Below are 113,661 nucleotides of genomic sequence, written 5' to 3'. Positions count from 1 at the left end.
TCACAGGGAGCAGGGAGCCCACCGCGGGACTCAATCCCGGACTCTGAGATCCCGCCCTGAGCCAAAGGCAGACGCTCAATCACTGAACCACCCAGGCATCCCTACTATATGGAAATTTTACCTTTAAAATGCCCATAGCGGGGGACACCTGGGTGGCTCTGCAGTTGAGCGTCTGCCTTTGGCTCAGGGCGGAATCAAAGGGTCCTGGGATCAAGTCCCACATGGGGCTCTCCACAGGGAGCCTGCTTCTCCCTCTGCCTGTGTCTCTGCCTCTCTCTCCATGTCTTTCTTTTATTATTATTATTTTTTTTATGATAGTCACACACACACACACACAGAGAGAGAGAGAGAGAGAGAGAGAGAGAGAGAGGCAGAGACACAGGCAGAGGGAGAAGCAGGCTCCATTCACCGGGAGCCCGACGTGGGATTCGATCCCGGGTCTCCAGGATCCCGCCCTGGGCCAAAGGCAGGCACCAAACCGCTGCACCACCCAGGGATCCTTCTCCATGTCTTTCATGAATAAATAAATAAAATCTTAACATAACATAGCATAACATAACATAACATAACACACCTGTAGGTTAAAAAAAATAAAAAAATAATTTAAAAAAAGGGACGTCTGGGTGGCTCAGCTGCTGAGCATTTGCCTTTGGTTCAGGGCGTGATCCTAGAGTCCCAGGATTTAGTCCCACCTCGGGCTCCCTGCATGGAGCCTGCCTCTCCCCCTGCCTATGGATTTGCTTCTCTTTGTGTCTCTCATGAATAAATAAATCGAATTTTTAAAAATGCCTGTAAGGGTACCTGGGTGGCTCAATTAAGCATGGGACTCTTGGTTTTGGTTCAGGTAGTGATCTCAGGGTCGTCATATCGAGCGGGTATTGGGCTCCATCCTGGGCATGGAGGCTGCTTAAGATTCTTTCTCTCCCTCTGCCCCTCTCCCCTTCCCTCTTTATTTTTTTTTAAGATTTTATTTTTATTTATTTATTTATTTATTTATTTATTTATTTGAGAAAGAGGGCGCACTTCTGAGAGGACAAGTGGGGGAGGGCCTTGGGGAGGCTCTAGGGGCAGATGGAGAGGGAGAATCCAGATTTTGGCTGAGCAGGGAGCCCGACGTGGGGCTCTGTCTTGGGACCCTAAGATCATGACCTGAGCGGAAGGCAGACACTTAACCAACTGATCCACCCAGACACCCCTCTCTCTTTAAAAATAAATAAATAAACAAACAAACAAATAAATAAATAAATAAGCCTGTAAATAAATATTGATCTCTAATAAATAGATTTGCTTTCCTAGAAGTATGGGTTAACAATTCCCCAAATCCCTTTTGTGTAATCTAGGCTTCAGGAACAATATGTTATAAATAATGGGTAGGTTACTTACTAACAGAATTACAAATATAAGAAGGAAGTTATAAACATGGGTGGAGGAAGAGAAGAATGTACCCTGAAGTATTGAACTGGAATTAGAGGTAACAAGATGAACTCAAGATTTTAGATAAGACAGAGAAAGAGAATTGTGTGTGTGTGTGTGTGTGTGTATTTCCCACCTATGTTCGTGGAGAGGGCCTGGAAGTAGATATACTTCTAGCAATAAGCAATGCACTCACTTAGGATACAGATTTGGTTTCATTTCCATTTTAAAGTTTTTATTTTTATTTATTTTTATTTTTTATTAATTTATTTTTATTTATTTATGATAGTCACACAGAGAGAGAGAGAGAGAGGCAGAGACACAGGCAGAGGGAGAAGCAGGCTCCATGCACTGGGAGCCCGACTTGGGATTCGATCCTGGGTCTCCAGGATCGCGCCCTGGGCCAAAGGCAGGCGCTGAACCTCTGCGCCACCCAGGGATCCCTAAAGTTTTTATTTTGAGGGCGCCTGGGTGGCTAGCTAAACATCTGCCTTCAGCTCAGGTTGTGATCTCAGAGTCCTGAGATGGAGTCCCACATTGGGTTGCCTGCTCAGTGGGGAGTCTGCTTCTCCCTCTCCCTCTATCCCTCTTCTATGCTTATGCATTCTCTCTCTCTCTCTTTCTCTCTCTCTCTCAAATAAATAAATAATCTTTAAAAATTTTTATTTTGAAATAATTTCAGATTTACAGAAAAGTTACAAAATAACAATTCTTGTATACCCTTTATTGGGATGCTCCTATGTTAACATTTTATCACTTTCCTTTATCATCTTCTTTCTGTGTATGTGTGTATATTTGTGTCAGGGGTCCCCAAAACCATCCCCCAGTTTAGTGATTCAGTAGGAGGACTTATAGTAAGATTCAGCATACAGTTGTACTCTTAGCTAAGGTTTATTACAGTGAAAGGATAGACACATGACAGATCAACCAGAAAAAAGGACACAGGTAGAATCTGGAGAAATTCATACACAGACTTCCTTAGTCTGTCCACTTCCCTTGAGCAAAGGGAAAAGCAATATGGGCTGAAGTCCAAAGGAAACCAGGCACAAGCTTCTTTTTTTAAGATTTTATTTATTTATCAATGAGAGACACACAGAGAGAGGCAGACATAGGCAGAAGGAGGAGCAGGCTACTCACAGGGAGCCCGATGTGGGACTCAATCCTAGGACCCCAGGATCATGACCTGAGCTGAAGGCATATGTTCAACCACTAAGCTTCCAGGTGCCCCCAGGTACAAGCTTCTAAGAATCCTCTCCTAGTGCAGTCACACAGGATGCATTTAATTTCTCCAGCACTGAGTTGTGACAATACATGTGATGTGTTGTCTCCCAGGGAAGCTCATTAGAGACTCAGTGCCTAAGGTCTTCACTGGGGGTTAGTTACTAGTCACCCTCTACTTAGCACGTACCCAAATTCCAGACTCTCTGAAGGAATGCAGGTGCTTAGCATAAATCACACTGTACAAATGGTTTGGCACAGTGAACCATTCTTATCATTTAGAAAAACCTTTATATAATTGTATGGAACTGTGTATCAGCCACGTTTCCAGATGCCAGTCAAGGGCTAACTTTTCTTTTCTTTTTTTTTTTTTTTTAAGGGCTAACTTTTCAATCAAGTCTTTGTAAGGATAGCCAGTCTCAGGCCTGCTCTGTTAATTCTTTCCTGTTCAAAGATATATAGGAGCAAGATATTCCCCTATATAACCACAGTATCATTATCGAAATAAAGTAATACTGATATAATCCTATTATCTATTTTACAGACATTATTCAAAGTTTGCCAACTGTCCTACTGACATTCTTTATAGTACAATAAAAATATATAGTAAATATAGTAAAAATATAGTAGAATCCTGTATCTTTTTTTTCTGGTACAGAATTTAATCTGGAATCACATATTACATTCAGTTGTCATGTTCTTGTAATCTCCTTAAATCTGGATCACTTCCCCAGCTTTTCTTTGTTGTTTTTTTAATGACCTTGATGTTCTTGAAGAGTACAAACTGTTATTTTATAGCATGTCCCTCACGTGGGGTTTGCTTGATATTTTCTTGTGATTAGATACAGGTTTGAATTTTTGGCAGAAACATCCACAGAAGTGAAGGATCTTTCTCAGTGCGTCACACAAAGAGGCACAAAATACCAGTTTGTTCCCATATTGATGATGTTAATGTTGTGCACTTGACAAAGGTGGCATCTACCGGGTTTCTCTCCCATAAAGTTACCTTTTTCCTCAGTAGAATTCAGATGTAATTTGTGGGGAGATGCTTAACTATGTAAATATAGTGTTCCTCATCATACTTTCACCCATTAGTTTTAGCACCCACTAATGATTCTTGCCTGAAATAATTATTACAGTGGTGTTTGCCATATAGTGATTTTTTTTTAATTTGGTCATTTCTTCTACATTTAGTAGTTGGGAATCCACTGTTAGGGAGTTTTTCCTTGTCTTCCATTCATCTATTTAGATCAGTTGGGACTCACGGATTCTTTTTTTTTTTTTTTTTTTTTACTTTTTTTGGTAAGATTTTTTATTTATTTAATCAGGAGAGATACAGAAAGAGGCAGAGACATAGGCAAGGGAAGAAGCAGGCTCCTCGCAGGGAGCCTGATGCAAGACTTGATCAGGATTCCAGGATCAAGCCCTGAGCTGAAGGCAGAGACACTCAGCCGCTGAGCCACCCAGGCATCCCCTTCATGGATTCTTTTTAAATTCAATTTCATTCAATGGATGGTAAAACAAGATGCTCCAGATTCATTTTGTACTTTCCTTGCCCCAGCCCTGCAATCAACCATTTCAACAAGGAGCTCTGCTTCCTGTTAGTGGAAAATGGTAATCAGAAGAGAGAAATCAATTAGAGGTACACTAACTGGAAAGGAGGAAATAAAGATATCTTTATTTTCAGATGATAGGATTTTGTACCTGGCAAACTCTAGAAAACCAGCGATAAAATTACAACAGTAAAAGTATTCAGCAAAGTGGAGGGATATAAAATTAACATAAAGAAGTCAATGGCCAGGGCGCCTGGGTGGCTCCTTCAGTTAAGGTTCAGCGTCTGCCTTGGGCTCAGGTCTTGATTTCAGGGTCCTGGGATCAAGCGCCATTCAGGTTCCCTGCTCAGTGGGGAGTCTGCTCTCCCTCTCACTATCCCTCTGTGATCCCTCCTCCCTCTCTCTCAAATAAATAAATAAATAAATAAATAAATAAATAAACTTTAAAAAAATAAGTCAATGGCGGGCTCAGTGGATGCCTGGGGTGCGACTCTTTTATTTTATTTTATTTTATTTTCACATATTATTTTATTATAGGAGTTTTTTTAATAAATTAATTTTTTATTGGTGTTCAATTTACCAACATACAGAATAACACCCAGTGCTCATCCCGTCAAGTGCCCCTCTCAGTGCCCGTCACCCATTCACCCCCACCCCCGCCCTCCTCCCCTTCCACCACCCCTAGTTCGTTTCCCAGAGTTAGGAGTCTTTATGTTTGTTCTGTCTCCCTTTCTGATATTTCCCACACATTTCTTCTCCCTCCCCTTATATTATTTATATTATTTATATTATATATATTATTTATATTATTATTATTTATATTCCCCAAATGAATGAGAACATACACTGTTTGTCCTTCTCCGATTGACTTACTTCACTCAGCATAATACCCTCCAGTTCCATCCACGTTGAAGCAAATGGTGGGTATTTCTGGGGCGCGACTCTTGATCTCCGGGTTGTGAGTTCAAGGCCCATGTTGGGTGTAGAGATTACTTAAAAATAAAATTTTTAGGGATGTCTGGCTAGTTCTGTCAGAAGAGTATGTGACTCTTGAACTCAGAGTTGTAAGTTCGAGCCCCACATTGGGTGTAGAGATTACTAAAAATAAACAAAGTCTAAAAAACAAATAAAATCTTAAAAATTTTTAATTTATTTATTTGACAGAGAGAGAGAGCGCGCACAATCAGGGGGAATGGGAGAGGGAGAAGCAGGCTCTCCACTGAGCAGGGAACCTGCTGTGGGGCTCTATCTCAGGACGCCAGGATCATGACCTGAGCCAAAGGCAGACGCTTAACCCACTGAGCCACCCAGGCACCCCTAAAATAAAATCTTAAAAAAAAGGCGTCAAAAAAAAGACGTCAATGACTTTCATATATACAAATAATACCCAGTTAGAGGATGTAATGATAGAGAAAAATCCCACTTACAATAGCAACAATGAAGATAATATATCTTAAAAAGGAAACTAATGAGAAATGTGGGGGGAAAAAATATATGTGTAGAAAACTTTAAAATGTGTTTGTCGGGTGCTTGGGTGGCTCAGTCAATTAAGCGTCTGCCTTCAGCTCAGATCATGATCCAGGGTCCTGGGAAAGAGTACCTTATTGGACTCCCTGCTCAGCGGGGACTCTGCTTCTCCCTCTCCCCCTCCCCCCTACTTGTGATCTTTCTTTCTCTCATGCTCACTCTCTCTTTCAAATAAATAAATAAAAATCTTTTAAAAAATGTGTTTGTCAAAACCTATAGATATTTACAGCACAAAAAATGAATCTTAATGTATGATAATTTAAAAAAATCAACCAGCAGATCAGGTAATATCAGGATGGAATGCAGACTGTGATAATATAATCTAACTGTATTACAAATAAATGATATGGCCTCACTGAAGGGGGCGGGAAAAGACATGCTGACCTAAGTAACCTTGGAAAATGGTATTTTGACTGGAAACTCCCATGTTAAGGATAAAAGGAACCACAGGAAAGCATTTAACTCAGTTTGGGTAACGTTATTTCCCACAGAGATACAAGTTAACAATTCTGATGTTGCTATACCTGTTTACTGCAATTTAGTAATTAAGTAAATGGGTGGTGGATGGTTGAAGCCTAGTTTCTCCTGGTTGGAGTGGGAGGACATAGATAGGCAAGAAGAAATAAAATGAGCCATGTGGCACTGGAATATCAGTGTGAATTCATGTTTGTCTTAAAATATATACAGATACATAGATATGGAAATCATTATAGACATATGTATATGCATGGGTTAGTATACATATCTCTATTTCCAAGATCCTATGATTGTAAAAAGTTCAAAAGACAACTGACAATCTGGGAGAAAATGCATGCAACATCTAGCACAGTAAAATGTTTGTGTCCTCAATATACAAAGAACTCTTCAAAATTGAGGGGGAGGGATCCCTGGGTGGTGCAGCAGATTGGCGCCTGCCTTTGGCCCAGGGCGGATCCTGGAGACCTGGGATCGAATCCCACGTCGGGCTCCCGGTGCGTGGAGCCTGCTTCTCCCTCTGCCTGTGTCTCTGCCTCTCTCTCTCTCTCTCTCTCTGTGTGTGTGTGACTATCATAAATAAATAAAAATTTATTTAAAAAAATTGAGGGGGAAAGGTAAAAAAAAAAAGCCTGTAGAAAAATGGGCAGAAGACATGAACAGAGAATTCACTCATTTAAAAAGGATACTAACATGACCCTTAAATATGTGAAAAGTGTAATCTCACTCATAATTAGAGAAACACAAATTAAAACTACACTGAGAGAATGGATATCCATGCTATGGAATTGTATTGTGAAATATCCATACTATGGAATTGTATTCATCAATAAAAAGGGGAAAAGTACTGATATGTGACAAGTTGGATGAATCTCAAAATCATTATGCTGAGTGAAGGAGCCAGATACAAAAGAGTACATAACTGTCTCATTCCATTTTTCTGAAACTCTAAAAAAGACAAATATAATCTACAGTGACAGAAAGAAAATTAGTGGTTGCCTGAGGTGGGGTGTGTGTGGGAAGGGATGCAAAGGAATCTCCTGGAGGGTGATGAAAATGTTCTATATATCATAGATAGTGATAGTGGCTACAGAGTTGTATACATTTGTCAAAACTCACTGAACTGTATCCTTAAATATATATATATATATATATATATATACTTAATATATATATATACTTATATATATACTTAAAATATATATATATATATATATATTTAAAAACGACAACAGGCTCAGAATGGAGTTGCTTATGCTAAGCCCCACATCACCAAATCAAGACTTAATGACAGTTTTGGTTCTCCCAGATATGGAATTTTACACCAGTCAATCAGGAATCACCTGATCAGCACTAGTTTGGTAGTCTTTCTGACAAATTCCTGCCCTCCCCTAAAGGAAAGTAACCTTGCAATAACCAACCCAATGTTTTCTGATTAGAAAATTTCCTTATTTCTGCTCCCTCCTGGCCATAAATGTCTTTCATTTTGTACAGACTCTTGGGGCTCTTTTACATCTGCTAGATTAGATGATGCATTATTCAAATAGATTTGTGCTCAAATAAACTCTTAAACTTTTTAATATGCCTCAGTTTATCTTTTAACTCTATATATATATGTGGGGGGAAGGGAGAGGGAGAGCATCTCAATAAGGTTCATGAAATTATAAAAGGAAGAAAAGGAGCGCTGGCTGAAAATACTTTTCCACAGCAGGCAAATTATTTACCCCTATGAAAATGAGGGCAAAACTAAAACAAAACAAACAAAAAAACCCCTTCAATGAGATACCATTTCTTACCTCTCAGATCAGAGAAAAATTTAAAATATGACAACACAGTCTGTTGGAAAGGCTGTGGGGAAACAGGCTGTCAAATGCATTGCTTTTTTTTTTTTTTTTTTTTTATGATAGTCACAGAGAGAGAGAGAGAGAGAGAGGCAGAGACACAGACAGAGGGAGAAGCAGGCTCCACGCACCGGGAGCCTGACGTGGGATTCGATCCCGGGTCTCCAGGATCGCGCCCTGGGCCAAAGGCAGGCGCCAAACCGCTGCGCCACCCAGGGATCCCAATGCATTGCTTTTGGAAATAAAATGGAACAGCCCTTTGGGGAGGAAATTTGGACATACCTGACAAAACAATATATGAACTTTTTAAAAACTTTATTTATTTATTTATTTATTTATTTATTTATTTATTCATGACAAACAGAGAGAAAGAGAGGCAGAGACACAGGCAGAGGGAGAAGCAGTCTCCATGCAGGGAGCCCAATGTGGGACTGGATCCTGGGACTCCAGGATCATGCCCTGGGCAGAAGGCATTGCTCAACCGCTAAGGCACTCAGGCGTTCCCATATGAACTTTTTAAAAATATTTTTTAAACATTTATTTGAGAGAAAGAGCATGAGCAGGGGTAGGGACAGAGGGAGAAGCAGACTTCCTGCTGAGCAAGGAGCCAGACATGGAGCCAGACATGGGGCCAGACATGGGGCCTCGATCCCAGCATCTCCGGATCATCACCTGAGCCAAAGGCAGATGCTTAACCAACTGAGCTACCCAGGCACCCCTACATATGTACTTTGTGATGCAACAATCCTAGTCCTATGTATTTACCCTAAAGATACACCTCAGAACATACAAAATTACATACATGTATAAAGGCATTCTTTTGGGCATTGTTTATAATTGGAAAACATTGGAAATAACCTAAATGGGCAAATATAGGAGAGTGGTTAAATTATGATATGTCTACAAAGTGGGGTACTGTGTAGCTGTGAGAGGGAAAGGAGGTCATATCAAATGAGAAATGCAAAGCACACTACCCTTCATGTAGGATAAATAAGATAATATACATATACATATATCTGCTCATTTGAGCAAAAAGAAACACAGAAAGGATAAACCAGAAAGTAAGTAGACTGGTTACCTCAACAACGGTGGGAGGGGCAAAATGAAATTCTAACAGAAACAAAGGAATCTGACTGTATTTCAAATGAATCACACAGCCTAATTGAAGGAGGCAAGGAGGAGAACTAACCTAAGTAGTTCTTGAACACAGTATTTTGACTATCATCAGATTAAAGACAAAAGGAATTGTATCAAATATTGAAGCTTGTTAAACCCAGTATTTTGACTATAGACTGCCATGAGCCTAAAGACAAGAGTGTAAGACAATGACCTCTAATTGGTAGGTTTGTTTTTTGCAGTCTTATGGCTTAGAAGTTCTAGTTACTTAATGGTTATATGATTATACAAATAAGTAAGTTTATTGTGGATAATGAGAGCCAGGTTTCTTTCCACTGGAGAAGGGATTTACAAATATGGAAAGTGAGAAAAACTAGAATGAACCTTGTGTTGGTGGGTTGAAATGTAAGGTATTAGTAATGAATTTATGTTTTCAAAACATATATAGAAAAATATATAAACATATATGTATAACTAGATGGATTAGAATACATGCATATATTTCCTAGCTCTGTACACTGAGAGAGCCTAGAAACAATTACGTCCTAGTAGCAATGAACACTTCTCAACTGGGGCTGAAAAAGAATAAAGTGAGTCTGTAGACTCAATCATCAAAAAAAAAAAAATGAAATCTGGGACACCTGGTGGCTCAGTGGTTGAGTGTCTACCTTTGGCTTAGGTCATGATCCTAGAGTCCTGGGATTGAGTCTTGCATCAGGTTCCCCTCAGGGAACCTGCTTCTCCCTCTGCCTATGCCTCTGCCTCTCTGTGTCTCTCATGAATAAGTAAAATATTTAAAAAAATGACATCTTATCATTTGCAATGATGTGGATGGAACTAGAGGGTATTATGCTAAACAAAATAAGTCAATCAGAGAAAGACAATTATATTATTTCACTTACGTGGAATGTAAGAAACAATACAGGATCATAGAGAAAGGGAGGGAAAAATAAAATAAGACAAAATCAGAGAGGGTGACAAACTATAAGAGACTTAACTCGGGATGCCTGGGTGGTTCAGTGGTTGAGCATCTGCCTTTGGCTCAGGTCCTGATCCTGGGGTCTTGGGGTTGAGTCCTGCCTCAGGCTCCCTGGAGGGAGCCTGCTTCTTTCCCTGCCTAGGTCTCTGCTTTTCTCTCTGTGTCTCTCATGAATAAATAAATAAAATCTTTAAAAAAAGAGACTCTTAACACTAGGGAACAACAGGGGTGCTGGAGGAGATGGTGGTGGGGGGATGGGATAACTGGGTAATGGGCATCAAGGAGGGTACTTGATGTAATAAGCACTGGGTGTGATACACAACTGATGAACCACTAAACTCTACCTCTGAAACTAATCATACACTATACATTAATTAATTGAATTTAGGTTTTAAAACAGAATATGGTGAGTCAAGCATCTTCTAGTGCCAACAAGAAACTGAAAACACACACACACACACACAAAAAAAAACAAAACCCAAACTGATGGGGGCATGTCACAAGGACTCAGAAGTCAATTTGAAGGAGCTCCCACTGGCCAAATCTGGGACAGTTTGGGCATCAAAGGAAAAAATGATAGTGATTATAATTTATTCAATAAAATAATTCTGTACAGATATACATACATAAATGAGGGAGAAAAGAAAGCTCTTTCCTACAGTAGAATTGCAATTAATAAGTACCAAAGGAATGTTGGCATTAAAAAATTGTCAATGAGGGCAGCCCCGGTGGTGCAGCGGTTTAGCGCTGCCTGCAGCCCAGGGTGTGATCCTGGAGACCCGGGATCGAGTACCATCATCGGGCTTCCTGCATGGAGCCTGCTTCTCCCTCTGCTTGTGTCTCTGCCTATGAATAAATAAATAAATCTTTAAAAAAGATTAAAAAATTGTCAATGAATACTGGAGCCAATGGTTCAGAAATTTTATTATTTTTTAAGAAGATCTTATTTATTTATTTATTCATGAAAGACACACAGAGGGAGAGGCAGAAACACAGGCAGGGGGAGAAGCAGGCTCCACCCAGGGAGCCTGATGTGGGACTCGATCTCGGGACTCCAGGATCAGGCCCTGGGCCGAAGGTGGCGCTAAACCGCTGAGCCACCGGGGCTGCCCTGGTTCAGAAATTTTAAATAGAAAGAATGATAAAGGTGGTAAAATGTAAACAATTGATAAATCTGGGCCAAGGGCATAAGAAATTTCCTTGTACCATTCTAGTTTTCCTGTACATTTAAAATGATATAAAAATTAAGTTACTGACCCCCCAAATAAAGAAAATAGGGAGAATGCTAGTAGTGGTATGTCTTTAAACATGCTCTCTAATGTTTTTCTTTCCCAGATACAAACTACTGCTTGGGTGGCGGAGTTTGCATAGCGGGCCAGAAAGCACAAGAGAGGCTTATAATGCATTTTACTACTTATTTGGATGTTGGGAGAGTTTAGCCATCCTGTTTTTGTTTTATTTTGTTTTTTAAACTAGGCTTTTTCGGTTCATTCATTTGCCCTTCTTTCCTTTCGGGTATTTTAAATTTATTTGTAGCCAGATCCTTTACCTAATATGATGTACATCATGTTATAATCAGCGTCAAATCTCAAAAAAAAAAAAAAAAAAAAGCCCCGGGCTTCGCTAGAAGCAGGATTTCATTCTGGGGTCACTCGAAAGGGGGCGGGAACAAGCCCAGCGCAAAGCTTCCGCTTTCATTTCTGGGGTTATATGTCAACCGTTCTCATTAAAGGAGTACGGCGGAAGGGGGACTTTCTGTCGGCAAACACTTCCCTAGCGACGAGTCCACCCATGACACAGGGAGGCCACAGTATCGCATCACAATGGGTGGTCTATGAGAGCTCAAAAGCCAGGTCATATGACCTAGTTTGCGGTAAAACATTAAATTTCAATTCACCTGACCTGTCAGTTTCACTCTCTTCTCTCCGGCTCCAAAGTACTGAACTTCTGGAGTAGACTCCTTCCCCTCCATTCCTGGCCAGTGGTTTGATCCGCCCCGAATCCTGACAGGAGGGACGAACTGCGTCTGCGCAGAAGGCTGTCGGGGGGGGTGGGGGGGAGGAACATGGCGCAAGCTCTGTCTGAGGAGGAGTTTCAGCGGATGCAGGTGCCGCTCGCCAGGGAAAAGACCACCGCGCTAGGCGATGGGGGGCGGGGTAGAGAGAGGTCGTGCCACCGGCTCTGAGAAGGGGTTGGTTGGGGTGGATCTTGAGTCTAAGGGGTTGGTCTGGACAAGGGAAACTGAGGCTCTAAGGGGTGAAACTGTTGTATTCCAAGATATTATTGGGCTCTGGGGGGTTGACGTCTGTGAGCTTTGTGGGCGGAAGAGAGAGTCCTAGAGTGGGCAATACCCTACTCAGACCTGGAGGGGACGAGACCCCTGGGCCCGTGTGGTGACACCATGGGCAGGTGATGATAACATTGGGTTTTGAGGGAAGGAGATCTTGAGAGGGCGAAACCATTTTGTCTGGAGAGGAAGGAAGCAGACGTTGGGCCATTTGCGTCATGGTGGGGGGAGCCCTTGAGAGGGCAGTACCATTGCCCGGTGGAAGGTGGAAATGTTTGTGGGAGATACCACTATGCCAGGGACTTAGGAAAGACCCCACATGCTGTTATTGTTTATGGGAGGTGGATCCTAAGAGGGGGCAGTACCTTTGAATGTCAGGGGTGATCCCATTAGGCCTGGGTTGGAGAGGACCCTGAATGGGTAATACCATTAATTCCTGTGTTGGAGAGAGGACCAGAAGAGGTTAGAGTGACACCTTGGACCACACGGAGGGGAAACCACTGGGCTTTGGGGAGGTACCCCAATTGGGTACCGTGACCACTTGATTCTTTTGGGGACGACTCTGGTATGGGATGAAAGGCCAGAGTAGGCCCTTGTTGAGAGAGTTCTTACTGGGGAAGACCATTGGATTTTGTGTGTGTACAACCTGTAACTTGTGCCGAGAGATTCTAAGTGAGTAAGAATAATCCAGCTGGCCCACCCAAGGCTTTGTGGAGGAGAGACCCTGAAGGATGTAGGACCATCCCATTTGGATCATGACTGGGGGGGTTCTTGAGGGATGTGGGGGGCCTTTGAGTGAGGAAAATTTATTTAATTGGGCCATGAGTGAGGGAAAAAAAACGGTTGGCTATGACAGATACGGCTTCTATGTGGGTGCCAAGCATGTACAAATTGGCTCAAGACAGGGAAAGACAGATTATTGGGTACAGTAGAGTAGTAACAGGGCCAAGGGGCTCTGTAGGGGCCAAGCCCTTTGACCTTAAGCAGACCACCAGGGAGGTGAAGCCTGGTCCCATGGAAGGAGGGAAAGATCCTGGTGGGGTAAGGAATAGTAGGTTTGGGAAGAACAGGGCTGTTAGGAAGGGGTAAGCTGTTTGGAGTGGCCCATACTTCAATTTTCCCTTAATTCTTAAAAGGGATCTGGATGTGTTTTGAGAGCTTTGTGGGTGAGGACCCCAGGCAGTCCCCAGCTTAGTGTAAGTTAGACAGGAGAATACCAGGCCCTGTTCCCCTGAAAAGAGGGAGGAATGCAGGCCCCTATGCCCCTATACTCAGGGGCCTCCACGTCTGGCCAAGAGGATCAACAACACTCTTCCATGACAGAGAGATAGTTAGAACAATGTTTAGTGTCTGATGAGGTCAGCCAGGATGAGGAGGGAGAACTTTATCATTTGGGCATGGGGAACCACAGAACATGTGGGAACAAGAACCTGACTGGATCAGTGCTGTTGTGGCCTGAGTGCAGAGTGAATTGGAAGGGGAGAGATGGAAGAATGAGACTAGCTGTGGTTATAAATTGAGCCAGAGAAGGGGAAACAGGGGCTGAGGGGCTGGAGGCTCACTTAGGATACAGCATGCTTGGTCTTAAGGAGCAGCTAAAGAGGCATGTGGAAGGTGGTAGGGTCCATGGGGCTCAGGGGATTGGTTTCCTCTTGGTGAAAATAGGGGCACATTCCTGACCAAGTTGTTTCCCTTCCCTTCTTCCCCCAAGGCTCAGCTCCTGGAGCTCCGAACAAATAACTATCAGCTTTCAGATGAACTACGCAAGAATGGCGTTGGTGAGCCCAGAGGGTCTCATTAGATGGGGGTGGCTTTGGAGGACAGAAGCCAAGGGAGAAACACCTCAGAGGCCTGGCAGGAAGACCTTTCAGCTTCCTGCCCCTGACTGAGGCTGAGACTCCCTGATTTCCCCCCACCAGAGCTTACCAGTCTTCGACAGAAGGTCGCCTACCTGGATAAGGAGTTCAGCAAAGCTCAGAAGGTACCTCCCTCCCTTCACCCACTCGCCCACCCATGCTTCCCTGTAGCCAACTGACTCATCTATCCAGTGAACACCTACAGGGAAGCAGGCCTAATGGTACATGCTGCCATTAGTCATTCAAAACACTCTCATGGAAGTCTCTGTAGTGTGCTAATTTTATCTAATCCTGCTTAATTATCAATTGATTTTAATTTACTCTTAATGCATTTTCTATTTCAATTATTCAGTCTCATTCACTGACTTCTAACTACATAGTAACATCCATAGGTGAATCTGCCTTGAATCTACCTTCTATTTTTCACTCACACTTCTACCTTGTGCTCTCACATCCCATCCCCTCCCTGGTCCTGTTGGTAAAGTGAGACTAGACCTACCTCTCAGATGGTCTGAAGATGAAATAGCATATAACCTATTATGGTCCCTCAAGGCATTAAAGGCTTTCCTTTGTCTCTTTCTTCACTGCTCTGTCCCTACACACAGTTCAGTGTTATGTACCCTATAAATATTTGTTAGATGTAGGAATATATGGTACAGAAAATCTGGCAGTCAGGAAGCTGGGCTTCTCTCTGGTGGGGTGCTGATTGCCCCACATGGCAGTGCCCTCAGCTGCTCAGCAAAGGAACAGCAGTTTTCATGGTACATGAGAAGGATCCACGTAGATGCATTTGGACCACTGTAGCAATGCACCCACAGTTTCTGAGCCTAGAGAATCAGCCCATGAAGGGTTGAATACTAAGACTCATGAATGGTCTCAAGTGCTTAGAGGAAAGCGTGTAAGCAGGATGCATTCACTCACTCACTCACTCTCATTATTCCTGTGGACTATATATTTCATGCAAGTTCTGTGGTTAAAGACACATCCCCCAATCAATCATCATTGCCCCCACCCCCGACACTTGCTACAATGTCTCCATACCCTAGTGAGGGAGTCCATCTCTGTTCACCTTATCTCTCTTCCCACCCCTTTCACCTTTAGGCACTGAGCAAGAGCAAGAAAGCTCAGGTAAGGGGACCCATGGTGGGTGAATGTGTCTGGAAGTCTGAGGGACGATATTTCTGTATGCTGGGATCTCCTGGTACTGGCCTTTCTTTCTCTGTGTGTGCACTTGCATCTGTGTTTACCTCACTGCCATGTGTCTGTATGTCTGTCTTTATTTTCCTGTGCTTGTCTCATTCCGTGTCTCTTTGTCATTCCTTCTCCCTTTCTGGCTGTCCTCTCTGAGGCTCTCTATGCCTGCCTTCCTGTTCCTCTCTGACTCTTGCTTCTCTCACCAGCGTTCACTTTTTCTCTCCCTCACCTGTTCCCATCTGTCATCATTTCCCTTTTCTTCTTTCCCTTTCTTTCTCTCTCTGACTCCTTGTTTCTTCCCCCCCATTCCTTGTCTCTTCCTGACTCATTTCTTTCCCTGACCCCCTCTCTCTCCCTTCTGTCCTGTTCTCCCTCCCATTGATCTTTTTGTTCCTATCTCTCTTCCTGCCTTTTCTTTTTTCTCTCTCACTCTTCCATCCCTCTCTCCTTCCCTATCCCCCTTTCCCCTTCTCTCTCTCCCTCCTCTCTCACCTCTTTCTGTCTCCCCTTCTCTTTCCTCCCACTGTCTCCCCTCGTGTCCCTCTCTCCTCCCATGTGTATCTTCCCTTCTTTCTACCCTCTCATGTCTGTCTCTCTCCTTCCCTGTATCTCCTGATTTCTCCCATCTCATTGTCTGGGCCCTACGTTCCTCCCTTCACCCTCCACCGTCATTTTCTCCCTGTCTGTTTCTTTGCCCTATCTCTCCATTTTATCTGCCCTTATTCGAAACCTGGCCCATGTCTGTCACTGCAGGAAGTCGAGGGGCTGCTGAGTGAAAATGAGATGCTGCAGGCAAAGCTTCACAGCCAAGAGGAGGACTTTCGTTTGCAGAACAGCACGCTTATGGCAGAGTTCAGCAAGGTGCTGGTGCCTGGGACAACCGAGGGGGATCCAGGGGAATCTGAGGGGTAGGGGCCCATGGGCTGAAGCTGGAGGGCAGCTGAAGGTGGTGGACAGAGGCTGGCCCTGGATCACTGTCCATGGTGCTGAAGCAGATCCTGGATCTGTGCTGGGGGGTGGTGATTTGACAAATGGGGCCACTCGCGATGCTGGGATTAGAAGGCTGCAAGCCTTGACAACAGCTGGTTCCAGACCAAATAATTTCTTTCTTTAAGCTTCAAGTCCCCCTGTGTATATTTGGGAGATGATGCTAGGGAGTTCCAGGTTATTGGAGGGTCTTAGGTAAAGTTCTTATGCTTAGCATGAGACAGAAAAATGTTTTATTTTTTAAAAATATTTTTATTTATTTATTTATTCATGAGAGACACAGAGAGAGAGAGAGAGAGAGAGGCAGAGACACAGGCAGAGGGAGAAGCAGGCTCCATGTAGGGAGCCAGATGTGGGACTCGATCCTGGGACTCCAGGATCACACCCTGGGCTAAAGGCAGGCACTAAACCACTGAGCCACCCAGGGATCCCCTAGAAAAATGTTTTAGCTGCTTCCCTCTGCTCTTCCTTCCCCTTCATCTGACATAACTCTGGGGTTCTAATTCTTCTAGATAATTCATCCCGGATTGGATAATTCTATTTCTTCACTGATTATAGTGTCCTGGCTGTTTCTAAACCTACTGGGGAGTTAGAGATATTGTCTGTTGTTTCCTTATCTATCTTCTATGTCCATGGTCAATAAGTCTCTAAGGTTTTAGTGTTTATTTAAGGAAAAAAATCTTTATGGCAACAAGAATGGTATTTCCAGGACTCCATGTGAGAATGTAGTACTTAAGACCTTAAAAAACAAAATATGAAAACAACCTTTAAACAGGTACAATTTCAAGAGAGGTGATTTAATAACTAATAGTTAAGAGCCATTAGGCCTAGATTAAACTCTTGGCTCTACCTTTTACTAACTGTAACCTTGAGCAAGTGACTTGACCTACCTGCTTCTTGGTTCCGAGATGTTTAAATTGGAAATGATAATGATGCCACCCGCATTGCAGGGACTTTTATGAGGATTGAATGGATTAATATCTGTAAACAACTTATAACAGAACTTTGTAGTAGTATTGGCTATGTAGGTAATAGCGACTCATAATATTCTTTTATTATTACTGATTCATTTTCCCTCTAAAATATTTTTGACTACCTAAAAATCTCAGAATCATCCTGTGGCCCTGCTCTACCTCAGCCCTTACTACCTCTTACCTGTTCTATTCCCCCAGCCTTCTTGCTGTTCTCCTTGATTCTAGTTTCTCCTACCACCCTATGCCCTAGAGGTTCTCCTGACTTGCAGGCCTTACAGCATCACTCTTTTAAGCAATAGCTCCGAGTGGGTCCTTGACCCTGACTCTTCAGAGCCCCTGGTTCTCACATAATAGCTGACCCCATTGCCTCACTTCTCACTGCTTCCTGCCTCCAGCCTCAATGATATTGTGGTACTTTTAGGATGAGGCAAGGACAGGCATTCCTCCATCAATCCAGCTTGTGTTTCTCAGCACCTGCCCTGAGCCAGGCACTGGCCCAGGTATAGAACCTCCTTCATAATCCCCCTCCTCCTCCTGGGAACTAGAAGTGCTCACAGGCCTGCCTCTACCACTTTCTTGCCAAAATATTTCAGCTCCATTTATTCTTCAATAAATAGTTACTGAGCAGCCCTGGCATGCTTTACGTCCTGGAAATAGTTGTGAACAGCACAACATGGCTCCCACTCTTGGGTAGCCTACATTCTGAATGTGGGATGAGGAGAAAGATAATGCATTAGAAAAAAATGATAGAGGTGCCTGGCTGGCTCAGGAGCATGCAGTTCTTGACCTTGGGGTTGTGAGTTCGAGCTCCATATTGAGTATAGAGATTACTTAAAAATAAAATCTTAAAAAAATAATGGTACAGACGATTGACAGTTACACGGTGCTTACTGCCTACCAGGTCCTATTCAATGTGCTCTAAATTACTCATTTATTCTTACAATGAGCCAGTGGGATGTCATTAGTATCCCTACTGAGCAGATGAGGAAAACCAAGCCCCAGAGAGATGAAGTAATTTGTCTTAAGACCACATGGCTAATAAATGGCAGCCATTTATTAGCTGTGAAACCAAGCAGGCTGGTTTCAGAATCTGTGCTTGTGTTATAGAACAGAGTGTAATTGTCAATCACAATCTGTAATCCAAGTATTTGCAGAGCTTTAAGAAATTAAGAACAAAAAAAAAGAAAAAATAAAAAAAGAAATTAAGAACATACTTGGTCAATTTATTTTATTTATTTTTTTTTACTTGGTCAATCTAATTGCAATTAGTACTAGGTAAGGAAGAAATGAGCAGAGTGCTGTGCTAGAGAGTGTTGGAATTTCTATGTTGGGGAATACTACTTCAAGGGTGACATTTGAGCAGAGCACTGAAGGACGCAAAGGAGCCAATCATGTGAATAACTGGATGAAAGGAATAGTGTTCTGGGTAGAAAATATCCCAGGCAAGAGAATAAAAATTCTCTGTGAACCTCAGTATTCTCATTTGAAAATGCGGACAGGGGATCTTGTCAGGACCACTGTGAAAACCCCAGGAGTTGAGCAAGGGGCTGGCCTAGTTTTATTTGCATCGTACATTTCTCCAAGGCTGAGGGCTGACGACGAGGGGCTGTGGGCAGCGCTGCCTTTGGAAATGTCCTGAAAGCTGTCTTTGGTGCCCAGGTACCCAGACACAGACACTCTCTCCCACCTCACAGAGGGCTGTCAGTGGGCCTGTTTGTGATACTGACATCCTGGACTAGCAGCTTCTGGTAGGAGCCTGCCTGGGGTCTTGGATTACGACTATGAGGTTGGCATCGGGCAAGCAGAAAATTCTCAATGTCCTCAGTCCTCTGACTCTGCCACTTAACAGATAGGTGAATTTGAAGTTATCTGACATTTGTGCCTCAGCATCCTTATCTGTGAAGTGGGAATAATGAGTATCAACAGCACCTACATCACGGGCATTATAGGAATTACGTGAACTGTAAGGTGCATTAGCCAAGCACTATGTATATTGCAGCAAATATTGTTCTGATTCCCCGCTTCTCTTCTCCTTCCTCCCCTGCTCAGCTCTGCAGCCAGATGGAGCAGCTGGAGCGGGAGAACCAGCAACTGAAGGATGGAGCTGCCAGGGCAGGCGCTGCCCCAGCCGGGAGTCTTGTGGATGGTGAGCTGCTGAGACTGCAGGCAGAGAACACAGCCTTGCAGAAGAATGTGGCAGGTATAAACAGGCCCCTCTTGGGGATGCGGGAACCTCGGAGATTGAGCAGGGTGTTTCCCCTTGAAGGAAGGGGTAGGGCTTCAGAATGAGGCTTGGCCCTGCCATGAACCTCTGTATAACTTCAGACAAGCCATTTCACCTCTGAGCCAAAGCTTCCTCATCTACAGAATGCTTGTGGTTATGTCTGCCACCTGGAAGATTCCAGTAGAGTTCAGATGAGGAGTGGGATCTTTCTGAGTTGGGTTCAGTGCCTGGTACCTACCAAATGTTACAGGTTAGCAGATTGAACATCAGAAAGGAGCTGTTTGCTAAACAGGGAAAGTGAATGAAGGAACTTTCGGAAAACTCTGAGCCCAGATTGTCAATGGGTTCTGGGATGAAGGCTCAAAGAAAGCTTGGTAGAGTGTGGGAGGGTCCCAATGTGGGGATGTTTGGAGAGTAGCTGGGGCTTGTGTGGTGGGTTGTGTTTCGGTGATCAGGAGGGAGACTTTGTAGGTTGGGTTGAGGATTAGGAGGTTATAGAATTCAGCTGTAAGTAGCAGATAGAGGATGGTAGGCGGCACCTTGGAGGGCTATGGGTGGGGCCTGGGGTGCAGGGAGTGGGGCTCGGGAAACCAGCTTGGACTGATTTGATGGTAGACGGGGTTTCAGTGGATGGTGGGGCCTAAAAGATTTTTTTTAAATAAATTAATTTTTATTGGTGTTCAATTTACCAACATACAGAAAAACACCCAGTGCTCATCCCGTCAAGTGTCCCCCTCAGTGCCCGTCACCTATTTCCCCCCACCCTCCGCCCTCCTCCCCTTCCACCACCCCTAGTTCGTTTCCCAGAGTTAGGAGTCTTTATGTTCTGTCTCCCTTCCTGATATTTCCCACACATTTCTTCTCCCTTCCCTTATATTCCCTTTCACTATTATTTATATTCCCCAAATGAATGAGAACATACACTGTTTGTCCTTCTCCGATTGACTTACTGCACTCAGCATAATACCCTCCAGTTCCATATATGTTGAAGCAAATGGTGGGTATTTGTCGTTTCTAATGGCTGAGGAATATTCCATTGTATACATAAACCACATCTTCTTTATCCATTCATCTTTCGATGGACACCGAGGCTCCTTCCACAGTTTGGCTATTGTGGCCATTGCTGCTAGAAACATCGGGGTGCAGGTGTCCCGGTGTTTCATTGCATCTGAATCTTTGGGGTAAATCCCCAACAGTGCAATTGCTGGTCGTAGGGCAGGTCTATTTTTAACTCTTTGAGGAACCTCCATACAGTTTTCCAGAGTGGCTGCACCAGTTCACATTCCCACCAACAGTGTAAGAGGGTTCCCTTTTCTCCGCATCCTCTCCAACATTTGTTGTTTCCTGCCTTGTTAATTTTCCTAAAAGATTTTTTTAAAGGTTTTTGTATTTATTCATGAGAGAGAGACAGAGAGACAGAGAGACAGAGACACAGGCAGAGGGAGAAGCAGGCTCCATGCAGGTAGCCCAATGTGACACTCGATCCCAGGTCTCCCGGATCATACCCTGGGCCGAAGGCAGGCGCTAAGCCACTGAGCCACTCAGGGATCCCGTAGGACCTAAAATATTTATTAGGAGTGTGGATGGGGCTGAGCCTTTGTCTTGTTGGCTTTTGGTCATTTGGGGCAGGGTCTGTTCTACCTGAGGGGCCCAAGGCCCACTTTTCCATCTACTTGAAGCATGGCAAGGGTCTTCAGAGACCACCTCACCCATCATATTCTTATGTTCTACCCACCAGCCCTGCAAGAGCGCTATGGGAAAGAGGCTAGGAGATCCCAACCTGCCAGTGAGGGCCAAGGAGACCCCCCGGGGGGCCAAGCCTCCACCATCCCAGCCCTCATGCCATTGGCGGAAGTGGAGTTGAAGTGGGAAATGGAGAAGGAAGAAAAGAGATTGCTCTGGGAGCAATTGCAAGGCTTGGAGGTAAGTCTGATCCTGTTGGGGCTGGGGTGGCAGGAGGCAGGCAGGTGCCCTAGGTCTGCCTATGGTCACATGGATATGTCTGTGACATCACCAATATCACCAACTCTTGGGCTGATGGATTAGTAGGGCAGGAGGGCAGGGGAAGGCACAAGCCTCAACTCCCCTTTTGCTGATATTAATTCTCTCCCTCCTCCTTCCCCACAGAGCTCAAAGCAGGCTGAAACATCCAGACTACAGGAGGAGCTTGCTAAGGTAGGGCTGAGCTTTCCCTGGACTTTCTCCCCACCCCACTCCCCACCTGCCGTGCTTCCCCTGGCAGGGTAGAAGGAGCAGAGTACCTACTCCATGTCAAAGCCTTAGTTTCATCATCTGTGAAATGGAGAAACTCACATTTATATCTGAGTTGCTTTTGACATGGAAGAAACTAAGGTGGTTCCTCTGTCTTGTGGATGGCAAGCCCCATCTCTCCCTCCTGTGTCCTCCCAGCTCTCCTGGTTTATCCATCCATCCATCCATCTATCCAAGCATTTATAGACTATTGGCTTTCTTTTTTAAAAAATATTTTATTTAGGGCAGCCCCAGTGGCCCAGTGGTTTGGTGCTGCCTTCTGCCTGGGGTGTGATCCTGGAGACCTGCAATCGGGTCCCACGTCGGGCTCCCTGCATGGAGTCTGCTTCTCTCCCTCTCCTTCTGCCTGTGTCTCTGCCTCTCTCTCTCTCTGTCTGTCATGAATAAATAAATAACAAGCTTAAAATTTTTTAAATTAATTTGTTTATTCATGAGAAACACAGAAAGGAGGGGGGGTAGAGGCAGAGACCTAGGCAGAGGGAGAAGCAGGCTCCACGCAAGGAGCCCAATGTGGGACTCAATCCCAGATCCCAGGATTACACCCTGAGCCAAAGGCAGACGCTCAACCGCTGAGCCACCCAGGCATCCCTAGACTACTGGCTCTTAGGAACTGGAGACCCAGTGATGAGGCAGACAATAATGATCCTGCTTTCTAGGCCTTCTGCCCTAGCCATTCTTTTTTTAAGTATATTTATTTATTTTATTTTTATCTATTTTTAGTTTTTTAATGATTTCATTTATTTATTCATGAGAGACACATAGAAAGAGAGAGGCAGAGACACAGGCAGAGGGAGAAATAGGCTCCAAGCAGGAAGCCTGATGTGGGACTCGATCCCAGGACTCTGGGATCATGCCCTGAGCCAAAAGGAGACGCTCAACCGCTGAGCCAGGTGTCCCAAGATTTTTATTTATGTCTTAGATAGAGCCAGCAAACAGAAGCAGGGGGAGCAGCAGGCAGAGGGAGAGGGAGAAACAGACTCCCCGCCTGATGCAGGGCTTGAACCCAGGACCCCGGGATCATGACCTGAGCTAAAGGCAGACACCTAACTGATTAAGCCACTCAGGTGCCCCTGCCCTAGCCATTCTATGATGTGGCTGTCAGTCGATATGTTGGGGGCATGAATGCTGGCTTTTGGAGCCTGAGGGGGCTAGGTGGAGATCATGTTGTTGCCATTGACCACCTGGGCAACCAAATTACTTAATCTTTTTGAGGCTCAGTTTCCCCATTTATAAAACCAGTAGTCCTCGCTTCTCAGGACTGTTTTGAGGATTCCACAAGATAACATAAGTAACTCCAAGCCTCTGGAAAGGACTTAGTGAAAAATGTCTATAACTACTAAATTTATTTTTGTCTTTACTAAAATGTTATCACTTGTCTGTACCCCCACCCCTTCCCAAGCTCTCTGAGAAACTGAAAAAGAAACAAGAAAGGTAAATTTCTTTGCTTCCTGAGGCAGGGGCAGGGGCTTGGGGGGGTCCAGCTGGGAAACCAACTTGTGGAACTGACCCATTTATGTCTGTCTCTCTGTGCCCAGTTTCTGCCGTCTGCAGACAGAAAAGGAGACACTATTCAACGACAGCCGGTAACTAGCAGGGGTGGGTGTATATCCAGACAGTGGGGACAGTGCCCAGCAGAATTGCCTGAAGACCACAGAGGCAGAGCTGGGAGATAGAGCCTCAGGGCATGGTCACCATGCCCCCCATCATCCCCAGGAATAAGATTGAGGAGTTGCAGCAGAAGAAGGAAGCTGATCTCAAAGCCCAGTTGGCTCGCACTCAGAAGCTGCAGCAAGAACTCGAGGCTGCCAATCAGGTGAACAGCTGGATTCTGGGATTGCTGGGATAGAGGCCAGGGCTGGGAGTCCAGGGAACACTGAGGTCTACAGAGACTAGTTGGGGAATCCAGTAGTTCCTGTGTTGGAAATATAGGGACTGAGTGGGTCCCAGGGACCCCCAGGAACTAGGAAAATGGGAACTAGGGAGCCCCGAGAGCCCTAGGAGTTAGCCTATGAGTCTGTATGAATCAAAGATCTCAGGGGGTGCTGAGGACTTGGAGGCTGTGTGCCACAAGTTCATATGAATCTGAAACTGCTGGGGGATTGGAGACAGGAGTCTAGAGAAATCTGTGGTCACTGAGGACTTGGACCAGGAGCTGGAATGAGCCTGAACTCCCTGGATGTTGGGTGACTTTGAGACCTATGGGATCTGGATAGATAGGACTTTCAAGGGTAGACAGGTGGGCCTGGAGGCTAACTGTATTTGAGGCCTTCAGGGTATGGGGGCTGCTTTGTGGGCCTGAGACAACTAGAAAGTTGGATCACTTGCTCTGAGTGATCCTAAGACCTCTGGACACTATAAATAAAAAAAAAATTGGTGAGTCTAAGACATCCAGAGACTGAAGCAAAAGTCTAGGTGGGGGCAGCCCAGGTGGCTCAGCGGTTTAGTGCCAACTTCAGTCCAGGGCGTGATCCTGGAGACCAGAGTCCCACGTCGGGCTCCCTGCATGGAGCCTGCTTCTCCCTCTGCCTGTGTCTCTGCCTCTGTGTGTGTGTGTGTGTGTGTGTGTCTCGTGAATAAATAAATAAAATTTAAAAAAAAGTCTAGGTGGGTGTCAGGCTCCTGAGAGTTAGGGGCTAGGGAACTTTAAAGCCTCCAGGCTTACCCCCTAAGGCAGGTGAATCTGAGATCCGTTGGATTAAGGGATACAATGGTTTGTGGGTTTAAGCCCCTGAGAGCTGGGGACAGAGTCTGGGTAAAATTGGGTCTTCAGTTACCTGGGTCTGAAGATCCCCAGAGATTGGGGACAGAAGTGGCAGGTGGGGGCGGGTGGTTAGGAGCTGGAAACTAGGAGATTGTATGAGTTTGAGACCTCTAGGGTTTGGGGCTCTGAGTTTGGGTGGGCCCTGTGACTCTTGGGAGCTAGAGACACAGGGATGGAGTATATCTGAAACCCGTGGGTGTTGGGGTCAGGAGTCTGGGTGAAGCTATAGCCTCTGGAGGCTAAGTGTGTCTGAGAATTCTGGGGCCTCCGAGCCAGAATCTGGGTGAGTGTGAGACCTCTATGGATTGAGGGTGGGGTGAGTTTGAAATCCCCAAAAGCTTAGGGTTTGTTTTTTTTTTTTTTAGATTTTATTTATTGATTCATGAGAGACATGGGGGGCGGGGGAGAGAGAGAGAGGGAGAGAGAGAGGCAGAGACACAGGCAGAGGGAGAAGCAGGCTCTATGCAGGGAGCCTTACGCGGGACTCAATCCTGGGTCTCCAGGATCATGCCCTGGGCTGAAAGCGGCGCTAAACCGCTGAGCCACCTGGGCTGCCCAAGCTTAGTTGTTTTTCTAAGATTCTTAGACCTGGAATACAGGGTCTGAGGCCCCTGGGGTAATGACTTAGAATTTGGGTGAGCCTGAGTCTGACAGCTGGGTAGTCTTAGGACCCTCAAGTGCTGGAGACATGCTATCAGGTGGTCAGAGAGGGAGTCTGTACAGTCACATGCTCCCCAGGAGATGCTGAGGTCTGTAACGGGTTCCCCTGACCTGTTCCCTCCAGAGCTTGGTGGAATTAAGAGATCAGTGGCAGGGGGAGCGCCTGGAGCATGCAGCAGCTCTGCGAGCCCTCCAAGATCAGGTACCTGGTACCGGGCAGCTTCTGGGAGGTGGAGGGGTGAGTAGGTGGGGGGCAGCCTCTGCAGGTATTATACAGGCAGGGAAGGCCCCAGGGGATTGTGTTTCCCATGGTAGTGGTGCATGTGCACTCATGTGCTTCCTTTCTTGGCCATGGGTGGGTCCTGTCCCCCTGTTCTGGACCCACTTTCACATGTTTTGGGGATGGGGCCAGGTATCCATCCAGAGTGCAGATGCACAAGAACAAGTGGAAGGACTTCTGGCTGAGAACAATGCCTTGAGGACTAGCCTGGCTGCCCTGGAGCAGGTATAGGATACTTGGGAGCCGTCACTGATCCCTCTCCAATTTCCCATCTCTTTCTGCTTCTGATCCACATTAGGGCAGGGCAGTCTGGACCTCATGCTGTTCTGCCTCTGTTTCTGTTTGATCCTCAGGTTCTCCTTTCTCTCTTTCCCTTTTCTTTCTTTTCTTTCTTTTCTTTCTTTCTTCCTTTCTCTCCTTCCTTTCTTTCTCTTCTTTCTTTCTCTTCTTTCTTTCTCTTTCTTTCTTTCTCTTCTTTTTCTTTCTTTCTCTTATTTCTTTTTCTTTCTTTCTTTCTTTCTTTCTTTCTTTCTTTCTTTCTTTCTCTTTCTTTCTTTCTCTTCTTTCTTTTCTTTCTTTCTCCTATTTCTTTCTCTTCTTTCTTTCTTTCTTTCTTTCTTTCTTTCTTTCTTTCTTTCTTTTCTTCTTTCTTCTCTCTTTCACATAAGCAGCAGGAGGTGAGGGGCAGGGAGAGAGAGAGAGAGACAGAGAATCTTAAGCAGGTTCTATGCCCAGCATGGAGCCTGATGCCGGGCTCGATCTCACAACCCTGAGATCATGACCTGAGCCGAAATCAAGAGTCAGATGCTTAACCGACTGAGCCACCCAGGTGCCTCTCTCGGCTTCTCTTTCTGATGGTTTCCACCTCTCTTCTCTCTGGCCACCCACCCCTGCTTCTCTCGCATTTTCTAGTTTCACTCCAGTAAAGGACAAGAAGTGTACTAATCTTAAGTGTTCATTCAGTGAACCATATCTGCCTGTTGGTCTGTCTATCTCTATGTGGCTACCACCCAGATCGAGATTTAAAGCATTTTCAGCACCCCAGAAGGTCTCTTTTGCCCTTCCCAATCAATATTTCCCCAGAAATAACCACTCCCCTGACTCTAGCAACGTGGATTAGTTTTACTTGTTCTTTTACTTCCCATAATGGAACCAGACACCCATTTTTGTGCCTAGCTTCTTTCCTTCCTCAACCATAGGTAGCATTGATCTGTTCTTTTGTCTCTGTTTACTATTCTACTGAATGACCATACCACTTTATCCATTCCCCTGTTGATCTCTTTCTTTTGCTTTTTCCCTTTGAAATTCTTTCTCTTTCCTCCTGGCTCTCTTCCCGCCTGTCTTCTTGTCTCCACCAAACTGGGAGACTCCAACCCTATGTCTGGCCCTTGGGGGATGGGACGGCTTTTCACTCTGCTTCCCATCACCCCCGTTCATCCCAGATCCAAACAGCAAAGACCCAAGAACTCAATACACTCCGAGATGAGAATGCTGGGCTGGCAGCTGATTTGCAGCAGCGGCAGACTGAGTATGAGGAGCTCATGGGACAGAAAGATGACCTCAACTCCCAATTGCAGGTGACCTCTTTAGCTCCGACCTGGCTTCTCCCACTTCCCTCACACTGGCTCCATGGGATCCTCCACAAAGTGCAGGCAGGAGGACTCTGGAGTTGGGAGCATCTGGGTTCCAATCTGGTCTCCTAACTTATTAGTACCTTGGGTCCCAGACCATATTCTTTTCCTTCACTGAGACTGAGCCTCTGCAGTTAGATAGGATAGCCATTTCTGAGTCCATGGTATCAACCAGAATCACAGTAGATTAGGTTAAGTAAGATAAAAGTTTAGATCTCTCTCATAGAAGTGTCCAGGTGGGTTGTCTAGGGATGGAATGATGGCTTTGCCATGACCCAGGTTTCTTCCACATTGCTGCCTTCAATTCAAGACTTCTGTCTTGGTAGCCAGGATGCTTGCCCAGGCCCTCCCTTCATCATGTTTGTTTTCCATCTGGAAAGAAGGAGGAAAGAGGGATGAAAGAGGGATGGGCCCAGCATGGCCCTTTCCTTTCTGAGCATAACCTATGTTATCCTCACCACTTCCACATCCGGAAATTAATCATATGTTCACACCTCACCATAAGGTAGGCAAGGAAACGTCACCTTGACAACCCTGTGTGTGTCTAACTATGAAATTTCTTGCTAGGGTCAGAGGGAAGAATGCAGAGAAGGCTGGGGAAATTGCTAGCAATGTCTGCCCTGTTTCTTATCTAGAAATAGAACAATACCAATTTTACTGGGGTTAAGGGAGACCTGCCTACCAGAGGTGTCCTGGGTGACAATTGCCTCCAAGAGGCTCTTTTTTTTTTTTAAGATCCTATTTATTTATTTATTTATTTATTTGAGAGAGATAGTGTGTACAAGTAGTACAAGCAGGAGGAACAGCAGGCAGAAGCAGAGGGAGAGGGAGAAGCAGGCTCCCTGCTGAGCAGGGAGCCATACACAAGGCAGGGCTTGATCCCAGGCCCTGGGGATCTGGGATAGTGAGCCACCCGGGAGGCCCCCCCTTCAGGCTCTTGATCAAACTCCTCTCCTTTGTCCCCCTCATTAGGAGTCATTACGTGCCAATAGTCGGCTCTTAGAACAGCTTCAAGAAATCGGGCAGGAGAAGGAGCAACTGACCCAGGAACTACAGGAGGCTCGGAAGGTGGGCAGCTCTGGAAGGTGGGTAGCTGGGATGGGGAGGGATTGGCCCCAGTCTGTGGGAAGGGAGCAGGTATGTGGGCCAACATCATGGGAACAGCAAAGGATGGAAAGTAAACAGTGCCATGTGGCTAGGTGAGTGACTCAGCTAGTTCTGGAGCAATGGGAAGGAGGCACAGTTGAGCCTATTCCTTGGGGCCTGGAGAGAGCAAGGTAGGCCTTGTCTGATGTTGAAGAGGATAGCTGACTGGCATCCTCCCCCCTTGCCCACACTGCCCCTTCCTGCCACCAGAGTGCCGAAAAGCGGAAGGCCATGCTGGATGAGCTGGCAATGGAGACACTGCAGGAGAAGTCCCAGCATAAGGAAGAGCTGGGAGCCGTCCGACTGAGGCATGAGAAGGAGGTGCTGGGGGTGCGTGCCCGCTATGAGCGCGAGCTCCGAGAGCTTCATGAAGACAAGAAGAGGCAGGAGGAGGAACTCCGTGGGCAGATTCGTGAGGAGAAGGTGGGTGGGTGGGTGATAATGTCTTTCCATCCCCAAAAAAGGGAGCACAGCATCACTGATGGGGCTAGGGGATAGTGTGGCTGTGGTGCCCACCCCTCCACCTGCCCCACCCCACCATGACGGTCTTCCTTCTCCCAGGCTCGAACACGAGAGTTGGAGAATCTCCAGCAAACGGTGGAGGAACTTCAAGCTCAGGTACATTCTATGGATGGAGCCAAGGGCTGGTTTGAACGGCGCCTGAAGGAGGCCGAGGTAAGTCAGTGCCTGATGAGGCACCAAGGACTGTTAGGGGACACCCATGCCACACTAGGGGACTGAGGGTGGTCAGGCCCCAGAACATTCTGAAACACTCTGGACTCAGGTCTCCCTGCAGCCTCACCAGCTCCAACAGCAGCCTTCAGGGGATCAGGGAACAGTCATCAGTAAGGTAGACTGTTGGAGGCGCAGATTTGAAAAGACAGCCCTGCCTTCTGAAACTGCTTCTATCAGGAAATTATTGTAATATCCTGATTTTATTTGAACAAGGACTTTTACTGCCAGTTTGGGGGAACACTCATAATAGTACCTAAGAGGAAGTATCCTGCAATAGGGAAGAGCACAGAGGCTGGAGGGAGTCATGATTTGCCTGGGTCTGAGTCCTGGCTAGGCCACTTGCTAATAACTGTGGGCAACTTACCTGGCCTGTGGCCTGTTTTCTTTATCAATAAAAAAAGGGATAATAATAGTATCTGCCATGTGGGTATTATGGGAAGATGATATAATATGAGTCAATGAGCATAAAATCCCTATAACATTCCCGGCATGCAGTAAGTGATGTGTTATATTTTGTTAGAACAAAACCAGATCAGATGCACATGTCAGTTGGTGATTTAAATGGCGCAGCCTCTAGATGTGCCACTCCTGTGTACTGCCTAAGGGCACACAGTACTCCGTGTGGGGGTGTCTTCTGCATGCTTGCAGGCTCCTGCTGCCATCACACCCTGGACTGGCTGTGCCGTCCTCTGGGGGGGTCATGGCCAGACCGAGACTTGTCCCGTAGGAATCTCTGCAGCAGCAGCAGCAGGATCAAGAGGAAGCCCTCAAGCAGTGCCAGGAGCAGCACTCTGGCGAGCTGAAGGTACCCACTGCCTAATGGTGTTCCTCTCTCTCCTGGGAGGGCCGGGCTCTGGAGGGGGTGCTGAGCCCTGGGGGTGGGGTGGGGAATGGATGTTTCCCAGGCAGAGGCCTGAGCTTCCTCCTGGTTTGCAGAGCAAGGAAGAGGAGCTACAGGGCCTACGGGATCAGCTCCAGCAGGCCCAGGAGGAGCGGGACTGCCATCTGAAGACCATCAGCAACCTGAAACAGGTCACTTGCCCCTCCAGGGGCCCAGACACACCCTGGGCAGTGGTGTAGTCACAGGGCAGAGGTAGGGAAGGCCCGGCATGCAGCCATCCTGGCAGCCTCTAGCTGTGCATTTCGTTGGCCCACAGGAGGTGAAGGACACAGTGGACGGGCAGCGGATCCTGGAAAAGAAGGGCAGTGCTGCGGTATGATGGGGAGATGGTCAAGCATGCCCCTGCCTCCAGCCTGTGGGACCACTGGGCCTCAGCCTGCCTCTGTCGCCCCTGTTCCCCACAGCTCAAGGACCTCAAGCGGCAGCTACACCTGGAGCGGAAAAGGGCGGATAAGCTGCAGGAGCGGCTGCAGGACATCCTTACCAATAGCAAGAGCCGCTCTGGTGAGGGGCCTGGACTCAGAGGGCAGGACAAGTGAGGGGTGGGATCGATGGGCAGGGGCGGGGGCGAGGGGCGGGCTTGGGCCGTAGGGCCAGAGCTGCTTCCTGCACCTGCTCTGCTGGGCTCCTCTGCACTTTCTGCCCCTCTTGAACTTGGTCTGTCTGTCTCTCTGCCTTGCCTCCTTCCGTGTCTCCCCTCTGTTTTGATCTCTCTGTGCTGTGTCATGCCATCTCTCTCTCTCTCTCTGTCTCTCCCTACTTTCTCTCTCCTTTTCTTCTGCTATTTTCTTCTTTGTCCCTTTAACACATTCTCTCTCCCGTTCATCCCCCCATCTTTGTCTGCGTCTCGTCTGGATCTTCACAACCCTCTCATGCACATCCCCACACCTCACCAGGTATCTCTAAATCCCCTGTATCCATTCTCTCATTCTGTAAATGTGGACTGAGCCCATGTGCTCACATCTGGGGTCCTTGATAGTAAACCCCCTGAAATACTGTCCTCCAGGAGTTCCTAGTTGAGCTAGGAAGACAGACTTACATTCAGATAGCAACACTGTGGCGTTATCACATTCAGCTAAAATCCATGTTCTTTCTGCCACTCTAGGCAGAAGATACAACAAAAAAACCTTGGGTTGCTTTGGACTTTTTTTAAAGAAGGAAATGGCCTATAAATATGTTTAAATAAATAGTTACAATGTAGTGGTGAGGGCTCTGGTGCATCTCCCATGTCTCAAGCTCAGAGAAAACTTGCTCCCTTGTCCTCCCCCTTCAGCCATAAGCTCTTGCTGGAGATCCTTGGGGTGGGATGTCAGCCCTTCTCCCGGATACCGGGAAGCAGCTGCAAGAGTGGAAACCCAAGCTCAGTGGGCCTGTTTTAAGTGACATGGCAAAAACGGATGCATCTCTCACTCCATCTCTGTGTCTCTGAGGCATTCTCTCTCCTGAAGTCACCTCCCTTTATAAAGGAGTTTTGTTTCTGTTTTCTACACATTAGTGTACAAATCAACAAGCAGATTCCAGTGGTCCTTGTCCATAAAGAAATGCAGATTTAGGGTCACGTTTACATGTCTGTCTCCATCTTTTCTCCCCCCCTTGTCTCTGCTCGGACTTGTGTCCTCTCATCTGCTGTGGCTTGCTGTCTGTCTTGGTTTCTCTTCTGTGTGTGGTCTTGCCCCTGGGCTCTCTCCAGCCTTGGGTCCTCTTTGTATGGACCCCGAGTCCGAGTGCATACATCCCTTGATGCCCATATGTGTCCACACTGCCCACTCCCTACCAGCCTCTTCACCTTTGTTTCTCTTCTGGCAGATGTGTTTGCCCAGAAAAGCAACTTTTCTTTTTTCTGTTTCTGCCTCTCCTGTCATACTGTCCATTTCCACCTTTCCCATGCCCCAGTGTTACTTTACCTCATTCCACCTCTGTCAAATCTATTTCTGCCTCTTCCTGCCAGTCGCTGCACTGGGACCCTAGGGGATTGGGGATCAGGTTTCTCTTCCTTCTCTACCCAAGGCCTTGAGGAGCTAGTTCTCTCAGAGATGAACTCACCCAGCCGGACCCAGACTGGGGACAGCAGTAGCGTCTCATCCTTCAGCTACCGGGAGATTTTGCGGGAGAAGGAAAGCTCCACTGTTCCAGCCAGGGTAAGGGGCAAGGAAGAGCTGACAGCCCAGCTTCCCCTACCCAAACTCTGGGATCCTCCTTAGGCCCTCCCTTGCAGCCATCTGCCTCTCTGGGCCTAGCATACACATTTTCTTAGCAACTTTTCTCTAAGCTTGACAGCTCGGATTCAGATTGCCAAATTGAGGATAAGCAGATTATTCTCTCTGACCCTCTGCTCTCTCATCTGTGAGCTAATTCCACCTTTCCCGGTGTCATAAAACATGTAGCTTCTAGCAGGTGCATGATCATGTAGGAGGTCCTTTTATCCAACTCACAATTATCACTCGCTTACTTTTGTCTATTGTGTCAGCTTCCTGGCCAGCCACTTTTATTTGGAAATCCATAAGTAGTATGTGTACCGTGTAGAAAAATTTTAAAAACACACACATGCAAGTTTTTTTTTAATCCAAAGAAACTACCTCTTCACCATCCAGAGATCACCACTATAAACCCTTGGTTCAGTACCCTTCTAGATCTTGCTTTCTTTTTCAAAAAGATTTTATTTATTTGAAAGAGAGAAAGAGCAAGTAGGGGAAGAGAGAGAGAGGGGGAATCTCAAGCAGACTCTGTGCTGAGTATGGAACCTGACGAGGAGCTTGATCTCATGACCCCGAGATCATAAACTGAGCTGAAACCAAGAGTCAGATGCTTTAACTCACTGAGCCACCCAGGTGCGCTTCTTTCTTAAACCTTAATGAAATTATAAGTAACCTGTTGATCAGCTGATCTTTATCCTCTCAATTTCTTTTTTTTTTTAAATTTTTATTTATTTATGATAGCCACAGAGAGAGAGAGAGAGAGAGAGAGGCAGAGACATAGGCAGAGGGAGAAGCAGGCTCCATGCACCGGGAGCCTGATGTGGGATTCGATCCCGGGTCTCCAGGATCGCGCCCTGGGCCAAAGGCAGGCGCCAAACCACTGCGCCACCCAGGGATCCCTATCCTCTCAATTTCTTAAATTTTTATCTCATCTAGTACTTAGACCTTAATCATATTTCTCTGGTTGGCCCTAAAATGTCCTCTATTGGGCAGCCCCGGTGGCTCAGCGGTTTAGTGCCGCCTTTGGCCCGGGTTGTGGTCCTGGAGACCCAGGATCGAGGCCCACATCGGGCTCCCTGCATGGAGCCTGCTTCTCCCTCTGCCTGTATCTCTGCCTCTCTCTCTCCGTGTGTGTGTGTCTGTCATGAATAAATAAATAAAATCTTTTTTAAAAATGTCCTCTATTGCTAGTTTTATGAAAATCAGCATTCAGTTTCAGAGCACATGTCACATCCGGTTGCTTTATATCCTTTAAGTGTCTTGAGTCTAGTGTGGTCCCTTTGTTTTTCATGACACCAACCTGTAGAAGAAACCCACCAGGTGACCTGCAGAAAGTGTCCCACCTGTTGTGTTTTCCTGCTGGCTTCCTAGTGGTATTATTTAGCTTGTTCCTCTGTCCTACGGTTTTCCTGTCAACTGGAAATAAAACCTCTTATGCTACAGGCTCTCCCTTCATCCTCTCAATGAGGAAATAATGTGGTGGTTCCTTTTTTTTTTTTTTACAGATTTTATTTATTCATGAGAGAGAGAGAGAGAGGTAGAGGCAGAGACAGAAGCAGGCTCCCTGTGTGGAGCCTGATGGCGGGACTTGATCCCAAGACCCTGGGATCATGACCTGAGCCAAAGGCAGATGCTTAGCTGCTTAGCCACCCAGGTGCCCCAAAGTGGTGGTTCCTATGTCCCCCTTTAGGCAATGGGAGACCCAGAGTCTCCGTGGGTGCTGAGACTTGCCTACAGCCCCTGTTGCAGAGCCCACCTTCATCCTGCCCTGGCTTCCTCTTAGCCCCTGATCCTGTCTGGGGTAGGCAACAGCACTAAGCCTGGACTGGCCTCTCCCATCCTTTCCCTGCAGTCCTTATCCAGCAGCCCTCAGGCCCAGCCTCCACGGCCAGCAGAGCTGTCAGACGAGGAAGTGGCTGAGCTCTTTCAGCGCCTGGCAGAGACACAGCAAGAGAAATGGATGCTGGAGGAGAAGGTGGTGTCTGCCTGCTTGTCCTCACTTGGCACACCCTTGGAGAGGAGGCTGAGGCAGGGAGTGGGGAAGTCTGACTGGGCCCCTTGTTACGTGTAAACATGCTGGGCTACCATGCAGGTGAAGCACCTGGAAGTGAGCAGTGCCTCCATGGCGGAGGACCTTTGCCGGAAGAGCGCCATCATTGAGACCTATGTCATGGACAGTCGGATTGGTCAGTACCTTCTCACCAGCCTCACCCCTCCCCCGAATCTGGCCTCTGACCTGCCTCTTCCTCTCCTCCTTCCCCACTGTCTCCTGTCCTCTTGCAACTCAGCAAAAGTACTGACAAGGCCACAGCTGCTAGAGGAGGTGGGGAAGAGCAGGCCAGGCCTGTCCCTGTGTGTGTCTGTCTCTTACTTCCGCTCTTCCATTCTGTCTGGGTATCTGTCATTGCTCCACTCTCCTTTCTCCAGCCTGGCTCTTTCTCTCTCTCCCTCCTCTCCTCTCCCCATCTCTTTCTGCCGCACCTCGTCATCTAGTATCACTGTGGCTACTGCCTGTCTCTCCTGTGTCTCCTCTGGAAGTCTTCATCCTCAGCATGTAGGACCCTTCAAGGGTCCTTAGCTCTTCCTCTCCCTTTTTCCACTGCCTCTCCTCTTTTTCCCCTTCCCCATCTTTGTTTCCTTTGTTCCTTTCTTTCAAACCTCCTCCTATCCCCGTTTCTCCCTTCTTAATCAGAACCACGCGGACTATGAGCTGACTATGCGCTCTGTGTTTTGCATGCTATCAGAGACATTTTTCTAGCTCTGCCAGTTGGTGATTATCCCCATTTCTCAGGGCCACACAGCCAGTAAGCAATGGCCAGGTTTCACATGGCAAAACCTCTGCCTGCTATGTCACACAGCTTCTCCCCCACCTTTCACCCCCACTCTCTGTCTCCCTTTTCTGCCCCATCTATGTTGTCTCTCCTCCGGCTCTGCCGAAGGGGTGGTTCTCAGCCTGGGCCCTTGCAGATGTGTCCGTGGCAGCAGGCCACACAGACCGCAGTGGGCTGGGCAGCGTTCTGAGAGACCTAGTGAAGCCAGGCGATGAGAACCTTCGGGAGATGAACAAGAAGCTACAGAACATGCTGGAGGAGCAACTCACCAAGAATATGCACTTGCACAAGGCGAGTGTGGCCTACCAGCCTACCCATCTCTCTATCTAGCCACCTGCCTCCTTCACCACTCAGCCCCATGGATCATCTGCCAGCACCCAAACCCTCCTCTCCCGCCCTACCCCCCCCCCCCATTCACTGAGCACACCTCCATCCTCACCTCCCCATCCTCCAGTCAACTCACTTGCTCTCACTTTTGTCTTTCACTGTTTGTCCACACATCTGTTCGTGCACACAGTCAGCCGACTTGCCCATCAACCCTGCCTTACTTGCCCCTCTGCCCCCTACCCATCTAATCAGCTGCCCCATGTCTTTCCACCCATTTCCTGACATACCTCCTCTCTCTCTCTCTCTTCCCTACTCATCAGTCACCCCTTTTCTTACCTTTACCCACCCACCCAGTGACCTGCCTGCCTACCTGTTATCTTCCATCTGTCCTCTGAACCATTCATTTGCCCACCTGTTTGCCTACCATGGATCCACCATGCATCCACCCACTCATCTACTTGCCCATCCTACCCCCCAGCTATTTCCCCCATTTCTGGGGGAGTCAGAAAGAATGCAGACCCAGCCCCTGCCTCTGAGAAGTAAGCTTACCATTAAGTAGAAAAACTGGTGGCAAGGTGAGGGTTGTAAACTCTGGCCACACCACATACAGCAGGTGATCTGCTCCCATTTCCATATTCCTACATTCCCTTCACCTGGGAGGCTCCCTATTTCCCCCTCCCCCCACCGGCCTCCCACATCTTTTCCATGTCCAGCCCACTGCTGAGGCTCTGTGAGCCTCTCCAGGTACCTTCCTGTGCCAGACTAGACATAGCTGGGCATTGATTAATGAGGTGAGAAGGATAACACCCCAAGTTTAGTGAGGGAGCTTCCTCTGCTGCTTTCTCTAGTCCCTGATGGCTTGTTTGTTTCTTAGGACATCGAAGTTCTCTCCCAGGAAATTGTGCGGCTCAGCAAGGAGTGCGTGGGGTCCCCTGACCCAGACCTAGAACCGGGAGAAGCCAGCTAAAGACCTGCGGGCTGTACCTGCTCCCTCCCCTCCCCACCCCCCAGGACACCATCCCCTTGGGCTGTGGTGGGAAAATGGGGCTGCCACCAAAATCAAATAGGTTGGGAGACTGGACATTAAAGGGGTTGAAGGCCTGATGGCTGGTGTTAGTGACCCTGTTTTAGGGCAGAAGCCCCTGGGGAGTGGGGATCCTGAGGGGAGGGGCAGGGATTTCTCGTTTTTCTTGGCCCTGGCTCCCAGAGGCCTTTGCCTTCATCTCTGCATGAACTCTCCCTCCCCAGAGACCAACTGTTTTTTTTATTTTATTTTATTTTTTAATTTATGTCTGGAAGCCTGGCTACCCTGCATTTGGGATTGGGGATGTTGGGTGGGGCGCAGTCCGTGTTCAGCATTCTAACAACATGTGTGTGTATGTGTAAAGGCTGCAGCCAAAATACCATCTGGCCAGATGGGCCCACCCACGGACTGTCTACTCTCATTCTTTCCAACCAGGAGGGATGTGCTGGGGATGGGGAGGTCACACCATTGGAATGGGGAGGGAGGTCTGCAGCTGCGATTTTACTCTTTCCCCTACCCTCTGTTAACTGTCTCCATTTACTGTGGGCCCATCCCTCTGACTGACTGGCACAGAAATACCTGCGAATATGTATGTGGGTGGATGTGTGTGGGGTATGGGCGTGGAGGAAGGGGTTGGGCAGATGAGAGGATAAGTGGTTGGATGGACTGATGGATAAATAAGTGGAAGGTTGCTTGGATCAATGATGGAGAGGTCGAGAAATAAATGGGCAGATGGATGGAGAGGTGATTGGATGAATAAATGGATAGATGAATAGGTCGGAGATATAAGTGGACAGATGGATGGCCAGGAGAATGGATGGATGGATGAGCAAGAGTAAAGAGTAGGTAAATAAGTGATGGGCAGGGCTATTGATGGACAGATCGATGGGTGCAGGGGATATGTAAGGATAGGGTGGCAAATAGGTGGGTGGGGTGAATATGCAGATGGAAAAGTGAATGGGTGGATAGGGGGATAGGTAGAGCAACTGGTTGTCTGGGTGGGAAAATGGATGGATAGATGCGTGGTGGGTGGGCAGAAGGATGGAGAAATGGTCAAACGGGAGTGTGATGAGTGAGCAAACCAAAGATTATGTGGGTGGGTAGATGATTGAAAGGGGAAAACTGGTCCTGCCTTATTTCTCCCCCACTTCACCACACCTCTAATTACTAAAAATTTGGCTTCCTTTGTGTGCCTTGCCCCACGCCATCCCCTCTCACATCACTCCATTTAATGCCCCCACCCACCCACAGCGGTACAGTCAAGTTGGGGTAACTCCATCTGACAGCTGAGGATGCAATGCAAGTCACTTGCTCAAGGACACAGCAAGTCAGTAGCAAAGCTGGGGTTCAGACCCACCCATGGTCTGAGGCACTGGATACCCAGTGCTCTGTGGCACCTGGGAGCAGAGCCCTCTAGGGGACAAGACATGAGTCAAGGCTCCTGGACACAGATGGATGAGGCAGACTGCCCCCTCAGAGAGGGGTCTGCCTGGGAAAGAACCTGGTATGGGGGTGGAACCCGGCTTGTCCCCATCCTGGCTTGTCCCCATTCATACTCCTTTTACTCCCTATTTCCCCGTGTGAAAACTGGATGGTGCTCCATTCCCACATCAACAGTCTTGGTCAGAGCTGGGCTCTAACCCGCACGCCCCCACACCCAGGGAGTAATCTTTGGGGTCCTGGCCATCTAGAGAAATGCCCCCACCAGTCCCTCCATCCACCCCCTTCTCCAGCCCTTCTACAGCATGGGGGCAGGGAGGGGACACAGCGCTGCATCATTCCCCATGGCACTCCGCTCTGGGGCCATTAACAGACGCCTCCCCATCCTCCCCATCGATCGGATCTGCTAAGTGCTGCTGATTCAGACGGGTGGGGGTGGGGGCCCCTGGGGGCAGAGGGGGTAGGCGCTGGGCAGGAAGAGGGGGGAGTCCAGGAAGGAGGTGGGGAGAACTGGCAGAGCTCCCTGCCACCCCCATTTTCCAGATGACGCGACTGAGGCCCAACCAGCTTTGTAGGAGGCGGAGTCTCCCCAGGGTCCCTCTCAGGCTGTCCTAGGGGAGGGGGCCCTGGGAGCCACAAGGCCCCTCCCTGCCTCTCTCCAGCTCCCGGCGAACTCAGAGGGGCGGGGAGAGAGAACCAGAGGAGGAGGAGAACTCGGGCAGCTCTGCAGAGGGGGGCAGGAGCTCCGGTGTTTGGTACCCCCAGCCCCACCGCTGTGGCCGCTGCTGCAGCAGGGACTCAGGTGAGGACGGCCCTTGGGGAGGGGGAGGGGGCCACCAACAGTGCTGTCCTTGTCCTTCCCTGGGCCAGCCCCCATGCCCCAGCCTGTCCTGGGATAGTCCCCAGGGGTTCTGCTGGACCTGGTCCTTCCAGGGAGCCAGCCCCCTCCCCCTGCCTGTGCTGCCTTCTCCTCTCCCGGGCCTGGCTGTGGCTGCTTCTCCTCTTCTACCGCCGCTGCTGCTCCGGCCACTGCCCAGCAGCACACACCGCCAGCCCCTCGGGGTGTGGTTTCCCCAGACCAGCCCCTAACGGTGGGACGCAGCTTTCCCCACCCCCCAGGCCTCCCCCTGCTCCTCCCGCAAGGCCCATCAGCCCCCCCTCTTTGGAGACACACCCAACTCTCTTCAACACCCCACCCCGCTCTCCAACCCATTTGGGGGGGGAACCCCCTCCTCCTAGTCTTTATCCATCCTCTGGATGCTCTGGGGCTGTGCCCAACTTCCAATTGAGCCCCAGGGGGCTTCCTCAGGCCCCTTTCCTCCTGGAACTCTTGAGAGGATGGACTAGACTTTCTCAGCAAATCCCCCCCATACCCCTCTCTCTCTCAGACACCTCTGTCTCTGAAAAATAACCTAGCCCCAAATTGACCCGTTTGGACACCCCATTCCCTCCTCCAGCCCCTCTAGGGGGCTTCACCTGACTTTCCTTCCCCAGAACTCCAGTAGAGTGTCGACACCCCCCCTCAGGCTATTCTTGGCAGCTCCAGGCACTCCCAAGACACCTTGCAGCCTCTTTACAACCTCCTGGTTCTATAGCCACCTCTTCTGAGCGTGAACCCCTTTCCTGAAACCACGAGGGAGCTCCAATTCCCTAATCTTTTCCCTAGAAGTCTTGAGGGTGTGGAAGAGCCACCTCGCTTTTCTCAGGCCCTCTAGACCCCCCCCCCCAAACACTCTTGGCCTCTTTTAAACACCTCTGGTCCCATTTCTACCCCTCTGTGGCTGCCTCTGTCCCCTCTCCAAGCCCACGAAGGGGTCACAGTCTCATCTGCCATCAGAACTCCTGAGAGTGTGGACAACTTCCTGGGGTTTCTTGCTGCCCCCCAAGACACCCCAGATCTCTTGCAGACACACTGCTGAGCCCTCTAGAGCCATCTCGGTCTCTCCAAACACTCCCTCAGACGCTTCTTGGCCCCTCTAGGCGCCCCTTTTCTGCTCCTCCCCATGCCCCCTAGCCCCTTCTAGGCAGGTCCCCCAAGAGATCCCCCAAGTCCCTCCCAGACCCGCTAAATGCCCCCCAAGCCCCTGACCGTCTCTCTAGTCCCTCCTGGTTCCTCTCGGCCTCTGTAGACACCCCCAGTTTGCTTGTGTGAGTGGCCCAGGGCCTCTCCAAGCCCCTACCATCCTGGAGACAGTCACACTCTCCTAAAGGCCACTCCCCAAGTCTCCGTGGGCCTGGGGAGCGGCAGGATGGCGGCGGGCGTGGCCACGTGGCTGCCCTTCGCCAGGGCGGCTGCGGTGGGCTGGCTGCCCCTGGCCCAGCAGCCCCTGCCCCCTGCACCGGGAGTGAAGGCTTCCCGAGGGGATGAGGTTCTGGTGGTGAACGTGAGCGGACGGCGCTTTGAGACCTGGAAGAACACTCTGGACCGCTACCCAGACACACTGCTGGGCAGCTCGGAGAAGGAATTCTTCTATGACGCCGACTCTGGCGAGTACTTCTTCGATCGTGACCCGGACATGTTCCGGCATGTGCTGAACTTCTACCGCACGGGCCGACTGCACTGCCCGCGGCAGGAGTGCATCCAGGCCTTCGACGAGGAGCTGGCCTTCTACGGCCTGGTGCCCGAGCTCGTGGGCGACTGCTGCCTCGAGGAGTACCGGGACCGCAAGAAGGAGAATGCCGAGCGCCTGGCGGAGGATGAGGAGGCCGAACAGGCGGGGGATGGCCCCGCCCTGCCGGCCGGCAGCAGCCTACGGCAGCGGCTCTGGCGGGCCTTCGAGAACCCGCACACGAGCACCGCGGCCCTCGTTTTCTACTATGTGACGGGCTTTTTCATCGCCGTGTCGGTCATTGCCAACGTGGTCGAGACCATCCCGTGCCGCGGGCCCGCGCGGCGGCCCCCAAGGGAGCAGCCCTGCGGTGACCGCTTCCCCCTGGCCTTTTTCTGCATGGACACGGCCTGTGTGCTCATATTTACGGGCGAGTACCTCCTGCGGCTGTTCGCCGCCCCCAGCCGGTGCCGCTTCCTGCGGAGTGTGATGAGCCTCATCGACGTGGTGGCCATCCTGCCCTACTACATTGGGCTCTTTGTGCCCAAGAACGAGGACGTCTCGGGTGCCTTTGTCACCCTGCGCGTGTTCCGGGTGTTCCGTATCTTCAAGTTCTCCAGGCACTCCCAGGGCTTGCGGATTCTGGGCTACACACTTAAGAGCTGTGCCTCTGAGCTGGGGTTTCTCCTCTTTTCCCTTACCATGGCCATCATCATCTTCGCCACTGTCATGTTTTATGCTGAGAAGGGCACAAACAAGACCAACTTTACTAGCATCCCTGCGGCCTTCTGGTATACCATTGTCACCATGACCACACTTGGGTGAGTGCAGACTCTGTTGGGAGCTGCCCAATCAGCCACACACTCACTTTTTTTCTGTAAGATTAAGGAGGTTAGATAAATTATCGCTTTTTCTCCATTTGCGCCTCGGTCCGCTCTTCTCTAAAAATGGAGGGAGTTGGACTAATCTCCAAAACCCTTGCAACTCTGGCAATGCCTTCCCTTTCCAGGTCAGGAGACTCAGGTTCCAAGGATGTTCTTAGCTGCACTCTTTCTGTTGATCTTGTTCCCTCTGGACCTGTTTACCCCCTGTGTCAAATGAGAAATTATTATCCCTTCATCATCTAGAGGGGATTTGGTGACATCATGGTTGTGAATGTTCTCTGAAAGTTTCTGTTGTAGGATACCTAGGTACTGGCTTTCCATTACCTCCTTTTCCAATCTTGAGGACCCATGTCTCCCAAACATCCAGAATCATCTGCTGTATGGGGTACTACCTCTGTGGCTTTGTGATTCTTGATGTGCTCCAGGATGAGGTATTTTCTGCATTATTTTTTGTAGTGTTGATCCTTGAGAGGGAACAGTTGGGATAAAGGCATCAAATGGAATCACCAAACTCATGTTGTTCTTAAAGACATTGTCTAGGGCAGATACTGCGATCCTTCTCTAAATTTCCATCACTGAGATAAGGTGTACAGTTGCTCCCCAAGGGAGCAGCCCTGCGGCAACCGCTTCCCCCTGTGTGATCTTGAGCAAGTTAGTTATGGAACCTCCCTGAGCTTTGGTCTCCCCACCCCGACCCCGTGAAACAAGTTGGTAAGATTGGCACTGTACCATCTCTGTGGGAGAGGAGGTGGCATGGAAAAAAGGAGGAGGGAGTTTCCAGGCTCCCCCCCTATTTTTTCATATGAGAACAGTTTCAAGGCTTCTTCTGGGGTAATAAGATGGGGTCCTACTTAGAGAAGGCAAGACAGATGTAAGCAAAACCAACAGAGCACTTCTCCCGAGATTCAGAGCCCCTCAGCTGGCTTGTGGTGCCGGGACTCTCTCCCCAGGAGACTATATTTACTGCCTATGACTTCCTCCTTCTCCCCTCTGCTTGGTATTAATAGATTTCCAGCTGACTCAGATGCTCAGTGCACAGCTCAGATGGGGGTAGCAGATGGTAGGAGCCACGGGCCAATTTCTCATTTGACCCCCACTGGTGGCCAGAGAGGTCTTTCCCCCATTTTGCAGAGCAGAGAAACTGAGGCTCAGAGAGTTTCAGTGCCTGGCCGGGGTTGCAGAGTACATCGGGTTGGATGGGATGGAGTGGGAGAACGGACAGGTGGGTGGGCACTTTTCTTGACCTTGGCTTACTTCCCCTGGCCCCAGCTACGGAGACATGGTGCCCAGCACCATTGCTGGCAAGATTTTTGGATCCATCTGCTCCCTCAGTGGTGTCCTGGTCATTGCACTGCCTGTGCCAGTCATCGTGTCCAACTTTAGCCGCATCTACCACCAGAACCAGCGTGCTGACAAGCGCCGAGCACAGCAGGTAACTGCCTCTTCGGTCTTTGTACCCGTTACCCATTCCCCACACCCCCAGCTAGTGCACTCTGTGTCTTCCCATCTGACCCTTTATCTTCTCCTTTCTCTGTAGAAGGTGCGCTTGGCAAGGATCCGGTTGGCAAAGAGTGGTACCACCAATGCCTTCCTGCAGTACAAGCAGAACAGGGGCCTCGAGGTGGGGAGGGGCCTGATTTGGGGTTGGGGGTGAGCAGTGACAGGAGGAGGAAGCTTCTGACCTCATTCCTCTGCTCCTCCATCCACTCTAGGACAGTGGCAGTGGGGAGGAACAGGCACTGTGTGTCCGGAACCGTTCTGCTTTCGAGCAACAACATCACCACCTCCTGCATTGTCTAGAGAAGACGACGGTGAGGCCTGATGAGAGGTGGTGTGGCAGAATGAAGGGAGGGGTTCCTCTGCGCCCAAGCCAGATCCCTCCCTGGGATGGGGGGCTATTTCTTGTGGAAATCACACAGGGCTTTCTGGAAGAGGCCCCAGTACGGCTGAGCCTTGCAGGGTGGGCAAGGGAAGGGAAGTGAGAGTGACTTCCAAAAAGGAAGGAGCAGCCTAAGCAAAGGCCTAGGGGTAAAGCCAGTTCTTCTGTGCTGCCTTGTGACCATGCCTCTCATCTTCCCACAGTGCCACGAGTTCACAGATGAGCTAACCTTTAGCGAGGCTCTGGGTGCTGTCTCACTGGGGGGCCGCACCAGTCGCAGCACCTCCGTGTCCTCCCAGGCAGTGGGGCCTGGCAGCCTGCTGTCCTCCTGCTGCCCCCGCAGGGCCAAGCGCCGTGCCATTCGCCTTGCCAACTCCACTGCTTCAGTCAGTCGTGGCAGCATGCAGGAGCTGGACACACTGGCAGGGCTGCGGAGGAGCCCTGCCCCTCAGAGGTAAGCACCCCCACCTGCTGGCTACCCCCTGGGGAAACTCAGAGCATGGACCGGGTTGAGGAGGGGCAGGGTCTGAGATTTCACGACCTTGACCTTCTGGAATTTATATTCTAGTGGAATGAGACTGTTAATAAACACACAGATGATGTAGTGTGTTAAGTGCCAAGAAGAGAAATAAATCAGGGCTGGGGGACAGAGTACAGAACAGGGTATAATACAGTTTATTTTATTTTTTTAAAGATTTATTTATTTATTTATCTATTCATTCATTCATTCATTCATTCATGAGAGACACAGAGAGAGAGGTGGAGACATAGGCAGAGGGAGAAGCAGGCTCCTCACAGGGAGCCCAATGTGGAACTCGATCCCCGGACCCGGGATCACACCTGGAGCCAAAGGCAGATGCTCAACTGCTGAGCTACCCAGGCGTCCCTATGATGCAATTTAAATAGCGTGGTCAGGGAAGGCTTTGTCAAGGTGACTGAAGGAGGGGAGGGAAGGAACTGTATGGATATCTAGAGGAAAAGCAGTCAAGACAGAGCAAACAGCCTGTGCAAAGGCCCTGAGGCAGGAATGGGTCTGCGTGTTCGAGACACAGCCAGGAAACTACTATGAGTAGAGTGGAGTGAGATAGGGGGAGAATAGTAGGAAGTAAAACCAGAAAGGAACAGGGACAAGGTTGTGTAGATATTACAATAGATCATTGTGAGAATTTAGGCATTGTCAGGAGTCACTATAACAAAGAACATTTTTGTATGTGTGCTCATTATGTTCCAGGTGCCATTCTGAACATTTTGTAGCACTTCTTATTCTCATTTAATCTCCACAGTGACCTATGAGGTAGGAAATACTGTTATTCCCATGCGTGCTCATTATGTTCCAGGCCAAGTACTTTGTAGCATTTCCTATCTCATTTAATCTCCACAATGACCCTATGAGGGAGCATGTTATTCCCATGCTACAGATGAAAGAGAAAGGAGAGGTTTAGAGGGGCCAAAGTGAGACCAGAATTTTAACCCAGGACCTCCTGATGCCAGAGCCCTCACTGGGCACTATCATAATTGAGGATGTAGGTGAAGCATTTAGCACTGTGTCAGGGACCCAGTAGGCACTCAATAAATGTCATGATTGCTGTGGCAAGTATTAAGATGACCTTTTAAGAAGATTGCGTCTCCCCACCATTATCCACAGCCGCTCAAGCCTCAATGCCAAGCCCCATGACAGCCTTGACCTGAACTGCGACAGTCGGGACTTCGTGGCTGCCATCATCAGTATCCCTACCCCTCCGGCCAACACGCCAGATGAGAACCAACCCTCCTCCCCCGGTGGTGGCGGTGGGGCCAGCAGCACCCTCAGGAACTCCAGCTTGGGCACCCCTTGCCTCCTCCCAGAGACTGTCAAGATCTCTTCCCTGTGAGCTGTGGGCCTGCCCATCCAGAGGGCCCTCTCAGTTCTTGGGGACTCCTTTCCAAAGCCATATTTTGGGGAGGCGGAGAGGGGCAGGCCTGGGGACCCCTTCTGCCCCCCACTGAGAACTATGCAATGGAGTTTCATGGAATGGCTTACCTGTGTGGGGAAGTAGCCAGGGAAGGGGAAACTTTCCCCACCCCAGATAGTTTTTCCAGGGGGCACTGAATTGCTGGGCTTCCTCAGCAAACCCCACCCCCACCCCCCAGCCTCCTTGCCCCAGCACACTGGGACTGGCCTCTCTTCCCCAGCTGGCCTCCTGCATGCTCCTCCTCTTGGGCACCTGGGCTCCCACCTGATATATGAGCTCTGGCCTGAGAAGGAGAGATGAGATTTCCTCTTCTATCTGGCTGGGCTGTGGAGGTTTGGGGGTTCAGAGAACCTTCACCTCTGATCTGGCCTCTGGGAGACATCCCCACCCTCCACGATTCTGAAGCTTGGAATGCAACCACAGGCTTCCTGGGCTGTGGCCTCAGCAGTGACCTGCCACCACCCCCTGCCCTGCCTTGGCTCAGGGGTCAGGCTGCCTTTCCCAGTACACACAGATAGCACAAACACTACTCCCCTCTCCTGGCTGCTGGAAACAGGTCCCTTCAACCCTGTACTCTGCTGGGCCCCCAGCAAACTCGAGCAATAGCAGCTGCTGCTGTGACATTATGCAAAGCCCCTGCCCAGTCTGCTGCAGTATTTAGACCTGCCCTAATCAGAGGGGCCACCTCCAACTCCTCCTTTCTTCTCCTCTAGTTTGCTTCCTTTCTGGTTGGGCTGGAGTCTGGACTGGCTGAGATAAGAGCCTAGTAGCCAGCGAGAGCTGGGCTATGTTTGAAGATCATACCTGATTCCATGTTATTGGGCAGGAGTCTAGAAGCATCAGGGGCTGAGACCTGGGTTGTTCCCAAACTCTGGGAGTTGTAGGAGGGCAGGAGGGACTTCTTGATCTCTATCTCTTCCTCCTCCTCTCCCACCCCAACAATGCCTTTTCACATATTCCTCTTTCTTTTCCCTCTCGGGTCACCTTCCGGAATTCTGTGTCTTCTCAGGCTGAAATCGGGCATCATCTCAGGTTCCCTGTTCCCCAGCACTGTCCCCGTGGAGCTGGTGGCTGCCAAAGATGTAGTTTCCATCAGTCAATAAAACCTGAGAGGAGAGATGAGGATGAGCACCTCCTGGCTCTGTGGGTTCAGAGGCTGGGTTGGGCTGAGGGGTTCAAAGTACTCTGGTTTCAATTTCTTTCAACTTGGAGAAAGGCTGGTATGGGTGCAGGTATTGGGAGGTCGATGGTTGGTGACATGTTCTGGAAGATGGGGATCTAGGAGAACTTAAAAGAGGGTGGTTTGAAGAACTGAATCTACAGCCACCCAGCGAAGCAGGCCAGGAAGTCTGGAGACATGCCCCTAGGACAGCATCTGCTCCAGCTCTGTCACTCACAGATGGGGAAACTGAGACCCAGAGTGGCATATGCTTGGTTAGAGGAAACTGAAACCCAGGCTTCCTGACAGCAAATGGCTCTGAACTGAATCTTAATTAAAAGCATCTCTCAGGGGCACCTATCTGGCTTACAGCATGCAGCTCTTGATCTTGGGGTTGTGAGTTCAAGCCCCACATTGGGCCTAGAGCTTACTTTAAAAAAAAAAAAAGAACTCAAGATTAAAAAAGAAGAAGGAAACCTCAGTTTGGCACACTCCTCTTCCTTGTGGACATCTACATTCTCTCTCCTGGGTTACTGGGTACACTAGACTAGTTTGTGATTGAGCTCTGTGGAGGACTGAGAAGACAGACCCTGGATTTGGGTTGACCTGGGTTCCAATCCCTGGGTGAGGGAGTCATTTAAACCTTCTCTTGCCTCAGGTTGCTGATCTGTAAGATAATAATCATTTATTCACCAAATATTTTATTAACTGCATATCATGTGCTAGCCCTAGCGATACAAAGATGAGCAGAGAAGACATCGTCTCTGACAGAAGTGAGCATGGAAGGCAGACAATTAAGCAATTACAATGCAGTGCTGGAGAACTAAAATCAATGGGATTGCAGAAGCATGCAGATGACAGGAGAACCTAACCCAGCCAACACCCAAAGAATGAGGTGGCAAAAGGATAAAAATGTTTCAGCTGGATGGAACAGCATATAGAGGTTAGGGAGCAAGCTCAGGGCTTTGGGGGAACTGAAATAGTTCAGTACAGCTGGAGGAGAGTGTGAGGCTGTGATGAGAGTAAGGATGTAGAGATAGGCCTGATCACAAAAAGCCTTTGAAGCTATGATACAGAGTTTGGACTTTATCCTAAGGATAATGGGGACTTCTGAAGGCTTATACACAGGAGAGTCATGAGGTTTGGGTTTCAGAAGGATCACTCTGGCTGTGGACAGTGGACTCTAGAGAAACAGTCCTGGCGGAGGAAGAGCAGTGAGGTGGCTTTTGCAGTAGTCCAGTTGGTAGGTGATGATGATGGTTTGGACCATGTAGTGGTGGTCAGAGCTGGAGGGTCGAGATTTAAGAAGTAGAACAGCAGGACTTGGGATTGACAGGCATGTAAGAATTGAGGAAGAGGGAGCAGACCAGGTTGACTCCCAGGTTCTGGCTTGGACAAAGGCTGAGTGGGGGTGCCACTCACTGTCAAAAGGAACATCAGAGCTGTTAGCAGACAGTGTCAGGCACATAGAAAGTATTTAGTGAAGATTAGCTAGTGATTATCCTAAGTTCAATTTTAGACATGTAGTGCTGGACAAGTATCCAGTAGGAAATCTAGATCAAGTGGGATGATCATGAGACGATTCAATGTGATAACATGCATAGGCATTTGGCACAGTGCCCTGAACACAATAGGCCCATTAAATGTGAATCTTCTCCCATTAAGTCTTCAGAGCAGTGAACACAACATTCCATTTGTAACTGACACCCTTCAAGGAAGAACTTCAATCAAGGTCAGCATCTGCAGGAAGGTTAGATGGCACTCAGCTTTCTGATCATCTTTCAGTCAACATGTTATATGGCTTGACTCCTAAGACTGGCAGCAAGCCTTCACCTCTCGAAACAACTTCCTGATTCATAAGCCCATCTGAACCCATAACTACTCCTTGACGTAGTTTGGGCAGGCATTATCATTACCCGTTTTGCTTGGGTAACCTCAAATTTGAGACACAGTGACTAGCTCAAGGTCATAGAGTTGGTAACAATCCATCAGGGTCAGGAACTGAGGTCTTGACCGTCAAGCCTGGGATCCTTTTTTTTGCATGCCATTCAGACTAGTTTATTGAGCACTTACTTACTATGTGCTAGACACAGCACTAGGCCCTTTACAAGCATTCGTCTCTGATCCTTAAGTCATAATTACCACTTCCATGTTACAGAAAAGTAGAAACTGCAGATAGGGTCTCCTGACTGGCTCAGTCCTAAAAGCATGCAATTCTTGATCTCAGGGGTTGTGAGTTCCAGCTCCACTGGGTACAGAGATTACTAAAAAATAAACAAAAAAATTTTTTTTGAAAAACTGCAGATGGGGTGGGTGTTAAATGACTTGCCAAAGATCAGTCACACAGGAGAGGCAGAGCTACGATTTGCTTGTAGCTCTCCCACCGCTCAAATACCACGGATTTTACCAACCCCCTTGCCAGGGGGGCTGGTAACAGCTCTGGTTCATAAACTTTTGCTCCATCCAGGTAAACTTAGTTGCGGAGGAAGGGGGGGCAGGAGGGCAGGTCGGAAAGGCTGTGCCGCGCTTGCGCACTAGCCACAGGGGCGGGGAGGTCAACGCGAGGGCGAGAGCGCTGCGGCGCCAAAGGTGTGTCTGCTTCCCAAACACCCAAGGTCCTCGCGAGGCAGGTCTGTCCCAGGGTTGGCCGGTCCAACGTGAGTGACAGCCTATCTTAACCAGTCACCGCAGAACTCGGCCTGTTGCCAGGGTGAAGCGGCGCCCGCCTCTCCTTTGGATGTGGATTTGCAGGTGGGTGGGACCGGAACTGACGCTTCAGGGGAGTGCTATTGCTCTGGGAGTGTTGATATTTTCCAGTCAGTCCAGCTGACTGCGGCCAAGTTGGGAGCCTGGCAGGGGGAGCGCTTTCAAAATTGTCGTGCGCGGGGCCGGCCACGCTGCCCTGTTGTAGTACCGCCGCCTGCGAATTAGAGCCTCGGAAAGAGAAGAGAGGCAAAGAACCGACGCACCGACTTTGACTGAAATCTGAGACCGAAGGCTCGGGAGGGCGATTGCTCGCATCTGATTGGCCCGTGGGCGTCATCGAGGACCTACGCAGGCGTCTCGATTGGTTGGTGCCCTCAATTGTTGTGGCGGCGGCGTAGAATTTTGCCCACGTACTTCCGAACGAGAGGCGGGGCCGTGCTCTGGCGCGCGTGCGCAGCGCCCCGGGGCCCCACCCGGTAGTTCAAGAACCTGCGAGGGGGCGGGGCGAGGAGGTGCTTGTTTTGGTTCTGTTTCCTTTGAAGCAGCCGTCCGGAACGAGCGAGCGTAGCAATAAGCTTGTTGGACTTGGAGAGAAGGCTACGACAAACTCGCCGCGGTGCTTTCATCTAGGACTTAACATCCGGGTTCTCCTGCCGCGTGACCCGCGCGCCACCGAGGGTTCTCGAACCGGTGCTTCAATCCCTTTATCCGGGTCTCGCCGATCCCGTCGTGCTTCGCGCACCACAGTAGCCCCCTCATCCGGGTTCTCTCCCAGCGTGCCCCGCGCCGGGTTTGCTGGGGGGTACTTGGCGGTGCCGCCATGACTATTCTCCCCAAAAAGAAGCCGCCGCCTCCCGACGCCGACCCCACCAACGAACCGCCGCCGCCCGGGCCGCTGCCCCCGGCGCCGCGTCGCGGCGGGGGTGTGGGCGTGGGCGGCGGCGGCACGGGTGTGGGCGGCGGCGACCGCGACCGTGACTCGGGCGTCGTGGGGGCCCGTCCTCGGGCCTCGCCACCGCCTCAGGGCCCGCTACCGGGGCCCCCGGGAGCGCTTCACCGCTGGGCGCTGGCCGTGCCGCCTGGCGCCGTGGCGGGTCCGCGGCCACAGCAGGCCTCTCCTCCTCCCTGCGGGGGCCCTGTTGGTCCCGGCGGCGGTCCGGGCGACGCGCTGGGCGCAGCAGCGGCGGGTGTGGGCGCGGCGGGCGTGGTGGTGGGCGTGGGCGGAGCGGTAGGCGTTGGCGGTTGCTGCTCTGGGCCGGGCCACAGCAAGCGTCGGCGTCAAGCCCCCGGGGTCGGAGCGGTTGCAGGGGGCAGTCCAGAGCGTGAGGAGGTCGGCGCAGGTTATAACAGTGAAGACGAGTATGAAGCGGCTGCTGCTCGCATCGAGGCAATGGACCCCGCAACCGTCGAGCAGGTAATGGGCTGGGGGTGACAGGTGAGTGGGTATGGTGAATGGAAGTGCCCAGACTGGGTGGGGACCTAAGGAAAGCTGTTTGAGATCCTCCAAGGGACCTATGCTTTCTCCCGGAGCCTGGCATTATTCTTTGATGGTAGGGGCTCGAGACACTCTCTTCCCCGCCCCCTACCAAGGACTTGGGGATCAGAAGCCCCAGATAAGATGGCGGACTTACCGTTGCAGTCTGTGGTCCCTTCTGGAACCCGGAGCCCTTACTCCAGGCCCTGAAAGCTCACATACGGCCAGTAGGTGGGAATGTCTCCTGAGAGGGGAGTCTCATGGCTCTGGGGGACCTGGTGTGTGTTTGATGCCTTGAGATTTCCTTTCTTCTGGGATAAGTCTCTAAGACGACTCCTTGTGTGAACACAAGTAAGGTAGAGACCTCAGGATAATTTTGAACATCCCCGAGATACCTAAACCCTTTTCAGGGGTCTGAGAGACCGTTTATACAGGACAGCACCCCCACTTCCTTCTCGGGGAGACAGCCTAGGACCACGCAGAAGTCGGAGTCTGAGACTTCCTTAAGGGGCCTAAGTCTGCCTTCAAGGGCTTGAGACTCCCTCTTCTAGAATCAAGAGCCTGATGTACACACACATATATATTTCCTTTAGAGAAGGGGATCTTCTGAATTTTTATTAAGGGAGATAAAATTTCTTCGAGAGAGTTAAGATTCCCTTTGGGGACGAGGGCCAAAACTAACACCCGGACCAGAAACTACTAAGGTGCATGAGATTCATCCCTTTCTAAGCGATAAGGGTATATGCTTCCTTTCAGGGGTCCGAGACCTCCTTGGGGCCAAGAGTCTGAATTTCTAAGAGCTGAGGCTTCTTTTAACTAATAGGCCTTCAGCTCTTCTGTCCCCCAACCTCCCCAGCCTGAACCTTTCTTCAAGAAAATAAGCCTCATTGTTTTGGGTACTTGAAGCTAAGATTCCCCATGCTTATGGATTGGGGCTTACAGAGATGGGGTTTGAAGCCTCTTCAGGAAATGGATACCCCCCACACAGAGGTCCCAGGCAAGGTGAGGTCTTTAGAGGTCCTTTTTTAATCAGGGATTGGTATCTGAGTGTTCTCCTTGGGTGGTCTGAGACACTCCCTCCACACACATAAACACAGGGATATGAGATCCTTCTACCCTGATTATGAGGGAATGAAACACAGCTTGGGTATGTAACAGCCCTTTCTCCCCCTGTAACAGGGATCTTAGCACCCCCTGCTCCAAAGGCCTGAGCTTCTTGTCAGGGATAGAAGATCTCTGCTTCAGGAACTGTAGCCACATAAACTCTTCAGAGACATGGTAGCATGGAGTCCCAGAGGTGGAGCCTGAGGCCTGCCCATAGATCCAAGTCTGCCTTCAGGGCCTGAGACCCATTGCACCAGGGACACTTGAGCTTGCCCTCAAGGACAAGAGACCCATACATATCCCAGTGACTGGTGTGTCTCTATAGAGATGAGGTCTGGGCTTCTCACTTCAGGAAGACTCCTTCCACTTTGGGCCCTAAGTCTCTGGGGAATAGGGTCTCGGGTCTCCCCCTAAGAGTTTAAACTTTTTCTCCTGTGTGTGAGAAAACTCAGCCCACCTTAGGACCTGAGACTTGAGTTTGCCCTGAGTACTAAATTCACCTCACTTCAGATCACGTATGGGTACCCCAGTTACAGGGGCCTTTTAAGGGACATAATATATTTTGCTTTGGGGACTTGAGCCTCAGATTACTTGTGAACTGAATCCTGAGAACTATTCACTTCCCTTGGGACATGGGTAAGATGGGATTCTGAGGAAGAGCCTCTTCCCATGGGACTAAGTTTCTCAGGGACAAGAGATCCTTCACCTTAGGGAGGGGCCTGAGGGGTCCTCCATACCCCCGCTTGGGTATGAGGCTCTGTCCCCCTCCCCTGCAACCAGGCAATCCTTTCTTACCAGTGAGAGGGAAATGAGGTCCTCTCTAGTGTGGCCTGAGACCTCCCCCATTGAACATAAAGACCTAGGTGCTCTTCATAGCAATAAGAACGCCTTACCTGAGCCCCCTCAGGCCAGGAAGATCTCCCTACTTTCTATGAGGAGGTTGTCAGGTACTGGGGACATGGTGGCTGAGGCCTCCCGTGAAGAACTAGGAGGTACTCTTGCATTTCTCCCTGATCCATCTCTTTGCTTCTCATTTCCAGGACCAGGGAAATGTTTTGACCTTCCTGAATTCCTTTCAACAAGCTTTTTTCTTCCCAGGGACATCCCCACTCCAGGAAAATTCTCTACCCATATTTATTTTTCCCTTGGTTCAGTAAATCTTTCTGTATTTCACAGGGGCCAGGGCCTTGTCTTGAGCTTGTCTTGGGCCTTGTCTGTCCTTGCTTCCTTTCTATCCTTTACTGCTAGAATAAATTGTCTGGGCCGACAGGGTCAGGAATTGTTTCTCTTCGTGGTTGGTGTAGTCTGCCTTTTATTCACAGAAATAGGGAGTGCTATGTCCCTGGTCCGAAGACATAAAGGAAGAAGGTTGTGTGCTGCCATGGTGACTAGAAAGACATTTCCTTACACCCTGTTTACATCTTCTAGGTTCTCTCCCTTATACTTGTTCCCATAAGAACGTGGAAGTAAAGCTCTATGATTGCATGATGTCTTCCCAGTGACAGAGGAAAGGCTTTTCCTGTCTTCACACTTCTTAGAACATAAGGAGAATAAGATGCTTCTCCCTGCCTCACCTTGTCCAACTTGGGACTTTTTTGGTGATAAGAGAGGAGAGTCTTCCTGCTGCTCCATCCAGTCTTGGTTCTGAACTGTCACCTGGGACATTTGTATTCTTGGAGGCCCATTAGATCTCCTGGGAAAGAAGGGAGTTGTTGGGAGGAAACTCAGATGGTGAAACCTTGTTTTGACTACTCAGATTTCCTGGTTGTTCAGATGCTGTGACTCCTTTAGGACTTCAGGAGCCCCTTTGGCACCCTGAGGTCCTAGTGCTGGGGAGGTGGTAGTGTCAGGGGTTTCCTTTTCCAGGCATGGCCACCTTACTGAGTCTACCCCGTGAAAAGAGTGGCTTTAAGTCTCCTGAGCTTGAGGACCCCACAGAGCATTTTCAGAAGGGGGCATGCATGCTCAGGTGATGGGAGAAGCCAGACCTGGCACTATAGCCAGGGTACCTGGATTCCCGCTCTGGCTCTGCTGGAGCTTCGCTGGATGAATCAGAGTAGATAGGTCTATGTTTTCTGGGTCTCCATTTTCTCATTGGTCAGGTAAGGAGCTGGTGAAGTGTCATTTAGCTTTGGGATTTTAGGGAACTCAAGCCAAAGCCCTCTGGACCTGGAGGTAACAGAGAATGGTGGGTGTCTTTTGAGGAAAATCTGGGTTCCTCTCTCTCTCTTTCTCTCCCAACCTCCCCCCCCCCTTTTTCCCTCTCCACCATCCAAGTTTGGTGGGCAGGATAGATGTCTGTTCATTGTGAGGCTTGGGGTTGGCAGACAGTGATTTTTGTATCTAGTTGTATTATGGTGAATAAGCTTGGGGGTTACCTCTCAGGGAGCCTATTGGATGCTGTGGTTGTAGTGTGGGAAAAGTTTGGGCTTTGGAGCTGGGCAGGCCTGAGTTCAAACCCCAGAGTCCCTGCTTGGCTGATTTATGGCCTTAGGCCGACTTTTCAGCTGCTGCTGCTGCTGCTGCTTCCCTCCCCCCCAAAGGCCACCCCTACCCCTAGGGTTATTGAGTGTATGAATAACTGACCTGGCCCACCTCTGAGCTTGGCTAATTATTTTGCAGTTTCCCCAGGATCATCTGGTTCCTCCTGGAATCCTTTGTAACAGGCAAGCTTTGGCATATAGGAATCTGCTGATTCCTTTGCTGGGAGATAGAGTCTCGGGGAGATAGAGTCTCGTAGCAGGAAGTAGTCCTTTCCTGGGCCATCTGGGTTTGAGTCCCATATCTTCAGGCACTTCCTCTTTCTGCACCTCAGTTTCTCCAGTCTTAAAATGGGTAACAGTGTGGAGGGAGGTTGGATTCATTTCTTGGAAGCTAATTGTGATCTCTTCTTTAATTCCCTGCTCCACACTCCCCTACCCATTTTGAAAGTTTCAGGTGAAGCTCTTTGGTTATGGGGGTATGCTACAAAGTTTTCAAGCAGTGTTTGGCTTCTTTCTCCCCTACCAGTGGTATAGGCCCTCGGGTTTGTTTAATTTTAACAGCTTTAATGAGGTATTCTTCATACACCATAGAACTCACCAATTTAAAGTGCTTTTAGTGTATTCATAGAGTTGTGCGCTCATCACTATGATCAATCAGTTTTAGAACATTTTCATCACTTGTAAAAGAAGCCCTGCACCATCCCCATCCCCTAGTCCCCTCATCACCTCCCAGTCCCCAGCAACTATTAATCTACTTTTTGTCTCGATTAATTTGTCAGTTCTGAATGGTTCATGTAAATGGCATCATACAATGTGCAGTTCTTTGTATCTGTCTCCACTTAGCATATTATTTTCAAGCCTCATCCATGTTGTGTCATGCATCAGTACTTTCTTTTTGTTGCAAATAATACAATCTTCATTTTTGAACCCACCTCCTCTTGCTCCCTCAGTGGCCCAGCAGTAGGTTTGGGGCTTAGTACTTTTCCCATTCTTTCTCCCTGGAGAGCCTGTGTTGCTCCTTAGCAGTGTGCCTGTGTTTTTCATTGGATGGGCTGCCTATGTTTTGCCCATGGAACTGAGCCAGTGTTCCTGGGTGTTTTTAGGAGAGAGAGGGGTGGTCTTGGCATCAGGCTTGCTGGGACAGAGCTGTGAAGGCCAGAATACTAAACACCTTGGCCCTGGGCTCTAAGAAGACATCTGCCCACAAGCTGCCACTCCCCTTTCAGTGGCAGTGACAGCTCATTCATTGATAGGCAGGGTGAGCAGCTTCCCAGACTCCAAGGGGGGAATTCCAGGCCCCTGATACCTTCATTCTGATCCTCTCCCTGAGGGGATGCTAGAGAGGTGGATCCTCTAGGACTGGAACCATGCCATATTGCTTCATGTGCCACACCAGGGAGTGCTTCAAGGGAGTTGTATTAGTTTCCTGTGGTTGCTGTGACAAACTGACACAAACTGAGTGGTCTAGAACAACAGAAATTTATTCCCTCATGGTGCTGGAAGCCAGAAGTCCATAATCAGTTTCATTGGGCCAAAATCAAAGTGTTGGCAGGGCTGCACTCGCTGCAGAGGTTCTGGAGAATCCAGAACTCTTCCAGATTCTGGTGGCTGCCGGCTTTCCTTGGTTCATGGCTGTATCACTCCAACCTCTTCATGTTTTCACACCATCTTCTCTGTTTATGTGCAGTCTCCTTTTCTGTGTCAGGACTTTGCTGTTCTAAGGACACTTGTGTTTGCATCTAGGTACTACCCAGATACTCCAAAATAATCTCCCAATCTCAAGACTTAAATCATACCCCCCAAAGACCCTTCCTTATTCTTTTTTTAAAGATTTTATTTATTCATAAGAGGCAGAGACATAAGCAGAGGGAGAAGCAGGCTCCCTGAGCCTGATGTGGGACTCAATCTCAGGATCATGACCCAACTAAAGGCAGATGCTCAACCACTGAGCCACCCAGGCGTCCACCTTGTTCCTTACTAAGTAACAGTTACAGGTTCCAGGGATTAGGGACTGATTTCTTTGGGTGGTCATCATCTGGCCTCCTATAGGAGTCTTCTTATTTCCCTTTCAGGGAGAAGAGAATCCATTAAGTTCTCTCCTACTGGGCAAAGTCCTGTAATATTTGAGTCTTCTCAGTTACCCTGTTACTGGGAAGCTTGTTATTCCACCTCACAGTTTGGGAAACTGGAGTTTTCAGAGTGGTTCATCACATGGCTGATAATTGGTAGGGCTGGATTGGAACCTAAGTCAATTGGGTCCCACAGTGTGCTTCAGCTTCTCTTGGGCCTTTGGATCAGTAAGTTGCAGAGTCTTGGCACCTGGGATCCCCTGATGTCAGCTTTACCCAGCCCCCTTGTGGAGGCTCCGAGACGTGGAGGGATTTGCCCACAGGCTCAGCAGTGGGCTTGTAAGATTCATCATCTGGACTTGACTTTCTCAGGCCAGGGCATTGATGTAGCTTAAACTTATCAATGGCAAGGCTAGCCCCCATCCAGCCTTTCCTTCCTGGGCCACTTTGCTGAACAGCTCCCAAGTTAGCATCTTTCTCAGAGGCTCCTGTCCAGCTGGGGGAAGGAGGAGACTATGTTAGGGGCTTCTGGGACTCTAAACTCTTCCTGGAGCACAGGACCATGATCTCCCTGTTTTCTCTCCCAAAGGAAGAGGCAGGGTTTCAGCCAGACCCAAAGCCCTTAAGGCTGCAAGGCGAAAGCCAGTGGTTAGTAAGGTCATGGTTTGGCCTCCAGATCCAGGCCAATCCCAGACAGCCCCAGGACCAAAGCCTTCCTAGTGCAAAGGGTATGCTCAGGCTTCCTTCATTTTTAGGGGCAAACCAGGACTTCCCCAGGATGGGCTGCCCGATATGTCTCCATGCTGTGGCTCATGAGGCCTCCTCTGTTGCCTCTATACTAGGCTTTGCTGGTGCCCAAACCCCAGCTCTTTTTGACTTTGTCAAATGAGGATAATGCTTACTGCCACCTGGGCTGTGGTAAGAACAATTAAATGAAGTTACCCTTTGCATCAGGTACCTGGCATGGGCAGGCATCTGGCTAATATGAGCTGATCTTTTTTTCCTGGGTCCTCCCTACTTACCTGCACAGTACTACCCAGGACTTTTAGCTGTGCTGGACTCTCATTGCTGGGCCGTTGGCATCCCCGGTGCTTTGTGGTAGAAGTGATGTTTTTATTTATTTTTTTTAAAGCTTTTATTTATTTATTCATGAGCGACACACACACAGAGAGAGGCAGAGACCCAGGCAGAGGGAGAAGCAGGCTCCACGCAGGGAGCCCAACACAGGACCCAATCCCGGGACCCCAGGATCACGTCCTGGGCCAAAGGCAGGCGCTAAACCGCTGAGCCACCCAGGGATCCCCAGAAGTGATGTTTTTAAATTAATTAAATCTCTACATCCAACTTGCGGCTTGAACTTACCAAGCTGAGATCACATGCTCCTCTGACTGAGCCAGCCAGGTACCCCTAGAAGTGATTTCTTTCTTTCTTGCTTTCTTTTTGATTAAGACTTTATTTGATGGAAAGAACCAGAGAAGTGCAAGTGGGGGGGGAATGGCAGAGGAAGAAGCAGGCTCCCCACTGAGTAGGGAGCCAGACGTCGGGCTCCATCCCAGGACCCTGGGATCACGACCTAAGCAGAAGGTAGACGCTTAACCAACTGAGCCAACCAGGCATCCCCAGAAGTGATTTCTTACCCAGTTATAGCACTATGTGTTCAACTCTTTCACTGCCCTGCTTACACTCGTGTGTGGTCTTTCCCTGTTTCCCCATCCCCCCTAGCAGTTTGTGAGCTTGTCGGGGGGTAGAGACCAAGTCTGGTTCATTTCTCTGTCCTTGTTGTCAGGCTTATTATAGTCAGGGTCTGACTTAGCAGCTGCCTGGTAAACCTTTGTTGGATGAATAAGTAGGAGCCCCTCTCCTCTTTGATCCCATTCCCCCTCAATCTCTTTTTCCCCTCCACTCAAGGGCAGGAGGTTGCTGTGTGCCCTTTTTTAGAACTTCTCTTCTGTCCAGTGTGGACCTGTAGCCATAGTTGCAGCTTCCTTGCTGGTGACCCCTGGCTGGGAGATGGCTGTCCCTGCAGGGCAGGGATGGACTGGGGGGAACTGGCTGAAGTGTGCTATTCCATAGCCTCTAGGGCAGGAGAGGCACATGCTGGAATATTGTGCACAAACAATGGTCTCTGTGCTGTCCATGGAAGCCCATTAAGGGTTTTCAGGTGCCTTTGTTATCTTTGGAAAGCCAGCCACACCTTCCTGGGGTGTGGGCCCTAATGGTGGAGCTGCTGGGCATTCCCTTGTCACCGCCCCCCTTCATCCCCTACTGTCCAGCCACCCTTGTGGGACTTGCTGCGGGCCCCTCAGTTGCATGTGGTCTCCATCTGTGCTAGTCTTACCCCTTCTGTGACTGATGACCTGTTATTTACCAAGCCTTTTCAGGCCCTGAAGCTCCTCTGAGCTTGACCGCTCCATCAGGTAGGTCACCTATCTTCTATTTGATAGGAAGATGAGGTTTGGAGAGTTCAAGTAGCTTACCTGAAATCACAGGGCAAGTGGGTGACAGCTGGGATTGGCATGCAGAGCCTCCGTACCTAGTACTTCCTACTCTGCTGGAAATTTCACTCATCTGAGCTGGGGAAAAGTGGCCTGCAGAGAAGTGATTCCCCTGTCTAGTCAGCATTAGCCCAGATCCTGTAAATCCTGGGGCAGGGTGATATCCCAGAGGAGCAAGCTTGGGATTTCTGGTCCTTAGCCTGAATGCTGGATAAGCTTGGCTTCTTCCTGTGGCCAGGAGAGGGCGTCAGGGGCCTGGGAAAGGTCTGCTGCTTCTGGTTTTGTTTTGAAATGGAAAATATGTTTTAAGTGACACGTGGACATTATTATTTTTTTATAGACTTAATTTTTAGAGCGGTTTTAGGTTCACAGCAAAACTGAACAAGAGTTCCCATATTGGGGTGCCTGGGTGGCTCAGTCAGTTAAGCCTCTGCCCTCGGCTCAGGCCATGATCAGGGTTCCCTGCTCTGCTGGGATTTGGCTTCTCCCTCTGCTGCTCCCCCCGCCCCCTGCTTGTGTGTGTGCACGCACGCTCTCTCTCAAATCTTTTTTTAAGATTTTATTTATTCATGAAAGAGGCAGAGGGAGAAGCAGGCTCCCTGCAGGGAGCCTGATGTGGGACTTGATCCCCGGACCCCGGGATCATGCCCTAAGCTGAAGGCAGACACTCAACCACTGACCCACCCAGACGTCCCATAAATAAAATCTTTTTTTTTTTTTAAGAGTTCCCAGGTAGCCTGGGTGGCTCAGGGGTTTAGCGCCACCTTCAGCCCAGGGCGTGATCCTGGAGACCCAGGATCGAGTCCCCCGTCAGGTTCCGTGCATGGAGTCTGCTTCTCCCTCTGCCTGTGTCTCTGCCTCTCTGCCCCCCTCTTCCCATCTCTCATGAATAAGTAAATAAAATCTTTTTTAAAAAAAAAAGAGTTCCCATATTGAACAGGGAGTTCCCACATAACCCCTGCCCCAAACATTCATAGTCTCCCCCATTATTAATATCCCCTACCAGAGTGGTGCATTTATTACAATCAGTGTTCATGTAGGACACATCATAATCACCTGAAGTCCACAGTTCAAATTAGGGTTCACTCTTGGTGTTGTACATTCTGTGGGCTTGGACAAATGTATAATGACGTGTAACCACCGTTGAAGTACCATACGGAGACACCTGGGTGGCTCAGCGGTTGAGCATCTGCCTTTGGCTCGGGGCATGATCCTGGAGTTCTAGGATCGAGTTCTGCATCGGGCTCCTTGCATGGAGTTTGCTTCTCCCCCTGCCTGTTTCTCTTCCTTTCTGAGTGTGTGTCTCTCATAAATAAATGGATAAAATCTTTTTAAAAAATACCATACAGAGGGTGCCTGGATGGCTCAGTCATTTAAGCATCTGCCTTCGGCTCAGATCATGATCCTGGGGTCTGTGATCGAGGCCCACATTGGGGCTCCCTGCTCAGTGAGGTGTCTGCTTCTCCCTCTCCCCCCCCCACTTGCACATGAACTCTTTCTCTCTCTCAAATAAATAAATCTTTTTTAAAAAGTATCATACAGAGTAGTTTCACTGCCCTAAACATCTTTTTTTTCTGCTGCTTCATCTCTTCATTATTTTTTAAAGATATTATTTATTCATGAGAGTGAGAGAGAGGCAGAGACATAAGCAGAGAGAGAAGCAGACTCCCTGCAGGGAGCCTGATGTGGGACTTGATCTCAGGACCCCGGGATCACAACCTGAGCCGAAGGCACACTCTCAACCACTGAGCCACCCAGACATCCCTCTTCATTATTTTTTAAATCTGAAGATCCACATTTGTATAGGCTTACTACACCTGAACCTTTGGGGTATACACCTGGTGTGTATACTGTGTGTTATATAACACCTCTGGTGGGGGTCTGTGGCAGTACCTCATAACTCAGAACACCTGAATGTTTCTGCATGATAATGTTTGAATATACACCTTCAAGTGGGATAAATAGGTTCTCACCAGCTCAGATCAGGTTATGATGGCAAATGAATTAGGAGACTTTTGGTTTTCAAAGCTTTTGGAGTTCTGGAATTTTGGACAAGGGATTGCATACCTCTCATGAAAGAAGGTCAAATAAAACCATCTATAATACCAACTTTTAAGGATAGTTTGTCGTATGGTCTTTGCAAGTTTTATGTGTTTATATTCATATACATAAATGTGTATACTTTAAATGCATTCAGTTATAAGTGAGATGTGATGTTTGTGTTTTGCTTTATACAATATATCTTGGCATTCCCTAGCTATACGTAGGGCTTGGGATCCAGGTTCTAGCCAGTTATTCCCTCCTCAACGGCTTCCCTATTCTAAGTGGCTAAAGGGTCACTTAAACTCTTTGAGATACAGCCAAGTTCTTTCCCTGCCCCATCCCCAGGTAGCCAGGTCTGGGCCTTTGGCTGCCTGTGGGAGCCCAGTATTGGATTCCCAGCATGGTCACCAGGGTCAGACAGCAGATGAGACCCTTCTGGGATCAAGTCTCATACTCACACAATGACTACTTTCCTAAAAGAAAAGGTCTCCTCCTCCACATGCATGGAGTGTCGAGCAAGGCTGGGAACTTGACCCTGACCAGTGTCCTTTCAGCCAGTTAGCCAGGCCCTTTGGGAACTGGAGGGCAGGGCCCTAGGGAGGGGGTACAGGCCTTTCCTGTTGCTGACCCCCGCCTCTTCCTCCAGCAGGAGCACTGGTTTGAAAAGGCCCTGAGAGACAAGAAGGGCTTCATCATCAAGCAAATGAAGGAGGACGGCGCCTGTCTCTTCCGGGCTGTAGGTGAGTCTCTGCCTCAGCCTTCAAGGGGCCTAGGGCTGCCCCTGAGCTGTTTCTAGTGTTTATTAGGAGTAATCTCTGAGACTGCTGAGGATTGAGCTTACTGGTGATTCAGGGACTCCGGGCCCCAGCCTCAAGTTAGTATCTGGCCTCTATCCTTTGGTCATAAGGCAGTGCAGTGGTGTGAAAGTAATAATAATAACCATAATAGTGATAAAAATAATGTTACTTAGGGACAGATTGTACTATCAGACACCAAAGGAAACCTTTTTTCATTCTTCCCCAAGCTAGGTAAAAGTAGGGACTATTGTGGTTTCCATTTGTCAGAAGAGACAAATAGCTTAGAACAGAGAAGTGACTTGCCCAGGGTAAGATAGTAGAATTGGAAGTCTCTTGGGATCCCTGGGTGGCGCAGCGGTTTGGCGCCTGCCTTTGGCCCAGGGCGCGATCCTGGAGACCCGGGATCGAATCCCACGTCAGGCTCCTGGTGCATGGAGCCTGCTTCTCCCTCTGCCTGTGTCTCTGCCTCTCTCTCTTTCTCTCTGTATGACTATCATAAATAAATAAATAAAAAAAAAAAATTAAAAAAAAAAAAAAAAGGAAGTCTCTGGGTTGGGTTAGTCTGAGGCCCATGTTCTTAACCACAGTACACTGCTGTCACCCTGGGATCATAGAATTTTTTAAAACTTACACAAAAGAAGAATAGTGAATTCTCGTATACACCCATTATTCATCTTCAAAATAATCATCAACACATGGCCAGCCTTGTTTCATCACTACACTGCCCACTCTTTTTCACTCTCCTGAAACAGCATTTTTAAAGCAAAACCCCAACATTGAATCTTTTTGTTTGTAAACATTTATGTACATTTCTCTGACAGATAAGAATTCTTTCTTTCCTAACATAACCGGTGTCATTATTCTACCTAACAACATTCATAATTTCTTCATACCATCTACTGTCCAGCTGGAGTGACATCTTTTGAGGCCTCTCTGGCTCTGAATCTATGACCCAGGCAGTTTGAAGGTCTTGTGCTAGCATCCAGGGGAACTTTGGTAATGTGATTTGATCCTTCCACTGGGGCTGTGGTATCTCTCAGGGAAAAGGGCCCTCTGATAGGAGCCTTGAGGTAGGAGTCAGAAACCCTGTCTTCTAGTTCTGGCCGTGATTCAAAAACTTCCATTTTTCCAAAAATCTGTTAAATGGTGTTGATTATGAAGGGCTCCTTGAATCTTTACAAGGTCTGCTATTCTCTCACCATGTGGCTAGCCCCCATGTCTACTGGTGGGCTGGACTGACTCAGGCTCCACTCCTGACTGTGCCACTGATTCTTGGTATGAACCTGGACAAAAGCTCTTTTTCCCTGAGCCTGTTTTTGAAGCTGTAACGGAGGCCAAAGACCCAGAGTTGTGACAATTAAATGAGATTACTTCAGTAAATTCCTTCAGTGCCTCTGACACCTAGTAGACCCCCAGGGAACAGGATAGCAGATGGTAAAGTCTGAATACTGTTTACACTAGTGTCTCAAAACCACAAATGTTTTGTCAAATGGGTGGAAGAAGTTGAGTGGGGTGGGTGCTTGCCTCTTCGTTCTGCCAAGCAGAAGAGTTGAGTTCAGGCAGTAGATTCTGCCAGTCTGGGAAAATCCCACTCCTACTTGTGGTTCAAGCCTGTGTTCTCCCTGGGATGTTTCCTAGAGAAAGAACTGGGTTTTGGGGCATCTTGGGCCAAAGGAAAGCAAAGAAAGAATAGGTAAGGGCCTGTTATGTGCTAGGCCCTATGCTGAACCCTCAGGATGGATATGGGGGCGAATGGGGCTGCTGGTAGACTGAAAGGAAGAGAATACAGCCAGGCACCTGGGTCTAGGGTGGTTTTTGAGACAGATGTTAGGGCTGGCAAGGACCTGGCTTGTGCAGTAACCCATATCAACAGCAAAGTTTCATGTGTGTCCGTCCAGCTGACCTCCTCAAACATCCTCTGACACCCCACACTCCCCGCCTCTTCGGGCCTTCCAGTAAAGGGCCTGAGCTTACAGGAAGAGGTGACCGTGGCAGGTTGAAGGCCTTTCCCTATCAGCACTCTGGCTACCCATTTCCCCCAACTGGGCTGCCCTTGGCTTTTCTCTGTAAAACCTCAGAAGCCCCATGGTCACCCCCTGGAAGTGCGTGGCCCCTGGGTCTCTAGTCCTCATCTGGAGGTTTCCCTGAGGCAGAGTGCACAGGACATGTGCCTGGGAAGGGGACTTTGTCCTCAGGCTTTCTACTGCCCCTCTGCTTCCAGCCTAGCTTGTACTGGGACAGTACAAGCAACTGGTGGCAGTTGCCCTGAGCTCCAGATGAGGAGGCCTACAGGTTCTAGCTTCCTGCCACGCGTTTCATAGTGGAAGAAGCACATAACTGAAGGCTGGAGCTGGAGGGGGAATTACACACAGGCTGCTCTGTTGTTCCCTGACCTTGTTTGCTGGCATTCAGCTGGGTGCTTCAGATTCACCTGCAAAATTGGGATTATTATTCTATGAGATGGGAGAAGATTCAGGCTCAGGAAAGGGAAATGATATGCTCAGGGTCATTAGTGGTAGAGCTGGCATGAGAACCCACAGGTGTCCAAAGGACATGTTCTTTCTATGACCCTGGGAAAGCCCTAGCTTCTCAGCTTAGCTATTGACTGGCTGGGTGACCTCAGCTATATTCCTTGACCTCTCTGGGCCTTACTTCCTCCATTTAGGAGCCTGTGGTCCTCTACTGCTGGGAATCCTGAGGCAGGTGGCTTTCTACCCTCAGATTTGCCTCTGAGGTGTGGGTGTCTCTAGTGTGAACCAGTGTTCACTGCTCTTTCCCAGCACCCCTTGTTGGGGACTTGTGAGCATCAGTGAAGGCTTGGATGGATGGAGTGGAAGTAGGAGTCTGAGTTCTTGAGGTATCCTGTGGCCCACCCTGCCCCTTCTAGGCTCAGATAACCTCCTGGAAACATGAGTCTGCCGCTCTCTTGCCCTCTCCCCGTATAACTTATACTCAGCAAAAACCTCTGGCCCTGGCCTTTGTAGGCAAAGTGAAGGCCACACATGCGTCTCTCTGGGCCATGGGAAGCAGCTGGAGCTGTATATGTTACAATGATGGGGCCCAGAACATTAGCCTGGACCATCAGCATTGGAAGGATGGATTTTCAATTAATTTTGACTGTTTTATAAATGGGAAAACTGAGCCCTTACGAGAAAGCCAGGACCCTATTCTGGTCACATAGCCAGCGTCAGAACACCGGTTTGAGGTTGAACTAGGCCAGGAGGAGAAGATTCCCATGGACTATTATGTACACCAGTTTCCATTGGGCTCTTTTGCCCTGCTTCCTTAGTCTTCCCATCTTTGCCATGGGAATCCTTGAGTAGAGGAGTGGGCATCTCAGAGACCAAGCTATTAAGAGGACTGAGTTGTGTTTCCTCTCACCGAGGGTGTCTCCCCCCACTGAAGGTGTGCCATTTGGGGTCGTGGGCCAGGTATACACCGCAGCTCCTTGACAGGCAAGTGAGGCTTTTTTCCTGGCTCATCTCCTCAGTGAGGCCAGGATTCCCACTGGGCCAGGAAGCAAGTGGGGAACAGATCAAGTTCCTGTCTCCTCCTGCTGCTGTGTGTACACACATTTGTGTGGTTTGTTTTTAGATTCCCTGCAGACACCAGGCTTCCTTTTCTGTCCTCAGCAGAACTTGCTGTGGCTCTTCTAGCAGGCAGGCAGGCAGCAACCTGGTGGGGAGGCAGTTCCCAGGTGCCTCTAAAACAAATGGTAGGGCCCTGTACTTAATTAAACACCTTTAGATAGTCCAGGCTTTCCTGCCTTGCTTCTCCACATAACTCTTTGGCAAATAGTGGCTATTTTAGGGAGCCTAAGGAGGAGGGATTACAGTGGTTTGGAGGACCTTCCCCCAGGCAGTAGGGGAAGGAGGTTGAGGCAAGTCTGTTAGAGCTATCAGCTGTTTCTCCCTCCCATGGCAAAGGGTAGGAAGGAGGTGGCGGTGCTGTTTTGTACAGCTTTGTCTCTCATCCAGCCTTTAGTCTTTCTTGGTTAGCAGCAAGGGTAGTTAGTTATTGAATGGGATAGGTCTCTGTAGTTGTGAGGGTGATATGGGTATTTGGCTCAGGGAACATCTTTGGCAGGATCTGCTGGCTTTGTGTGTGTGTGTGTGTGTGTGTGTGTGTGTGTGTGTGCACGCACATGTGTATTTCTATGCTGGTGTCTCAGCGTGCTCAGAGAAAGGACAGATGTGGGGTGTGGGGAGGTAAGATTTATGCTGACCTCTCTAAATTCTGCCCACTCCCAGGCCTTTCCTGGGTTCCAGCTGGTTCCTACTTGTGCAGGTAGGGAAACTGAGGCAGGCAGAATCAAGCCTTTCTCTAGGCAGGCAGATGGCTAAGGGGACAGCTAGATTGGGAGTAGTGGTACACTGGAGCATCAGTGTTTGAAGTCACCAGTTAAACTCTTTGAGAGCCTGGCCTTACCTTCACCGTCCCTAGATGTGTGACCTTGGGCCAACTGTGCCATATTTCTCAATCTCATTCCTCCTGTGTAAAGTAGAGCTTTTTTGGGTCAAGATAGGATAAGTTGGAATGTGAAAAGGCCTTGGTGGAACCAATTCTGCTATCGTCCTGAGGATTTCTGAGCCCTCTTTGGGTTGGGGATAGAGCCCTCTTTGGGTAGTGGGGGACCCCCTTCAGCTGGACTCTGGGAGGGGAGAGCAGGTGCGGATTGCCCACAAGTGCAGCGTCAGCAAGAAGAGGAGTTTCGGTTTCTATCAAAACAAGGTCTCTGAATTCCCCTACCTCTGCAGGTCCTTTGGGCCCTTTTCCCCACCTTGGCCCCCACAGGGAAGTCCAGCTTAGCCCCTTGTCCCCAGTGCCAACTCACTGAGGGGAGGAGAGCTTTCTGGAGGACAAAGGTGGGGCTAGCAAAGTCAGACAAGCACTGCCTCAATGGGGAGGACTTGCTGTGTTTTATCCCTGCCTTGGATGGTTATCCCACCTTAATATCATTGAAAAGATCCTTTTCTCTCTCATTGGGGATGTATTCTTACTCGGTTTCCTTGGTGTTTAGATACACATATTTTCTTCCACATTTATGATCCCAAAACTCTAGGGTATATCTTAGAATCAGTGAGGTGGGTGGTGCCGCTGCTTCCCACCACCCAACAGAAGCTGTCTTTTAAACACATGTACAGTACCATCTGTCAGTGCATCTCAGGATTGAGGAAAGAAAGGGTATTTTACAGGTGGGTGGAGAAAGTCACTTAAGGACCCCGTTTTGTGTGAAGCCTAGACTCCTGGTTTAATGTTAATGTGATTGCTGAAGATTTGAACTATGGACACAGAATGGAGACCTATGGATCTTTGGATTCAGGAAAGGTAGTGAGCAGGACCTGCTGGTATGAGGAGGGACACCCTAGACTCCTTGTCCGGGGCTTTCTTCTGGCTGAGGAAGTGCAGCAGAGATGAGGAAGGACATAATAAGTGGTTCCGGTGACATTCTGATTGACTTGGGGAGGGTTAGCTACCTGAAAGAGTCCTTGTCCACTCAAGACAGAGGGAGCCCCTGGGTTCATTTCTTGAACACATGGTACACCTTAGGCATCCAGCAAACCCTACCCCTGGTCTCAACAGCCCCCTGTGAAAGGGAGAGGAGTTATTCTCCCCACTTTATGGATGAAGACGTTATGGCCTAGAGAGCTCGAGAAGGCCTTGTCCAGTGCCGCACAGCTAGGAGTCAGCAAAGCCTTTCTGCTAGGCAGTGGGGCTAATGGCAAGGGATAGGGGGTGGTTGGGGTGCTTTGTTAGCTTCCTGCAGCTCCCTTCCCTGTTCTAGTCTCCCCTTTCTGCCATTTTCTTGGCATCTGGCACCTCAGGTAGAACCATCTCTCAGGAAATGCCTGTTGATCCTTTCTGAGGAACCTCTCAGCCACCTCCTTGAGCTTGGCAGGCCAGCCCCTATTTAACCCCTTTGCTGCCATCTCAGTTCCTGTTTACTGCAGCTGCTGGCAGCACTGCCTCCTCAGCACCCCAAGCTCCTTCTACATAAATAGCCCTAGGCAGCCACAGCGGGCTCTGTGGTCCTAGCTTCTAAGAAAGGCAGCAGCAGGGGGGCCGCAGCCTCTGCCCAGGGCACGTGACTAGCTGGAAGTGCTGTTGTGGGGGGGTAGGGGAGAGTGTGGCCGCAGAACCCACATCCTTGTTTACATGGTGAAGGGGCTACCCCTTCCTGCCTTCACAACTCCCCTCCCCCTCCGGTCTCTGCACCTCCGAGAGAGGCCTTGAGATAGGCATGGGCCCCATTGCCCCATTTTCTATCTCAGAGTAGCCTTTTTCTCCTTATCTCATAGATTCCTCCAGGGAGGGAGGGGGGAGGGCAGTGAAGGCATTCTTCTGACGATTATTCAAAGGTAGACTGGCGGTCATGGAACAACACTGGGGTGTTCCCTGTGGAACCCTGCCCCTGCCCCAGGGAAATTCTCTCTTTGTCTTAGCCAGTGGACATCAGGCTGTGCCTTGTCTTCAAGCCCACTTTAATTTCCCAGGGAGAAGGCTCCCTGGCTCCCCCAGCCTGTCCATCCACACAACAGGCTGTTTCCCATTTCCCGAACTGTATTGGGCCTTTAGCTGCAGTGGACTTGGCTGTGACCTGCTCTCGGCACTCAGTGGGAGTCAGAGTGGTCAGGCAGAGGAAGCCTGCACACACCTTTGATAAATCTGGTGATAGAAGTGCTCTGGAGGGTGGGAGGGGTGGAAAACTATATAAAGTATACATGGGGGATCCCTGGGTGGCGCAGCGGTTTGGCGCCTGCCTTTGGCCCAGGGTGCAATCCTGGAGACCCGGGATCAAATCCCACATCGGGCTCCCGGTGCATGGAGCCTGCTTCTCCCTCTGCCTGTGTCTCTGCCTCTCTCTCTCTCTCTCTCTCTCTGTGACTATCATAAATTAAAAAAAATAATAATAAAAAATAAAAAATAAAAAATAAAAAGTATACATGGGTTTCTGACAAATAGGCAGCCGAGAATGGTGGAAAAAATGCCCTGAAAAGAGGAAATGGCATGGGTGAAGATCCCACAAGTAAGGCAGGGGGAGCCTGGTTCGTTCTTTGATCAAAACCCCATGACTGACCATTTGGGCCATAGGCTGCCTTTCCTGAATTATGCTTAAGTTATGTTCACCTGTGTCTTATTTCTCTTGCTAGATGGTGTGCTGCTTGCAGACAGGGGCAGGATTTTACTCCCCCTTGTCACCTTCACACTACCCCACTTCCAGTCCCACTACGGGTAGGGGACTCTGAGTTACTGTTCTGTCCCAAGCCTAGTGCTGGTCACCTTACACCCATTATCTCCTTGATCCTACAGAAGACCTGCCAGGGAGTTATCCTGCTTATTCCTGTTTTACACGTGAGGCATGTGAGGCTCAGGACACTTGGGCTGCTTGCCTCTGGTTGTTTAGCTCACTAGTATCTGGCAGAACTGGGCATGGAGCCCAGTTATTTTTATTGTTCTTTTTTATTTTTTTAACCTAAGAAGGCCATGCTGGCTCCCATGGGTCAGGAAAACTGAATTCTAGAGTTGAATCTGTCAGACTGACTTGCTGTGTGACCTTGGTGAAGCCACATACTCTCCCTCAGCCTCAGCTTCCTCATGTGAAGAGTGAGGGGGAGAGTGTGGAATTGCTGGTGCTCGAGGCCACTTAGGGGACTTAAAATGTTTGTTGACTTGTCTGAGTAGCCAGGCAAGCCCTGGACAAAGTCATCTGCCCGAGAGGCCTGTACTCTCTTGTTCTTATTTTTTTTATAATGTTTTTATTTTATTTTTTTTACTTTTTAAATTTTTTAAATTTGCTTATTCATGAGAGACACAGAGAGAGAGGCAGAGACATAGGCAGAGAGAGAAGCAGGCTCCATGCAGGGAGCCTGATGCAGGACGTGATCCAGGATCACACCCTGGGCTGAAGGTGGTGTTAAACCGCTGAGCCACCCGTGCTGCCCTCTTTTGTTCTTTTTTTTTTTCCTCTTTTGTTCTTAAAGACTGTTCCTGCCTGTCTCTTTTTTTTTTTTCCATGACCCCATTCCAGCCCACAAAGCCAGGCACTCTCCAGGCCATAGCGTAGGAGAAGGAGTTTTCCTGGCCCCAGCCCTCCACCCCCAGGGATATTCCATGACTTCGAACTCTTCTCTGGTGGTAGCTCTTGACCCCTGCCTCTCCTTTCTTCTGCCCCCACAGCTGACCAGGTGTATGGAGACCAGGACATGCATGAGGTTGTGCGAAAGCATTGCATGGACTATCTGGTGAGAGACCCTGCAGAGGCCTTGGGGCGGGGGCAGAGTAGCTGCATCTCCTCCCTGCACAGGCCTTGACCCTCCGATCTGTTCTGCAGATGAAGAATGCTGACTACTTCTCCAACTATGTCACAGAGGACTTCACCACCTACATCAACAGGAAGCGGAAAAACAACTGCCATGGCAACCACATTGAGATGCAGGCCATGGCAGAGATGTACAACCGGCCCGTGGAGGTGTACCAGTACAGCACAGGTACTTCTGTGGTGGGTAGATGAGCAGCTGGCTGACCCTGATCTGAGCCTGCCCGGTCCACTGTGGATGCTCCTTCCTTCTCTCTCTCTGTAGAACCCATCAACACATTCCATGGGATCCATCAAAACGAGGATGAACCCATCCGCGTCAGCTACCATCGGAATATCCACTACAATTCAGTGGTGAATCCCAACAAGGCCACCATCGGTGTGGGGCTAGGCCTGCCATCATTCAAACCAGGGGTAAGTGGGTCCCCATGCCCAGGATGACTGCTAGACATAGAGGCCAGAAGCCTCTTTTGAGGTCTTAGTTCTGCCCTAGCCCACAAAAACGCCCTGTCCCCTGGAGTTGCTCTTGAGGTCTCACCTCTATAAAATTCGGGAGTAACAAGGTGATCTCTCGGGGCTCATTCCTTGGTCTCCTCTTGCCTGTCTGAGCTGGCTTTACTCATCTTCTGTGCCTGTTGAGGGTTGGCATTTGGGGCACACCTGGGAACTGTGAACCCAGGCTTGGTCTGGGTATCTTGGCACCCACATGGATCCTCTAATGCTCAGCAGTTCTAGATAGCTGTGGTCACAGAGACTTGATGAGCAGGCCTGGCCCTACTGCTTACTGGCTGTGGGACCTAGGGCAGATTATACCTGTAATCTGGGCTGGCTGCTCGGCAGATACAGAAAGTGCCTAACACAGGGCCTGTGGCCTAGTAGGCACTCAGAAGGTGGCAGTACATTTTCCAGCATATGCTGACATATTCTCATTCTCTCTCATAAACAGTCATCTTCTGGGGATTTTGCTATCTTCTCTTCAGGTTTCACTTCCTACAAACAGAAAGTGCCCCTACCTCATTTTAGGAAATGCACACCCTAACACACGCCCTCCAATGTAGGTTTTTTTGTTTTGTTAAGTAAACTCTTAATTTTAGAATAGTTTTAGATTTACAGAATTACTGAGATTAGAGAATTTACATATTCCCCACTCTGATTAATATATCAGCCTAGAACATTTATCACAATTCTAAACCAATATTGATATTTTAACTAAAGACCATATTTTATTTAAATGACCTCAGTCATTCCCTGATGATCTTATCTATTCCAGGACCCATCCAGGAGACCGTACTACATTTAGTTGTCCTGTCTCCTTTGGCTCCTCTTGGCTCTGACACTTTCTCTGAATTTCCTTGTTTTTTATCTTTGATCTGTTTACAGACTCTAGTTTTGCCTTTTCTAGAATGTCATGGAATTAGAATCCTAACAGCATGTAGTTTTTTTCAGAGTGACTTCTTTCACATAAGTTGATGTACTTAAATTTAAGAATGATCTATGACTTTTCATGGTCTGATCACTCATTTTTCTTTTTTTTAAAGATTGGCTTATTTGAGAGAGAGCGAGCATGCATGAGCAGGAGGGGCAGAGGGAGAGGGAGAAAGAATTTCAGATTCTGTGCTGAGCGCACAGCCTGACATGGCGCTTGATTTGACCCTGAGATCGTGACCTGAGCCAAAACCAAGAATCGGGAGCTTAACCAACTGTGCCATCCAGGCGCCCCACTCCTTTTTTTTTCCCCCTTTTTAAAAAATGAATGCCTTAAGGTTTTTGTTTGTAGACATAATTGTTTATAATGATTTTAAATTTACAAAATAATGGAGAAGATAGTCTACAGAGTTCCCATGTATTCTTCTCCCCCCTGAGCAGTTTCACTGTTACTAAGGAATCTTGGAGGATTGTGATACATTTGTTCCAATATGTGAACAAATGTTGATACATTTGATACATTATTACTAACTAAAGTCATCATGTCTCTTTAGGCTCCCTTGTCTGTGACGGTTTCTCACACTTTCATGTTTTTGATGACCTTGACCATATTGAGGAGTACTGGTCAGGTATATTGTAGGATAGTTCTCTTTTGAAATTTGTCTGATGTTTTTCTCATTGATTACACTGGGATTATGGGTTTTAGGGAGGAAGATCACAGTGGTAGAGTACCATTGTCATTACATCATATCAACGGTATATACTGGGAACATGATTTATGACTGTTGATGTTGACCTTGATCCCTGGCAGTAGTAGTTTTGTCAGATTTTTTCCACTGTAAAATTACTTCCCCCCCCCCCCTCCATTTCCTTTTTCCATACCTTCCTGTTTGGAAGGAAGTCATGATGTACAGCCCACACTTAAAAAAACTGGAGGTTATGCTCCATCTTCTTGAGGGCAGAGTATCTACATAAATTATGTAGAATTCTTCTGCAAGGGAAATTTGTCCTTTGTCTCCCATTTATTTCAGTCAGTATGGACTGAGGTATTTCTTTTATACTTATAGTATTGGATTATAACCCAAAATATAAATTTTGATGCTCACATTGTTTCCGTTTTGCCTCTTGGAGGTCTCTTAGTTGGTTCCTGCACCTCTTTGACATCGTTGTGATGGGGAGTTGTTAGGGGTTTTTTTCTAATTTTTGTTTTTTGTTGGTTTATTTTGTTTCATTTTGTAACACTTTCTTTCTGGCACTATGAGGTGCTCCAAGTTCATCTTGTATATTTCTTGCCCCAGTTCTAGAACCAGTCATTTTTTCCAAGGAGCCCTGGTTCCTTTTATTGGAATGATACTAGAAACCAAGATCTGAATACTGAGTGTGCTCCTTGCCACTGGGGTGTCCTTGCTTCTAGGCCCTTTCAGCTGACAGAGCAAGGAGATATATCTGTGTTACTAACCCATGTGTATACACTTACCTAGAAATATTTCTTTATGTAACCATCCATATCTCTATGAAGCTACAGTTCTTAACTGAGGTCTCCCAACTGGCAAAGGACTTCATGGTTTTACTTTTTTTTTTTTTAAAGATTTTTATTTATTTACTCATGAGACACACAGAGAGAGGGCAGAGACATAGGAAGAGGGAGAAGCAGGCTCCTCACAAGGGAATCTGATGGGAGACTCGATCCTGGAACTCTGGGATCATGCCGAGCCAGAGGTAGACGCTCAACCACAGAGCCACCTAGGCGTCCCAGACTTCATGGTTTTAATTTGCAATTCCCTAGTGACAAATGATGTTGAGCATCTTTTCATGTGCTTATTTGCCAGCTGAATATCTTCTTTGAGGAAATTGTGTGTTTTTAAATTGGCTTGTTTTAACTTAGAGTTTTACATACTTTTTGGACTACTATGCATAGGTAAAATATTACATTTTACATCATAACTTAGTGCACACGTACATGGGTGTGTAGTGTGTATATTTGCATTAAAATAATGTTAAGAGTTTCACTGAGCAATACTTAATGCCTTGAATATGCTCTGGTATTTTTTTATTACTTCATTTTTTTTTAATGCTGTTGTTTATCTCATAGCCTGACAAAAAGCACTCTCCTACAGTGTCCCACAATTCCTCACACCCCTTCTTCCTGCGATGATACCGTTCCCTGTCCCCTTAAATGTCCAAATACTCCCTTCACCCTGTGGACACACAGCTAACTTCTCAGGTGATCTTTTCTTCTGGTCCCATCTGGACACAGGTGAGGACAGCCTCAGCATTACGAAACTGAGTCATTGCTGGGTGAGGCATCTTTAAATTCCAGCACTTGGCTGCCCCAGGCAGAGTACTTCACTCAAGGTGTCTTGGGGTTGGGAGCAGGGCTTCTAAGTATAGAAGTTTAGAATGACAAGTCCCTCTACCCAAACCTGCCTCCCGCCATTTCTTGATAAATTAGGCAGCCTACTCAGGGGGTTTGTTAGTAAGAGTAGCTGCCTTCCTATCTCCTCTCTTCTGGGCCTGTAGGCCCATAATCCCAAACTAGTTCTGGCTCATGGCCAGAGTTGAGTGTCACCCCACATCCCTGTTCCTCCCTGCCTTGTAGTTTGCAGAACAGTCCCTGATGAAGAATGCCATAAAAACATCAGAGGAGTCCTGGATTGAACAGCAGATGCTGGAAGACAAAAAGCGGGCCACAGACTGGGAGGCCACAAATGAGGCCATTGAGGAGCAGGTGGCTCGAGAATCCTACCTGCAGTGGCTGCGGGATCAGGAGAAACAGGCCCGCCAGGTTCGCGGCCCCAGCCAGGTGGGTCCTGGGCTCTGTTATTGGCCTGGCCAAGAACCCCTTACTTCACATGCTCTGCCCCCAAACAGGCAGAAGAAATTAAGCAGTTTTGACATCTGGGAGAGAAGGAAGCTCTCAGCCTGGTCTGTACCACATCTCGGCCTTAGTCTTGGCATCGTGCCTTAGAACTCTCAACACCTTTGCCGAACAAGGTCTTAAGGAGTGAGGGAGGCCAGCCACTGGTGGTGACATGTGGGGATTGATGGATAGTTCTAGAGGGACAAGCTCTTGTTGAATGTCCTTCTATGTCAGGCTCTAGGCTGAAGATGTAAAATCCGGTCAGGCCTGCTCCACTCTCCGTGATCCCGTGTCTACTGAGGGAGACAGATACATCAGTGAGGCCCTTGACCCTGGCTGGGGGACCAGTGGACATGGGCGCCCTGGTCAGTCTTCACACAGCAAGGTTGGATTTTTAGGGCAGGGATGGGGCAAAGCAGGCAGGCATTTGAGGAATCACAAGGAGTTTAGAGTGATTGTAGGTGTTGGCAAGAGTCAGGTAATTTCTACAACAAATATTTATTGCAGGTCTATGCCAGGCACTGTTCTTAGTATATGGGTGGTACATTGGTGAGCCAGGCAGGCCCAGATCTCTGTGCTTGTGATGCTTACATATTCGCAGAGTAGAACAAAATAAACAGTAAATATAATGAATAGACTAGTTGAGAGGTGGGATAGATGAAACATGTAGAGCAGGGCAAAGAGAATGAGTAGGGCTGAGGGGAGCTGAGAGTTCACAATATGAAGTAGTATGGTCAGGGTGGGCAGACCTCAGAGCCAGTGAGATGTGAGCAAAAGCTTGCAAAAGGTGAGGCAGTTAGCTAAGTGCATGCGCCAGGCAAAGCAGAAGGCCAGCTAGAGCAAAACCCTGAGGTGGAATGCATACCCGGGGTGATTTGGGAGTGGCCTGGAGGCCAGGGTGGTTGAGCAGAATGTTATAGTAAGTGAAGTCAGAGAGGTGGTGGGGACAGATTGAGAAGGGGCTTGTGAGCTTTGGTGAGGACTTTGGCCTTTACTGTGAGTGAGGCAGAAGCCTTTGGGAGGGTTGTGAGCAGAGGAGGGACAGGATCCTCCTGATAGCTAGGGCAGCATGGAGCCTAGGGTTTAGGGCAAGAAGCAGGGAACCAGCGAGGTGTGGAGTCTTACCTCTAGTCCCAGTGGTGACGGATGGTGGATGGTGGTGCTGGCTAGGGAGGAATGAGGAAAGGGGATGGAGTCTGAATGTATTTTGAAGGTGGGGGTACGGGTTTCCTGCCAGATTGCCTGTAAGGATGTGAGGGTGGTGGGATTAAGAAGTTTACCTTTGTCCTGTGGTCTGCTGTGTGACCAGGAATGATGGTGGTCATCACAGCCAGGATTCCAGGAGGGAGCCAACCCTCAGGGATGGGGCAGAGGCAGCTCATGACTTGCGTTGGTCCTTTCCTCCTCCTCCTCCTCTTTCTCCTCCTCCTCCTTGTCGTCGTCATCAACCTCCTCGTCCTGTTCTGTTGTCGTCGTCGTTGTCGTCGTCGTCGTCGTCGTCGTCGTCGTCGTCCTCCTCCTCCTCCTCCTCCCCGCCCCCACCCCTGCAGCCCCGGAAAGCCAGCGCCACATGCAGTTCTGCCACAGCAGCAGCCTCCAGTGGCCTGGAGGAGTGGACCAGCCGGTCCCCGCGGCAGCGGAGTTCAGCCTCTTCACCCGAGCATCCTGAGCTGCACGCCGAGCTGGGCATCAAGCCCCCTTCCCCAGGCACTGTCTTAGCTCTTGCCAAACCTCCTTCACCCTGTGCACCAGGTCAGTGACTTGGTGACTGGGGAAGCTTGGGTTAGGAAGTGCTGCCTAGGTTGTGGGCTCCACCTCTGACTGTCCCTCTGCCCCAGGTACAAGCAGCCAGTTCTCGGCAGGGGCTGACCGAGCTACTTCCCCCCTCGTGTCCCTGTACCCTGCTCTGGAGTGCCGGGCCCTCATTCAGCAGATGTCCCCCTCTGCCTTTGGTAAGCCTCCTCTATCTAGGGGCCAGGGGCCAGCTGGGAGCTGGGGAGAGAGGGAAGAAGCAGCACATCCTGAGAGGGGGCTTTTGGAGCCTCTGGCCATCTCCCCAGGAAGACGGGAATTTTCAGGCCCAAAGGATGTGTCCAGAGGGAATCTGTGGGATTTCATAGGCCTGGGGGAGCCTTCTTGTAGAGAAAGAAGCATAGAGGGACCTGGATGGGATCGCTCGAGCCAGGAATCAGCAAAGGGTAAGGAGAAGGTGGGCTGGGAGTGCTCCATCATCCTTTGCTCCTTCCTCTTGCCCAGCAGGTCTGAATGACTGGGATGATGATGAGATCCTAGCATCGGTGCTGGCAGTGTCCCAACAGGAATACCTAGACAGTATGAAGAAAAACAAAGTGCACAGAGATCCACCCCCAGACAAGAGTTGATGGAGACCCAGAGACTGGAGACCATCTCCCAACCCCCACCACTCCTGCCCTCCGGTGCCGCCCCACCTTCTTTGGCTTTCTTCCCTCCTGCCTTCTTCCCTCTCTCCCCTCCTTTCCCTCCTCCCCACTTCCCTCTGGCTGGCCCACCCCTGCACCCCTTCTCATCGCTGCCACCACCACCATCACCTGTCTCTTCGCCAGCTGACGTGCCCTCTTGCCCCCTGCACAGCACCATCCCTGCATTCCACAGGGGACTTGGGCAAGGGTGCCGAAGGTAGGCGAGAGGCACACAGAAACAAACCAACTGGCAGCCAGGCAGCCCCTGAGGAGAGACATTCAGACAGAGGAAAGTCTCCCTGCCCCCCATTCCTTCCAAGATCAGAAAAACTTGTCACCCCGCCTCCACAATGATGCTGGGGAGGTGGGAGGAAGAAGTGGGAATTCCCCTTCCCAGTACCCCAAGAATGTCTGAGCCTTCAATGTTGAATTTTTTTCTTTATTAAAATGTACTTTTATCTTATAAAATCAACCAATCCAAAATGATGTAGACAATAGCAGTGGCTCTGTGAAGGCGGCATCTCTGGTTTGGGAGCAGACAGGCCATGGGGACAGAGGGGGCACAAAGATGTGGTTACTGTCTCTTGCCTCCAGCTCTGTGGAGGTAGGCAGGGTCTAGAGTGCAAGCCGGGGTGGGGGCAGGGGGCAGGTGTCTTGTGGGCTTTGGACAATGAGACTCTTGACCTTGCTGCATTCCTACTGCTTCCACATCACTACCACTGCCACCACCACCACCACTACTACCACTGGGTCTCTTCGGAATCTTGGGGTGGGGGGCACCTTTGAGGATCATGGCTGCTACCGCCCAGGATTTGAGCGTGGGGAGTGGGCGCAGCCTCAGCAGATGGGACACCTGTGCCCTGCAGGTGTTGACAAGATCCACCATCTGTAATGTCCTTGGCACAATAAAACCAAATGTCAGTTTCCCCTGAGCGCCTCTGTTCTATGTGGGGCACAAGGTGGGTGGGCCTCTGGGCAGAGGTGGTGATGGCCTAGGCCTTGGCTTGACCTCTGAGGGCTGCATGCTCTCCAGTAAGCTCTGTCTGTGGGCCCAGAGTTTGTTCATATTTGATTTCACTGCTTACTAAACCAACTTCTGGACCTGTTATTACCAAGAAAGCTCCATCTTTGCCTGCTGCCCCTGCCTCCGTTCTGTCACATGTAGCCTGCCCACCCTGTATCCTGGGTTGTGATGGGAGCAGAGGACTAGGAGCTTGAGGGCTGGGACCGAAGTTCCAATTTTACTGCCTGCCTCCTTCCCTATGTGTGTTTGCTTTTTCCTTGTGATATTTGATGTAGAAATGCTTTGGAAAGGCACAACGGATGCTTCATATCAACGTAAGTGTAGTGGAATTGACTGGAGGGGCCTCTCTGGTGTAAGGAATGGTTAAACCCTTTCTTGTTCATGTTCCCAGTCCTCTGACATCCATGCCCCTGCCTTTCCTTGGCGTACAACCAAGGCAGAGAAGGATGGCTGGCCCCCAGGTTTTTGTCAAGAGTGTATATTGCTGTGCCTCGCTAATGAGGCCCCTATTTAAGGATGCATGTCCAGCTCTGCCAGTGAAGGCATGGTGGCTGAGTGGCCATCTTGTGGGGTATCTGTGGAATCCACTAGTCAATCATCCAGATGTTGGAGAGTTGGTTTGGAACCCACCTTGTTTTTTTCTAGCTATGTGACCTTGGCCAAATCACAGGCTGAGTTTCAAGGGTCCCACCATGTGTACAACAGGAGTGATTAATGTCTACTACCTCACGCTCTCTCTGGTTGTGAGCATTGAGAGAGAATGCATGTGGTCAACATAAAATGTCTGATGGCATGGTGCCTGGCATGTTCTGAGAGCCCAAATGTTAGCAGTTAGTATTTATTTACCTAATGTTGAAGTTTTTTACACCATCTGGCCCCTGCCTACCTATTCTTGCTGCTCTCTCCAGTTTCATTGGCCCTGCCTGGAATTTGCCCTTTCCATATCCTGAGCCCCCAACCTTGTCCTTCAAGATGGGTAGTGTCACCTTTTGAGAAGCCCTGTGTGACCCCATCCATATTCCCATCTCTATCCACAAATATGTCTTTACTCCTTCCCCAATAACTCTGTGATTCACTTCCTGGGCAAGGGCTGTGATGCCTAACTTAATCTGTGTATCTCTAATATCTGCACCCCTGCCAGGGCCTGGCAGGCTTACAGTAGACCCCTAATAAATATTGGATGAATAAGGGAGAGTATATGTGTGTATTTGCTTTCTGGGTGGTGTCTGTGTGTGTTTGACTTCAGTGAGTCTAAGTCTTTACATGCACCTCACAGTGTCACGTTGTGTGACAAGGGCTTCTTTCCAGGTGTGTCAGATGGTGACTGAGTGTGGGACTCTATCTCTGACAGTTTATGTCTGTTTCTAAGACAAGTGCATGTCTGCGTGGGTCTGTCTGTGACAGCGCATCTGTGGTTTCTTTCTGATAGGGTGAATGTCCGTTTGTATTCCTGTGACAGATTCTGGGTAGCTATTTCTGGACAGTTTCAGTGACAACACTGCATGTTTGCTGGTGTATGTGTGTGTCTGGGTCTATCCATGTCTGTTTTTGTGACAGTGCCTATCTATGTGGCTCTGTCGCATAATTACTTATGTCTGCCTTTGGAGCAGTACTTGTGTGTCTCTGGAGCATCTGTGTGTGTCCTCCTGTGACAGACTCAAGGTCTCTCATTTCTGGGACAGTACAAATCTTCCTGTGACAGTGCATGTCTGATGGTGCCAGTATTTTCGTGACAAGTTCTGGTGGTGTGCCTGACAAGATATTTCTGTGTCATCACATGGCAACATAGGTCCGTGTGTATCTCTCTGGAGTGCCTGTCTGTAACAGTGTTTCTCTGGGTGACATTCTGGGACATAAGTGGCAGCATGGCTGCCCAACAGTGGACATCAGTCTCTGTGACAGTACATGTCTGCTGCATGTGTATCTAGGACAAGTTTACATGAATGTGTCTGTAGGTTTCATGTATATCACATGGTACTTTTGTGCGAGTCTTGAGTGCATCTCTATCTTCCTGCGGGGTGAGGCTCAACTGTTTTTCCCAAATTTGTGACTAAGGGTATTTTACCACCTGCCTGAGCTCGTTCTGTCCCCATCTCTTGTCATTTGGAAGCATACCCCCAAGCTACTATCACTCTGACTTGCTAGCATCCCACCCCCACCTAAGGTCCACTTCCCTCTGCCATTCCAGGTTCTGGACGTGCTGGGGGATTAGGGTCCTGGCTAGACGTGGCCAGGTCTGCCCAGGTTAAGGGCCCCAAAACACCCCATAAGCCTCCGCCTCAGGGCGTAGGAATGTTGTCTTTGGCCAGCGTCTCCCGCGGTGGTAGGGGAGCTACCCCTCCCTGAAAGCTGGACAGGTTCTTCCAGGATCCCTGGCTTCAGTTTTGGGGCAAGGCTGCTGGTCTCCTTTTTGGAGACAGGGTCTTGAGTGGCTACAGGCCCGGATTCTTAGAAGCCCGGAGATAACTCTGCGCTAATCTCGAAGCAGCGGCTGCAAACCAACTTCTTGGGAAAGGAGGCGGTGCAGTTATTTTTTTAAGTTTATATCTATATATACACATACACACACATATATAAAAACAACCCCGCACAACAACCAAAACAAATGCGGTTGCTGGAAAGGGATTCCCAGAACCAGTTTCCTCTTCGGGTGCGCCCCCCACATTTGCATGCGGGCCCGGCCCCCGTGGAAGATCCGGGCACGTATTTGCATAAGGGGGGTACTTGAAACGTTGAGGGTGGTATGCAAATAAGGACTGGCTCCGATTGGCTGCGGTACAGCAGGTGCCGCGTCCGGATTGATCAAAGCCAAGTGGGCGGGGCTGTCGCCCGGGGCGACTCTCTCGGGAGGCGCGTGCCCCGGCTCAGTAGCGTTGGGGCTGGCGCGCGCGTCGAATCTTAACGTTGCGCTGTTTGCGGGCGCTTTTGGGCCATCAGCTTCTTTGCCTTCCACCCTGGCGCCCCCAAGTCCTGGCTCCCCAGCCTCGCTACCCCGGGCGTCCACGCCCTGCGGGCTCAGCGGGCTCAATCTGCGCAGCACCACCTCCATGTTGACTAAGCCTCTGCAAGGGCTCCCCGTGGCCCCCGTGACCCCCACGCCGCCGCCAGGTGAGCAAGGCTCCCCTACCGCGACTAGGCCAGGCAGGCTGAATTGGTTGAGGGCGGCGGGGGGGGGGAGGGGGGAGAGGGTCGTGGTCGGGCTCTGCATGCAGCCACCCTGACTTCCTCGCCTCCGCCTGCGTAGGAGGCAAGGATCGCGAAGCGTTCGAGGCTGAGTACCGACTCGGCCCCCTCCTTGGTAAGGGGGGCTTTGGTACCGTCTTCGCAGGACATCGCGTCACAGATCGACTCCAGGTATCAACCACGAGAGTCTTGGGAGGGTCAGGGGTGTTGTGTGTGTGTGCGTCCTTGTGTGTGCGTGTGTGTGGCGGGGGCGGGAGTCCCGGGCTGGGATGCTGATTGACCAGGGGATGAGCCGACAATGTGTGCGTGGTAGGGTCATGAGGACCGCGATCCGGGTTGGTGGGGGTGCCCGAGCACGCGCACGTGCGCGCGCTTGTTTGTGTGGCGATCCAAGTGGGTATATGGGGGGCGGGGGTTCAGGGCAGGGATTCTAAAAGTCCAGGAAGTGAGGCTGAGGAGTGGGGGTCGTAAGGACTCTAGACCCTGGGATCCAGGGGATGTGTATCTGTGTGGGAAGGTGGAGGCCCAGAGCTGAGATTTGGCGGATTTCAAGGGCAGGTGTCCAGCGTGGAGTCCTGAGGACCAGGACCCCGGTACAGAGTTGGGGGGGTCTTGGAGCTGGATGGGAAGGTCAAGGGCTTCGGGTATTAAGAAATTCAGAACTCAGGACCTGGAGTGAGGGGTTCTGAATCCTGAAAAGGGAGAACCCAGGGCCAAGGATGATGGGAGAGGTGAACTTGGTTCTGGGGACTTGGAGGCTAGGGAAGAAGCTCCAGCTCATTTTGGGTTGCCGTGTGGCGAGTTTGGGACCAGAAAGCCTAGGGTGAGGGTCAAGACTGGGAGGGGCCTGGGGGTCGTCTGCTGGCCCCCTCACCTCAGCCCTTTTCTCCAGGTGGCCATCAAAGTGATCCCCCGGAATCGTGTGTTGGGCTGGTCCCCCTTGGTGAGTGTCTTTGGAGTCCCTGACCTGGCGACGCCATCTCTGAAGATGGACTCACCCCCCCCACCACCACTTGCCTTTCTAGGGCTTGTATGATTCCGTGGGCCCTGTAACGGTGAGGAGAACACTCCTACCAGCCTGTGTTTACTCCCCTGTAGTGACATCCACACCTCCATACTGTTCTGACTCACCCCAGCTCCCCTAGGGCCCTTGGATTCTCCCCCTCCAACCCTCCTTTCTCCTCCTCCCTCCAAACACTGTTTCAGGGGCTGCCCGCAGGGCATGCTGGTGGGGGAAGAGGGGCAGAGGTCACTGGTTGCCATGGTGACGGTGGCTGCTTCTCTTCGGCCGTTAGAACGCTAACGGACAACAGGGCGGGTCTGGGCAAGTTGTAGGGGCGGGAGCGCCCTCTGGCGGACTCTGGGGGAGAATGCGCCTGCGCAGGCTGTGGGACCCGAAGGGAGAAGGTTCGCCTGCGCAGTAGCGGAATTTTCATCTCCGTGAGAAAACCTGTCTGCGGCTGTGCATGTCAGAGGACTGGCCAGGAGAGGGCCCCACCTCAGTCAGGAAAGCTGATTCTGGCTTGTCTGTGGGCCCCCACCGGGCTTCTAGCATGGGGTGGCTTTTGTGGCCTAGCATTTTTGCCTTTTTTGAGAACTGTGTGTCTCCAGTTTTGCTTCATCATCAAAGGTTACTGTGTTCCATGGCCCACTAAGTGCTTGCATTCAACACAGTTCTAGATGACAGTGACAGTTTTCTAGTTTAGTGACAGTGACAAAACACATGATAGTATTATTGAGTTCTTACTTTGTTCCTTTGCAATTAATCACTTTCAGATATTTAAGAAATGTATATTGAGCACCTACTATGTGCCAGGCACAATTTTAGGCATTTGGCAAAATATTACATTTATTGAGAGCTCATTTTGTGCCAAGTCCTTTTCTATTCATTGCTTTTACCTATTTAATAATATGTATGAAGCCTGACCCTGTTACCACGCAGTGTTATAGTCAGTGACAAAACACAAACCATTATACAATAGTATTTACTGCTTGCTAACTCTGTGCCAGACCATGCTATAAAGTGCTTTCAACTGTTTAACATTTATTGAGCACCTACTATATGTAAAGCACTGTTCTAATCTAAGATGCCAGTGAACAAAAGATACATTATTACATAATAGTGTTCATCAGTTGCATTTTCAGCAGAAGGCCTTTTATTAACCAAAAACAGATTTATTCATTTCAGAGAGAGCACATGCATGCGAGAGTGGGGGGAGGGGCAGAGGGAGAGAACATCTCAAGCAGACTCCTGTGGAGCTGAGCACAGAGCCCGATGTGGGGCTTGATCCCAGGACCCATGAGATTACCACCTGAGCTGAAACCAAGAGCTGGATGCTCAACAGGGAACCACCCAGGTGCCCCAAGAAGGCCTTTTTAAAAGAACTACTTTCATTTACTCAAACATTTACTGAGCTCCTATCTATAATATGCCAGATATGCATAGGCTCAAAGCACCTTTCCAGGGGCTATGTTTGAGCCCTTCAGACGAAGAAACTGAGAGGCTCAAGTAAGGGAAGTGGGTTGCTGAAGGCCACACAGGAGCATGATGGGCTTTGATGTAAGTTCAGGCAAGAAGTCAGCCTCAAGAGTTGCTGGCCTGATGTCTGTGTTCTCTTTTCTTCCCCCCTCCCCCCACAGTCAGACTCAGTTACATGCCCCCTGGAAGTGGCTTTGCTATGGAAGGTGGGTGCAGGTGGTGGGCACCCTGGCGTGATCCGCCTGCTTGACTGGTTTGAGACACCAGAAGGCTTTATGCTAGTCCTCGAACGGCCCTTGCCTGCCCAGGATCTCTTTGACTACATCACAGAGCAGGGCCCATTAGGTGAAGGCCGAAGCCGCTGCCTGTTTGCTCAGGTAGTGGCAGCTGTTCGCCACTGCCATGCTCGTGGAGTTGTCCATCGTGATATCAAGGATGAGAACATCCTGATGGACCTCCGCCGGGGCTGTGCCAAACTGATTGATTTTGGTTCCGGTGCCCTGCTTCATGATGAACCCTATACTGATTTTGATGGTAAGTCTTCCCTAAATCTCAAGTGTGGGGGGGTTACCTTTTATCTTTATGGTCTCTGGATCTTTAACATCTAGTGCTGGGGTGGCCTGTGCTCCTTGATCTATATTGTACCTTTATAAATTTCTTGTGTTTTATGAGTTTTAATACTGGGGGCTCTCAAGCCTTGTCCATCTTCTGACAGTGCTCAGACCTGGTGAAGGGGGTGTGTTATTATCCAGAATGTTCCTTTTCTGTCTGGTAAAGGGATCCTTTGTTACTTGTAAGGGATTTTTTTTTCTGTTGAGGGGACTCTGTTGTTATAGTTAAAGAACTCCTATTCTGGTGAGGGGATAGTGAGTTCTCTTAATTCTGGCAAGGGGATCATGCTTCCTGGGGAGGGTGGGGTGGGAGAAGGGCATTAGCAGGGAGTGGTCTAATCTCTGTCTTGTGTGCAGGGACAAGGGTGTACAGCCCCCCAGAGTGGATCTCTCGTCATCAGTACCATGCACTCCCAGCTACTGTCTGGTCACTGGGTATCCTCCTCTATGACATGGTGTGTGGGGACATTCCATTTGAGAGGGACCAGGAGATTCTGGAGGCTGAGCTCCACTTCCCTGCCCATGTCTCCCCAGGTGAGGCCTTCACCAGTAGATGCCATTCTTCCCAGGGTCTAGTGCCCCCAACTGACTGCTAATCTCCTATGCTTCTGATCTGCAGACTGCTGTGCCCTAATCCGCCGGTGCCTGGCCCCCAAACCCTCTGCCCGACCCTCACTGGAGGAGATACTGCTGGACCCCTGGATGCAGACCCCAGCTGAGGATGCACCCCTCAATACCCCCAAGGGGGGTCCCACCCCTTTGGCCTGGTCCCTGCTGCCCTAGTCCTAGCCAGGCCCCCCACTAGTTGGAATAGCCGTCCCATGGCATGCCACAGGGATAGATGGACATCTGTTGACCTGGTTATACAGGTCATTTAAAATCCAGTGTTACTAGGGTCAAAGATTGGGGATCAGGGGTCAGGAGACATAAGCCAAGTCTGCCCACTCCCCATCCCAATCCTGCTAAGGAGCCTTCCTCCCAGAATTTATGGTCTCTTATTCTGGAGGGGGCGGGGCTTCCTTGTTTCTCATTTTGCTAAGGGTGTTTATTTGGTTGAAGTTCCTTCCATTCTGAGCCCCAGGACTCCTATTCTGATGAGTTGTAACCCCTACACTGGCACCTCCTGCTACCACCACACACACTTAGTTCAAATGCTCTCACTTGGGCAAGGGTGCTTTCCTTCCAATGCCCCAGCAGCTCTTACTTTAGCAAAGGGACCCATTCCCCCTAGCCCAGGGTCCTATATTCAGTCAAGCTGCTTGCCTACCTCAGCCCAGGGTTGCTTATTCTGGGAGAGGTAATGCCCTATTGTTTTCCCAGGATTTTTTTAAATTATTTTTTAATTATTTTTATTATTTTTATTTTTATTTTTTGGTGAGGGGACCCTACTCTGTTATCCCAAGTGCTCTTATTCTGGTGAGGAGAACCCTACTTCCATGATTTGGGAAGGAATGGGAGATGGACACCACCAGAGTCCGCTAGGATGGGGTAGATGGTTTTTTGGGGGATGGGGTGGGGGAAATAAGTCTTGTCGTTTGTTCTCCTGGGGCTCCCCCTCTCCATCTTTTTCGGATTCTTGCTGCCTCCTTCTGAGCCTGGATTATCCAGTTGCTGAAATGTAAATACTTATGTATTGGTGGGAAGGGAGCTCCAACTGTGTCCTCCTCTTCCTTCTCCCCCTGCCTGGATTATTTAAAAAGCCATGTGTGGAAACCCACTATTTAATAAATGTTATAGAATCAGAAGTGACTGGCCATTTGTAAATTAAGCAAGGAAACCCACTATTTGATAGATGTAATAGAACCAGAAGCAACTGGCCATTTGTAGATGGGGTGAGGCAATTACGGAGCATCTGCTGTGTGCTGAGCCATGAGGGAGGTGGGCTGGATCTCTCCTCTGCCCTTGGGAAGCCTTAGCCTTGTGGTACTATCCTAAAGCTCTTTTATGGGTTCAGTTAAGCGAGACCACAAAGAAAAACTTGATTTCTCCCATTCCAGCTCTTACGTAGCTCCCAGGATGTACAGAAGGGCACCGTGGAGATACTATAGACACTGAAGATGTTTGAGATCTGTCCCCAGTCAAAGATGGCTTGTCTGGACAGAGAAAACTGCCCCCCTCCATTCCAGGGGAGGAAAATAAAGCCCTCTCCCACAGGGGAAAAAAAGACCTTTAGGGTCACCAGTGGGGGGGGGGGGGTGGACACTGACAAAAGCCTTCCCTGCCCTTCGTCGTTTCCCAATAACATCCTGAGTGTAAGTCATGCGTTTTGCCCCTACCTTTTCACCTCTCCCTGGTCTTGTTCATCCCTCTCATCTCCTTCCTCGCTTCTCCACATACCTGCCCTGACATCAGCTGTACCCTCTCTTGCCCCGCTTTCTTTAAGATTTTATTTACCTATTCATGAGAGAGGCAGAGGGAGAAGCAGGCTCCATGCGGGGTGGGACTCGATCCCAGGACTCCCAGGATCACGCCCTGAGCCAAAAGCAGACGCTCAACCGCTGAGCCACGCAGGCGTCCTTCTTGCCCCGCTTTCAAAAGCTAAGCTGAAAGCCCCTCACCTGGTGGCTTACCTGTCCCCTTCGCAGTTTCCCTCCACAGTGGGAACTCGCCTATCCTCCCTACTCTCCGTCTCAGTCTCACTTCTATGCCTTCTCACCTGTGCGGCCCCAATGGCTCTGCTGGCTTAAGCTCCCTTAACTGCCAGACCCTCACCTGCTCCGCCCCCTCAGTCTCAGTTTCCTCCCAGACGCCCGCGGGCTCTCTAAGGGGTGGGGCTTCGCTGGGAGGTGGGGGGAAAGAGGAACTTCGGTCCAATCACAAAGGTACCCAGGAGTTTAGGTGCGGAAAGGGCGGGATCATCTGTAGAAGGTGCCAATGAGGAGCCGAGATAGATGAGGATTCGCTGAACCAATGAGACAAGGACACACGATGGGCGGGCGATCTGGAAAGCGGGATCAATGAAGACGAAGGCGGGGTCTAGTAACTGGAAGGAACCAATGAGGCTCGGTAGAGACGGCAGAAGGCCGAGGCGGTCACGAGTCGGGTTTCCCCATCCCAACGGAATCTGGAAATCCCAAGGCTGCAGTCTTAGACTCACTGTTGGGGAGCGGACGAGGAGAGCTACTGCTCTGGCCAGCCCTTCACTCTTCCCATCTCCATCACGGAGGCCGGAAGTGGAAGTGACGGACACGGAAGTGCCCTGCTGTTGCCGAGGGGACGGACCAGGCAGATGCCAACATGGCAGCGGTGGGGTCCGGCGGTTCCACCGCGGCGGCTGGGCCAGGGGCGGTCTCCGCGGAGGCGTTGGAGCCTGGAACCGCTAGTGCGGGTGAGACAGGCTGTGGTCGACCCGGCGGCGGCGGGGCGAGGGTCAGGATCGCTGAGGGGTCAGGAAGGTTCCTCACTGAAGCGAGAGGGAGCATCCCGTTTGGACCGACCTATGTGTGTATGTAGCGGGGGGTTGGGGAGGGAGGACGGAATGGCTATTGTGAGTGTGTTGGAAAGCGGAGAAGAGACCTTTCTGAGGGTGATGGGAGGGTCCCTTTTGCATATGGACGGTAGAGATCATTCTGAGTCTGGGGGGTTTTAGCCTTAGGGGGAGGCTAAGACCACTAAGACCATTCTGAGTGTGTAGGGGGTCCGTCCTTAGAGCAGGGAGAGAGCATTTTGAGGTTGGGAACGTTGTTCCTTCTAGAAGAGAGAGGCTATTCTGAGGGTGGTGGTTTCTTCTTATAAAGGGATAGGGGCTATTGTGAATTAGTGTGGGACAGGTCCTTCCTGACCTGACTTAGAGGTCTATTTTGAGGATTGGGATGTCCATTATAAGGAGAGAAGACCATTCCTTCCTAATGCAGTAAGAGTTCCTTGTATATTGGAGTGGGAGGGTCCTTCCTTATATGGCAGAGAAAAGACATTCTAAGGGTGTGGAGCCCTTCTTTATAGCAGGGAGAGTTCGTTGTGAATGTGAGTTGAACAAGAAATGATTCCTTGGCTGGAGGTAGGAGCGGTGTGGTGGTGGGAGGATGACAGGACCATGTGGAGTATAGGGGAATATTTCCTTATGTCCTCGAGGGAACCAGACCGTGCTTGGTGCAGTAACCATTTATTATATGGAGTTCCATCCTAGAGACTGTGGAGGAATTATTTCTTATGTTTGTGAAACCATTCTGGGTCAGGAGGACTCTGGTGGTCATGGAAGGTAGGAGTTGGAGAGATAATTCTTAGTGTGAGGGAATGGAATAATATCTTAGATGGGAGAAAGACCATTCTTTAGGGGCTGGACATGCCTTATACCATGGTCTCATTCCCTGTATTTAGGTATCATTCTTTACATAGGACAACCCCTAATTAAAAAGAAGCATCATCTCATATAAACTTTCAGTTTGTTCACCCACAGAATGGAATCCTTGTAGCCCACTCAGAGATCAGAGCAGTGTAGGGGTCTACTGACGTAATCCATATAAATCCTTTACCCCAGTGATAGATAGATGGTCAGCACTCAATAAATGTTGAGAATATGATTGGTATTCTGTGAGTTGCTTCTCACACAGAGGAGGGAGAGAGGGGGCCAAGTGTGTCCAGCACCTGCTCCAGCCATTTCCTGATAGCTCAGCAAGGATTCCGGGTATGGGCTGGACAGGGTGAGGCCTACTTCCCCCTTTGTGGCTCTTCTGCCTGTTGAAGCAGTGGAAGTAGATGGGATTCAGACCCCATTGGGTCAGGATAGGGAGGCAGAGTGAGGAAGTGGCAATGGCTAGGAGGATCCTGGTTGAGAAAGGAGTGAAGGGGAAGGTGGTGGTGTGGCTGTGCCCCAGCATCTTCTGACCCCTTCTTCCTCCTTGCTCATTCCATTTCTCACAGCTCACCGGCGCCTCAAATACATATCCCTAGCTGTGCTGGTGGTCCAGAATGCCTCCCTCATCCTCAGCATCCGCTACGCCCGCACACTGCCTGGGGACCGCTTCTTTGCCACCACTGCTGTGGTCATGGCCGAAGTGCTCAAAGGTCTCACCTGCCTGCTGCTGCTCTTCGCACAAAAGAGGGGTATGAGACAGCAAGGGGAGAGGGCTGCACTGGAGTCAGTGGGTGGGACTGTGTGTGTGTGTGTGTGTGTGTGTACCCATGCCCATATGGAGGGTTTGCTGGGGGAATATCACTATATCACTGTGTCTCTGAAACCACCTGGGGAGTGTGTAAGTGCAGCTCATCTGCCTTATCACTCCAGCTATAAATAGCTGCATCCACACTTTTATTGTACTCCTAACATCTGGGAGCTGACCTCTGTGGACTGTAAGAGTGAGACAATTTGTGTCCATAAGGTAGTAGAGGATACTTAAGTTCATTTATTTCCCTTTAACTTTGCATTTTGGATAACTTTAAACATGCACAAACTCGGAGAGAATAATAAAATATTAAAATGTTCATGTACCCATCACCCAGATTCATCAGTTGTCAACTCATGGCCACTCTGCCATTAACAGCATCAGTGATTATCCACTCCTCTACAGTGAGTAGATGTACACTCAATCTACATGTCTGCTTACCTATCCACCCCCTGCCTTATTACACTGCAGTATGTCCCACATGTAGTAAGTATTATTTTGAAGTAAATCCCCCACCCTCTTACTATCAAAATAAATATTTTGGTACATTAAAAAATAACCACAATATCTAAAAATCATACATCAAAAAATTAACAGTAATTCTTAAAATTAACAAAATATTCAAATATCCAGTCATTTAATCAGATTTACAATGCTTTCTCAAATATCATAAGAATTTTTAAGAATTTGGGGACGCCTGGGTGGCTCAGCAATTGAGTGCCTCTGCCTTTGGCACAGGGTGTGATCCTGGAGTGCCGGGATCGAGTCTCACATTGGGCTTCCTACATGGAGCCTGCCTCTCCCTCTGCCTATGTCTCTGCCTCTCTGTGTCTCGCATGAATAAAAAAAGAATTTTAAGAGTTTGTTTCAATCAGGTTTATATAAGGTCAGTGTCTTGTAATTCATTATGGCTTCTAGGTCTGTTAACCTCAGGGGTTCCCACCCAGCTCTTTTTTTTTTTTTTTTTAAGATTTTATTTGTTTGTTCATGAGAGACACACAGGCAGAGGGAGAAGCAAGCTCCCCCCAGGATCACACCTTGAGCCAAAGGCAGATGCTCAACCACTGAGCCACCCAGGCACCCCTTCTCTAGCTCTTTTTGATCTGTAGTAAATTTGTTGAAGAGAGCATGTCGTTTGTCTTGTATATTTTGGATAGCTTGGATTTTGCTGGCTGCCTCCCTGTGGTATCATTTAACATGTTCTTCTACCCCCTGTATTTCCTATAAGTTTGATTTTATTTGCTAATTTAAACACCTTCCTAAAGGCCAGCTTTAAAATGTTGCCAGTTGTTTCTCTATAAAGGCCTTACGAGGGCGCCTGGGTGGCTCATTTGGTTAAGCATCAGACTCTTGATTTCAGCTCAGGTCATGATCTCAGGGCTGTGGGATTGAGCTCCATGTTGGCTCTTTACTCAGCAGCAGGGAGTCTGCTAGAGATCCTCTCCCTCTGCCCCTGCCCCCCACTTGCGCTTGCACACTCCCTCTCTAATAAAGAAATCTTTGGGGGATCCCTGGGTGGCGCAGCGGTTTGGCGCCTGCCTTTGGCCCAGGGCGCGATCCTGGAGACCCGGGATCGAATCCCACGTCAGGCTCCCGGTGCATGGAGCCTGCTTCTCCCTCTGCCTGTGTCTCTGCCTCTCTCTCTCTCTCTGTGACTATCATAAATAAATAAAAAATTAAAAAAAAAAAGATTGTGAAGGCTCCTCCACCACTAGGGGCTCTCCAATTTAAAAAAAAAAAAAAAAAAAGAAATCTTTGGGATCCCTGGATGGCTCAGTGGTTTAGTGCCTGCCTTCGGCCCAGGGCATGGTCCTGGAGTCCCGGGATCGAGTCCCACATCAGGCTTCCTGCATGGAGCCTGCTTCTCTCTCTGCCTGTGTCTCTGCCTCTCTCTCTGTGTCTCTCATGAATAAATAAATAAAATCTTTAAAAAAATAATAAAGAAATCTTCACAAAAATAAAGGCCTTGCCTGTGTAGAGAATGCAGGTGTACATTCTAGCTCTGCTGTCAGTATTTACACTGAAGAAAACATTTTCTTTAATTTTTAAAAGATTTTATTTATTTATTTGAGAGAGAAAGAGAGCACAAACAGGGAGGGAGAGAGAGAAAACAGGCTCCCTTCAAAACAGGGAGCTCGACACATGGCTCGATCCTAGGAACCCGGGATCAGGACCCAAGCTGAAGGGGCACCCAACCAACTGAGCCACCCAGGCACCCCAAGAAACCTTTTTTTAAGACTTTATTTATTTGACAGCACAAGCAGGAGGAGTGGCAGGCAGAGGGAGAGGGGGAAGCAGGTTTCCCGCCAGGCAGGAAGCCCAGTGTGGGGCTCGATCCCAGGACCCCAGGATCATGATGTGAGCTGAAGGCAGATGCTTAACCAACTGAGCCACCAGGTATCTCTGAAGAAAACATTCTTTCCCATTCATTAGCTCCATGTGGCCCTGGGTGGCAGCAGTTTGGAAACTCACCTGTTCTTTTTTTTTTTTTTTTTTTAATTGAAGTATAGTTGACATATACAGTTAACCCTTGAACAACATGGGTTAAACTGTGCAGGTCCACTTAAATGCAGGGTTTTTTTTAAAGATTTTATTTATTCATGAGAGAGAAAGAGAGAGAGAGAGAGGCAGAGACACAGGCAGAGGGAGAAGCAGGCTCCATGCAGGGAGCCCGATGTGGGATTCGATCCCGGGACTCCAGGATCACGCCCTGGGCCAAAGGCAGGCCCCAAACCGCTGAGCCACCCAGGGATCCCAAGATGCAGGTTTTTTTCTAATAAATACAGTACAGTACTAAAAATGTATTTTCCTCATGCTTTTCTTTTTCTCTGGTGTACTTTATTATAGGAACACAGCATATAATACATATACAAAATACATATTAATGAACTGTTTATATTATCAGTAAGGCTTCCAGTCACTAGGAGGCTATTAGGAGTTAAGTCTGGGAGTGAGGGGTATCAAAAGTTCTATGTGGATTTTTAACTGTGTGGAAAGTCAGTGCTCTAACTCTTGTTCAAGGGTCACCTATAATATTAGTTTCAGGGATCCCTGGTTGGCACAGCGGTTTGGCGCCTGCCTTTGGCCCAGGGCGTGATCCTGGAAACCCGGGATCAAATCCCACATCGGGCTCTCTGCATGGAGCCTGCTTCTCCCTCTGCCTGTGTCTCTGTCTCTCTCTCTCTCTCTCTCTCTCTCTCTCTCTCTGTGTGTGTGACTATCATAAATAAATACAAAATTTATTTAAAAAAATATTAGTTTCAAGTATACAACATCATGCTGGAACAATTCTTTACATTACACAGTGCTCACCACGATCAGCGTAGTCCTCATACAAAGTTGTTACCATATTACTGGCTGTGTTCCCTATGCTGTACTTTTCATCTCTGTGACTGACTTGTTTTTATAACTAGAAGTTTGTACCTTTTCACCCCCTTCACCTATTTCACCCATCTCCCAACTGGCAAGCACAGTTCTCTAGGAGTCTGTTTCTATTTTTGTTGTTTGTTTTGTTTTTAAATTTATTTTATTTAGATTTTATTTATTTATTCACGAGACACACAGAGAGAAAGAGGCAGAGACATAGGCAGAGGGAGGAGAAGCAGGCTCTAGGCAGGGAGCCCGATATGGGACTTGATCCTGGAACTCCAGGATCATGCCTTGGGCCGAAGGCAGACGCTCAACCGCTAAGCCACCCAGGCATCCCTGTTTGCTTTGTTTTTTTAGATTCCACAAGTCAGTGAAATCATTTGCCTTTTTGGGTCTGAGTTCTTTCACTTAGCGTAATGCCCTCAAGGTCCATCATCTGCTTTGTTTTTTTTTTAAGATTTTATTTATTTATTCATGAGAGGCAGAGACAAAGGCAGAAGGAGAAGCAAGCTCCCTGTGGGGCCCAATGTGGGACTCCATCCCAGGACCCCGGGATCACTTGAGCTGAAGGCAGATGATAACCATTGAGCCACCCAGGTGCCCCCTATCTTTTTTTAAATCTTCTCTGCTATCAATTGATTCTGAGACACTTTCCAGTGCTCACTGTGGCAGGCCCTGCTCTGGCCATGGAGGCTGCATCCTGCCCACAGAGGGCTGATATTTTACGTGAGGAGAAACAAATAGGCACAGACTTAATCACAGGCCTTTGCCTCTAATCTACAATTTCAACCCCTCCCTCATGTTTTTTTTTTTCCTGAATTAGTTTTGTGGTAAAACTTGGCCTGACCTAACATAGGGCTATTTGTATATAGGTGGTTTTTAATTTTTCTCATTTGGTGTGAAATTTACCCAGGTTGCCACAGAAATAGGAATGTGTGTGATTATGGTGCGCAGCCCTATGCGTGTGGCATGTGTTAATGTGAAGTGCATGCTAGATACACCATGTTACCTTCCTAACACTTAGAAAATGTCAAACACCCAAATCCCTGGGCCCAGAGGATTTGGGTAAGGGGTTCGAGAGTGGTAATTACTCCTGGGATTAATGCTATGAAAGGTAAGGACAGGGTTTTGTGAATGAGCCCTCAACATGAGTTCCTGTGATAACCTTGTGCAGTGGTTGTGGGGTTTTCACAGAGGAACAACACTCACTGAGACTTAAAAGACGAACTGCAAAGAAGTGGGGTGAGATTTGCAGAGGCCTTAGTCCTCAGGAGGGTGTTCTCATGTGTTGGTGGGAGCAGGTCCCAGCCAGACTTTTCTGCTTAATATAGTCAAGCTTCCAGGGACACCTGATTGGCTCAGTAGTTGAGTGCCTTTGGCTCAGGTCGTGATCCCAGGGTCCTGGGATCAAGTCTCGCCTTGGGCTCCCTGCAGGGAGCCTGCTTCTCCCTCTGCCTGTGTCTCTGACTCACTCTGTATCTCTCATGAATAAATAAAATATTTTAAAAAACAGTCAGGCTTCCACTCTTCCATATGGCAAGGGACAGACATGTCACTTGTTTGTAGGGCTGACAGGGATGTGCATCCGAATGGGATATGGTCCCTGCCCTCAGGCAGCTCTTAGGCCAGTTAAAGAGCTAGGATAAGTGTAAAAGTTGAGTTTCAAACCTCCCCTCCAGTCAGCAGGCTTGCTAAGGCTTCTACCTCACCAGCTAGCTAATGCTGACTATTTCACTGGACATACACGTGTATTGAGTGCTTGCCCCAAATGGGACACTGCCAGGGAGGTGGGCTGTATGCTGTGTGAATACAGTCTGTGATTCTCAGACACAGAGTTAAGGACGATTGGTGTCCGTTAAACTGAGAGCTGAAAGGTCTCCCAGAGCTGCAGTTGTACTGCAGGGAAACTGAGAGTGCAGACCTCCTTTGAGCCCCTGGGAGGTCAGGGCAGGGCTGAGGAGACACAGGAATAGGCCTGGTCCTGGCCCTCAGAGGATCTGCAGCACTAAAGGGAGGCTGTCCTTCCCCCCACGTAGGTAACGTGAAGCACCTGGCACTCTTCCTGCATGAGGCTGTCCTGGTGCAGTATGTGGACACACTCAAGCTCGCAGTGCCCTCCCTCATCTACACCCTGCAGAATAACCTCCAGTACGTGGCCATCTCCAACCTGCCAGCTGCCACATTCCAGGTGAGCCCCAGGCCCAGCACAGCCTTTGGCAGAACTGGCTGGAATGGGGGAGATGTGATGCTGGTGAGGGAGGGTTGCAGAGGGCATGATCTGTGTCACCTTTGCCACACCCTCGGTGTCTTCATCCATGAGAACTGGGAATGGGAATGCCTCCATACCAGGATGCTGGGACAGCTGAAAGAAATAATCCCCGGGAAGAGCCCTTGGTTGGCATTGGTGAGCTTTTGGCTGTTTGCAGGTGGCCCTGGAACACGGTTAAAGAGTCTATACTCTGGAGCCAGGCTCTCTGGGTTCAAATCCCACCTCTGCTACTTTCCAGCTGTGTGCTCTTTGGGCAAGTTGCATAACCCCTCTGTGGCTTCTCATTCTTCCATTGCATGTTACAATAGTATCTGCTTCATAAGTGAGAGCACTAAATGAATGGATTCATATGAAGTGCTCAGACCCACACTGGCACAAAAGCAAGCACTGTGTAAATGTGTGCCAACATTATCGTTGTGGCTGATTTGTTTCCATTAGTACATATTTATCAAGACACACACACATGCGTGCGTGTGCCTCATCAAGGAGCCAGTCACTCCGTCATTAACCTACTACATAAGCTGGTTCACACACAACAGCTGTATTTTACAGATGATAATGTCTGGGCCGAGATGGTCCAAGTGCTTCATTCCTTATCACACAGCCAGAAAATTTGGAGGGGATGTGGACTCGGGTGTGGCCCAGGACTTCCTTGCATAGCTGTGGACTTTCTGGGAGGCAGCTCAGAGCTGTTTAGCTACCTGTCAGTCAGTGGCCAATGGCTGGATCTTTTTTTTTTTTTTTTAAGATTTTATTTATTTGAGAGAAAGAGTGAGAGCACGAGCAGGGAGCCCAACTTGGGGCTTGATACCGGGACTCCAGGATCATGAACCAAGCCAAAGGCAGATGCCCACCTGCCTGAGCCACCCAGGCGCCCCTGCCTGGCTGTTCTTGTCACCTGCCCTGCCCCATCCCTCCCCCTGGGCACGTGGGGTGGGGAGGTGGGGAACAGCCCCTAAGTGCCTTCCGCATTGGTGGCCCGCCCCCCTGCAGGTGACGTACCAGCTGAAGATCCTGACCACGGCGCTGTTCTCTGTGCTCATGCTGAACCGCAGCCTCTCCCGGCTGCAGTGGGCCTCCCTGTTGCTCCTCTTCACTGGAGTTGCCATCGTCCAGGCACAGCAAGCTGGTGGTGGGGGCCCTCGGCCACTGGATCAGAACCCCGGGGCAGGCCTTGCAGCTGTCGTGGCCTCGTGTCTGTCCTCAGGCTTCGCGGGCGTCTACTTCGAGAAGATCCTCAAGGGCAGCTCAGGCTCGGTGTGGCTCCGCAACCTGCAACTGGGCCTCTTCGGCACGGCACTGGGCCTGGTAGGGCTTTGGTGGGCTGAGGGCACAGCCGTAGCCCGCCGCGGCTTCTTTTTTGGGTACACACCTGCCGTCTGGGGCGTGGTACTCAACCAGGCCTTTGGCGGGCTGCTGGTGGCTGTTGTCGTCAAGTACGCCGACAACATCCTCAAGGGCTTTGCCACCTCCCTGTCCATTGTGCTGTCCACTGTTGCCTCCATCCGCCTCTTTGGCTTCCACGTGGACCCATTGTTTGCCCTGGGTGCAGGGCTGGTCATTGGTGCGGTCTACCTCTACAGCCTTCCCCGAGGCACCGCCAAAGCCATAGCCTCCACCTCTGCCTCGGCCTCCACCTCTGGGCCCTGCACTCACCAGCAGCCTCCCGGGCAGCCGCCGCCACCACCCAAGCTGTCTTCCCATCGTGCAGACCTCAGCACGGAGCCCTTTCTGCCGAAGTCAGTGCTGGTGAAGTGAGGGTTGGTGGTGGTGGGGGGCCACAGGGAGGGGGACTGGGTGGAGGGTGTTGGGCATCTGGAGGGACTTCAGCTGCCACTGGGCCTAGCTCCTCTGGGATTGGAAGTGTTTTCTCCCAGGTCATGGAGACTTCTGCAGGGGCTTTGGAGCGGGTGTGGGGCATCACATGAACCCTTCCTTGTAGACTGAGCCCCCTCCCCCTGGAGGGGGATCATGAGAGCTGCCTCCCCGGCCCCAGTGAACTCCTTTGGGGACTGGGTTGGCAGTATTGTCGTTCAAGGCCTTTCTTTGCCTGCCTGCCCTCAGCTGGAGGTGTCCTGTCTTCCACGCTCTCTTGGGAGAGCCCCTCCCAGCGGTCCCTCCTCCCCCTTTGTAAGGACAAATTGGACAAAAATTCTACAGCTCTTTAGCAACGGATGCTTACCTGTGGGGTTCCGCTTCCTGTAGCTTGAGGCCTTTTTGCCTCCCTCACAACCACAAGGGACCAGACCCTATTAGCAGCCCGGTCTTTTTTGTATGTGGCCTTGGGGCAGCTTTCCTGATGGGAGACCCCTGAAAATGGGCCTGTGAGCACCCCGGAGTTGGGGGAGGGGGGCGGGTGGAGAGGAAGAGGAAGGAAGGGGTGGGAATTAAGATGTACTGCATCAGCCTGGTCCAGGGGAGGGTGCAGTAGGGGCATCTGTTTTTTAATGGTTTGGGAATTTGTTGTATAATCAGATAATGAATGATCCAGGGTGTGGGAAAAGCCGGTGGGGGAGGTTCTTGGAGTGGCTGAATCTCATTGAATCTAAGACACTGTCAGTTGCCGGATGCAGGGTTCTTGTCTGAGACAGCCCAAGAGGGAAAATAAAGCTGCCAATCACACTGTTGATACACACTAGCTGTATGAGGCACCCTCACTGTCACAGGGTGAGGGTATCTTCAAATGCTGAAATGTGGAACCTGTCCCCTGCACTCCCCAAAGCTTATTAACCCCTTAACCGTCTCCCAGGATGTATGTGTATGTGTGCACGCGTACATCTATATCTACGCACGCGCAAGAGATGCCTGGGCTGTCTTTGCTCTATGTACATAGGGTCGTTGGATCTTTATTTTTAATTAATTTGTTCTGATTTTTCTGGTTTGTTTTCTAAGGAACTGTAATGAACAAATATCAGGAGACCCAATGCCAAATAAAGATGTTGTATTTATTTAGTCCACGTGTAGCTTTCTGACCCAGGGGACTCTCTGCGTGGGCTATTACTAACCCCAGGACTACCAGCCTCACCACTGTCGCCCTCGCTTGCTCAGGACACCCACCTGCCAGCCCACCCCAGCTCTCTGTGTTTTTCTTTTCCTCCCCGTTCCCACCACAGGTTGCTCACCAAGGTGAAGGGTTCGTAGCTGCTGGGATTGAAGACGCTGGCTTGGCCTCGTTCTCCCTTCTTGCCCTGGCCCAGCTGGGACCAAACTCTGATCAGTACTAGGGGTGGGGGGAGGTAGACACTGAACTCCAACTTGGCCTCACCACCTCCTGCTCCCATGCAGGGGTGACACAAGCAAACTCTGGTAATGAGGGTGGGACAGGACCCACGTTGGCCTCCAGCCCATCACCCCCATAGCCCTGCCACTCCCGCACTTTCTTAGGTGAGTTTTTGCAAATAAAATGTGTTTTGCATCTTGCCGGCTTGGGTTGGGAAGCCTCAAAAGCGCATGGAAAGAAAGCACTCAGGCCCCATGGGCACGATCCATTGAAAGGCTTTTATTAAAAACCCCCGGGGATGGCGGTGGGGTGACGGGGAGGCTCAGTCCTGTTGCTTGGTTCGGGAGGCCTCGGCATTGGCCCGGAGCACAGCTCCCGGAGACGGGTAGGGACGCTGCTGGAAGAGCGGCCCCGCTGCTGTGGTGTCTGCACCCGTCTTGGCTTCATTCCGCTTGGGGAGTCCTGTTGACCATGTGCCCCTGGGGGTGACAGGGATTAGGGAATATGGGTTAGAGGTTGGGAATATGAAATGTGATAAGCACTCTGTACTCCCCACTCCCCCCGCCAACCCCAACAACTGACAAACGGGGGGAAGGAGATAGGAAAAAAAGGAATGATCATCAGCACAAGGGAGTCCAGAGAAAAGAGAAGTGCTCATGAGGGGTTCTCCTACCGAGGCGCGTCCGAGTAGGAGCTGGGGTCCATGGGGTCTAACTCTTCATCCTTCCGGCTTGCCGCTGAGGAAGGTGGCACAGTGAGGTCTCCAGTGGAGGGACAAGGAGCCCCTGATCACAAACTCCCCCATCCCATGAAGAAATGGGGTGCCTGGGTGCCATGGCGCACAACACCTTGTCCCAGGCCCCAGGTTCAGGCAATCGCCTGGGCAGAGCGAGGGCTTCCCTTACATGGCTCGCCCGTGATGCCTCACCCATCATACTTGAGTCCTGCCCTGCTGCTCAGCTTACCCTTCTTGCTCTTGGGGTAGGGAGCCAGCTCCTCTCTGCGATGATGGCGCCGCTCCTTGCTCTCTTCCCTGTCTGACTTGTCATACCCGCGGTCCCGGTCCCGGTCCCTCTCTCTGTCCACTTTGTCATAACCACGTTCTCGATCTCTGTCAGACTTCTCATGGCTCCGGTCCGACTTCTCATGGCTCCGGTCTGACTTCTCGTGGCTCCGGTCTGGCTTCTCATGATTCCGGTCTGATTTCTCGTGGCCACGCTCCAGCTTCTCCTCAGCATCTGGGGACACAAAAGCCTTGAAGTGACCTTCCTCCTTCCATCTCTCAGGACCCAGCAGCCTCTGCCATCGACCACCTCCCTTGCCTGGGGTGGGGCCTTCCCATCTCCCCAGCCCCATGCTTGCTCCACTATCATGTACCTGACCCCTCTCTGAGGACTCCAGAAGCACTTGGGGCACCCTTATCTGCCCTTGGGTCTGCCAACTCACCTGCATTATTGCTCCTGAGTTTCTTGGCAGATTTGGTAACGACGGAGTTGGGGTCATGCGGGGAGAGCCAGGACACGAGGTCGGTGTCCACATTCCAGTAGTAAGGGAGCCCGCTGTGGGGCAGTGGGATGGAAGTATGGACACAGGGAAGGAGGAAGGGGAGGGGTGTCAACACAGACGTCCTCTCCTTGTAGCCTCCACTCCTGTCTCTCCAGTCTCTATCTATGCCTGCCCCATGTCAGAAGCCCAGAAGGAGGAACCCCAGACCTCTTTCCTGTGTTCCCCATTTACCCTAAAGCCAGGCCCAGAGCCAGCACAGGAAAGGTCAAGTCAGATGTCAGACTCCCTGCCCCCCGCCCCAGTTCCCCAGGCTCACCAGGATGGGTCAAACACTTTGTACCAGCTTGGTGGCAGGCCCTCCAACCGGGTGGCCTCATAGTCCACAGGGTCATCATCATAGTCCTCAGCAATAATCTCTTCCTCTGGTTCTGGCAGGATAGCAGGGTGGAGGAAAGCAGTAAGGACCAGAGGAATGGGATCCCTGGGTGGCGCAGCGGTCTGGCGCCTGCCTTTGGCCCAGGGCGCGATCCTGGAGACCCGGGATCGAATCCCACATCGGGCTCCCAGTGCATGGAGCCTGCTTCTCCCTCTGCCTGTGTCTCTGCCTCTCTCTCTCTCTGTGACTATCATAAATAAAAAAAATTAAAAAAAAAAAAAAGGACCAGAGGAATTCTTATCCTGCAGTCAGAGCCTGGAGACACGCTCAGACTCACATGGACCATGTGTGTGCGTGTGCCAGGTCTCACCTTCTATGGCAAATATCACATTCCAAATCCAAGTGTCTGAAGATCAGGGGATTTGCCAAAAAACTTACCTAAATCTGTCTGTTTCTGGGTTCAGATAAGATTTGAGATTTGATATCCTGTTACCAAAACCTATCTGGTTTCAGATTTTAGACAAGGATTCATCAAAACAAATGTATCCTCCAGTTCCTGAGTTCAGGAAGCATGTGACACCACGCTATCCCAATCTATTTGGATAAAATGAGTTTGAACAGTAAGCGGTTTATCTGAAAAACAAAATGCCCAAATCTATTCAGCTCCCAAGCTTGGTAAATATGGGGTTTCTAATTCTGTATATTGAGTAGCAAGTCTGGATAGGAAAGGATATATCCAAACACTGCTCCGCATCCATTCAGTTCCGAGGCCTGACACACAGCAGGCCTACAACAGCTGTCAGTTACTATCAGTAGAATAAAAGAGACGTATGTTGTCAGCTCGGTACATGACCCTCAGTAGACCTATGACAGATTTTGGCTGTGGATATAACTAACAATGAAATGTATATGTCAGCAACAGCATAGTGCCTGTCACACAATAGGCCCAAAGTGAGTATTAGCTATAATCATCAGAATTGTTAGTAAGAGATATATACCATCAGCACAGGGCCTGGTACTCAACAGGCTTAAAATTAGCAACGACTGTTACCAGTATTATTAACCACAAGATCTATATGCCTGGCACAGAGTAGCTTGTAACAGATGTCCTTTATTAATAAGGTGAAAATAAGATGTAATCCAGTGCCTAGCACACTGCAGCCCAAAACAGATGCCAGTTTTTACTATGATCGATAATAAGGTGTAAATATTAGCAGGAAAAGCACAGCAGGTAGAAATGATAGATCCTACCATCATTTTCTACCACTATGTGTATGCCAAGCACCTAGACCCAAAATACATGTCAGCAATTGATATGGTGATCAATAAGGTATAGATCACCAACATAGTGCCTGGCCTCACAACACGTCTAAAATAATGTGATCAGTAGCGTAAAGAACCCAGTATCCGCATCCCCCCTACCGTCTAGGGAAAATGTCAGCTCTCCTTACTTCCACGGATCGTCTGATGGATTGCACGTGGCATACAACAGGCCCCAAAAAGGCATTAACCGTCAATATTAAGGATGAAACATGTATTTCCCACCCCCACCCCAGCCCGCGGTAGGAATGGATATCAGAAATCCATACCGTTAACAATACACGCCACGCCACTGACTGATGCGCGGTAGGCCCACGCTAGGTATCGAGTGGCGGTATCAACAACGAAGTGCCTGTCAAGCCAGGCACATTGTAGGCCCAACCGCTTTTAGCTCACTCACCGGGCTCCAGATGTTTGAGGATGCCTCTCTTGGCCAAGCGGGTCTGCAATGCAACAGGCAGTGGCATAGCGGATAACAGGCAGACCTAGGGACAGACGGATGAACAGACAGGCTCACAAAAAACAACCCAGCTCAAGTGAGGATTCAAATCCCGACCTAAAACCGAGCGCCTCCTCCCGGCATATATTCCTCACTTACCCACCTGCACCAATAGCTGGGTAGACGGAACCTACAGGCTAAAAGATGGAATATAAGTGGCGAGGACGCCCAAACTCTCACCAACCCTCCCCTCGAGGCTGGGTGTTCCAAGACCCTGTTCCTCGCCCAGGCCCAGGCTCCGCCCACCGCCGAAGAGGCCAAGCTCAGTTCCCCCGCGCTCCCGGAATGAGCTCACCCAACGTCCCCCAAAGACTGCTGGGTGGGAGGAACCAAAGCGCTGGGACGGGGGAGCAGAATGAAGCACCTCTTCCGGCTGCAAAAAATGCGCCCACCCTGACATTACCAATGCAATCAGGCGAGTAGTGGAAAGCTGACAGGTCGGCCACCTCTCTCTCGTCCCCGCTAGGATCACGAGGACCACACGACGGCCTTCTCCCAAAACACCAAACGAGGTCCTCTCTCCCCGACGCTTGAGGTATCTGGGCGACGCACAGGCTGCAGTGGAGATGACGCAAACTCGGTGGCCAATGAGCGCGTGTCCCTGCCCTGATGAGCAGCAAAACGACCCAATCGCTGGCCTGGAATAGGCGGACAGCTCGGCGCCTGTGTGCATTTACAGTGGGGGCGTGGCCTGGCCGGGCTTTAGCCAGACTGCGCGGCCAGACGCCGGCGCCATGGAGGAGTACGCTCGGGAGCCTTGGTACGGCGATGGGCACAGGCCTCGGGACTGTTGCTGCGGCGCTACCGCCAGCTGTGGGAGGCGGGCGGGGGAGGCGCTGGCCACACCGCGCCACGTCCCAGACTCGGGAGACTCTTAGACGTTTGTGGTCTCCTTCCGCTCCCCTCCGCTTTGTTCCTCTCACTCGGGCTCCGTTAAGAGAGGCTGTGAGCCCGGAGAAGGTGCGGTGCAGGGACCAACCACTCAACGTTTCCTCAGACTCCGTATCCCCTCCCCCGTTCCTCTTTGTTAAGGAAAAGAGACTCGCTGGTCGAATCCATTCCACCTTGGGGGGTGGTGCGGGGTCGAGCGGAAATCCCCAGGGTTACCACGCGTGGCTTTTCCCAGGTCGCTTTAGTGGATGGGGGCGGGGCTGGGTGAACCTGTGGCGGACGGACTGGATCCTCCCCCACGGCCTGCGCTTGGTTTTTCCCAGTTGTGATCGGTTAAAAGAGAGGGAAGACGGGATTTGGTTGGACGTGCTCATAGTCGGGGACGGAGGTGCGACCCCGTCCTGCTTTAATAACAGTACTAGCAAATTAACACTTTCACAGCGCTAACTTAAAGGTGCTGACTCTGCGTGTCTCATCAGTTCATTTAGTCTTTGGTAGTGGTAAAGCAGTTGGCGAATTCCTTGCTTGGCCTCGAGGGGAGGGGCGGGCGAGCAAAGAATAATGCTTTCCCCCTTTTGCACCATTTCTTGCTCAAACGAGGGGGAAAATAATCTCATTATTTGAAGTGCTGCTTCCCATTCGGGTGACTTGGTCTCTCCCAATTGGAAAGAGTCCGTGCACCATGGCGGGGGAAGAGGGGCTCACTTAACCCACCCTCCCCTTTTGGCTTGCAGCCCATGGCGAATTGTGGACGATTGCGGTGGAGCCTTCACTATGGGTGTCATCGGCGGTGGAGTCTTCCAGGCCATCAAGGGCTTCCGCAATGCCCCTGTTGTGAGTCGTGGCCTTCCCTGGGTAGTGTGGGGGTCCTGCCATGCCCACATGGGATACTGCGATGAACGCTGCGTGGAGCTGCCATAACTCGCTCATTACAGTGCCGGCTAGCCTACTATGTGCCAGGCCTGGCTCCAGGATCTGTGGTTTGGGGTGAACTGCAAACACGGCTCTCTGTCCCTCTCCCTGCGCCACCCAGCTGGAGCTCCTCTGTGGAAATGCTGTGCCGTGAAAACGGTCATTACCAAACTCTAAATGTATGCGCAAAGCCAGAGAGATTTTCCCCAGAGGCAGATTCTGGGTCAGAAACCTGGATACAGAGAAGTGACAAGAGTTTAACTGGCGGAAAGCAGACAGCCTTAAAGTTAAGAAAATGCTTTTAATGTGACCTAATCAATTCTCTTTCTCTTTCTGACCACCCTCTTCCAAGATCTTAACCAAACGTCCTGGCTTTAAGTGCTATCCATTTACCAAGGTCTCTGCAATTAATATACCTAGTCCTGTCTCTCCCCTCAACTCCTGGAACTCTTTCCCAGGTCTTTGCCCACATTTTCTATTCTCATCCTCAAGGCCTCAACACAAATGCCCCCTCCTTTAGAGTCCTTTCCCAACCCCCCAGTTATTATCATGTCTCTCTCTCCTATTTCCTCTACGGTCTGTATGGCTGTGTAAAGTTGCCTTATTTATCTGTACCTCTGCTAGGGATCTGTCTCTCCCACTGTTATGTGAGCTTTGAGAGGGCAAAAGCTAGGTCTGTCTCATTCACCATCCCTGCATACAGCCTGGTGCCTGGGATAGGTGCTAGTAGTAACATTGGATGAATGCGAATTTCTCAACCCACGGCTGAGAACGCCCAAGTTAGGGTGCTCCACAGCCTCCTAGTTCTCAGCCACTGCTCCACATCTCTACGTCTGACAACCCGTGACCCGTCGTGTTCCCTGTCTTAAACGCTAGAAACCCTGCCTGCCAGGGGCCTCAGCCCTATTCTGACTCCCCGCCTCCTCACTTTTCCCAGGGATTTCGGCACCGATTGAGAGGTAGTATCAACGCTGTGAGGATCAGAGCCCCGCAGATTGGAGGTAAGAGGCTTGGAGAGACCTAGGAGATATGCAAAGTTGGGGGTAGCTGCTCCTTTGGTTCTAAAAGTTTTTTTTTTTTAACTTATTTTTTAATTTTTATTTATTTATGATAGTCACACAGAGAGAGAGACAGACAGACAGACAGAGACATAGGCAGAGGGAGAAGCAGGCTCCATGCACCGGGAGCCCGATGTGGGATTCGATCCCGGCTCTCCAGAATCGCGCCCTGGGCCAAAGGCAGGCATTAAACCGCTGTGCCACCCAGGGATCCCTGGTTCTAGACTGCAAATTGGGGTCCACATTCCAGCCCCAACTCTGCCTGGGACAGTGATGTTTCCCAATAATTTAATATGGGGGGAGGGCAAGAATGTGGATTCTGGAGTTTAAATCCGGGCCCTGGATCTTCCCTGATGCATGATTTTGGGTTTGGCTTCCTTTGCCCAAACCTCATCAGTAACATGGAGATGATGATAGCCATAACCACCGAAATTGTTTTGTAATTTATGTTATTTATGTTTATGTAACTTACATAGTACTCACTAAGCGCTGGCTGCCCTGCTAAGTACTTTAATAATATTAACAAATTTAAGACTTCAGAAGTCAAATGACATGCAGTGCTGAAAACAGGTCCTGGCACACAGTAAAACCTCAATAAACACTTTATCATACCATTAACTGGTTTTTGTAACCTGTTTTTGTCCCCCTTAAACCAGTATCAGAATTCTACCTCTATGTGATGGTTAGGAAGAACAGTGTTGCTCTGTTAAAAGCCACATAAAAGATAAATCTGCTTGTAAACATTTGTCAAACAAAGGTGAGGGGAATGCCGATGGCAATTAGAGATTGCTTGAAGAAGGAGCCATCCCTGGGGCAGATGGGGAATATCCCCTAGGAGTTTAACTATCTGCCTTTGTGTCTGGGTTTTTCTCCCCATTCATTGCCAGAGCATGCAGGCCTTGGAAGTCCCCAGACCGTGACCTATGGATTCTTGGGATTCCTCAGGAACACTGATTAGGCCTTGCTCTCTGCAGGTAGCTTTGCAGTGTGGGGGGGCCTGTTCTCCACCATCGACTGTGGCCTGGTGCGCCTGCGGGGCAAAGAAGATCCCTGGAATTCCATTACCAGCGGAGCATTGACTGGGGCTGTGCTGGCTGCCCGCAGTGAGTGCCCCCGACCCGACCCTCGGCCCCAGCCCCTTCTGCCCTGTTCTCCTTGCCTTCACCTCTTTCTCCCTGCCGTTTCACTCTCCTAGGTGGCCCATTGGCCATGGTGGGCTCAGCAATGATGGGGGGCATCCTCTTGGCTCTCATAGAGGGTGTTGGCATCCTCCTTACTCGCTATACTGCCCAGCAGTTCCGCAATGGTGAGTACCTGGGAGACGGACACTAGTTGGGGAGAGGTGCAAAATGTTCTGACTGTACACTGCATCTCACTCTTACCTGATTCTTTCCTCTCCAGCACCCCCGTTCTTGGAGGACCCCAGCCAGCTGCCCCCTAAGGAGGGTACCCCAGCCCCAGGCTATCCCAGCTATCAGCAGTACCACTAAGGATGTGACTGTCTGTCATCACCACCGTGGGAGCTCCTCCTCCGTTCCCTCCCCGATGATCTACCTCGAAGGGAGGGCTGGCTCCTAGTTGGCCCTGGGACCCTTCAGAGAGGGCCTCTACTCTGTTCCCTTGTCCCAGGGCGGGGGGTGGGGCACCCCAGCTGCTCTGACGGATGGGTCCCCTTCTCTCTCAGGGCACCCCAACCCCAAATTCACATGTAACAAGTTCTCATCCCAGTCCCCTTTCCTGGCGCCCTGATGAGTATTTAAAGCCAATTTTGAAATGCCTGTGTATGTACTTACTGAGCCACCCATAGGAGCCCCTCCTTAGGACAAGGGTCAGAACCCTTTTCGGGGACCCAGAAGCCCTAGGATTTGTGACTCCCGCAGAGAGCAGGCTCTAGTAAATGTTCGTGGGATAAATGAGCAGGAGGGGGGAATTAATCAAGGTTTAAATAGGTACATGAATAACGATGTGTGGGGGCCAAGTGATGAATCGTAGGGAGACAGAGGAACAGGTTTGGGAAAGAAGTGAGAGAACAGAAAGGATTACTGGGGTTGGTAGGGGCCAGGTAGTTCTGCACCTTGCAGCAGACCCCTCCCTCCCATTGCCCCCATTGCCAAGGCTGGGAAATCTGACCTCACAATGAATTCAGCTTTCTCTATACCAGTCACCTCATTTGTGAAGGTAACTTCCCTCTGTGTGACCTCACCATGGACCCAGGATAGAAGTAAGGGTCAGAAGGATCCAGCTTTCTTGAGGAAGGTGCTCTGTGCCAGTCTCATCTCTTCTATATCACAGATACGCTTCTGCTCCGTGATGCTCAGTGTTGCAGGTTTTTTTAAGGGCAACCATAAAATAACCAGAAATGAGGTTTCACATTGAGGTGGGGGAGTTACGGGAAAGAAATTTTTCTGGATGGACATTAACCCAAAACTGCTGTCTCTTCCACACAAACCTCCACGTGTATGGGGCAAACACTGTCACCACTGGGGTGCAAATGGCCCCATGGGAGACCCAGGAACTCTGTGCAAGCTGTTACAAAGAGGTGGAATGTCCTTAAAATAGCTTCCTGTGGGTAAAAATACCAGAGTTCCTAACCTCCCAACAGCCTGGATGCCTCAGTAGTAGCAGAACTGCAACCGAGCCTGCTGGAGTGCCCTGGTGCCAGGCAGTTTGCAGCTACCAGACTGAAGACTCCAGGGAAGCAAAATGTGGGGGTGGGCACACAGCACTAAACAGGGTCCTGGCTTTGAGCTGAAGCTCCAGGCGCACACCAGCAGCAGTCACTCAGAACACTGGTTTAGGGCCCAGGGCCAGGCATGCCTGGGGTATCCCAGACTGTGTACAGATGGGTCCCCTTCTCTCTTGCTTGCCACTTACATGCAAGACCCTTCACCACCAGGACCCATTCCCCTGTGCCCCACCCCTTATATTTTCAGACCCCATCCTGCTATCAAACACTGCCCCCCTGGCTCTTCCCAGCCTTTCCCACCCATGAGTCTGCCGGCCCCACTCCACTCACGTGGCTGTGGTAGCCACAGACCTATATGTCCAGGCCTCAGCCCTACCTGGTCTTTCCTCCCTGTCCTCTAAGGATCCTGCAGGCCCTACCTCTCTTATGTATCAACTCTGGATCCTCTGAGGCCCCATCCCTACTGTATCTCCTCAGTGTCCCCTCCAAATGGGTTGGGCTAGGGATGCCTGGGTGGCTCAGCAGTTGAGCACCTGCCTTTGGCCCAGGGCATGATCCTGGAGTCCCAGGATCAAATCCCACATTGGGCTCCCCACAGGGAGCCTGCTTCTCCCTCTGCCTATGTCTCTGCCTCTCCCTGTGTCTCTCATGAATAAATAAAATCTTTAAAAAATAATAAATAAATAAAATTTTTTTAAAAAATGGGTTGGGCTCCTGCAGGAACTAGCTGCAGCTTCTCCGTCCTCCCCAGCTCCTAGAGGGAACCTTTGCCCTTCCTCAGGCCCCGCCCCCTCCTTCTGAACCTCCAGCTCCTGCAGGTGCGCTGGAACACGCTGGCGCCCGGGGCAGCGAAGCCCTGCGACTTGCGGGGCCTTGGCGTGGCTCGTGGCCACATTCAGGCCCTTCTGTTCTGGCTCCTTGGGCTGCTGGCTGGGCTGTGGGCGGTGCGCGGGACTTGGCTTAGCCACCGAGGCTCGCAGTTTCTAGTGAGAGGTGTCAGGCCTCCGTGGGGCAGAGCGGGGAGGCCGGCGCCTGCTGAGTCCCTGTGCTTCTAGCTGGGCCTGGGGCTCCTGGAGTCGCCCAGGTCCCCGGAGCTGGAGCTGGGCCCAGAGGAGCGGTCAGGAGAAGTCTGGGCCCACAGGCAGCGTCTCTTTCCCCAGGAAGGAAATGTGTCAGACCCCAGGCAGTTTCTATCGGGGGGGACTACGGAGAAGGCGAGAGTGAGAAACCGGCGGAGAGAGCTGAACAGAAATAGAAGCTGAGACCCTAACCCGAAAGGAGATAGAGACAAGAAGAAGCTATGTGAGGGTTAGAAATGCATTCGGGGTATAAGGGGGGCGCCTGGGTGGCTCAGTCAGTTAAGCATCTGCCTTTGGCCCAGGTTGTGATCTCAGGGTTCTGGGATTGAGGCCCATGTGGGGTTCCGCACTCGGGGAAGTGTTCTTCTCCTGCTCCCTCTGCCCCACCCCCTTCTTGTGCTTGCTAGCTCTTTGCTCTTGTGCTGTATCTCAAATAAATAAAATCTTTAAAAAAGAAAAAAATGAAATGCAGGTGGGGGCGTGGGAATACCCTCAGCATCAGATGGAGGCAAACACAGGGAAGAAGGCCAGGTGGTGGGGTAGTTGTGGGCTGGGCTGAAGGGCCCCCCTTCCATTACCCTCTGGCTGAAGGGCCTAAGAGAAGCACAGAGGAGCCCCACCTGCATCCTTTCTCACTCTTTTCTCTGATTTAATCCCATCTGCTTCCCACAAGGATTTCATGCCTCTCCCTCAGGTTCTTCTTCCAGTCTTCTTCCCAGCCTCCCTCACCCCTGAGCCCCAAGTTGGCCTCCATCTGTCTTGGTCCATCTCCCAGCCCTTCTTCCCCATTTCTCTACTCGAATCTCCCAGGCTGGTGGCTCTCGTACTCCCTGTGGCCCCTGGGTTTGCCATCCACCGACAAGCATGGTGTGGGAGGGCAGGGACAGGATCTGGTAGACCAGGATGGTTAGTGAGGTGGACACAATCAGAGAAGTAAATACGTGGTGCCGGCCCTGACAGTGGGGTGGGGAATCACTGCCTCAGGCAGAGACCTTGTGAGGCTGGAGAGAGAGACATGGGGAAATCAGACACAAGAGTAGAAAGAATAGGGACAGAGCTCAAGAGAGGGACCAAGACAAAGTGAAGCCAGGGTTGATGGAGATATCAAAGGGGGAGAGATGCCAAGAAAGAGGAAAAAAACGGTAGGCCAAGTGAAAAAGATGAGGAAAGAGAAAATGTTAAGAAGGGAGACAGACGAAGTTTGGGAGAGTCAGGGCCCCTGGGTGGCTCAGTCAGTTCATCATCTGCCTTCTGCTCAGATCATGATCTTGGAATCCTGGAATGGAGCCCCACGCTGGGCTTCCTGCTCAGCAGGGGGTCTGCTTCTCCCTCTGCCTCTCATCATGCTCCTTCTCTCTCTCTCAAATAAATAAATCTTTTAAAAAAAGATTGGGAGAGTCAGACAGACAGTGGGGGCGGGGAGAAATGGGCAGAGAGAGAACAAAATAAGTGAGAGAAAGAAAGAGCAGAGAGAGGGAGAGAGAAAGCAAGAAGAGACATGAGAGTTGGACACACACACCCTACACTGCATCTGGGAGTTGCTGGTCTGAGTATTCTTATTTTATTTGTTTTCTTTGTGGCAGTTGGAGACCCAGGCCTGACTGCAGGGCAGCTCCAGCAGCCCCAGCCTCCCAGGTCATCGAAGGGGGTGGGAGGGCAGCCTCCCCCAGGGGTACACCTTATAAGAGCAATGCTCTGATGTTGTCGAGGATGGTGTCAAGGAGCCCATTTTGGGCCAACCTCTACAGCTGACCAATGGGAGCCATCTTCTGGGGAATCTGCAGTGTTACCAGATTATCCACAAGCATGGGTGGAAGAGGAAGGATGTGCCAATGATCCCTTCTGAGGGGACAAAGAAACCTTCCTTTTGTTACCCTCATATACATATGAGGAAACGGAAGGAACCAAGAGGTAAAGCCCCCTGCCCATGGTTCTACTGCCTGAAAGTGGCAAAGCTGGCATTAAAAAAAAATTATCCAGGAGAGACACAGAGAGGCAGAAACACAGGCAGAGGGAGAAGCAGGCTCCATGCAAGGAGCCAAACGTGGGACTCAATCCTGGGACTCCAGGATCACACCCTGAGCCAAAGGCAGACACTCAACCACTGAGCCACCCAGACGTCCCAAAGCTGGTATTAATGTCCTTATTTATAGTGCTTAGAGTTCGAGAGATGTGTTTTGCACCATAATTTCCAACACATTATCAATCATCATCGCAGGTGTCACTGCCGGGTTTCACAGGCCATGACAACAATTTCTGAGCTCCCTTTGTTAAAGTAATAATCTCAAGGACTGACTTCATGGAGGTCAGGTTGGCAGCGATCTTGGGCATTCACACAGGCATCTTCTGAGATGATCATGTGCATTCAGTTTAATAATGTTCATCAGGGCTGCCTGGGTGGCTCAGTCAGTGAAGCGTCTGCCTTCAGCTCAGGTCATGATCCCAGGGTCCTGAGATCGAGTCTCACATCGGGCTCCCCTGCTCAGTGGAGAGTCTGCTTCTCCCTCTCACTCTGCCTGACGCTCCCCCTGTTTGTGCTCGCTCTCTCTCTCTCTGTCAAATAAATAAATAAAATCTTTCCAAAAACAAAAAAAATCATCAGATTGGACCCTTCTAATGTGCACTTTTTTGTAGGTATGTCTCATTAAAGAGTTAAATATGAACTAGAACTACATGTATCAACATGGATCATTCTTGAACCTGCAGTATGAGACAGAAGGAAAGTTGAAGACTACTATGTAGTGTATAATATCTGTTTGTAAACACTTGCAAACAATATATGCAGTTCATGGATTGCTAATTACATGATGAAAGAATAAAAAGATGCAAGGGAATGGTCAATAATAAACTCAGTATTGCATTTATGTCAAAGGACGAACAGAGGGTAGAATTGAGTAGAAAGACATAACCTAGTAGGTTTCAGCTAGAGCTGAAATATTTTCTCTTTTTTTAAGATTTTATTTGGGGCACCTGGGTGGCTCATTTGCTTAAGCATCTGCCTTTGGCTCAGGTCATGATGCCAGAATCCAGGAATTGAGCCCTGCATCAGGCTCAGAAGGGAGTCTGGTTCTCTTTCTCCCTCTGCCCTTCTCCCTGCATGTGCTCTCTCTCATAAAATACTTTAAAATTTTTTTTTAAATACTTTAAAAATTTAAAATTATTTTTAAAATTAAAAAAATTTAAAAAAATTTAAAAAATTAAAAATAAAATTAAAAAAATTATTTATGAGAGAGAGGGAGAAAGAGCATAGGTAGGGGGTAGGGTCAGAGGGAAAGGGAGAAGTGGGCTCCCTCCCCCGCCGGCCTCGATCCCAGGATCCTGGGACCCTGACCTGAGTCGAAGGCAGATGCTTAACTGACTGAGCCACCCAGGCACACCTGAAATATTCTGTTTCTTTTTATTTAACTTTTTTTTTAAAGATTTTATTTATTAGAGACAGAGAGAGAGAGAGAGAGGCAGAGAGGCAGAGACACAGACAGAAGGAGAAGCAGGCTCCATGCAGGGAGCCTGACGTGGGACTTGATCCCGGGTCTCCAGGATCACGCCCTGGGCTGAAGGCAGCGCTAAACCGCTGAACCATCCAGGCTACCCAAATATTCTGTTTCTTAAGGAAAAAAAAATTGAGGCAAATGAGAAAATGTTGAGAGTTCACAGGTGTCCATTATATTACTATCTTCTACAGATTATTGTCCATTTGAAAATATTTCATAATTTAGGAGATGAAAAAAAGAATCCTACTTGAGTTGAATATATAAATTTGGGGGCCCATTTCTCCAGTGTTGATTCTTTTTCTAATTAAAATTTTATTTTATTTTATTTTTTAAAAGATTTTATTTATTTATTCATGAAAGACACAGAGGAGAGAGAGGCAGAGACACAGGCAGAGGGAGAAGCAGGCTCCATGCAGGGAGCCTGACGTGGGACTCGATTCCGGGACTCCAGGATCATTCCCTGGGCTGAAGGGGTCGCTAAACCACTGAGTCACCCGGGCTGCCCTAAAATTTTATTTTTTACAGATTTTTGGGGGCACCTGGGTGGCACAGTGGTTGGGCATTTGCCTTTGGGTCAGACTGTGTTCCCAGGGTCCTGGGATCGAGTTCCACATCAGGCTCCCTGCTTCTCCCTCTGCCTATGTCTCTGCCTCTTTCTGTGTGTCTCTCGTGAATAAATAAAGAAAATCTTTTTTAAAAGTAAATTTTAAAATAAATAAATATTTATTTATTTGACAGAGAGCACAAGCAGGGGAGCAGGAGGCAGAGGCAGAGGGAGAGGCAGAAGCAGGCTGAGCAGGCAGCCCAATGTGGGGCTCAATCCCAGGACCCTGGGATCATGACCTGAGCCGAAGGCAGACACTCAACGGACTGAACCACCCAGGCGCCCCAGTTCTCTTGGATTTTTTAAGTAAATAATGTCCCTGGACTTCAGCCAAAGACGACCAGGAATACACGAGTGATGAAACAAAGTCAAATGTGTTAGCTATTTGCAGCAAGGGAAAATATACATCATGGAGAACCATGGAACATCTCAGTTAAAGGTGTCAGGAAAGATGTTACAGGATTTGGGTTTGTGTTAGATGGGTTTGTGTCGAATCCCCTTCCATGACAAGGGCTGCACAGTGGCTGTTTAAGACTCCAGACAGGAAAAAAAAAGACTCCAGACAGGATATACACACCAAATGTACCACAGATAGTCACCCAAAACAAGATGGTGATTAGTCTTCATAATAAGCCTTGGAGACTGGGCCCTAGATGACCAAACTCGGGCTGTGGAAACACATCCCAAAGTCCAGCTGGTCTCTAGAGAGCCAGGTGCCTTTTTCTTTTAGTCTCAGAAGAAATTGTTCTACTTGACCAGTAGCATGTCTATAAGTGCTGCAACAGGTATTCACCGGGTCAAAAACTCCCCCTTCCTTTGGCTAGTAGCCAAAAGAAATTCATGGTTATGAGATTGCTCAGTGACCACTCTGGCTACTGAATTTACATTTATTTTTAATTTTTAAAGTTTATTTATTCGTGAGAGAGAGAGAAGAGAGAGAGAGGCAGAGACACAGGCAGAGGGAGAAGCAGGCTCCCTCTGGGAGCCCAATGCAGGACTCGATCCCAGGACCCCAGGATCACGTCCTGAGCCAAAGGCACACATTCAACCAGTGAGCCACTCAGGTGCCCCAGGAGGTAGTTTTAAATATCTGAATGTCTGGAACAATTCTCATGAATACACAGGATAAGGTAGTGCTGCGGTGGGTGGGTGTAAGCCGGATGTCTGCTTCAGGAAAAGGTAAATATCCTAGTGGAGCACAGACTGTATTGAGAGTGTACTCATCATTCATTACAGCAGGGAAAAGGCAATGTGTGTCCCTCAAAAGGGGAAGGCTTCTTGAGTGGGGTTAAACAGTAGCAGCGAAACAGGCTAGGGTATCTCTAAGAACAAAAATACCCCAATGCAAGTCCCCAGTCCTCATGGTTCTAGATCTTGCTGTTAGGGTTGTAATGACCTTGGCAGAAGAATTCTGTGAGGCCAGTGTCCAATTTTGACAAAAGCAAAGTTTGGGGTTTTTTGAGGGAAATGTTAGTGCCAGAAGGTACCTATTAAAAAAAAAGA

General features: G+C 49.6%; 7 protein-coding genes across 18 annotated transcripts; 6 read left to right on the top strand and 1 right to left on the bottom strand.

Annotated features, from left to right (window-relative positions):
• The first annotated feature begins 12,034 nt into the window (after positions 1-12,034).
• GRIPAP1 (GRIP1 associated protein 1) lies at positions 12,035-36,810 on the top strand. Of its 2 annotated transcripts, XM_025982371.2 has the most exons (26): positions 12,035-12,228; positions 14,120-14,186; positions 14,328-14,389; positions 15,366-15,392; positions 16,212-16,319; positions 19,469-19,619; positions 21,382-21,566; positions 21,771-21,818; positions 23,314-23,345; positions 23,450-23,497; positions 23,628-23,727; positions 25,460-25,537; positions 25,748-25,840; positions 27,058-27,192; positions 28,219-28,314; positions 28,603-28,815; positions 28,954-29,067; positions 29,855-29,932; positions 30,064-30,159; positions 30,285-30,341; positions 30,433-30,532; positions 32,036-32,166; positions 34,076-34,198; positions 34,316-34,409; positions 35,191-35,345; positions 36,256-36,810. In XM_025982371.2, the coding sequence occupies exons 1-26, from the start codon at positions 12,187-12,189 to the stop codon at positions 36,346-36,348; spliced, it is 2,526 nt and encodes an 841-aa protein (XP_025838156.1). In that variant the 5' UTR covers positions 12,035-12,186; the 3' UTR covers positions 36,349-36,810. The 2 variants fall into 2 exon arrangements, with proteins under 2 accessions (XP_025838156.1, XP_072599765.1); XM_072743664.1 differs by lacking the exon at positions 15,366-15,392 and having other exon boundaries at positions 12,158-12,228.
• A 1,569-nt stretch (positions 36,811-38,379) lies between these two features.
• KCND1 (potassium voltage-gated channel subfamily D member 1) lies at positions 38,380-46,231 on the top strand. Its single transcript, XM_025982420.2, has 6 exons — positions 38,380-41,215; positions 42,548-42,710; positions 42,816-42,899; positions 42,991-43,089; positions 43,361-43,611; positions 44,803-46,231. The coding sequence occupies exons 1-6, from the start codon at positions 40,095-40,097 to the stop codon at positions 45,026-45,028; spliced, it is 1,944 nt and encodes a 647-aa protein (XP_025838205.1). The 5' UTR covers positions 38,380-40,094; the 3' UTR covers positions 45,029-46,231.
• Positions 46,232-49,258: 3,027 nt separating this feature from the next.
• On the top strand, positions 49,259-78,691 carry OTUD5 (OTU deubiquitinase 5). Of its 4 annotated transcripts, none has more exons than XM_072743407.1 (9): positions 49,259-50,388; positions 61,292-61,382; positions 69,618-69,682; positions 69,772-69,928; positions 70,022-70,170; positions 73,781-73,984; positions 75,592-75,793; positions 75,880-75,993; positions 76,301-78,691. In XM_072743407.1, the coding sequence occupies exons 1-9, from the start codon at positions 49,795-49,797 to the stop codon at positions 76,420-76,422; spliced, it is 1,698 nt and encodes a 565-aa protein (XP_072599508.1). In that variant the 5' UTR covers positions 49,259-49,794; the 3' UTR covers positions 76,423-78,691. The 4 variants fall into 4 exon arrangements, with proteins under 4 accessions (XP_072599508.1, XP_072599507.1, XP_072599506.1 ...); XM_072743406.1 differs by having other exon boundaries at positions 76,298-78,691; XM_072743405.1 differs by having other exon boundaries at positions 61,289-61,382.
• Positions 78,692-80,307: 1,616 nt separating this feature from the next.
• PIM2 (Pim-2 proto-oncogene, serine/threonine kinase) lies at positions 80,308-85,521 on the top strand. Its single transcript, XM_025982452.2, has 6 exons — positions 80,308-80,611; positions 80,748-80,857; positions 81,579-81,629; positions 83,327-83,699; positions 84,134-84,310; positions 84,396-85,521. The coding sequence occupies exons 1-6, from the start codon at positions 80,551-80,553 to the stop codon at positions 84,557-84,559; spliced, it is 936 nt and encodes a 311-aa protein (XP_025838237.1). The 5' UTR covers positions 80,308-80,550; the 3' UTR covers positions 84,560-85,521.
• Positions 85,522-86,669: 1,148 nt separating this feature from the next.
• SLC35A2 (solute carrier family 35 member A2) lies at positions 86,670-99,900 on the top strand. Of its 5 annotated transcripts, none has more exons than XM_025982515.2 (6): positions 86,670-87,104; positions 88,637-88,819; positions 94,284-94,435; positions 95,510-96,255; positions 97,630-97,900; positions 98,855-99,900. In XM_025982515.2, the coding sequence occupies exons 1-5, from the start codon at positions 87,014-87,016 to the stop codon at positions 97,655-97,657; spliced, it is 1,200 nt and encodes a 399-aa protein (XP_025838300.1). In that variant the 5' UTR covers positions 86,670-87,013; the 3' UTR covers positions 97,658-97,900; positions 98,855-99,900. The 5 variants fall into 5 exon arrangements, with proteins under 5 accessions (XP_025838300.1, XP_072599512.1, XP_072599510.1 ...); XM_072743409.1 differs by having other exon boundaries at positions 86,700-87,221; XM_072743411.1 differs by lacking the exon at positions 97,630-97,900.
• Positions 97,996-101,999, bottom strand: PQBP1 (polyglutamine binding protein 1). 4 transcript variants are annotated; one of them, XM_025982520.2, is made up of 8 exons: positions 101,841-101,999; positions 101,541-101,574; positions 101,339-101,423; positions 99,559-99,670; positions 99,183-99,295; positions 98,702-98,974; positions 98,410-98,473; positions 97,996-98,215 (listed from the first exon to the last, which is right to left on the bottom strand). In XM_025982520.2, the coding sequence occupies exons 3-8, from the start codon at positions 101,403-101,405 to the stop codon at positions 98,059-98,061; spliced, it is 786 nt and encodes a 261-aa protein (XP_025838305.1). In that variant the 5' UTR covers positions 101,406-101,423; positions 101,541-101,574; positions 101,841-101,999; the 3' UTR covers positions 97,996-98,058. The 4 variants fall into 4 exon arrangements, with proteins under 4 accessions (XP_025838305.1, XP_025838306.1, XP_025838303.1 ...); XM_025982521.2 differs by having other exon boundaries at positions 101,537-101,574; positions 101,841-101,976; XM_025982518.2 differs by lacking the exon at positions 101,541-101,574 and having other exon boundaries at positions 101,841-101,994.
• A 98-nt stretch (positions 102,000-102,097) lies between these two features.
• On the top strand, positions 102,098-108,525 carry TIMM17B (translocase of inner mitochondrial membrane 17B). The gene is made up of 6 exons (XM_025982522.2): positions 102,098-102,197; positions 103,063-103,162; positions 104,178-104,241; positions 105,273-105,401; positions 105,494-105,604; positions 105,700-108,525. The coding sequence occupies exons 1-6, from the start codon at positions 102,172-102,174 to the stop codon at positions 105,786-105,788; spliced, it is 519 nt and encodes a 172-aa protein (XP_025838307.1). The 5' UTR covers positions 102,098-102,171; the 3' UTR covers positions 105,789-108,525.
• The last annotated feature ends 5,136 nt before the right edge of the window (positions 108,526-113,661 follow it).

The sequence above is a fragment of the Vulpes vulpes genome, chromosome X, assembly GCF_048418805.1.
Source record: "Vulpes vulpes isolate BD-2025 chromosome X, VulVul3, whole genome shotgun sequence".
In the NCBI taxonomy this organism is placed as follows: domain Eukaryota; kingdom Metazoa; phylum Chordata; class Mammalia; order Carnivora; family Canidae; genus Vulpes; species Vulpes vulpes.
Note: the sequence above shows the minus strand (reverse complement) of the source record. Positions and strands in the feature narration are given on the sequence as shown.

Coding starts and splice junctions, on each gene's coding strand:
- TIMM17B (XM_025982522.2), top strand. CDS start 102,172: ATGGAGGAGTACGCTCGGGAGCCTTG. Junction 104,242..105,272: donor CAGAGCCCCGCAGATTGGAG/GTAAGAGGCTTG, acceptor TGCTCTCTGCAG/GTAGCTTTGCAGTGTGGGGG. Junction 105,402..105,493: donor GGCTGTGCTGGCTGCCCGCA/GTGAGTGCCCCC, acceptor TCACTCTCCTAG/GTGGCCCATTGGCCATGGTG.
- SLC35A2 (XM_072743408.1), top strand. CDS start 87,014: ATGGCAGCGGTGGGGTCCGGCGGTTCCACCGCGGCGGCTGGGCCAGGG. Junction 88,820..94,283: donor GCTCTTCGCACAAAAGAGGG/GTATGAGACAGC, acceptor CCCCCCACGTAG/GTAACGTGAAGCACCTGGCA. Junction 94,436..95,509: donor TGCCAGCTGCCACATTCCAG/GTGAGCCCCAGG, acceptor GCCCCCCTGCAG/GTGACGTACCAGCTGAAGAT.
- GRIPAP1 (XM_025982371.2), top strand. CDS start 12,187: ATGGCGCAAGCTCTGTCTGAGGAGGAGTTTCAGCGGATGCAG. Junction 15,393..16,211: donor GCAAGAGCAAGAAAGCTCAG/GTAAGGGGACCC, acceptor CTGTCACTGCAG/GAAGTCGAGGGGCTGCTGAG. Junction 32,167..34,075: donor GCTCCACTGTTCCAGCCAGG/GTAAGGGGCAAG, acceptor CTTTCCCTGCAG/TCCTTATCCAGCAGCCCTCA.
- PQBP1 (XM_025982519.2), bottom strand. CDS start 99,872: ATGATAGTCACAGAGAGAGAGAGAGGCAGAGACACAGGCAGAGGGAGA. Junction 99,296..99,558: donor AAAGTGTTTGACCCATCCTG/GTGAGCCTGGGG, acceptor ACTGCCCCACAG/CGGGCTCCCTTACTACTGGA. Junction 98,216..98,409: donor TCCTACTCGGACGCGCCTCG/GTAGGAGAACCC, acceptor TGTCACCCCCAG/GGGCACATGGTCAACAGGAC.
- KCND1 (XM_025982420.2), top strand. CDS start 40,095: ATGGCGGCGGGCGTGGCCACGTGGCTGCCCTTCGCCAGGGCGGCTGCG. Junction 42,711..42,815: donor ACAAGCGCCGAGCACAGCAG/GTAACTGCCTCT, acceptor CTTTCTCTGTAG/AAGGTGCGCTTGGCAAGGAT. Junction 43,090..43,360: donor ATTGTCTAGAGAAGACGACG/GTGAGGCCTGAT, acceptor ATCTTCCCACAG/TGCCACGAGTTCACAGATGA.
- PIM2 (XM_025982452.2), top strand. CDS start 80,551: ATGTTGACTAAGCCTCTGCAAGGGCTCCCCGTGGCCCCCGTGACCCCC. Junction 83,700..84,133: donor ACCCTATACTGATTTTGATG/GTAAGTCTTCCC, acceptor TCTTGTGTGCAG/GGACAAGGGTGTACAGCCCC. Junction 84,311..84,395: donor CCCTGCCCATGTCTCCCCAG/GTGAGGCCTTCA, acceptor TCTGATCTGCAG/ACTGCTGTGCCCTAATCCGC.
- OTUD5 (XM_072743404.1), top strand. CDS start 49,795: ATGACTATTCTCCCCAAAAAGAAGCCGCCGCCTCCCGACGCCGACCCC. Junction 73,985..75,591: donor AGGTTCGCGGCCCCAGCCAG/GTGGGTCCTGGG, acceptor CCACCCCTGCAG/CCCCGGAAAGCCAGCGCCAC. Junction 75,994..76,297: donor GATGTCCCCCTCTGCCTTTG/GTAAGCCTCCTC, acceptor CCTCTTGCCCAG/CAGGTCTGAATGACTGGGAT.